Source organism: Meriones unguiculatus, chromosome 10 (assembly GCF_030254825.1).
Source record: "Meriones unguiculatus strain TT.TT164.6M chromosome 10, Bangor_MerUng_6.1, whole genome shotgun sequence".
NCBI lineage: Eukaryota > Metazoa > Chordata > Mammalia > Rodentia > Muridae > Meriones > Meriones unguiculatus.
This window is the reverse complement of record NC_083358.1, coordinates 59,807,037-59,951,215: the sequence shown is the minus strand read 5'-3', so window position 1 is coordinate 59,951,215 and position 144,179 is coordinate 59,807,037. Positions and strand designations below refer to the sequence as shown.

At 40.0% G+C, this 144,179-nt stretch overlaps 1 protein-coding gene, 1 non-coding gene and 1 pseudogene across 5 annotated transcripts; 2 read left to right on the top strand and 1 right to left on the bottom strand.

The window, feature by feature from the left end:
* Positions 1 to 38,215: 38,215 nt before the first annotated feature.
* Positions 38,216 to 138,999, bottom strand: Prkacb (protein kinase cAMP-activated catalytic subunit beta). 4 transcript variants are annotated; one of them, XM_021647983.2, is made up of 10 exons: positions 138,713 to 138,999; positions 72,382 to 72,443; positions 69,255 to 69,383; positions 64,372 to 64,470; positions 63,314 to 63,396; positions 59,896 to 60,022; positions 57,664 to 57,759; positions 55,286 to 55,408; positions 45,790 to 45,954; positions 38,216 to 41,396 (listed from the first exon to the last, which is right to left on the bottom strand). In XM_021647983.2, exons 1-10 carry the CDS (start codon positions 138,756 to 138,758, stop codon positions 41,271 to 41,273), a joined length of 1,056 nt encoding a protein of 351 aa, XP_021503658.1. In that variant the 5' UTR covers positions 138,759 to 138,999; the 3' UTR covers positions 38,216 to 41,270. The 4 variants fall into 4 exon arrangements, with proteins under 4 accessions (XP_021503658.1, XP_021503657.1, XP_021503659.1 ...); XM_021647982.2 differs by lacking the exon at positions 138,713 to 138,999 and adding an exon at positions 96,584 to 96,806; XM_021647984.2 differs by lacking the exon at positions 138,713 to 138,999 and adding an exon at positions 84,595 to 84,761.
* On the top strand, positions 116,874 to 117,015 carry LOC132646173 (small nucleolar RNA SNORA48). The gene has a single exon (XR_009584298.1). It is a non-coding gene; the product is annotated as a small nucleolar RNA SNORA48 (small nucleolar RNA).
* Positions 139,000 to 141,069: 2,070 nt separating the features above from the next.
* Positions 141,070 to 141,713, top strand: LOC110555018 (MICOS complex subunit Mic26-like; annotated as a pseudogene).
* Positions 141,714 to 144,179: the final 2,466 nt, after the last annotated feature.

Sequence of the window (144,179 nt, the reverse complement as noted above, 5' to 3'; positions counted from 1 at the left end):
GTGTTACAAAGCACATCTAATTTTATAAATTAAATGCGAGATATTTAATTGTAGTTTTATGTATTTAACAGACTCAAAATTATTCACAGCCCAACATTTTGTCCTTCATGAATTTTGACACCCTGAATTCATTGTTGTTATTCACCTGTTCATTGTCTTGACTTTTTCCTAGTGGATCCTCCAGAAGTTCATAGATGATGTGAAGGTTGAGTTCTTGCTTATGTGAGCATCACTCATTGTCCATGTGTAGGAGAGATGTTTAGATTAGGAATGGGATGTTTTCGATGTTTTCTCCTTTCAATATTCGTTAACCACGGCTCTCTGCTCTCTTCTAGCACCTAATATTGCTTAAATGGGTCTCATTTCTTTGTTTATGAAGAAATTTCATCCTCTCTTTAGACAACCATAGAAATTTTAAAAAATCCATACATTCTTAGAGAGAGTTTCCATTACACATTCCTGGAGTATGATCACAGCTTTTTTCAAAACAAAAATTGAAGACCACCTGCATTTCATAAAGCTCCCATGTTACTTTTTTCATTTTTATTTGTTCATCTACATCTTTAAAAATAGCAAACATTCCTGGGTATTTCTCATTGTGTGTGATGCAAGCCTTTCATCTTCTTTCTGATCATTTTCATTCCATCTCATTTTTTTCCCCACTCAAGTTACAGGGGAGTTCATTTTTTTTTCCTTAAATTTAGAGAGGGGAGAGGGAAAAGGAGATGGAAGAGAGAATGTTAGTTAGATCATAAGCAGAGAGGTCATGGAACAACAACAGTTTTCTACTCTCATGAAGTAAGTTGCAGGATTGAACTTAGGTCACCCACTTTTACAGCAAAACCTTTATCCACTGAGCCACATCATCAGGCCCCGTTCTGTTTGTTTTTAATAGCTTCTTTCTGATTCAGCTTTCTGCAGTTTTCACTCCTATTCCTTGGTGATTTTAATGTACTCTCCCAATGATCTTATTTGTTTTCTATGCTTTTCCAGATGTCTTTTATTTCTACTGTCATATAGATTCAGTGTTATCTTTTCATCACCCCCTATCATTCAAGGAATCTGATCTACTTGATTTTCTCAAGAATAAAGTGTATCAATCTCCATTACTTTCTATATTGCTTGAGTGCCCTATATCTGCCTCCAATTCTGATGCCTGATAATCTTTGGTTTGTTGTGATTGACAGAAGTGCTGGGACAACAAAACATTGCTTGTGAATAAGGGAGAATCAGTAAGCCATTCTACTTATTACCAGCTTTTTCCCTATAGAGAATTAAGAGTGACTTGTAATAAGAACCAATTTGAAAAGCTGTTTCACACCAGAATGAAAATAAAACAATAACACTGGAAGATCAGTAAAAATACACACATATGTGGTTGTGGCACCATTCGAAGTTATTAAAATTAATGAGTCACTAAATTCTTAAGCTTCCTGACAAAAATAAGAAACATGTAATTAGGCATATGATTTTCATCAACTCTAAAATAAAACCTACAAGTTATTCAGAGAAAAATTTTTATAACACTTGGTTCTAGGAAAAAAAAAATAACCAAAATGGAGTGAAGTTTTTAATCACAGGATTAGTATATGGAACAGTGACATCCATTAAGCTTCTATTTATAGTAATACTTAATGAAAGCTGAAAACAGGACAGCAAAACATGGACCAGAGAAGGTAAATTCCTGTTTCTGAGAGGGCATGATTCCAACCTATTTGGAAGATTAAAATTCCCCATGCTGCCACAGAACATGACCTCTTTTGGAAATTGTCATGTAGGTGTAATTAGTTAAGAGAAGAACCATTGGTGGTCGAGCTTATCCAGCAGTGCCGGTGTCCTTGTACAAAGCAGAAAGAAATAGAGAGAAAAGGGACAATATGTGAAGGCAGAGAGCTACACAGGCAGGTTGGTGTTAAACTGCCACAAGCCAAGGATCGCCAGCAGCAACAGGAACCACGTTCAGCAGGGGGCTGGCTGGCGCAGAAGGCAAGGCACCCATGAAGCTTGATGGGCAGAACTCAGGGACCTCTTGTGACAGTCATGCTGACTTCTGATTTCTCTGGGTCTGTTTATTATGTTCTCTCTCTCACACACACACACACATGCTCACTATCGCAGTCTCAGAGGTATCTGCTATTTCAAATTTCAAGAAATAAATAAGAATAAACAGAAAACTAGATGTGATCAGAATGTGACTTAGTTTTATGGTGCTTAAAAATTAACTGAGCTCTAGAAGACACTACAGTCAGTGCTAACACTCAAGTAAGCACTAAGAACACAATGTTTGCATAATCATGGAATGGAGTTCCCATAAGCCTGTGAGGCTCTCCTGATTTTGGATTCCTGCTCAATGGAATAAAATCCAAGAGGACAGTAAAGATGTTCATCTGGACACATCAGGTGACAAACAGCTTTTCTTGCCTCAGTCCCACTGCCCTCACTGGTCATCAGGAGTGAATGATCTCTCTGCCCAGACTGGCTTCTCAGCACACAATCTCACAGACACACCTGGGAACGTACCTTCCCCGAGAACATACAGCCAGGAGTAGCATCGCTTTTAGTCCCACAGACAATCTAGACCCTGAGATCACATTCTTACCCATCACCTCATATCACATTTCAGTTGCTCACCTGTACTATAAGCTAGATTTGTACTCAAGTATTGATTTAAAATGTAGGATATTCTGACACGATGGGGTGGGTTGAAAGTTAGTTTAATTTACCGAGAGAGAGAGAGAGAGAGTGTGTGTGAAATTTTCATGAGCCTCCCTCTTCTCCTGCTCCACTCTTTTTAACATCTCCTACAACCCATTAAGGTCAACCAGTGCTACCTATACATTTGTGTGTGGGTCATCCATTGGGGCACGCACTACCCACAATGGTCATTGCCCACCCCCTGAATATAATTTACAATTCCATCATTTCCCTTTCCCTTTCTTCCCTTTAAGTCCTTCAGTATAAATCTCTTTGCTCTCTGTCAAATCCGTGGCCTAGTTTTTCATTAATTGTTGTTACTACAGTGTGTGTGTGTGTGTGTTTACGTCTCCCTAAATTCATAAATGCAATCTGCTTGTCCAGTTCACATAATGGCAGTTGTGGGTCTACATTTTTAGGGCTGACCATTTGGTATTGGCTAACCAATTGGTGTGCTCTTCCCAGGCAAAGACTAGTTTTTTCCCCTGTCAGCGTTCCATTCCTTACTTGCCTGCGGAAATGTTTAACTCTCTTGATCTTGTAAGGGTAATCATGGGTGGTGTGAATTCATGTGTGTAACAGCAATGCTATGTCCAAAGGCCAAACGTTCACGGCTCTGCTCCCCATCTTCCTGTTCTCCCATCTGTCTTTTCTTCATCCCTGTTCACTGAGCCATGAGGGCAAAGCAACAGGAACATGGTTTGTTCAGGGCCAAGGCTGCAGTGAAGCCATGTAGTGGGATGTGGGCGGGAGCTTCCAGCGTCACCCCCAACTCATTCAAAATCTTATTTTGAAGTCATTTTTCATCATTATGCTCTCAGAAACCTTTTATTGTTGCCAGTTTGTTTGTTTGTTTGTTATGGTTGGTTGGTTGGTTGATTGGTTGGTTTTGTACAACCCTCACATGTCTGTTGTTGGGACCCATAGTTGCAAACTTTTCCCTGTGCATCTTCTTCATTGATGTAACATACTCACCCTTCAAGATTCAGGCACTTCATTTTACTCCATTGTCAACGTTAATCAGGAAAGCTGCCCCCCTCCCCCACTGTAATTCCTGTGCTTTCTTGCACCATGGCAGTGACGGCAGTCTATAACCTTCAGTGTTCTTCGGTGTCTTTCCCTCTAGTAGTCATTAAACAATTCTAGGCAATCACACACTTTATTTCTAATTCCAGTACAATTTTAAGTTGAGGCTTGGCGAGCTAGAGCATACAGGTGGGTCTATAGTGCCTTCTCTGACTCAGTTTGCCCCGACCGTGCCTACCACTAACCTGGCTAGCTGAATGTGGATGGACTCATAACCTGGCCTAAAGGAAATCTTAGTTTAAATGGGGAATAAAAGGCCAGATTTTTGCACAGATGTAGCCCATGGCAGTTCAGTATCCAAGTGGGTTCCATTGTAATAGGAACACGGATTGTCTCTGACATGAACTGATTGGCCTGCTCTTTAATTACCTCCCCCTGAGGGGGATTCAGCATTACCAGGCCACAGAAGAAGACAATGCAGCCACTCCTGATGAGACCTAATTGATTAGGATCAGAAGGAAGGAAAAGAAGACCTCCCCTATCAGTGGACTTGGTGAGGGGCATGAATGCAGAGGGTGGAGAAAAGGAGGGATTGGGATGGGAGGAGGAAGGGAACCACAGGGGTGATACAAAGTGAATAAAGTGTAATTAATAAAGATGAAAAAAAAAGTCAGATTTTGAATTCAGATTATATATTTGCTCTGATTAACTGCTAAAACAGGAGTTTCAAAATAGAAAAGCATGTCCAGAAGTAATTTGTATAGCAAAGGGACTTCCTGAGTGTGTGTGTGTGTGTGTGTGTGTGTGTGTGTGTGTAGGGGGGGATGATGTCAGCAATCGAAGTGCAGAAAGATTCTCAACAAGGAGGCAGTGTTCCTGTCAGCGCAAACTTCTTTTATTTTGCCGAAGGGCTCTGCTCTCATGCACTCTGCATCTCTGTTACTCCTATGTAACTCTCCGATGTTATCTCTGTGAGCCACTGTGACCAGAGAGACTGATATGGCCTTGCTCTCAGAGCAAATGCCTGCACACTGCCCACCTTTTGGTTTGTGTTGAAGGCTGCTGGTTTCTGAAAATAGAACCTCATCCTGCTTCTGACTTAGTCTATTTTCATCTCACTTTCTCTCTGGCCCGTTAGTGCTAAAGATTCAGTTTGTCTCTGACTGCTGGCTACATGCATTAAAAAAGAAAAAAAAAAAAAAAGAAGTAATATATGAAAGTCAAATATAGCTTGTTCTTTGCATTTCTAATGGAACTAACAAACAGCAAGTTGTTGAAAGTATTTTAGTAACAATTATTAATCTAACTATGAATAATTATTTTGAATATCAACAATTTAAATGTACTTTAAAAGACAGATTTATCAGAGTGGATAAAAGCGAGACATAAATACATTATCTACAAGGAACCTACTAAATATAAAGACATATAGATTCTATAAACTAGACAGAGATTTAACAATTAAATAGAGAAATTCCTTATCAATATGAATCCATATACAGTGAAATTAGCTCTGTTAATTTTAGATGAATCAGACTTTATGGCAAAAGAAAATATAAGATATAAAGAGTCATTACATAATGAAAATGTAATAGCCCTTAATCACAACACGTAAGGCAAAGCCTGCGAGAGCTGCAAGGTGGAATAGCTGAAGTGAGCACTATAGTTGGAGTCTTCAACTTCCTTTTATGATAAATGGACAGAACCAACAGGTAGTAAATCAGCAAATGTAGACTTGAACTCAGTGCTACCACCATTAATTGGACACAATGGAAATGTACAGAGTATTTCATCCTACAAATACCCAATGAATGTCCATCTCAAGTTCACTGAAAAATTCACCATGATTGACCACATCCTGGACCACCCAAACAGTGGAAGTAATTTAAAATTAACTATTATAATTAAAATTATAAATTAGAGAGAGTGAGGTGTTGAAGCCTTCCACTATTGCCAGGAGCCAAAGCTATTTACTGAAGCCAAAGCCAAATAGTGAGCAAAGGTCATTTAGTAGAGACCTAACGCTATTTAGTGAAAGAGTTACCTAGGACCCTAAATCATGGGTGATAGATTGTGAGGACATCCATCTGTTAGTTTTAGAGCATCCGTGAGATACCTTAAGAAAACATCCTTACGGTATCTTGCAGGTGCAATATTGAAGCCACGAAAGCACTCTTCCTATCTCCCGAAGCGGTAATTTAGCCTTCCCCTTTTCCTGCCTTCTCCCTATATAAGCTGGGTAAAAATTTCTAATAAACAAGGCTTTGATCAGACAAACACACTTGGCCTTCATTCCTTGCGTCTCTTGTTCTACCTCATTCTTTCCACACCCCTCTTTAGGAACCCGTTGAAGTCCCAAGGGTCGGGACACACTATTAATGTGTAATTCAAGCTTTAGTAATGTTTCTTTTACGAATGTGGGTACCCTTGCATTTGGGGCAGAGATGTTCAGAACTGAGACGTCTTGATGGATGTTTCCTTTGATGAGTGTTAAGTGTCTTTCCTTCTCTCTTTTGGTTAATTTTAGTTGAAAGCCTATTTTATTAGATACTAGAATGGATATTAGATACTTCAGCTTGCTTCTTGGGTCCCTTTGCTTAGAAAACCTTTTTCCAGCCTTTAACCCTGAGGTAATGTTTATCTTTATTTCTAGGTGTGTTTCTTGTATGTAAGAGAATGATGGTTTTTCCCATCCAATTTGTTAACCTGTGACTTTTTATTGGGGAGTTGAGGCCATTGTTGTTGAGAAATATTAATGACCAGTGGTTGCTAATTCCTGTTTTTTTTGTTGTTGGTGGTGGTGGTGGTAGTAGAGTGTATGTGTGTGTGCTTTTTTTATTTTGGTTTTGCTGACATGGGGTTATTTATATCCTGTATTGTTCTGAGTGTAGTTGGCCTCATTGGGTTGGAGTTTTCTAATATCTTTTGTGGGGCTGGATTTGTTGATAGGTACCGTTTACATTTATTTTTTGTCATGGAATATCTTGTTTTCTCCCTCTATGGTGATTAAAAGTTTTGCTGGATATAGTAGTCATGGCAGACATCTGTGGCCTCTTAGTGTTTGTAAGATATCTGCCCAGGCCCTCTGGCTTGTAGAGTCTCTGTTGAGAAGTCAGGTGCAATTCTGATAGACCTGCCTTTATATGTGACTTGGCCTTTTTCCCTTGTAGCTTTTAATATTCTTTCTTTGTTCTGCACATTTAGTGTTTTGATTATTATGTGGCTGAAAGATTTTCTTTTCTGGTCCAACCTATTTGGACCAGAACAATCTATTTGTTCTGTAGGCTTCTTTTATGTTTATAAGCATCTCTTTCTTTAGTTTGGGGAACTTTTCTTCCATGATTTTGTTGAAAATATTTTCTGGGCCTTGGAGGTGGGAGTCGTCTCCTTCTTCTATTACTATTATTTTTAGGTTTGGTCTTTTCATAGTGCCCAGATTGTTTGGATGCTCTGTGTCAGGAGATTTTCAGATTTAACATTTTCTTTGATTGATGTATCGATTTCTTCAGTCATATCTTCTACGCCTGAGATTCTCTCTTCTGTCTCTTGTATTCTTTTGGTGATGCATGTGTCTGTAGTTCCTGTTCTCTTCCCTAGGTTTTCCATCTCCAAGATTGTCTCAGATTGTATTTTATTTATTGCTACTAGTTCCATTTTTAGGGCTTGAACAGTTTTATTCATTTCTTTCTTCTGTTTGATTGTACTTTCCTGTATTTTCTTATGGGATTTGTTCAATTCTTTTACCTGTTTGGTTGTACTTTCCTTTTTTTCTTTGAGAGTTTTATTTTCCTCCTTTAAGGTCTCTATCATTTTCATAACCTCAGTTTTAAAATAATTTTCTTGCACATCAGGTGTGATAGTATCTCCAGGGCTTGCTGTGGTAGGATTGCTGGTTTCTGGTGGCCCTTAGTTTTGTTGTTTGCGTTCTTACACTGGCCTTTAACCATCTGGTTGTCTCTTGTGTTAGCAGGTGTGCTGGTCCTTCCACTGGGTTCACTGTCTCTGTCCCAGGTGAGTCAGGCAGATGGGGAGCAAGTGCCTCACAGGTTTCCACTGGCAGAGATGTAAGAGACATCCCTGCAAATCTTAGCATCATTTAAGCAACAATAAAGGCAAAGCTATGGCTACAAATTTGGTAACCTAAAAGGCCAAACCAATTCTTTGAAAGCTATAATCTGTTCAAGAAGTCTAGTAAATCACTAATTATCAAAGCAGAAAGCACCAAGATGAGTTTACAGATAATTATGGGAGAAATTATATAATTATTTATTTATCTGTTTTAGAAAATAAAAGCAGGAACTACTTTCTAACTCATTCTATGAGTTAGCATTTTTCTATAATTGAAGCCAGACAAAGGTATCACAGAATCAAAAAGTTGCAGATCAATAGCTCTTGGAAGTATAAAAACAAATTCAATAAAATACTAGCAAATAAGTCCAAAGGTGTATAAAAAGAATTGTTCCCAAGTAATATTTATCTCAGATATTCAAGGCTAATAAAATTAATACTAATCTACAGATGTAGCTCAGTTGATAAAATACCTACCCAGTATACCTAAAACCCTAGATTCAATCCATACAACCTGATGCCTAACCTGCATGCGGTTTCCCACTCCTGCAATCCCAGCAGCCAGGAGAAAGGGGCAAGAGGACCAGCTCTCAGCTACAGGAGGACTTGGAGACCAGCTGGAGCTCCAGGAGACCATGTCTCAAGCAGTGAACTGAAATAAGCTATCACATTGACAAGGTAATAAAGAAAACTTGCTCTTACCACTAAAAAAAATGCAGAAAAAAGCACTTAAAAAATCCAGTGCCCACCTATGATAAAGAATATTTATGTTAGAGATACAGGGGAACTTCTCAACAACATAAAAGATACATGTAAGCTAACCATAGTTAAAGATAAGAAACCTGAAACTTTCCCCTCCAGATTAAGAACAAAGCAAGATTTTCCCATTTGCCATTACTTTTCAACAGTAAAAGGAACGTTCAAGGAAATGTAATTAAACTGAAGAGAAAAGACTAAGAAGGAAATAATAAAACTGCATTTGTTTGCACAGGACATGAAGTGTTTGCATTGATTTCATTCCTGAAGAATCTGTCCAAAAATATCTCTTGTAACTAGTAAACAATTATGGCAAAATACTGGGACTCAAGGACAGTGTACAAAAGCCACCTGTTTTCCTGTTTGCCACTGATGGACAAGTGGAATTTGAAATGGAAACACAGTAATATTATGATAGCACTGAAGAGTGAAACAGTCATAAACTTAGCCAAATATGAGTAAGATTTATATACAGGAAGCTTCAACACCAGCATAAATTACAGAGAAGCTAAATAAATTGACAGGAAGACTGTGGAGGGCACAAAGTCCTGATGCTCACTGATAAGCACCAGAGAAACCAGGAATGTTACACTAACACACGCTCTTCTCTTTAGTGGAAAGGATGTATACTGTTTTTCACCTAAAAGGCTGAGAGTTATAGAGCTAATAACTTGGAGATCTTTGCTATCTATAGGCCCAGACCTCCCATAAATCCCCCAGAAGGTTTATCCCAGATCCTTTTCCCCTTTATAGTTAGCTTTGTTTCTCAGTCAATAAAGCCCATCCTTAGGGGAGATGTCATGTGCACTTTCTAGCCTGATGACTCTATGCTGTCTGTATAACTGAGAGCACACCAGATCCCAGGCCCTTAAGCTATAGAACCCATCTTTATAGAAGAGGTCACATACACTTTGCATGATAGTTTCAATGTAGTCACGTCTTAAGCCTTTTTGTGCATATGGAATTGGGATAATTGTTACCAGAAACTTTTTTCCAAAATTATACTGTAGTTAAATATGTCTAAAATAAACTTCCCAGTGTCAGATTCTAGGAGCTTGAACCAACACCAGGTAAGTAAGTCATGCTGAACTGAACTTCCTTCTTGTCTCATGCAGACTGTTCCGTGTAGCATTTGCAGGGACCCCCACAGAAAACTTATTTCCTCATGTACTCTTCTCCACTTTATCTATAGACTCAAGGCAATCGCAACAGAGAACCCTGCAGTCTATTTTGGAATCTCAACAACCCCAGTGAAAAATTCAAATGCAAAAGCAAGAGCCCTAAACATTCAGCACACTGAGGCAGGAGAATGAAGTTGGTGAATGACACTACTTCACTTCAAGATGTGCTATGAAACTTGTCCAACCAAGACTGTGGTGCTCTCAATGGTGGGCAAATAAATGAAAAGAATAGCAGACAGAGCCGAGTAATGTACCTGCACACACAGTCAACTGATGTTTGGCCAAAAGCAGCACAGTGAGTGCAAGCTTCCTGCAGAAATGGGCATCCCCTTGCAAAAAGATGACTCTAGACACAGACTTTATTTCTTTCCCAAAAATTAACTCAAGACAGACGAACAACTTAAACACAAACTATGAATGTCCTAGGAAGTACTATAGGAAATACCTAGATGACTACGAGCATCCATGTTGACTTTAAATTTAATAGTGTACCACCATCTATGAAATAAATAGTTGACAAGTAGATCTCATTAAAATAAAAAAAAAAGTGTCTGGCAAAAGATAATTTCAGGAGGATGATAAGTAAGCCAAAACACTGAGATAAAATATTTATCAAAGATTCTTCTGAGGGTGGACCACTTGTAAAATACATGAGGAATTCTTAAGCCTTAAGAATAAGCAAAGAGCCCGATTAAACTGTGGGCCAAAGACCCTCATGGATGCCTTGCTTTACAAGATGTCCAGATGGAAAATAAAAATACGAAAAGGTGCTTCACATAATACATGATCTAGGAAATGTAAATAAAACAGTACCGGGCTACTACTAACCAACTGTTGGGCTAGCCAAAATCTGAAACACTAACATCAAAGAGCAGTAAGTAAGTGCAGCCACAGGGACACCCTGTCATTCCTGGGGAGAATAAAAACAATGCTGCCACTTAGGCAGACAATTAAGTAAACATCTAATCTAAGATGCTGCACTCACTCTTCCTTGGTATTTACCCAAAGAAATTGGAAACTTATAAAAAAGCATAGACCTGGCTACTTTTTGCAGTTTTATTTAAAAAAAAAAAAATGCTCTGCCTTGGAAAGGACTAGGATGTCCTCCAGTAATGCGTGTTGAACCCACTGTTCTGGAAAAGGGAAAACTAAAGAAGAAATAGATGAATATTTAACAGAGATGAAGAGGAAGAAAAGACAAGTGGAGCCCAGGGGATTTTGAGGTGCAGCTTGTGTGTAACACTGTAATATTATCTCCTTGTCATTATGAAATTGTCCAACCCCAAGACTATATGGCACCATGAACAAACCTTCATATAAATGGACTTTGGGTGATGATGATGTGCCAATGTTGATATCAATTGTAATTACCCCTGTGGTGGGGAGACGTGGAAACCTAGGGGTGCACACATAAGGCCAGGAATTTATAGGAAATTGGCATCTTCTGTTGAGTTTTACTGTAAACCAAAAACTGTTTTGAAAAACAAAGTCCTATTTAAAAAGAAGACAACCCACCTGGCTTTATGATCAGTCAAGTTGGGAAGGACAAACTTATAAACCTTCAAATAAAAATCCTTCGTCATTCTAAAGAGCAGTGGCCGTGTGGGTGTGGGCCGCTTTTCTCGTTCTGTAAACAACTGGCCCTGGTCAGATGTGTTACAGGTGGGAGTGTCCCAGCCTCTCCCACAATTTTACGCACGTCAGTTATTTTTATTCCTAGGATAGATCTAGGGTGGAATGTTCTTCCTAGGTTCGGGGACTTCCAGGTTTTATTGTTATTGATGATTTTACAGTGGGAAATTCCTCCTCCAGGGAGAGGAAATGAAAGCATGGTTGCAACATTAGTCTCAGAGGCCAGTAAAGAGGCCTCCTTCAGCCCCACCTTCATGCTGATCTGCCCCTGCACAGCCTACCAGAGCAAATCAAAAGAACTCTGCTACCCAACATGTCCTCACCTTGAGGACACACAGACATGGAGTCTATAGACCCAAGTCCGGCTGGCTGAGAGCCACACAACCTCTCGGGACGAAGACCTACACTTTGAGAAATGACCATACTTGGAGGTGGCTTCCTGCAGCCCAGACCTTGTCCCCTGGCAATCATCAAAACATCAGGAAAAGCTCAGCCCTACCTTCCTTTTCTGCTTAAAAGGGTTTATGATGAGGAGTCTTCCCCCCTGTCTGTGCGATATACACGGGTCTCAGCAAAACTCAGGGGTATTTTGTCTCCTCTTTCTCCTCCTCCCTCTTCTGGAATCTCTTGTGTTAGTGTCCTGAGAGGGGAGTGTCCAACCTTGGTCTCCCAGTCTGCTGAAGGACAGAATCTAACATCTGAGACTGAAGCTAGTGCATGCCATCGGCTTAGTCACGTTTATATTGACCAACACTGTAACTCACTACCCTGACATCACTGAGTCCCCCACACCCACTCTGACTCTGCCATGTCTTCCGTCTCTCTTTTCATCAGCCATCTGCACAGAGTTCAGCCCTTTCTCCTACATTCAGTAGTTACTGAATAAAGTATTGTCAGGATTGTAGCCGATACCTGGCTTTCTCTGTCTTTGGTGTGGCCTAGAAGAGCGTGAAGTTTAAAGTTGTTTTTTCTTTTTTTAAACATTTATTTTAGTTTAACAAATTATACGTGTGTTTGTATACTTGTGTGTAACTATGTATACCTATAACTATAGACAGATGCCTGTAGAGGCCAGAGGAGGGCATCAGATCTCCTCCTGGAGTTGCAGGTGGTAGCTATTGTGAGCTTCTGAATGTAAAGTTTCTGTAAAGCAAAGGACACTGTCATCAGAACAAAATGACAGCCTACAGGCTGAGAAAGGATCTTCACCAACCCAATATTCTAACAGAGAGCTAATATCCAGAATATATAAAGAACTCAACAAGTTAAACACCAACAAATCAAGTAATCCAATTGAAAAATGGGGTACAGAGCTAAACAGAGAATTCTCAATAGAGGAATATCGAATGGCAGAGAAATGCTCGACATCCTCTGTCACCATGGAAATGCAAATCAAAACAACCCTGAGATTTCATCTTACACCCATCAGAATGGCTAAGATCAAAAACTCAAGTGACAACACATGCTGGAGAGGTTGTGGAGAAAGGGGAACCCTCCTCCACTGCTGGTGGGAATGTAAACTTGTACAACCACTTCAGAAATCAATCTGGCACATTCTCAGACAATTAGGAATAGTACTTCCTCAAGATCCAGCTATACCACTCCTAGGCATATATCCAAAATATGCTCAAGTATACAACAAGGACATTTGCTCAACCACGTTTGTAGCAGCTTTATTCGTAATAGCCAGAATCTGGAAACAACCCAGATGTCCCTCAATTGAGCAATAGATACAGAAATTGTGGTACATTTCCACAATGGAATACTAATAAGCAATTAAAAACAAGGAAACCATGAAATTTGCAGGCAAATGGTGGGATCTAGAAAAGATCATCTGAGTGAGGTATCCCAGAAGCAGAAAGAGACACATAAATATACTCACTCTTAAGTGGCAACACATGCTTTTAACCACTGAGCCATGTCTTTAGCACCATGAACCAAATGGAGTATGTATTTCTCAGTTGTGTTCTGCATTTCTATCAGACAGAGCTGGTCAATAGCTTCTAGTTCCCCCATAAAACTGCTTTTGATCTTGCCTTCTCACTCTTGTTCTTGCTCACCTTATATTAGTGATGTTTGCTGTTTGCTATGCCTCATGCATATATGCCTACCAAGTTTGCTCTTGATTCAGAACATTTGCAGTTGTGACTTCTGCTCATGGAAAACCTTCCATCCAGTGATCTGGGTGTTTCTTTTCCTTCTCTGGACTCCATTCCAACTTCATCCCTTCATGGATGACTTTCTGAGCATCTATACGTCCCTTATCTTCCTCCGCTTATAAAGTCACAGACCACCTTGCTTTTGCGTATGTGTTGTGCTGTGTGTTTGTGGTGCATGGGCAGGCCGTGCATTCATGTGAATGTGTAGGTGCACATCCCCGTGTGAGTCCCCATGTAGAGACCAGAGTAGAGTGTCATGTGCCTTTCTCTAGCACTCTTCACTATTCAGGATCCACCAGTTACTTCCCCCCAATTAGACACACAGTCCTGCTAAGCTTTTTATGTGGGTGCTAGGGATTCACACTCAGGCCCTCATACCTGCAGAGCAAACACTCTTATCCACTGGGCCATTTTCTCAACCCTCAACTTCGTGCTTTTACTTTTTTTCCCATTGCATTCATCATGTTTGCTATATACTTCTTAGTTTATTTTGTTTGCTCTAAAGCACTCATCATCATGTTTGCTATATGCTTTATTTGTTTTTAATTTTCACTCAAGAATCCATACAAGCTGAGTGTTCTGTTTATAATCTCAACACCTACATCATTATCTGTGATGTGCCAGGTGCACAGTAAATATTTGTTGACTATAATTTTGAATGACTCTCAATCGAATACTTGTTTCTAAAGAAAATGATGCTCAGTAGCTCAGAATATGTGGCTTTTTCAAGATCTCACAATGAATTAGGGACAGAGTAGTCATGTCCTTAGTAAGATCAGATGCCAGTGACCACAAATTCACCACTTGGACCCCAGCATTTTACTCTCATTTGTATTTCTTCACTAGACTATGGCCACATTTGAGCACCTATTTTAAAGCTTTGCCCTTAAGGATAGAAAGGTCTTTGGAGAAGTCCACCTAGTCATACCCAGGACAATCTTAAACATTCTTTCTTATTCCAAAAGGTGACTTTTACTCTTATTCATGAATTCTGGATCTATCTGGATCCAAGAAAATGAGCGACATTTCACCATGGGACAAAAATGTCTTTAAGGGAGCAACTACATTCAATTATAAAATTATAAAATGAAATAGAGTTTTGCGCAACTGCAGATGTTTCTGTGATACCTTATGAAGGTGGTCCCATGAGATCAAATACCTAATGATCGGTATTTAGGCCTGTCTAGTACTCACTGTGATGACCCACACAATGAAGTCACCTCACAGCACATCAAAACACTCTGTCATCCTGGAAATATGACTAACTTTAAGGCATAGTTTCAATGATTTAAACTGTTTCAGTTATTCAACTGATAACTTTTCCTGAGTACTGACATGTGCATGGCCTCAAGGAGCTAATAGTGGTGTCTGTGAGTTTTGTTTTAGGGATAGGGAACAAATGAAAAGTGGGTATTTGGGTTTTCTGTTCTTGGTATCACAAATTATCACCAATTTAGTGGCTTATAAAAATACCTATGTGGTCTTTTACAGTTTTGGAAATCAGAAATCCAAAATGGATCTTATCTGACTAAATCCGGGTACCAGGAAGCTGTGTTCTCTCTGCTAGCTCTATGGGACCATCTATTTTCTTGTTTTAATTTTGACAGACACCTACATTCTTGGTTTATAGACCCTTCCTCTACCTCAACACTCCGCTTCTTCAGCCTTCTGTCCCTCTGCCTCTTTCTGAGGATTTTGTGAAGACACTGAAATCATCCAGATCACCCAGAGCAACCTCTTCATCTCTAGATCCTTAACTTAATCACATCACAAAGTCCCTTTTGCCATAGGAAGCACTGCTTGCAGGCATGGAGATTGCCATGTTCTTGTGTTACAGGCCACCCAGGGCCATGTGACAAATAGGACAGTGGAGGTAAGTCCCAGGTGCTATGCAAATACAGTAATCTGTCAGAGGGGATGTGGAAGAGATTTGCAATGAAGTTTTTATTATGGCTTGCATGGGTGCCAGTGGCTGGCAGGATGTACTGTGGATGATGTAGGGAACGGAGACAAAGTTGAAGATGAAACTTGTATTAATTACATATCACAGTGTCATTATTACTTTCTGATTAAATGGTGTTAATAACGTCTGTTTGTAATCTTGCAGTGTCTGAGAGTCATGGGGCCACAATAATGAGGTGACTGGGCAGTGTGGGCTTTGTGAAGTCTCGGTCAAGATCTGAGTGGGGGCTGTGTTCACTTGCTACTCTGAGCTAACTGTTTCTTGTTACATGGACCTCACCATACATTACTTATATAACATGGCACCCACCTGAATTCCCTGAGCAAGGAGGGAGGCAGGAAGAAAGAAAGGAGAGAGAAAGGGAGACAGAAAGAAAGAGATAGATCCCCTCAAAGAAACAAGTTGTTTACAATCTAACCTGAGAAATGGCATGCTCTCCTTTCTGCCATTGTATTAGTCACAGAAAACAAATCTAAACAAAGGGACCATACAAAGGGGTGAGCAATAGGATTATTGGTGACATCTTTTTTTGTTTGTTGTTTGTTTGTTTGAGACAGGGTCTCTCTGTGTAGACTGTGCTAGACTTGCTTTGTAGACCAGGCTGGCCTTGAACTCACAGAGATCCACCTGCTTCTGCCTCCCGAGTGCTGGGATTACAAGCATGCGCCACCACCCTTGTGACATCTTCTAAACAGGTGCTGTCATGTAGAGCTAAAGGGACAGTGGGAGGCTAAAGCTAGCTTGGGAAGGAAGGGCTAGAACAAGTAGCAGCTATATTCTCATCCAGGGACTCTAGACGTAATCTTTTTATAGACACGGAAGTGCTGCTGAGGCTTAGTCATGGAACAGAGTGACTGAGGACACTGAAGTAATGCAGTAGGCAGGAAGTAGGTCTCAGTTCAAGTCAACAGTGTCAGGAAAAATTCAGCATCTGGGATGGCTGGTGAGGTGGGCAGGGGAGAGGTCCCAGGGTGCTGGTTTGAGAGGCACAGAGAACTCTAAATGAATCCAGAAAGAAGCACAGAGTTATCAGGTGGATGAAACAGAGATAAATGTCTGATTCTGCGATGCTTTATGTATTTCTAGAACTTTCAGGTACAAATGACTACTGAAGGGAGTTTAGACTATGTTTAGGAAGGACACTAAGGTGTCTGTCCCAAGGATCTGTGCACTCCCACAGAGGAGAACTCACCTTACTTTATGTTCAGTTTATGTTCCAGCCTATGCCGAATGATATTTTCTAGATAGGCTTTTGCTGTTGTTCATTTGTTTGTTTGTGTTACCACCACCCCTGTAAGTACTGTTGACTACATACCTCTTGCTGACTAGTCTCTTACACAATGAGCCAAAACCCCAGGGGAGATCATGTAAATCTCTGATCATGTAAATTTCATGACATGAGGGTCATGAAAAAGTTTAGAAAAATGGAAAAGCTTGTGCACATGTAATGATCAAAAGTTAGTTCAAAAGAAGCTTGCAATGAAGTAGGAATGTTTCTGGCAGTACACACCTATGTTATATATTGTAGCTTCACTACAGCCTTGGTATTGACACATACATGTGCCTTTAGCACCAAACATGTCAGGCCATGGAACACTAGTGAGTAACACTGCCTAGAAGATCTGAGCTCAGATTGGAGACTATTGTGTGTTGTGAATTGCAGTGTTTTCACTGTATATGCCAAGTTCTCTGCTCTTATAGAAACAATGATTTAATTATGGAAAACAACAACTTTTACTATTTCCCACTGTCATTCTTTAACTTGTATCAAATTAATGTGGCTTTGGATTGTATTGAGATGGGCTGATTTCTAAAACTGTTTGAGCTGCTGAGTTGAGCTGCATAAACAACTGTTAAATGAGACTTGGCTTTGGAGGGATACAGACTCTCCAACAGTTTCTGAGATGGCCCTAAGCATATGTTTGTCATCTTGTACTATCCATTTATGTGAAGCAGAAATCCTCAGCATTGACAACTATAAAATCAAAATATCAATTCAGAACAATTTTAGAGACACTTCCTGTCTTGCAGCGTCAAATATTCAGTTGCTGCATAAAACGTGTTGGCATAAAAACAAATAAGCAGATCTGTCTCTTCATTAGGATGAAGATTTGGCTTTGGTGTAATAAATGGCAAAATTATATGCCTACCAGAGAACTGTTTTTTTTTTAAATAAATGTTTTAATTTCTTATCAGTAAGTGTTTGCTTTGTATACCTGTCTTATGCGCTGATGGTTGCATGACCTATGCAAAGGGGTCATGAGTGGGAAATGCTAAAGAAGCCCTCTGCAGATCACTCTCTTCATGTCCTGCAGTATTTGTTTCCGCTCCCATTCAGACAATGCCACTGGGAATGTAGTGTTCTCATTGTTCTTGTATAGACAAAGCAATGGGGGAGGGCACACGTTTCCCACTGTACAATGTGTAAATGAGTGAGACATGTCAAGAACGCTTACTCCCAGTTACCCAGTGAATGAATGAAGAACACAGTTCTTAGTTTGGCGTCTTCTTTGAAACCCTATGTCCTTACTGGGCAGCCGCCTATGGTAGGATTCACAGCAGTGGAGACATTTCCTTGGTGGAGCTGTGATTTTCAAGCTGATAGGAGTGCAAGAGAAGGAGAGCAAATACGTGAAACAGGAGCACATTCACCTGCCACACTGAGAAGAGTCAAAGACCCTCTTCCCACTGCATAAATACAGGCATCAGATATTGGCAATGCTTAAATATAACCCCCTTTAAATTTCTCCTCCTGTTTTTCCTGTTTCTGAAAAAAAAATGTGCAGAACTGTTTTTATTTTCTTAAAGACTATAAAATTGTTCATTTTCCTGTCAAAGGAAAGCATTCTGTAGTAGCCAGACGGCCCTCCAGGCACAGGATTCTTGCAAAGTGAATTTTCCCACAGTGGCTTTTTTCCTAAGTAAAGAGAAAGGAGTAGGTGGATGAAAGCTGTCAGAGACAGGCAGGCCTTTTCTTCGGGGAAGGTTCTCACAATGACAATACATTAGCTGGGAAAACTAGTTATTTATCTGAAACTCAAACTTTAAAGGGTTCTTCTATCTGAGGGCATACAGTGGAATATAAGAGACAAAGGGAACAGCAGATATGACCAGAGTCGGCTGTAGCTCCCAGGCTGGTCATTGTCCCAAAGAACCCCACCTCCCCAAAGAGCAGTTTCTAATAGGTCAGGGCTTGAGGGTACAGGCTCCTGCAGAGGCAAGAGGAACTTCACAGCCTCTCTGAGGTTGTCTGAAATTTTTCAGAGGAAGCAAAAAGATGTGGATAAATATAGACTTTCACCTTGAAACGCCATAAAGGCAGTAAGAGCAGGGCTTAGTAGGCTGGGATTGGGCGGTTTGCAGTGCTTCTCCTGTGCGTTTATGTGCATTTCCAGGCAACAGAGCAGAGGAGGAAGGGTGCGAGTGACAAGCCGGGCAGAGTCCACTGCTGGTGTAGTAGCTCCCAAATACACTTCTGAACACAGCAAGAGGCCCTGTCCACAGCTTTGTTTATAGCCAACTTTGTTTCCCATGCCTTATGGTCTTGCCAGCTAACCATCCTTTCACCTCTTCCTCTCTGTCCTCAGGACCTTGGGACATCTCCATAAATTTTACTTGTTCAAGCAGTACTCATTTCTTCACCTTCCCTGATGCAGACACATGTATAATATCTGTTTTACTCTGCTTTTTATTTTCTTGTTACTATAATTGAATATCACAAGCTGGGTGACTTGCAAAGAACAAAAGTTTACTTAGGTTCCTGAGCCTGGAAGACCTTAAGTTAAATGGCTATATTCAATGTGGAACTTTAAAAAAATTTTTTTTATTAAAGACAGTATTTTATTCTGTGGACTGGGAATTTTGGTGCCCCACTGAAATGAGCCAACACCAGATTATGGCCGAATTTACATATCTGTCTACTTAAGTGTTGATTGGAGATGCTTTTTTTAAAATTTATTTTTGTGATTGCAATTTATTATGTTTCTGTCTTCCCCTTCTTCTTTCCAAGCCCGCCCACATATCATACCCTTCACTGCTCTCCTTCAAATGTATGGTCTCTGTAGTCATTAATTGTTATTGCATGCATTCGTCTATATATACATATATATTACTAAGTATAACCTATCAAGTTCATATAAGGTTACTTGTGTGTATGTTTCCAGAGCTAATCATTTGGCACTGGACAACCAATTTGTGTGCTCTTCCCTGGGTAGGATGGCTTCTCCCAGTCTCAGCATTGCTCATTTACCTATAGTCCTTTGTGTAGGGTTGAAGCCTTGTGGGCTTTTCTTTGTCCAATTTGGCGTGTCCTTTTTGTTCAGCTCACATTTGGGTGATCATGTTGGTAAGACTTCATGAGTATAGCTTCTGATGTTACTAGGAAACACAATCTCACAGAAAACTCCCTGATCCTCTGGTTCTTACAGTCTTTCCGGCTCCTCTTCCTCAATGTTCCTTGAACTGTAGGTGGTTTATAGATGTATCACTAGGACTGGGCTTCTTGTTGGTGAGGATTCTGCAAAGTTCTGAACATGGCAGAGAAAGCTTGATTTTTTATTTTTTGAAAATTTTATGTATGTATGCAATATGTTTTGATCATAACACCCTCTATGCCTTTCCTTCAACTCCTCCTTGGCATATTAGTCTCCTCTCTCTCTGTCTCTCTGCCTCTGTCTCTATCATGTGGTATATATGTCCCATTTAGGGCTGAGCACTACACAGTCACTTATTCTCTGAACTTTGACCATTTGTGAGTCTCTGGATCAACCATCGTCCACTGCAAAGAAAAGCTTCTCTGACAAGAGCTGAGAGCTATACTAATCTATGAGAACAGAAGTAAGCATCTAGAAGGAAGTCCCACCCTGTGTCATTTAATTTATCAAGATTTTAGTGGCAGGCTCTCCCTTAGGACCCATGGCCTTCCTAGACTTGGGTTCTTAGCTGTGGTTATACTATGAGACAAGAGTTATATCTGTAGGGCATGCCTTAAATCCAGTCAGAAAATGGTTGGTTAGTCCCACATTATTATGCCATAATTGTATCAGCGGGCGTGTCTTGCCAGGCCAGTCACTGTTGTCGCTTGCTTGGTTCATAGCTGGGTAAGACTGCTGATGACTTCTCTCCCAGTACCGGGCACGTCACCTCCTGACTCTGTGAAACCTGGACAGTGGGATGGAGGCTTCCAGTTCAGTGCCAGCTTGACTTTTCTGTGTCCTGTGACAAAAGGGCACAGTGCCGCCTTACTATCATGTTCTGGTGGGCAACCAAGAGCAATGGCGAATTCCCACATTGTTGTGAAGAATTTTTGGGATCCCTCTGACCAGTAATTCCGATGGAGATAGCTCACATCTGGTGCTGGGATTTTTGTTTGATAACCTATGGCTTTCAGGAGGAGAACAACCCAGTCTTCCCCAAATGTAAGAATTGCTTTCAAACTCTTAAAGAATATTTCTTAGGAAGCCTATGAAAGAGCAGGCTTCCATATGGATTTTCGCTCCTCTGTCTCTCCTCATCTCCCAGTCCTTTCCTCACCTAAATCTACCCATCTCATGTTCGCATCTGGGTCCTACTATTCCCCTCCCTTTAAGAACTTTTTCTTCCTCTAAAGGCTTCTTGCTACAGGTATTCCAAGTTAATCCACAATAGATAAACATTTTCTAAAATTAATTTAGCATGTGCACATGAGTGTATGCATATGTGCTCATGAATATATGCATATGTGTTCATGAATACGCAGAGTCACAAGACAACTTGAGGAAGTTGTTTCTCTCCTACCATGAGAGGCCCATGGATCTAAAGTAGGTCATCAGCCCTGGAAACAAGCCCTTTCACCCACTGAGCCACTTTGCCACCCCAAGAGCAATGACCCATGAATTCATTAATCTATTAATTTTGAGAGCAGGTGTCCTCATGACCCAAGCATCTCCCAAAAGTCTTACTCAAAATACTATTAATAAATGACCTTGAGGATCACAGTCACTTTGATTATCCAGTGTGATACAACTTAGTAGGGGAAAGTAGGTTGCATTTGCCATGTGTTGTCCAGGCTAACAAAGCAGGTAGGAGATGCTGAACACGAGTCATCATTCAGCCTGGGGGATAGAATGCTCCTCGCCATTTAAAGTGTGAACCTTAACATAATTACTAGTTCTTGTCTGGGGTTTCAAAATAGTAGAACTCCGTTAAAATTGGTTTAATTCAAACTCAGCAACTAAGTTTTCTTTTTCAACTAATTTTAACACACAGTTCTTTTCAGTGATCTGATTTTTTCCCCAACCAGGTGAAATGTAAACTAAATGAAAGAAAGAAGCTGAGGAGGCATCTCATCTGACTGTCCTCAGTAGGGTGGCCAGGGACCTGCTTGTTAGTTCTAATGTGAAAACACACAACTTCGTTGTTGTAGTTTCTTCTCCTGCTGTGATAAATGCCACGACAAAAGGCAACCTGGGGGTATGGGAGTGTAGCCAGGCAGAAAAAGAAGCATGTCATTGTCTAGTAGAGCCATCCCTTGAGCTGCTGGGAGGCTCAGGCCACCTACTGTAGGCCAGGCCTGCGGCATGGAGCCACCTCTGGTGCTGCTTGCCCTGCTGGTGCTGCTTGCCCCACAGGTTGAGAATACTGGCTGAAGCCCATGGGCTGCAAATATGATGGTCGTGCCGTGCCTGGGCTAGCGTGGCCACAGCCCAGCTGCAAGGCCACCCTGACTCTCAGCAACAACCAGATATCCGAGATGAAGAATGGTTCATTTTCCTGGTTAAGTCTCCTCAAAAGACTCCTGAAAAGTCTCCTCAAAAGACTTCTGTGGCCCCGGCTGCAGCTGGAGGCCATACTGTCACCAGAGATCATGCTGATGTCTGTGGTACGTGCTGCCACTTAGAGACCACACTGATGTTCATGATCCATGATGCTGGCTGGGATGGCCAGGTGAGTTTCCTCTGCAATTGTATTGATGATTGCAGACTCATAACTGAGAGTGAGAGACACTGAAGGCTTCTGTGCCAACTGCACCTCCTCCACCCCACGCTAAGAAACAGTCCAGACAGGAAACTATTAAAGAGAGTCTTAAAGAGTGTGGAAAGGATGCTCAAGTGCAGCTCTTCACAGTTGATGGCGGGGCTGGCAAGGAGGTGGGGAAGGACTCAGTTTTCTTTAAGGGACTGGCCACTGGAGTTTGACCATGCTCCAATGAGTAATGGACAACACAAATTGGACTTGGTGGATTGGGGGGAGGGGACACATACAATGTGGGAAGGTAGACCTGGGGGGAAGGGAAAGTGATTGTAATCAGGGTGCATTGTATGAAGTTCCCAAATAGTTAATAAAAATGTTATGTTGGGGGCAAAAAACAAACAAACAAATAAAAAAACCCCAACAACTTGGGAAAGAAAGGATTTATTTTGACTACAACTCCAAGGTCACAAGCCATCTTTGAGGGAAGTGAGGGAAAAGAGCTCAAGCCAGGAACCTAGAGGCAGGAACTGAAGCTGAGATTTTGGAGGAACATTGCTTACAATCAGATCAAAGCAAAAGCAAAATCCAGTAGTTTTAATAGCTCAGTGTCCAATGTCTGGGACTTGCTCATGATTTTCCGGGCTCCAGAAGGGTTGGGCAGCCTCACCTCTCCAGCTATGCTGTTTACAGCATATATACAACTTGTCTTTCAGGCTCAGTTCTACCGATGGGATAAGACAGCAAAAAGGCTGATCAACTGGAAATCAATCCTCATCTCAGAAGGTCCACAGTAATAATCTCGGATGCAAAATGCATGAAGATTTGTGGCATCCCAGCATACAATTTACACAGATTCAGTTATTATTCATCCATGACAAATCAGCCTAGGGCCAGAAGGAAGCCTGTAGGCAAATTCAGTCTTCGCTTTGAAACTCATCCATCTGCCATAATCAAGAGATCCATTCTTCCAGGCTTTCCATGGCCAGCACTTCCTAGACATCATCAAATGTAGATTTAGCAAGCTAGGGACAATTTTCTATTTGATAAAAGTTGTCACATTTTATAGTGACTTTAACTTCTTAAAATTCATTTGATGATATTAGTGAAAGATATTTTCTGAAAGGTTTCCAGAGAACGAAATTGCCTAAGTGCACTTCAGGGTAGATGCTGTGGAATGTTGGTTATTTTGCCTCCACCGAGGGGCAGAGCTATTCCTAGGGAAGGTGCTTCCTACGCCCATGAATGGCAGGAACATTCAGGCCAGCACTGTGTATTCTGAGGTCCAAGTGGAAGTGGCTAGAGAAATGCAGAATTTGCTCTATTTCTTGCAGTTTGTCTCTAATCTTCTCCCTCAATTTGCTAAGTTGTTGGTTCTTCCATTTTAGAACTCTGTTCCACTAATGGGCTCCTCCTTCTATGCTGCCCCTTTGTTTTCTCTACTATTCTTTGATCTGAGTGCTTGCTTCAAGAACCAGTCTTGGTAACTGGCCTGTTTTTGCCAAGTCTGTAATCCACCCAATAAAATGCCTCCGGGAGCCCTGTCGCCCCTATGAGAACCGTCCAGTGTTTCCGGGAATCCTTAGCTCTACCTGAAAGAATTTGCATCTCTTATGGTGATGAGGCGCCAAATGAGACATAGGATGGATGGCAAGTGGAGGTACACATGACTGGAGAGACCCAGGAAAGCACACTACAAAGGAGGAAGCTCTTTGCTTAGAAAAGAGGGCTTGCTCCTGGAGATAGTATAAGCCCAATATTGATTGCTCTACAGGCCTATGCTGATTTCAAGGAAACATAAAAATTTGACAATGTATTGAATTCTTATTGTTAAATATAGATATTCTACATACACATTACTTTACTCAGGATTGCTACTAACTGACTGATTTCTGGAGGTTATAATTTAGTATGTACTGGTCTCTTTGAATAAGGGCTTTTAAAACTTGGCACCATAACCTATGTTCTTGTCTGTTTCTTAATTGGGCCCTTTGTTGCTGAATTGGTTCAGAAATCCATTTTCTTCTAATTTGAATATTTAAAAAAATTCAACTTTTAAATTATTTCCCAGTTGTTAATTATTAGAAATTTAACATTTAAAATTTACTGTAGGATGAGAACACCAGGGAAGGTCTATTCCCTCAGTGTCCAGGTGGCTGTTTCAAAGTCTCCCAGTTGCTACCCCTACCCCCAAGACAGAAGTGTGGCCCAGAAAACAAAAGTGCACCGAGAAAGACCTAATAAAGGGCATTTGCACTGTGCCCTCCTTTGCCATGACACATCTGGTGACTTTCCAAGTCCCATCTCCCGCCCTTTAATACCAAGGCCGAATGCATATACCCAGTGTGTATTTATTCAGGAAGCAAATGACATATTTGGCCTCATTTAAAGTATGGCTTCCCCTGGTGGCAAGAGACTGGAGACAATTTCCCATTGGCTGAGAGATGCTGAATCATTTGCCTTACTGCATAACATTCAGAAAAAAAAATCATTTGTAAGACCCTGCACACTTATTCTTAAGAAAAGAAAAAGACAGCAGCTGCAAGTGTGAAACACTCAGTTACCTCAAGAAAACAGCACTCATCTCCTCCAACTCTGCCTGGAAATGGGCTTCAAGTGGCTGCGTGAAAGCACCCTCCCTGGAAGAAGGATCCGAGCTTGATTTCTGCCACTCCAACAACATTGCCATGGCTAGTGATTGCTGTGAACTCAGTTTCTTCCCTATAAAATAAGAGAAATAACATCACCCTGGAAGGGCTTCTGACAGCAATAATTATTATTTTTTTTTAAGTGAAACTGCTCTGAATGTTCTGCACAACACTGCTGAGACCTCATTTTTCTATGTCTTCGGTTGTAGGCACAAGGTAGGCAGTGGGTGACATACGCAATGAAATAGGCTCTGAGCCTCTCTAGTGTCATAATGAGACTGTGGACCCTGGGTCTTGCCCTTTGAAGGTTAATGGAATTTTTCCCTCCTCTGTGATCCTTGACCTCCACTAGGCGGCTTGAATGCCTCCTTCTGGGTTTTCAGTGTGCCCTGGAAGAGGCAATGCTGAAATGAGCCAGAGTGACACCATCCTTTGTGATCCACAGAGAGCTCAGAGTTCATTCTCAAAGCTCCTTTCTCTGGGCTCAGAGCAGGCACTGTCCCCTGAGTGGTATCTAGGCTCAAGTATTTGAAGCATGAGTATAGAATCTTTAAAGTACAAAAGCATTCCTGCAGGCCGTGCTGGTGTATTTGAGGACCTCTGAAACCTTTAGGTCTTAAATGAAGTAATGGTACTAGGGGGTTTTCAGACATGAAACAGAGTCCTATGGCAGAGGCTTAATCCATCATCTCCTCACCTTGTGGTCACTTTGAGCACATCAATCAACATGGTAAGTGTCCTCATCCTTCTTTGTAACACTGGAGTCAAGATACCCATTTATGAATGTAATGAAGGCAGCAAGTGGGATGTCAAACTTAACCTGTCCCTATTCCGTTGGAACCCCACAAGACAGAGACCACATGGAGACAGCCACAAGGAGTCAGGCTATGGAACATTTGCCAGAAGTGCAGCCTGCATTTTCTTCATCACTAAATGAGACAAACCACACAGCCTGGTTTCTTGTCCACGATGGGTGACTACTTGAGATGTGACTAGGTGATGTCATCTAGACCCTCTGTCAAAGAGGCAGCATTCTTTCTCTCTCCTTAGCACCTTTTCTGGGAGTCTTGAAAATCCACTCACAAAGCTGCCTGATTACAAAGCCAACAGAGAAGGAAGTGAAGTAGAAAGAGGGAGGATGAAGATAGAGAAAGAAAAGGAGACAGAAATGGAAGGAAGGAGAGAAGGAGAAAGGTAGACAGAGATAGAGAAAATCTTGACTGTTTCTCTTGGAGGGTTTCGGATGCATGATTTGACTGGTTCTCTCTCTTTTGCTGGTTGGTTTTTCTGTTATTCACAGCTTAGGAGGACACATCTGGACTTTGTATGTCACCGAGAAAGGACTACGCCTGTGTTCTGTGTTGCCTGAGCTAAGAATGATGCCTGGCCCTGGATAAGTGACTGGTAATATTTACTGATTAACTGCACCTAGGCATGGTGTTGATCACACTGCCTCACCTCATCCCTGTCTTTGTTCCATTTATGTTTTGTTTCAGGTCTCTTCCTGTCTCAGAGAAGGTAATTGCTCAATTCTCTTTAATGTTGAAAATAGAAACAAGCAAATGACAACATAAAAATCTTCCTTCATTATGCTGGTTGTTTCTAGCTTCTTGACCTACTTTTCCATTTTGTCTGAGATTTTCAAATTAACCCATTGCAGCTTGATTTCTTTTGCAGCTCTTTGGACCCTGCTGCAGCAGTTGTGACATGACTGGCATGAGAGCATGCGGCACACTGCCAGCTACATTTCTTCCTTCCTTTGTGGCCAGTCCTCCCTTTGCCTCAGACAGCAGGGCACTTATCAGCTTCCCAGATCTCTGTTCCAGGCTCTTCTGTGTGTCTGGAAGTTCAGCTTAGGATTCAGCTACGTGTTAACATACACTTGGAGGGTTTTTTGGCTTGATCCAGACTGCAGTGGCACTACATTCATTCTCCTTGGCCTCAGTGATTTGCCTGAGTGCCAGAACACATCAGACCTCCACCATACACCATGTCCAGGGCCCAGAAGATACCGCATTACGACTTTGAGAATTATGGTTGCTGGCCCAGCCTTTCCCCTTGGTTGGTGTTCAGTTGGTATCAGAGGCCAGGCTCTGAGGTTAGATCAGAACTGGAGCATTCTCTGCAATAGCCACAGTTAGGATAACTTGATAATTTGACCTAGGATAACTACCGAAGGCAGTTTCGGGAGAGAAACTGTGAAGAGGCAGTTTGTCAAACGGACTCAGGAATTTCTCTGGAGATTAATCCTGGATGTTCTGACGATCTGAGAAGCCACAGAAGATTCCAGACATCTAAGTAGCACTCCAGCCGTGTGACAAGTGGATGTGCATAAGGAACTCAAGTTATTTAATTTACAGAGGCTTAAATGAATCTGCTCATTCTGCTAGCATTAGAAAACATCACAGTTCTCCACTGGGTAATGTTCATTTAATTTATTAAGCCAGCAAATATTTAGCAATCACCTCCATCCCACAATGAGTTTATCATTTACATAGAGGCAAAAAGTCATGTAGACACATAGTTTTAGTAGATTGTTTAATAGAAAAACCAAATAGGTTTGCCTCTGTGAAACAACTCCATGGAGCCTGAAAAGTGAGAATTAAGGTAACAAGTATGAGGTGTGCATTTAACTCATAAAACACCAGGTAGTTTGTTCACCAATGGCCAAACCTGGCTGCATATCTGAATCTTGTGCAGTAGTTTGGTGTGAACCTTGGGGACTCACACTCCCCAATGATGTGCCCTTGGTTTGATCATTGATAGAGCTACAATTTGTTTTCATAAATGTGTAGTGAGAATTTTGGAATTTCGGTTTCTTTAAAAGAAACACAAATATTATAAGAATATGTTTTAGTTTTAATCCCAGGTGTGGGGATATGGGGCTGCTTTTCAGCTGTGATTTGCCTCATGCTCTAGCAGAGGCGTGCTATTGCTAACTGCAGATAGTTTCTGTGATTGTGTGACATTTGGAATTCTGGGGACTTTTTAGAGGGCACATAAATACTAGGGCCCCAAGAGGCGGTGGTGTTGGTTGCTGTTGATTGCTCTTGGCCATAGTTTGTTAAACAGTCATGTGCAAAAAGAAACAACAACAAGAAAAATCTAGATATCCCGACGGCAAAGATCAAACTCACCCCAGAGAGGTCAATGCCCCTAATCAGCAGGAAGTGGTCTAAGGTAACATTGCCCCCATTTTAGAAGCCCTGGCTTTATTCAGAAATCTCTTTCCTTTCCTCTATATCATTTTAATTCTCTCTTATCTAGTGTTAGGGGGTAGAAAAGGGTGGAAAAAAACTGGTGGAAGAAAGAAGATCCCATAAGGTAGCAAAGTCCAGTTGAATAACAAGACATGAAAAATCACTGTCTACTGATGACATCAGGGACTGAGTAGGTGGCGGTGGCTCACTTTTTAAAGTGTTTGCCATGCAAGCATGAGGACCTGAAGTTGACCTCCAGAACCCATGTATAACGACTGAGTGTGGGGGCAAAAGATTGTACCCCCAGAGCTGGGGAAATGATTCCCTAAGACTCTCACTGGTCATCCATTTAACCTAATCAGCAACTCCAAGTCCAGTGAGAAATCTCGTCTCAACAAACAAGGTAGAGACAGCTCTTGAGGAAAGACACGGGACTAAGCTTACCTCTTAATTTTATTTGAACATGTGCACATGCACACACGGACCATGTCTTGATTCTTTGTACGTAGTATCTGAGGTTAGCTTTAGATTATGTTTAGAAAGCCTCATCGGGTAAAATTAATGTGGTGGCCTGAGCTCCAGGGATGGTGTGGCCCTCCTCTACTGCACTAGTGATAACCGGTCAGATATTCTCTCAACGTATTGGTAGAAAGATGCTTCCAGTACATCTCTTGTGGATCCTCATTTCCTGTATATCTCAGCCATTTTTAAACATGTTTTCACTCCCCTGTCTTCAAAACCTGCAGTATTGGGCCAAGTCCTCCAGGCTGTCAATTCCTCTTTCTCCTGTCACCAACTTCCATGGTTTGACTTCAGAGATTGTATTGGGCTCACTAGGGGAATCCTGGACACTTCATGTTAAGGACAGCTGATGATCAATTTTAGTTTTCTGTCTGCTTACTTTCCCCCTGTCATTTATCATCAGCTAAATACCAGGGTCCTGGAATTGCACATGGACATCCTTGGGAGCCATTCTGTTACTGCAGACCTTTTTACTGTTGTTTCTCTCTAGCTCTCTATTTGCATTCTCAGGCTGTTTGGGGACAGATAGGCCAAGAGAGGGAAGCAGAAGGGAGGACAAAAATGTGGTGCTTGGATGGTCCTTTTAAAGGGGCAATAGTTGAGTAAGCCTGACCAAATGCTGTCATATTAAAATGGGAGCACAGTTTTCCCAGATCTTCTTTCTGTTTCAGAGAAGCAAGGTCTTTAAGTTTCCATTCTTTGCTACATCTTTCAACCTTAAAATTTTAACAATGGACATGTTAAATATTTCACAGCATTATGTAAGCTAATCCACCTGCATCTGCTGCTATGTCTGGCCTTGGGAATTCAATTTATAACCCCGCTTCTTTTTTCCCCCTGGAGATGATCTCGTCATGACCAAAGATTCAACTATTAGCATTACTATGCATGGCAACCTACAAGGCTATTTGTAGGTTAGATATCTGTGATAAGCTGAGAGCATCCCCAGCTGCATGTTGGCCAGTTCTATCAACTCAGATCTGCTCCTCAAGCTGATACAGGGAAACCTTCCCTCCCTAATGTGCCCTGAAACCATTCCCTAATGCATACTTTGGCACCTGCCTGAATTATCATCTTACTAGATTATTGTAACACTTCTAGTGCATCTCTTGGGATCCATGTTGCTCCCTTCCAGGCTGCTCCTACAAGATGCTATAATCAACAACCACAAAACAAAACAAAAACCCTGGACTTCCTCTGAAAGCCAGATGTCTGAGACCATGGTGCCTGCACTGTTGTGCTATGGCATAGTAACCAAAGGGCAACGTTTATGAATTGGTTTTCTCCCTCTACCATGTGCATTCCTGGGATTGAACTCTGGCTATCGAGCTTGGAGGTACCATCCTCCACCTGCTGAACCATATTGAAAGCCTTCATGCTTCTTTTCTACTTAACATCTATTTAACCACTGGATGGAACATCTGTAGAATGAAGCTCACAATCCTGAATAATCAGTCATTCGATGGCTGGCTCTCATGATGGACCCTGAACATCCAATAGCCCTTCTACCTGTTCTTATCACATAGTCACCACTCACTGCCTTGACAGAACACCAATCACAGCTCCCTACACACTTTATGGTGTTGATCACTCTCTGTGACTGGAATACCCTTCCTCATTGAGAAACTGGAGCTCTCTGCATCCTTAAAGTAAAGCAGAAGGTGCTTGTGTGTAGTAAAGTATTCCTTGTATTTTTTCACAGCGCTTTGAGCTGTCCTGATGTGATTTTCATTTGTTTTATTTTTTTACACCTCTGCTTCATATGATTTTATTTGTTCTCAGCTTTGTTTCATATCAATTTTGTGTCACAACTAAGCAGAGACCACACACACAGTAATATCTCTGAATGAACAAATGAATGAACAAGGAGTCATCTAGGCAGATGGTATCTGTCCTATTTACGATCAAAATTACTCACAAGGAGGTGTCATTTTTTGATGTGTTTCTCATCCCTCTTTCCAAATCAGTTGCTGCCTTCCGCCAGCTGCAGAGCTCTTTGAATGATTTAAAATGTGGGATTCAAAACTGGCTGCCAAGAAATGCCATTTCATCTCCTTTCTAGAGTAATTTTTTTCCTCTGACTGGGGGAAAACATCAGTCCTAGGTAAAATGAATTTTTTTTCAGGGATGGAGAGGAGTTAACAGGAACAAACTTGGAATTTGCTTATTCTTTTGGTGTTCCACAGGTACACCCAAAGTTCCCTTATTCAGAGGGCACAGGCAAGGCCACAAAAGATCAGGGTTTTAATTACAGAGTGCCAGGAAGTGCTAGCACTCTTTCCAAGTTGAATGCTTCTGCAATATTATCCCAGATACATACAAGAAACACAAATAAGTGAGCATTGCTCTCTTAGTCTGAGAGTAGCTTGGTGATCTTTCCAAAGATGGGAGGCTCAGACATGAAGGGATGCTGTCTTCATAGGGAGCTGAGCCCACAGCCTGCAGGCCAAGTAAGAGAGCAGGACTGAGTCACTGTTGTCCCAGCCAGAGGGCAGGCAGACACTATATTCAAAGTCACAAAAACAGCCACAAAAACAACAAAACAAAACAACAAAAATGTACCTGGGCCCAGTTATCAGACATTATATATATTTTGAAATGTTTAAACTTTCTCCCCATTTTCATAGGTGTATTATCCACACATCCTTGTGGAGGAAGGGAAAGAATTAGCATTTGACCATGAACCACAATGTACATTTGATGCTTTAGCTTCTTTGAAAAGAAACATACTAAAATATGAATTGTATTTTATACAAGTGAGCCGGCAGAGATCAGCAACCTTGGCCACTTACTCATTTGATAGAACCAGCAGAAGGTAGGGTCAAGACTTCATTCTCGGTAGCTACTACTTCGAAATCTATGCTCATTATATTTATTCTGCTTCTGATGCAGAAAATAGCTGTAAAATTATAACTTTTATGCTTATGTGTCATAATCAACAGCTTCTTTTTCAGCTCACCTTCTTTTGACACCTCATTGAGCAAATGTGTCCAGATATTGTCAGCCCAACAACTGAGCTAATCGACACAGTAGGGAAGGGATTGCCAGGTTGATAGAAAGAGGTCCAAGATTAGCCCCTGCCTGCCAGGACCATATTCTGTCTAGCGAGAGGAAGTCAGTGAGGACACAGGAACAACAGGACAACACAGGAGCTGCCGCAGGCAGTCAAGTCACAGTTCTTCATGCTGGCATGGTTCACATGATGGGGCTGATCTAGTGTGCAGTGCACACCCCTGGGCATCTGTGAGCTCAGGGGCCTCACTCTTTGTGCCCACTTACGACAATGCATCAGGGTGCAAGTGACTGGGAGATTGTTGCTAAAGGCACCACTCAGATCAGCTGTAATGTTAAATCAAAATATATCCATCAGGATCTTTGGTGTCTGAGTTATTTGCAACTAAATACCAGCTGCTATATTACAACAGATGATGGCACACCCATGTGTTTATAGAGTTATTACTCCTGATAATCACTTCATGGGACAGACAGAAGCCTAATGTGGATACAGCTAGGCTGTTGTGAGGAGAGGAGACACTAGAGGCTGGGCCGGGGAAGACTGGGGTATCTCATGCAAGAGTGATGCCTAGACCAGTGTCTACCCTAACATGATACTTGACACAGCAGAAACAAATTGAGAAATACAGAACACGGTAGGGCCTCATGCCAAACAGTTTCTGACCAGTTACTTCTCTAAGTCCAGTAAGGCTTTCCTTGATGCACTTGGTGCATCACGTACTCGGTGGCAAACCCTTCCTTCCTCTCTTTTTATCTGAAGATGCATACATTGCCTCAGTCATATGATGATCTTTGAGAAACTATTTTCTAAAGAAGCTTCCATTTATCAGGCTGGATTGTGGTTGAAAATAGCATAAAAGCAAATTATTTCTTCCCTTGACCAAATGGTTGGGAGTATTTGGGAGTGGATGAAAGATTAATAAAAATAATAGTCTGCATTTTCTCTGTCCTGAGTTAAGTATGTGGCATGGCGAATCTTGGTTGTCAATGTGATCATATCTAGAATCAACTAAGGCCCAAGCATCCAGGCATGTCTGTGAGGAATTTTCTTGATTGGATCATTTCATGTGGAAGACACACCTTAAATCCGTGTTGCCTTCTGACGGCAACTCACAGAAAACGACATGAAGAAGGGAGCTTTTGCTTTGCCTGCTTGCCTTCTGTCTCCCTGGCAAGTTCATTTCTCCTATCATTGAGGCATTCCTTTGCTAGTATTAGGGCCAACTTCTTCAGGATTCCAACACAGACTGAAGACCAGAAGCTCTCCAGGAATCCTTCAGGACTCTGGCACAGATGGGGGACACTGAGATATCCAGTCTTGTGGACTGAACAACCACCTGATTTTTGGCCTTTCTGTCAGGAGACATCTATTGCTTGACTACCCAGACCACTGCTTGTAAGCTGCTCTAATAAATCACACATAATATGATTTATTATATTACAAATGTAACATAAGTATATTATATATAATAAACCACATGTATACTTTATCTATATATGATTTACATACAATATACATGTATGAGCACACACATGCTTGTGCATGCACACACACATTCTATCAGTTCTGTTTCTTTGTTTTTTGTTTTTTTTTTGTGACAAGGTTTCTCTGTATAGCCTTAACTGTCCCGGACTAGCTTTGAACACCAGGCTGACCTTGAACTCACAGAGAACTACCTGCCTCTGCCTTTCCGAGTGCTGGGATTAAAGGCATGTGCCATCATGCCCAGCTAAGACTTTCTCTTTATAGCAAAAATTATAAGGAATTCAAACAGTCCAATAGAGTTTGAAGGAGAAACTATTAAATAGCCTCAGATTCCAGATCTTGCTGTGAACACAAAAAGATGGGGCTGAGGAGAAAGCTTGAGGATTAACCAAAGAGCAGCAATTTTATAAAACTGTGTCTACCTAGGAAGGATGCTAGAAAAAAAATTTCAACTTCACTAATACTGTAAGAGAGCTTAATTATAATGAAAATGTAAAGCTACATTATTATGTATTTGTGTGTGTGTATGGTGAAGGAGTGGTGCGGGCACACATGTTCCATGGCACACATGTGGAGAGCAGAGGAAAACTTGAAGGACTTGGTTCTTTCTTTCCACCTTGTGGGTCTTGGGGATCTAACTCAGGTCATCAGTCAAGTGTCTGATATGGGACTGATTCAGATTGTCCACAGCAGCAGATTATTTGCCTCATGCTGCAAATAGTTTAACTCTGAGAGGGGTTCTTTGCCAGCTGCAGATAGCTTAACTCTGAGGACTGTGGAGAAGGAATAAAGGCCAGAGCCCAGAGAAAGTTGGGAGGGCTCTGAGAAAGAAGAAGGCTGCTGGTGCTCCCCCTGCTGCTCCTGGTTGCTGTTGATGCAGTGAAGAGAAGTTAGAGATATCCTGAAAGGAAGATTGGACTTTCCCCAAGGAACCCGATGACCCTAACCAGCAGGAACTAGCCTAAGAGAACTACACCCCATCTCCCCACTAATTGTCTTTCTCTTGTACCTGGTGTTGGGGTATTGAAAGGGACAGGTGGGGAAGGGGAGAAGAAGTATTAAGAAACAAAAATAAAATAAAGTTAAAAAGTACGCCAACACTGAGTCTTCCTGCTATCACTGTAACTGTTTAACACAAGGAAAAAGCTGAAGTGGAAATCAAAACTCATACACTTCCCTTCCCCACAAATGATCTACAAAATCCTAACAAGAACTTGTGAAGTTAGTCGTTCCTTCAACCACAGGTCTAAATTTAGACTCTGTCAGCTGTGTGCCTCCCACGGCAAAAGAAGAAATTGGATGGCTCCTATCGTTTCTCATTTCCTCCTTTTGGGACCTTCAAGTGCTCGCTCTTTCTTTCCTTCCTTCCTTCCTTCCTTCCTTCCTTCCTTCCTTCCTTCCTTCCTTCCTTCCTTCCTTCCTTTCCTTCCCTCCCTCCCTCCCTCCCTCCTTCCTTCCTTCCTTCTTTCCTTTCTTTCTTTCTTTCTTTCTTTCTTTCTTTCTTTCTTTCTTTCTTTCTTTCTTTCTTTCTTTCTTTCTTTCTTTCTTTCTTTCTTTCTTTCTTTTTCTTTCTCTTTCTTTCTTTCTTTCTCCTTCCTTCCTTCCTTTCTTTCTTTCTTTCTTTCTTTCTTTCTTTCTTTCTTTCTCTCTTTCTTCTCTCTCTCTTTCTTTCTTTCTTTTTCCTTAAAATTTGTATTAGTCTGTTACGGTTTAAAACACATTGGCTCTATAATTATAGTGAGCACAGCTGATTTTGTTTTATGGTCGTGTTGACCCTAGCTTCCTGCATTGCTTGTCACCAAGTTCTCATTCATGCCCACTTGGACAAGAAGGGCTTGAAGGACTTTTCATTCTATTTACTTAAAGGAGCCTGTCTTGTGCCTTTAAATGTAGTGCAACTTGGCTGGGTGTAATGCTCTTGCCTCATTATTTTCACCCTGCACTCTTGCAGCCATTGTATAATTTGAGTGTTAGTGACGAGGCATCTGAAGACACAGTCTCTTCCTTTCTCATGTCTTGGAGTAGCCTGACTGCTTGCTTGTTCATACTGGGATGGTCTTATGCAGTCCAGGCTGGCTACCAACTCATTTATGTAGCTGTGGATAACCTTGAACATCTGACCCTTCTCTTTCCACTCCTCCAGTGCTGGGACTACAGTTGTGTCACTGTGCAGTTTTTGCTGAGTGCTGGGGATCAAATCTAGGGCCTCCTGAGCATACGCAAGCACTCTACCAACTGAGCTACATTCCCAGGTAGGGTGGATTGACTATAATGCACAAAATTTTAATTGTCAGCCTTGCTTGGATCACAGAGTACTAGCTACCAGGGAACTAGTCTTTCCACACCTGCTAATTAAACAGTAGTTGTTGAGTAAAAAAAAATTTGGTTAAAAATAGTATTGTCCAGAATGTTGGCTCTCTACCTTCTGGTGTCTCAGGTTATTAAGCCCTCATTCCTTTGAGGATAATCTAATTAGGACTTCATTTTAGAAATATTGTTTTTTGCTCTGTCTGGCAATTTATAGGCATTTGATTCAGGTTGAGCCTTTATTTTGAGGGTGTTTCTTCTGTAGTTCTTCATTGCCACTTCCTCTATTGCCTCCTTTAGAACAATAAAGATAACGTCTTATGGTGAAATTGCCATGCTTATTCATATTTTTCCATTTTTAATATTCTTCCTAGGGGCTGGAGAGATGACTTGTTAGTTAACAGCACTTGCTGCTCTGGCAAAGAACTCAAATTTGTTTTCCAGCACTTCCAAGACAGTGCTCAATGACTCTAACTCCAGTTCCATGGACCTGATGCCCTCCTGGAACCTCCACAGTTCCCTACACTTACCTGATTTCACCCTCCACAGGAACACAGACACAGTTCAAAATAAAATCAGAAAACCTTACAAAAATATACTGATTTTCTAGACTTATCCTTTTAAAGAGACTTACAGCAGTGGACAGACTTAAGGAGGTTCATCAGCTGGTCTCAAAATGGGACATGAGCCTGGATTAGCTGGCTGGGCCTCAAATGATCCCAAGGCAGTGTCCTTGGAGCTGGGGACGAACCTTTGGGCCCTGTATACCCAGTAGAGAGCAACACCTGAGCTGTACCACCAGCCTTATCACGTTAGCCCAGTGAACCACACTGTGGATGACAGGCAGCTCTGGGGTAAGACATTTATTTAAGTCTCTCAGGTTATGAAGATCTGTTAGAACAGCAACAGAAAGCTAATACCATAAGGTCACCATCCACTGGGTACTACCCTTCTCCTGAGAAAAAAACAGGGAAGAAAGATGCAGCTAGCACTACAGCTAACATCGCTGTTAATGGGTGAGCCAACTCTAAGTTTGATGCAAGAAACTTGCTGTGCCTTTTCATGTTCAATTTGAACTGCTCTAAGAGGTTAGCTTAAAGCCCAGAGAAAATCTGTCACTCAAAAAGTGATTTGAGTGAACCATGTTTTCTCCAACTCTCCGTGTCCCAACAGCTACTCTGTGTTCCAAGCAAGGATAGAAACAGGAGAAACGATGCCTGGAGCTTCACAGGTACACCTCTTTCCCCACCTTTTCAAGACGCCAGTTCAATTCTGGCTAAGCGCCAGGCCATCTGGGTGGCTAGCACAAACCTTTCGGAGTGTGGGCATGTGCAGTTCTGTGGGCACTTTAATTTGCTAAGAGAGCACCTCAGACCGCTGGCTCATACTGCTTGCAGTTCTGGAGGCTGGAAGTCCACGATCAAGATCTGGCAGAACTGACTACTGTGGAGATGGCTCTTCGTGGCGCCTACGCCTTCTGCCCATGCTGTCTTCATCCGGTCTTCCTTTGGGGTGCTAGTGTCCTTATTCCTCATAAAGTCATCAGTCCTACCTAACTGGGCACCATCCATAAAACCTAGTTTTTACACTAATCCCTCCCCAAACCTTTCTTCCAACTATAATTATATTCCGAGGTTCCAGGAATCAGGATTCAGATAGATGTAATACACACACACACACACACACACACACACACACACACACACACACACATTTCTTTTGTAAGATGAGGCCTCTCTTTCATATTCAGGCTAGTCTCAAAATCATGATCCTCCCGTTTCAGCCTCTTAAATGCTGGGATTTCACGTGTGCATCACGATGCACGAGTAACATGTCAATTCTGTTCATATCAAAATTTAACTTGAGCCTCCCTAAGCACAAAGACTACTGAGCATATATCTAGAAAAGCTAAAAATGAAAACATTTATCTTCACATCCACCATTCATCCATAAGGGAAATTTTATTGTTAATTGGACCTCAAATAATAATAAAGAATAAAGACATACCCAGAGTTTTATTAAAAAAATGAGAGAATGGGGATTTATATTAAGTACTAAAAATTTAGCACTAGAAACAGTAAGAATCATGTTATAAAGTGTATCAATATTCGTAAATGTTTGTAAAGACCATCAAACAAAACTGTAAGCTTTTAAAATAATTATTGAAAACTGATGATCTCTCAGGGAAAACTGCCACTCTAGCCATTCACACAAGACAGTTTAACCATAAGGGCAGAGGCGAGCGCCGAAGTGGCCCTGAGGAACAAAGCATATGCTTTCAGTTCACTGCACAGTGAGAATGGGGGCTCCTGCATCCCCAAACTAATAACATTACCGTAAGCTACATTAACTTACTTTGCTGGCTTTCATCGTGTTAGGAGTAATCTGAAGCAAAATGAGGAAGAAGCTCTTAGCAATGCCGGGCTGCACTCGGCAGTGTTTCAGGAAAAGTCTAATTAGAATGGACTGCTAATATTCACTCTTTTATTGCTCAGCTCTCAGCCCCAAATATCACCCCAACTATCTGAAAGTCAGGGATCCACAACCATTTCTCATATCAGCAGAGAAAAGTCCAGGACGAAGGACATTGGACATATGACTCAACGGCTCTTATCCTTTGAAGATACTTTAATTTTGTGGTTACTGATGAATTAAAAAACACATTTTCAGCATTTCCTAGCTATAGTAGTGCATAGGAAATTCCACTCTAAACAAAGAAGTAGTTTATGAAATAACAACACACCTTACATCTTACATCAAAAGCTTACAGTTTACAAGGTGCTTTTACATACATTATTCCATTTGATTCTTACAACAAGCAAAGGAAAGAAAAACAGTCAGTGGAAAAGGATAATCATCCATTTTTTTAGGCTTATAATGAGCATTGTTGTTTTTTGTTTTTGTTTTTTTTTTTTTTAGACCAAAGGGCAATCAGTACAGGAACATACCAAGAACAAGACAGCAATACCCATAAGCCACAATATCTTTTTTGGTAGGCTGACAGTTTGATATCAAGTGCATATTTAGCATCAGTGAGGGAGTAAGGAATGGGAGACAAGGGCTTTATGATAGTCAAAGAATTTTTAGAACATTGTCAGAGGTAAGGATGCACAGAGATGTGTCACTATACAGTAACTTACCTCAAAGTATGATGCCCTCGAGAATATTTGATAAGGAGGGAACCTTGACCTAACAGGAAAGCAGAGGGATCCCAGAAAGAACCTGTCCTAGCCCTCTGTCCACAGGGATACCTCTGGTACGCTTCACTGTCAGTCTAGGGCCCCTTCCTTCACAATGCCATCTCTTCATTTACTGGGCAAAAACACCATTTCTTCTGTTTTATGAAATATAATTGGAGTAAAATACTGCTTTTGCCACTGACTTAGTATTTCAAGTTTTCAAAGAAAATCTTTTTAGCTACACTGTGGCTAAAAATGGGAATTTTAGGTATGTTAAAAATATTCCAATTTAGTGTACTTGATTAGCCAGAAATAGACCCCTCTGACACACCTGACAGTTTGCTCATGTACTTAAAACAGAGACAGTAAAATGGAAGGGCTCAGACGCCCCCAGACGCCGATGCACGCCTGGGGGTCATCTACCCGGGTAGAGTCCAGCTGGGTACTAATAATTTCATAGAAAAAAATACGTTAGGATTCATAGAAATCTGTTCAATTTTTGAAAACTAAATTATAATAATCAAATTGTCACCCCCATGATTTATTGAAATAATTTTACAATAATATACAACAATGCTACCAGAGAATTTGTAGCATACATAGAACACAATGATTAGCATGTTCTTGGGTCTAAATGAAATACAAAAAAAACCTAAATAAAGTATTTTATACAAATGATGCTTTTAATTTATTAACACGATGATATATCTTTGTTACATAAAACTTGCTACAGCAGAGTATTTCAATTTTTCTTGCACATTTTAAATACAGGTGGAGCAACTGAAATAGTTGTTTGCTATTGTGGGACATTACCATGCAGAAACACTTGACAACCAAAAGACATGCAGATAGGTGGAGATAAGGTCTCAGATAGGACTCTTCAATGTCTTCAAGGGTTTAGTGAGAGTGTGTGTGCATGAACAGGAGTGGTGTCAATGACCTACCTGCACCAGGAAGGAGGCAGATAGAAAGGTTCTATATACACTAGGGTTTGTTTGACTTAAAACAACCTTATATGCTTATAGATTGATCATGAAATGAAATAGTTTAAACTATTTGGGTGAGTTGATTATTTAAGGTAGGTCACTGATACAGAGATAAAATGAGATGGACAAATTAAAAATAATGAAAAAAAATAGTAAAAAGAAAAAGCTAAGCCATTTATTCACAAAGAAACACTGAACTAAATGTGCAAGAGTGCTTGAAATTCCCTCATGATGGCAACATTGTTAAGTCAATTGGCAAAAAGTAGAAAAAATTAAGGAAACACAAATATTAAAATTGTATCTGCATGATCATATACTCTATGAAGAAAAAAAGAGGTTAGAAATTCTGACATATTTAAAGATATCACACCTCAAATTAAATTAAACTCTGAACATGGCAGTTTCTTAGCCTCCTTCCTGCACTGCCGGGGCAGGGCGGAGAGTGGAAGCTGCAACAGTGCCCTCCTGCTCTCACTTTAGAAGAGGGAGCAGCAGCAACTGCTTTGTTCTTCCGTTACGAACCAAAGCAAACAGAAAACTGCACTTCCTGGAGAGTGTCTCTAAGCTGTAAGCAGGGACCAAGGCTCTCGTTGACTTAGTATTTATCCAAATCCATGTTTCCTTTCATTTGCTCGTTTCCCTTAAGAAACTGACGATGAGGACTATCTGAGAAATTTCACAATGTGTCACCTTATCAGTCATGCTTTTCTAAAATACTGGCTGAAGCCCGGCATGGAAGAGCGAAGGCTTAGAAACCTTAGAACTCTCTTCTAACCCACAGACATGTTGGTACCAAGGGAGATAGCTGGGGCGTGGAGCCACATCCCTCACTTTTCTTGACAAATGAGGCATCTGTCTGGTCACTTAATGTCTCACAGAGAGAATATTGAAAGGCAAAGGAAAAGAAGCCTCTGGGCCTGGAATCCACACGGCCAGTCTAGCCGCGATATCAGTGACCCCTGAAGAGTTAGAATTGTCACTTATGCAAATTCCCTTGGTGACAAAACATTCCATCTTCAAAAATTATTAAGAGTTTTGGCAAAACTGAGTCCGAGCTATTAAAAAAAAAAAAAAAAAATCATTGGAGAGTTTATCTTCAAGCCACTGGTCAGCAATAATATCGCTCAAAACTACAAAAAGCAACATGTAGCTTTCCTTTTAAGTATCACACAGCCGTAACACTGCCCATCTGAAACACCAAGAAAGGAAAATGGAGCACTGGTCAGAGAAGTTAATGAGAAGGATGTAGAAGGGTGGAGAAAAACAACCAAAACAGTAGGAAAGTGGTGTACACTGTGTCACGGCACAGAAGATGCTTGTGGAGCGGTGCCTCGGTACACAGGTGGTTGCAGAGTACACACTGATGACGCAATAAAGACCTCACTCAGCTGCTGGAATGAAGGGACCTGGAAACCACTTCAACAAGCAGGTCTCGGCTCCACCTTCCACCTCCACAGCGTGCAAAGACTGAGTGTGAGCTTGAGGCAAGGTTTTTCCTCCCTAAAATTCACAAAATTCTTTTGCACATTTTTCTGTTATAGAGACACGGATTTCTTCTTCTTCGTAGTCATCGAAGTTGCTGGTATCTCCAGAGCCTCTGAACTTTGGTATGAATGGCGCCTCAACCTATGACAGCAAGAGGAAAATAAGAGGAAGAACAACTCCCCAGAGATTTCCATACACTAAGAACAAGGACTTCCCAGCAAGTTATCTCACTGGCATCTTTAAATGCAGTAAGTTCTTGAACAGAAATCCATTAGAAGTTAGCTAGAATTTCACCTGAGAACTACAACAAAATACTGATGCAGGTTCCAGGTTAATCAGCAACCAGAATCAAAATGCTGGCTCTGAGCTTTGAAAACCAGTCTCCATTAATTTTATTTTTATCAATTTATTTCCAAAGCCTTTATTTATTTTTTTAATTCCCTTTCTTCTGAAGTTAATCTCTTTTCTAATTCCCATGTTTACTTAAAACCTCTGACTAGGAAAAGTCTACAGTGGGAACATCTCTCAGAATATCCGAGAATATACTCAGAATATCAGAACTGTCAAATTCCAAACATTTTCATTATTTTGATGATGAAAATTAAGTCTTCCTGTATAATTTTATGGTGTGCTTAGTATGTGTGAGGAAAAGCTTTTAAAAGCTGTAATGATTGGTGCAATTTACACAGCAGCTATGGATTTATAGTCACACACAATTGTTTCCCTGTCACGTCTACTTCACACTCTGCAGGGAAGCCAAGGCAGACATTCCCATTCCTCTCTTAAAGCTTACATAACAGTCAACCAAATTCCTACCACTAACAAATGATGAAGCAGATATTGAACTCTCAAGGGCTTTCTCTTCCATGTACAACAGTGGTCTGATTACATACCTCATCATTACATGGATAGCTGTTTATAAATTGTTCCCAAGCAGGACTAAAGCAATATATAATAGGTTACAGGTAAGATATATACATGAAAATTAAAGATATTTAAAAAGAACCAGGTGACAAATAAGTATATGCAGAGGTTCTAATATTATCTTGTTTCCAAGTTGGTTTCCTTACACTGTGTGCTTGTTCTGCCATCTTATCCAACGCAGACTGAGCCAAGCAGACAAGTCTTCATTTCTAGCCAGATGGTGGTTTAGAATCAGACCATCTCTGGAGAGTGATTTGCAGTCTGAGTTGTCCAGGCCACTTCTTTAGTCTGGGCCTTTTTTCTTTCTACTAGGGGGAATTAGCTATTTCATTGCTCAGAAATACTTGCCAGGGAATAAAAGGCTGTGAACTATTTAAATTACCTGTCTTAATTTTACACTGCTGTGTGTGCAATGTCTACATTAAGGCACTGATTTTTCTTTGTGACCATTGCCGCTCCTCACCACTGCTTCACTGATAACTGAGATTTAGCTGTCCACCAATATGCCTCACAGGATGACCTGGCTTCCAGCTGCTACGTCTGGGTAGTTAGTAGTTTACCATTTGGGACGAGTCAAGCCCTTTCTGAAACACATGGACTCTAGATGAGCAGTGGCAACTCAGTTCTATCACAGTCTTAGAAAGATTATTACTATTTCACTGTGTAGTATGGATAGATTAGTATGTGCTTACAGAGTACCAGCAGAACATCTTTAGTATTAGTAGGGAAAGATTAAAAATATCTCTTTAAGATCTGCCTCCCTCTGCCTCCCATGTGCGGGATTAAAGACATGTGCCAGGTGGGCTTGGTAGTGCACACCTTTAATCTGGGTAGTCTGGGAAGCAGAGGCAGGCAGCTTTCTCTAAGTGTGAGGCCAGCCTGGTCTGCAAAGCAAGTCCAGGACAGCCAAGGCTACAAAGAGAAACTCTGTCTCAGGATCAAAAAGAAGGAAGAAGGGGAGGAAGAAAAAAAAAAAAAAAGAGGCTGCAGTGATGGGGAATGAGGAAAGGAGTGAAGACACCAGTGTCAACAGAAGTCATGTCTGGGCGTGGGCAGAGCCCACGTTTCCTCACCAAATTACCTGACTATAATTGGAGCCTGGACTTACCTACCTAGTTTTTCTCAACACTCCGTGCTTCCTGTTGCATTCTCTATTTTAACCTGCACTTTAAGAGTAATAAAGCTTATGTTGACATATTTGAACAATGTGCTCAAGATCATACTATAATGGACAATTGATCTGACTCAGGCTCACAATCTACCCAGGTCCAGAGTTCAGGGTCTGTCTGTCTGCCTGACTATTTCTCCTCTTCTTTCTCTCTCACTCCCTTTCTCTCCTCTCTCCTTTCTGTTGAAACAGCCTTTCCCTCTCACAAATGTTCAAAGATACAAGTTAAAAAAGTAAAATCTGAGTGTTTTGCAGTATTCAACTCTGTACCTTCCTTTTAATAATAATGTTAAAAGAAGCTTTTTAAAAAAGTACTGTGGTAATACCTACAATTCCTCAAATGTGATATATCACACCTATAATCCTTCATTTAATCCTGTATAGTTCCAAACCAACTTGATTACAAAGAGAGACTCTATCTCAAACAAATCAACAACCCTGACAAAACCCAGAAAAGAAGAAGGGCAGATTGTAAGGTGGTAACATGCTGGGATTTGAACCTGGTGAACCTGGGATCGAAGTTGGAAGCTTTGTGGTAACACTGATATTTAAAGCAGTTATCCTATTTGGGATAACGTTTTTTAAGCAGGAAAATGAAAAACAAAATATAAACAGCCATGAATTTTCTTTTTCAAAGTCTGATAAGAATTCCTTTCATTAACCATGAAGAACTGTCTTCATGTGGGCAAATCTGGATGCTTTAGTACACTTTAGGAGTGGAAAGTCTATTTTAGTACCATGGTCCTGGCTTGTGACTATGTAATGCGTGCTGAGCTAATGGTGCCCACAGCCACAACCCTTGAGCTTGGCTCGAGCTTTGGGGTCTCGCAGGGCATGGCAACTGTACTGCCCTCACACTGTTCAGCCTTGCTAAGCTTTCTCTTAGCTGAGTTTTAAAATTCTTTTATAACTTTGTTTTTATAATCTTTTAAAATTTTAATGAATTAGAAAAACTGCTTTTAATATGGAACAGAGCGTTAAATTCTTTTCCCTCAGGGACTGTGCTTTGTGGTTGTTCATATGAAATGTGGCAAGCCTCTGAAAAGGCAGAAGCTGTGGCTTTTGTGGGGGTGGGGAGGGGAAAAGCTAAATATATACACTTCATGCAAGTTATTTTTAACTTAGCATTCAAGAGTGAAAGGAGAAATATAGTTAACAGAAAAATCTTTTCTTAAATTTCCCAACTTATGACCACGGTGAAGTAATTACCATTAAGTAACTGCTGTTATTGTGGTTGTTGCCATGGGTGACCTGGGACGTACAGCTAGTCTCTTAAAACACTGCTGGCCAGCTAGAGTTGCCCTCTATTTAATCATGAGCTATGCTAGTGTCAGAGAGGAGCTACATTTACATTTATACCTAGTGTTCATGAGGTTTGAACTTCCAACACGGAAGAGTCTTTTTAGTAAGCAAGAGGACAAGACATCCAGCCACTCAGGAGCAGAACTCTCTCTGGATTCCTTTGACATTTATTAGCATAACAGACTCATCTGCCTCCCATCCTTGAACTCGGAGGATGGAATTGGAGGAGTAAGGCCGACTTCACTAATCACCTTGAAGACTGCCTAGGGCCAGCACAGGGTCCCAATTACTATTTAGAGGGATGCTAAGTAAATCAATGATTCCTAAAAGACAAAATCTAGTAATTTCAGGTAATTTGTTTTGACTGCCTCCAAAGCATGGGTTTAATGGCCTCTAGGGAAGCTTCAAATGGAGGACACTTGCATCCGTAGGAAGACGGGTGCTCATTGAAGAATGTGGCAACATGTGCAGTGCATGTCCCAGTGGCTCTTGAGAGGCTATAAAATAAGGATGATAAAACGTTCCTGTTCCCATGAAATAGTTTAAAATGAGAGTGAGCATATAAACAGCAAGGAAGGACATGCTTCAGAGAAATAGCACAGCGAAGTCATACATTTCTTAAGGATTCACTGGACTATGGAAAGGGAGCAAACGGGAAAAATCTCCAGGAGTGGAGAGGCAGACATGCAGGCTGGCCTAGTGTGTGAAAAGGCTAGATCTTTCCGGGAAAACCCCAGGAAAAAAGCTGCCACCCTGCTAAATGTCCACAGCAATGCTACAACAAAAGTGAAAACATCCCAGAATTTAAGCTGATTCAGTGTCAGTCTGGCTATGCGCTGATTCTGAGTTGTATTCATTTCCACATTATCTTTTAAATGTGGTTTGTACCAATTTTGAATGCAACTTGTAGAATACTATCTAAAATCCAATTTCCACAGTTTTGGGTAGAGTTAGTATGAACGGGAAAAACATACTAGGGCAACCAAGGCTTTGTCTTTTATTTAGAGAAGGCACTTTGAGATCCCGCAGGGATTAGCTTAATGGTAAAATAATTATAAAAGTGCTTAAGATGAAAGTATCTCTGCTTCATGACTTCAAGCACACCTTCTCAAAGGCTTTAGGTCAACAATAGGGCCGTACCTTTCTCTGGTAAATAGCAATCCAGTCAGTCGTGGCAAACCACTTGTGGGTCTTTATGTCACTCACACCATTCTTCAGGTTTCCGAATCGCTTGGTCAGATCCACCTGGAGCAAGTTTCGCAGAAGGTCCTTGAGATCGGAGCTAAAGTGGGATGGGAATCGGACCTGCACAAACATAGCAGGAGGGGAAGCACATTGCAAGTGTCTGGATATTTCTGCCTTGATTTCATACATGAAAAAAGAAGGAGGTAGTGGTGACCTCCAAACACTTTTCATGACATACCATAGTCTCTGCACATCTTAAAGGATGAATGGGATAAAGGTAAAGAGCTAAAACTTCTCTTAGAACTTGGCTTCAGTTTTGTTAAGAATGTAGAGCAGTCTCTAGAAACTTAAAGTATGCATGGAGTTGTGCTAAGACCATTAGAAGGCTCACCCAAGGCTCTCTTCAAGAGAGATCCCCTTGGGCCTCATTATAAAACCTCTCAGAGATGTACAATTTAAAGTTATAATCTAAGTGGAACAAGTAACGTATGAAAAATCTCAGTAAGTGCATTTTTGAAAAGAGATCTACCAAGGAAGAATCTGAAAAAGGCTGTAGACACCCACACGGCCTTTTCCAGCACAGAATTCCATTATCTTTATTAGAGATAAAAGAAAAACTTTTAAGCAGAATTCTGCTACTGGAAAATAACATAGAAATATCAGGAATAACCGAGGAGACACAGTATTAAAAATGCAGATTCTGGGGGCTTTGGTATGCTATAGTGCCCCCTTTACAGGCATGGGTGAGGCCACTGATACATATGACAAACTTGCTCAGGACTGCAGAGCTACGAGTCAGAGCTGCAGTTCCAAACAGACATTCTGATTTCAGCACATTTCCCTCTCCTTGTTCTACACCACTCCCATGACTAATAGACTAAATATGGTATCCAGAGGCATTTAGATGGCTGAAAGTTTAAACTTAAAAATTTTCTGAAACTTTCATCTTTCTTACTAGAAGCAATTACTACAAGATCAGGAGTTTCTACTCTAAAACATCACGACAGCTTTATGAAATGAACAAGTTCCCAAAAGATAAAATACAAAGGGAGAGGGTGGCAGTCGTGACAAGTAACAAATGCTGGAGAGGATGACAAGCGAAGGGACCTGAATACACGCAGGGGGATGTACATTACTCAGCCATTGAGGAACCAGTAAAGGAGGCTCCTCAACAATGAAAGGAAAACTACCTCAGCATTCTCACACTTGGGTATCTGCCGAAGGAGCCAAGCCAAGATATCACCGAGATCCTTGCACACCTATACTTGTTGAAGCACCAGTCACAATTGCCTAGGAATCCACCAACAGATGAATCCATAGGAAATGTGATCCATATGCTCCACTCAAAAACATGTTTTCCTTCCAAAGATCCTAGATTTTATATAGGTACATAAACCACACACACACACACACACACACACACACACACACACACACACACACGAGACAAGAGAAAAGAGATTAGGAGAAAAACAAAGGCAAGAGGTGCAAAATACGGTTCAAAAACATGGTACTCTGAAAACTGTCTTTACGAGGTCCATCACTTTGTACAATAAATACCTGCCATTAAGAACAAACAGCATTTCCTCTCCGGCGGTACACTGGGTTGGATTTTCCTTGAGGTGCATCCAAACTTTGTTTAGATAAAGAAATGCCTTACTTTAAGTGGCTCTGACTTGGCCTAGAGTAGAATGTACATGAAGTGTAGAAAGGCAAAGCACCAGTGAGCCCATCCACGATGCGCCCAGCTGCAGACAGCAATGTCTGCACAGAAGTTATTTTGTGGATTCAGGTAATGAGCAATATACTGCATGAACAATATAAGCACCCCAATAAAGCCATCCTTTTTCTGTGCTGCAAACAAAGTGATGGTCTTGATTAGTCAATATGGGCAAATGTACATGTATATGCTTAGATTTCATAACAGCACATGGGTAGTGGTGGCAGTCTGTGACACTAAGCCATAGGGAGCTATCCATTACAGATGCACCTCCACCGCCATAGCACACCCTCCTCTTCAAAGAGGCCAACAGATAGTCGGCATCTTCTGTGGTCCATGTTAACAGTGGCTTGATAACCTGCATCCAACAACAGGTTACGATGGGAAGAGTGACTCATTTTTCCTTCAAAACAGAAGGAAAAATCAAGAAGGGAACTACTTTGTCACTATTATCAATGTGAACACTTTAGAAAGTGAAATCATAAGTACGGAATATTGGAGCTGGTGAGAGCCTGCATTAGAGATGGGGGCCTGAGCTCCAGTGACATCAAAGCCTGGTCACTGGGTTTGTTGAGGAAATAATTCAGTCCTCTGACTTGCGTATTTATGAGCTTTCTGCCACTATGCAATAGGGTAGATAACGCTGACAAAGTTTTAGAAAGCCAGAGGCTAAGATGAGAAAGTATACCCACAAGAACAGCGAGGCTAAAAGAAGAGGTTATTGTAAACTGGGCATGGAAAATGTGTCTGCAGTGTGACATGTGCCACCTTGAGTATTTGCTTCTATTTTCCTTAATTTAATTGCTGTGATTCTTTTCCACCCTTTTAAGACCATGTTGATTCTGGGTTTCCTAATCATGCCTTCCTTAGGTGGGATCATTTCTTGAGTGAGCTACATATTTGTATGTATGATGAGTATCAGAGCTGTGAGCCATGCTGAAATCCACAGAAGAACTCCGAGTCGGTGCCTCCAAGATGGGGCACCAAAGATGGAAACCACATCGTGTTTCAGAGAGCCATAGGTGACTAGCTGTACCGCAAATGTTGACCTGCTCTGACCATGTGCACTGACCTTAGTGAATACTGAATAAGTGTTTGGATTCAAATCCACTCGATTTAAACCTATTATGTGCTATGCACTGATATGCTTGGGACAAACAGAAAACGAAGTAAGACAGAGACCTGCCTTCACAGAGTTTCTGTTTCTACCAAGAAAGTCACGTGATAAATAATGACAGCGGCCACAATTATCAAAAAATGTGACCATCATTTCTCACAAAACAATGTAAGATCTTCGACTTTTACTTTGAAAAATATGGGGAAATCAATGAAAAGTTTTTACTTTTTTTAAAATCATCTTGTTTTGGGGTCTGGAGACTGAACCCAGCACCTGAAGAACATGGAGCCTGATTAGAACCGCTGACTGCAGCTGCATCCTTCATCACAGGGATGGAAGGATGAAACATATTTTCAAAGAACCAACTGCTCTAGCAGCTCAGGTGAGATGACAGAGGTGGCAGTGGAGATGGTAGAAAGTATATTCAAGGGTAGAGCTAAAATATTCCCCTGTGTGCTGGAGATGGAGTCAGGAGTCACACATGCTATCAAACTATTTTATGCTCTCCATCCCTGACCTCAGGCAGGCTCTTGTAGTGTTGCCTAGGCTGGACTCACACCCTGGGGGCCAGTGATCATCTTGCCTCAAGGCCCTGAGCAGTGAGGGTGACAGACACCTACCAGCACTTCCGGCCAGACTACCTCCTCAGGAGAAATAGCCCGACTTTCAGTATTCCATGACCTATGAAAAATCCCTTTACCTTCTTCAATCTCAATTTGTCTAATTATAATATGAGGGAATGTATTTTACTTGACAGTATAAGAAATCACATAACATTTATGAAGATGGCTTTTATTTTATTATGCTCAATAGTAGCGCATTTCCCATTTTTTCCAGCCTTTCTATTAGATAACCACTTTAACAAGGAAGGAGCCTGAAAGACAGAAAGTCATAATTTAATGTTTCCAGAATTCCCAAATAGTTGTATGTCGAAATTTTGCTAGAAGGGAGAGAATGGATGAACTTACCTTGTTTTATAGGAACAGCACTGTGCCTACAGCTGACATCCTAAATGACTTGCTCAAATTACATTATGTAACATGGGGAACTCGGCCCAAGCTGAGCAGAGCCGACAGACTTATGCTTTCAGCACCAATTACAGGCTCATGTATTTCAATTTTGGAATAACTATTACTTTCTATATATGTAAATTTATAAGTTCATCTCTCAAAAGTGACATAATATTCAAAAAGCAAATCAATGCATGCTGTTATGGTATCCATAATTTAAATCCACTAACTGGTCTCACTGACCTGCCTCTTCCATTTAGCAATAAAATAAGTCTGAATCAAATTTGCCTTCACAGAGTTTAATTACAGAAGTTATAAAATTGATTTCTGGCTGATGGAGGGAGTGTCTTGATAAAATTCTACAGTTACTGACACAGGGAAAGATTATATAACTAGTAAGATTTTTTATGCACTGGAACAAACTTAAGTGACTGAAAAAGAGTTTGTACACTGTATTGGTGGTGTTCTGTTAACTTCTGGACACAGCCTACTGGGAGCCATATGAAGAAACCACTTCTCTAAGTGAGCCACTGCAACCTCAGTAAAGGATTTCTCTAGCAGGAAAAAAATTGCTGTACATTACTTACATTACACTTTCATATACTGGGTTTTCTATAGATGTGTCAATATTCACACCACCTGAAGTCCCCGGGGAACATTAGTCAGCCTGCATTCCATAAGTGAAAAGAGAACTGGGGCATTAAAATACAGTTATAAATATTATAAATATGCTTATGGTGTCTCTAAGGGAAAGAGAACAAATTTAGATGGGTGCAGAGGGCTACTGTTCACTTCCTTCTCATTTCTCTTCCTCCCTCAAAAGCAGTCAGTGTTAAAACCATCTGCTCACTAGATCAGTGAAAGCCTATATGGAAGCAAGTGTTGATAAGATTATTAAACCACTAGAATGAAGTATTTAGAAAATGGCCCCCCGGGGGGGGGGTTATAAAACAGCACAACTGCTTTACATGTCAGGAACAGGACATTTCGGGCCCCGGGGATGTGGCTCAGCTAGCTCAGTGCTTATCTACAATGCACGAAGCCCATCTTCAACACCAACGCATAAAGCTGTCTTCCCTGCAAAAGCACTTGGGAGGCGGAGACAGGAGGACTACAAGGTCAGAGTTTTGTTTGGCTACACAGTGGGCTTGAGGCCAGCCTTCAATACAGGACAGCCAGTGAAAAGAAGATAGCAACTGAATACTTCTAGGTCAATTTAACTATAGTCAAAGCCAAGTAGAAAATGGCATTTAAGTTTCCTAAGAAAGCAGTAACAATGATCTCTTAGAAACAATGCTGCACTGTTTTGCACATGTATTTATTGGTTAGAAGGCAGGATGTATGTAGAAAAGTCAGCATGTAGGCCGGAGACTGCCAGCAGTAGAGCTGGCTGCTTCCAAGCTCTGTGTTTGTCAGGGACCTGGGACCTTGAGTGTTGCCAGTTTCTTACAGTGGATGAAACTTTCCTTGAACAGTAAGTGTGGTTCACTGTGCACAGATCTGCTACAGACCCTGGGTACCTGAAAGTGTGCTTCATTCTGAGAGTCTGGGGCTTTCGTATGTGCTAAGTCCAGGGTGCCAGTAAAAACCCTGCGCCCTGAGTTTCTCATGGCTTTCACTGACACATAACACCTAATATTGGTGAATTCATGTCGAGGCAGTTAAAGGAGTCTCTGCGGCTGCAGAGGGAGGCTCCCGAAGGCCCGTGCCTGCTCTTCTGTGGACTTGCCTGGACTGCCTTTTCCCTGTGCTGATCTGGCTTTCTATCCTTTGGCTGTAACAAGCCTAAGCCCACTTACCAGTGTGTGCTGGGCTTTCTGAGTCCTCTCAGATTCATCAAACCTGAGATAGACTTGGATCCTGACACAGAAGGCAATGACCTTTGGGCTACTAATCAGTTATCCTTCATGTGAATGCTGATTTCCCTTCAGCAAAAATTAATAAACTCTTTGACAGTACAGAGTGAGGCTTATGCTCCTACATTTCCTATAGTATCTTCTTGATGTTCATCGAGAATGGAATGACATTTACATGATATAGAGTGAAGCTAAGACATTTTTCAAATTACATAAGTCAAAGACTCTAAGATTATGTTGTCTGCAACTGCTGTTACTTGATTACTCTGTCTTTACATACCATTTTTGAACACAATATTGATTTTTGTAGTTTCATCAGCAACACAGCCAGATAGAATTGCTGTGGAAACCATACCTGATTCTCATTTTCTATTGCTGGCACTCAGGTATGAAATGTAAAGACTATGTACAGGAGCCCAGCGCATACGTGCTAGGGAGGGCATGGTAACCACAGGACTATAAATCCTTTCTGTCAACTGTGCATTTCCAAGCCTGAACATTAACAGTCATGAATAATCTGACATTTAAATGCCTCCTCTGTTTCTCAAAAGAAAAATATATGCAGGAGAGAATCTAAAAGCTGACTAACCATCTTTCTGTGCACTTAAAAATACCAGTTTGGGTTAAGAGATTGTAACAGAGAAATTCTTCACAACCTAATATTCAAATGTATGTACATAAGTGAATGAATCACTTAACTTTTTTGAAAATTCAAATAATTTTTTTTTTCAAGACAGGGTTTCTTGGTGTAGCCTTGGTTACCCTGGACTTGCTCTCTAGGCCAGGCTGGCCTCAAACTCATAGAGATCTGCCTGTCTCTGCCTCCCTGAGTGCTGGGATTATAGGCATGAGCCATCACATATGACTCTATTTTAATTTTAACATTGGACCTGTTTTATAACAGAGTTTCAGAACAGAATGGAATATTATCGTAGTAAATAGTAAGCTTTAAAAAAGATCAGGCAAAGCTATTAATTTTAATTAATATTAATTAATAATTTTAATATTAATTTTGTATCTTTTTATTATTGTTAAGATGGTCCCACGCAGCCCAGTTTGGTCTTAAACTCCTGAACCTCTTGCCTCTACCTTCCAAATATTTCTCCTAACACATATTCTGGAAATGACATGGTCGCAACATTTCATGTGATGAATTTTGTTTTGGGTGGGCAAATGATAGAATCTATCATCGAGAGAGAATCTGACACCTTCAGCTAAATACAAAAGCAACAAACATCTGTCATATTTTCAAATAAATGGTGGAAATCATTCCTATTACAGTTACATATTTTATGCTTTTTTTAAAAAATGTGATTATTATTTTAAAAACTGTGACTATTATTTTAAATTATTATAGCTTAGAACATACTCAGCTATTAAATACAAAATATTAAAATTTGGCATGAAAAAATTCACAAACAGCTGCGAAAATGTTGTCCAAGGGAGAATGACTGAAAAACTGAGGTCAATTCATATCAAGGTAGATACATTCATTTTAACTAATGCAATTGTTCTAAGTAAACAGAAATTTAGCTTATGTAGCATCTTTGTTATAATTTGATTTCTTTTATGAAGAATAAAAGTAGTGTAGTAAAGTTTCAGGAACTTTCTAAATACCTCAGTTAAATTACTTGAAACATTCCTATAATTTCTAAATTTCTGTTCTGCCTACATGTCTACTCTGCAGAAATAACATATTCTCCTCTGCAGAAATAACATATTCTCCTCTTACTTATAGTTCTAATGTTATTTCAGTTTTCTCATAAGGCTTCATATGACCTCTGGCTCTTACTATGTTTTGAAATTTAGGTGTTCACTTCTCACAGTCTTTTGGAAGATTTCTTTCTTTATTAATTATTTGTATCGTGTGTGTGTGTACCTGCATGAGTTTATGTGTACCATGTGTGTGCAGAAGCCAGCAGAGGCCAGAAGATGGTGTCAGATTCCTCTAGACGGTGAGCTGCCTGCTGTGTGGGTGCTGGGAACCGAACCCTGGGTCTCTGCCAGCGCAGCAAGTGCTCTTCATGGCTGAGCCACCCCCCAACCCCATGTTCTTAGAAACAATAGGACATCCTTGTCCACTAACTTGTTCTCCATGTTTCATTTTGTGTGTAATAAAAGATCTTTACTGTGACTTTCATGTTCTGTGAGGGAAAACAACAGCAGCAGCAAGAAACCTGAAGTACAGACTTTCAAGTGTAACAAGAAGAGCAGAGATTTTTGTCTCTCAGAATAAATATTGCATTACATCCTCCCTTTGTCAGTGTCCATCCTTGAACACGACGCTCAGGTTATTTACCTGAAAAAGGTATTTGCTTTTCACCTGTGACAAAGCTAAGGCTGATGTCTATGGTTCGCCCCCTAATTTGTGAATACTAATCTAATATCAAGACTTCTGCAGAAAATGTAGTAAACTGCCAGTAAACTGCAGTGACTGCTGTGGATAGCGCACGCTCTGTGAGATTTGTGTGACACTGGTGTGTGGAGGCAGCAATCCTCAGTGCTTGGGTAGACAGTCTACTAATGAGAGACTTTCTCAGAGCATCAGGTGGCTGCAATCCATTTACAGTTGGATCCCAGCATAAAGGGTACGTTACTATGTTATCGGATATTCATGGTACCTTGTGAGTATTTAAGTCTGTAACATTTAAACTCATGGACGCTAAGCTCGGCTTTACAGCAATGCAGTGTGGATCCGGCTGAGGTAGAAACAAGACGAGGCTTCACCTCTGGGATGATTTATTTCTGCCTAAAAAGATCATAAAATACAACAGTCCAAACAGCAAGTGCATCCATCTCAGGGCAATGTTAACTATGCCAATGGTCCATATCATGGCAGCATTCTTCACAAAAATAAAAGGACAAGTAAAGGATGTGGTATAAGAGCCCACACAGAATGCCTTGTCCTGTGTAAGATTAATTATGTGTATATATTTATGTGGTGGAGGGGAACATGAGTGCCGCTCAGAGGACAACTTGTAGGAGCTGACTTCTTCTTCCACAAGTGAGTCTCTGGGAGTGAACTCAGGTCCTGGGCTTAGGGAAGCCATCTTTACTGCAGAGCTCTCTCCAATGCCCAAGGCTAAAACCGCTCTGCTTTCCTTCTCTACACAAACTGGCTGCAGTAGTTTCAGAAAAGATCCCACACATGAACCAAGGGGAGAGTGACTGACTCTAAACAAACACTTCTGGAGGAAATATTAGAGATTGAAAACACAAAAGAAGAGTTCATGGAATGATTTACCACAGTGCTACGTGCTCAGCTCACTCATGGTCAAGGATAATTGTTATTTCCTGTTTGCTAAAATCAGCCCCAATTATAATCACAGTAAACATAAGCAATTCTGTGAAAATCAATTCTGTGAAGTCTTTTCAGAAAAGGCCCACCCAAATTATTTTTACTTCTAATTCTGATGTAATTCAAATAAGTCTGTACTTAGAACAGTTACATAAAAACAGCCTCTAAAACTGTTCTCCACACAACAAATTCACATGAGATCATAATGTGGATTTACAGGAATACTCGGAATTATCACATAATACTTTTTTTTATAAACAAAACACAATTTTGAAAATGGAAGCTGCCATATTACCTTGTTGACATGTTCATACACACCAACAGCTCTTTAGTCTAGAGGAACAGTGATACAGTGTTTCTATTCCCCCAGGCTAGGGCAATAACCTGACAGCATGAGACACTTCACCCACAGGCAACACGGAGGAAGGAGTAGTTAGATGCACCTCTTACCTTCCCGGAAACAATCTTCTCATAAATCTGAATTGGCTGGTCAGCAAAGAATGGGGGGTAGCCAGCGGCCATCTCGTAGATCAGCACGCCCAATGCCCACCAGTCCACCGCCTTATTGTAGCCCTGGGATAGAGCAACATTGGGGAAAACTAAGCCACAAGTGATTTCACAATGACTGTCACAGTTGTTAGCAGCTGTGTAGAATAGAATATGAGAAATGAATAAAACCTACCAGCCAGGCTTAATTAAATAAAGCAAGGAATTTCTGGATACTGGAGTTTGATATTAGAAAGGACTATCAAGTCTTATTTCTAAAATCACTTAGAATAACACTGACAGAATAACAGAGCAACAGAAGAGGAAACCTCATCTGTTTCAGTGGGAGACTTTTGCTGCTACTCAACAGCAGAAATGGAATTAGACCAAATTATTGATGGAGGTCCATCCTAGGCCACAATCCTATGCATTAGGTTTACAATAGCATAGCTAGAAAGTTAAAAAATTCCAAAACAAAATAGGATTACTGGAAGAGCAAATGATGAAGCTGACTGCAGAACAGCCTACATTCTTGAGATAAAAAACTTGAGATAATCATGTTTATTTCAGTATCTTTGGAAAACTATAATCAGTATTAATGTTCAAGTAAGTACATGTAAATTTTGCTACTTGCTTCTCTGTGTATCACTTCCTGAAGGCACGGGAAGGAAAACAGGCCTAGGGTTTTGTGAGCAGTGTATCAAAGGAAAAGGCATGCTTAAAAAGGACGTAGAATTCACAGGTTCTGATCTGTTTCATTTGCCATTTTTATATCAAGCTTACGAAAATAATTTGTAAGAGGACACCTATTGATAATGTTTGCATTAATATGTTTATACAAAGTTTGCTATCATCCATGATCTGTGTCAATTAAAGATTATGCGGGAAAAACAATCCCACATTCTAGCTTTCTGTTAAGATATTAGCTTTACAAATCATTTATCTTTCTTGTCATCAGGTAAAATATAACACAATACAACATAAAGACTTCCTTCTTTCCTCTGGTTATATATTTTAAAGGAGATGTATTATAACTGGCACCACATCTTACTTTACTAATAGAAATGGGATCAGTGGTTTACCCTTTTACTTCTGTGGTGTGTATAGTACACACATCCATCAGTCCATACTCTTGGGACAGAGAATTTAACAATCACTTAAGAAAAACACTATACACAGATAACAGGGAAAGACATAGACTTATAATTGAATTTATAGACACATATAAAAACACTATGTGGTAATTACATATTTGAAAACATAACTCATAATCAAATAAAATGAGGTAACATTTATTGCCTTTTAAATTAGCAAATATTTTTAAGCCGTGGAGAGGATGTGGTGAAATAGATACTACCACACTCTTCGGGTAGGTATACAACATTCTGCAATCTTTTTGGAAAGCAACTTGGTAATTTATAGCAAGAGCCTTAACATGTTCATACGCTTCTGACCCAGCAATTCCATTCTGAGAATATTCTATAAAAAGTTACATGAAATACAGGAGAAACTACACTGTACACAGAACCCCAGAAAACTCTACAAGCAACAAAACAACAGAGCGACTACTTTATGGTACACTGGCCCACATGCAATAGCAGCACATGTGTGCACACTCATGTGTAGACACACGTTAGTGTAAAAAATCCACACACAAACTACTGTTCACCATGATTTCAACAAGGACATGTGCTTGGAGAAACACAGAAAATGACTTTTCTTAAAGAATAGCAAAAAAAACTCTAAGCTTTTAATTATTCACTTAATTACACAGAGCCTCTATAGTCCTGTAGGCTTGTATCATTTCTCCTCCTTATTTGCTTCTTTCTGAGCTTGGTCTTTCCGTTTCCTTTCACACTCCTCCACCCAGAGAAGGAAAGGAAGAAGTGGAAATATTCTTTTAAGTATGGCTACATTTGTTTCAGTAAATGTATATGTTCTAGCACCACTGTGTACCATTTGGAAAGTAGGCTAGCCTTCGGCAAGGCTAAAAGGGTTTCATTGCTATATTATTAAGCTATAATTAATAATAAATTTCAAACTTTCCCTCACCTAGGTGGTAAGTCTGAAGTGGAGAGTTGACAACTCACCTGTCTTGTCTCTACATATGAATCTTAGAGGGGCCCAGAACAAGCCTTCTGCACTGGCCTGCTAGGGAAGAATCATGACTGCTTGGAGCTTCAAAATGGGGGTCAGGTCATTAATCTGTCCTTAGGACCCAGAGTAGAAACTAACACAAGTTAGTGATTTGTGAGTGGCTCTGCCGGTGCGAGCTCCTGCCATGGAGCTGCTCTGTTAGAAGTGCACAGAGCTCCTGCCATGTGTAACAACAGCACCCATACCTTGCTGAGGATGATCTCCGGCGCCAGGTACTCTGGCGTGCCGCACAGTGTCCAAGTCCTGCCCTTGACTCTTTTGGCAAACCCGAAGTCTGTGACCTGTGAAAGCAAACAGAAATGTAAAAAGTGATTCCTCCCAGAGAACAGATGACCTGTACTTAAATTCAAAGTACAGAATTAAAGTAAAATACGTGAAAAAAAAAGTCAGGAAGACAACTATTTAGTGAATGAAGGTTAGAACAGACATGCTGGAAACCCCTTCTCTTCTCATAACAAATAAACAAATCTAGAGTGACAGGTTCTAGACCTAAGTAGCTTACAGCATGAGAATGAAGGGTGAAAGCAACACTCTTTATTTATTTATTTATTTACTTACTTACTTATTTATATTAATTAGTTTATTCACTTTGTATCCCAGCCGTAGCCCCTTCCCTCATACCCTTCCAATCCCACCCCACCCCCCATCTCCTCCAATGCTCCTCCCCTAGTCCACTGATAGGGGACGTCCTCCTCCCCTTCCCTCTGACCCTAGCCTATCAGGTCTCATCAGGACTGGGTGGAATGTCTTCCTCTGTGGCCTGGTGAGGCTGTACCCCCCTCAGGGGGAGGTGATCAAAGAGCAGGCCAATCAGTTCATGTCAGAGACAGTCCCTGTTCCCATTACTAGGGAACCCACATGGACACTGAACTGCCATGGGCTACATCTGTGCAGGGGTTCTAGGTTATCTCCATGCATGGTCCTTGGTTGGAGTATCAGTCTCAGAAAAGACCCCTGGGCCCATATTTTTTGGTTTTGTTGCTCCCCTTGTGAAGCTCCTGTCCCTTCCAGGTCTTTCTATCTCCTCCTTCTTTCATATGATTCCCTGCTCTCTGCCCAAAGTTTGGCTATGAGTCTCAGTATCTGCTTTAATACCCTGCTGGATAGTCTTTCAGAGGCCCTCTGTGTTAGGCTCCTGTCCTGTTCCCTGTTTTCTCCCTCTTCCCATGTCCGTCCTGTTTGCCTTTTTGAGGGAGGATTGATCATCTCACTCAGGGTCCTCCTTCTTGATTAGCTTCTTTAGGTGTATAGATTTTAGTGTGTTTATCCTATATTATGTCTAATATCCACTTATAAGTGAGTATATACTATGTGTGTCTTTCTGCTTCTGGGATATCTCACTCAGTATGATATTTTTCTAGTTCCCACCATTTGCCTGCAAATTTCATGATTTCCTTGTTTTTGATGAAAGCAACAGTTTTAATACAAAGTAAGCACTGATGAAATATTCCTATGTCTAATGTGTCTCTGGCCATTAAGTGTATCTAGAGAAAATCCTCTATGGATACTCCTCTGATAGGTAAGCCACAGAAAACCCTGGCCTTATGCTCCTAAAAGAACTTGAGAGGTGACACAGCCTCTAACCACTGTGTGTGCAGTTAGGTCTTAGCCAGCCACGTATTTGAGTGGTAATGGGCCTGGACTCTGGGGCTAGATTTTCTGGGTTAAAATTCCAATTCTTCCATTACTGGCTATGTCCCTTGCCATGGCTGAGTCTCCATAACTTTAAAATGGTGACACCAGGAATATTTACAATTCACAGGGTTATTAGTATTAAAAGAGACAATGTAGGTGGAGTATCCCTAATCCAAAATACTTGGGACCAAAAGTGTTCCAAGGTCTGGATTTTTCCAGGTTTTTCAGTGAGAGCCTGGGAGACAGACACAGAACTCCATGTTTCACAGGCGCCTTACAGTCACAGCCTGGAGGATTCCACGCCACCTTAGTGTACTTGCGATCTGACTACACCCATCACATGAACTCATCTGAGGAATTTTCCGTTCGTAGTGTCATATCAATATACAAACAAACTTCAGATTGGGATCTTTTTTATTTTTTAAGATTGAGGGGTGCTCAACCTGTACACACAGGGATTCCTGGCACTCATGACTACTCATACATTACACACATTTAGCTATTATTGCCTTTTTTTTTTCAAGGAGCCTAAGCTGAGTTTACAATCACTGATTCTAGGAGACTCAAATAGGCTCCTTCCTTGATGTGGTATTTACTTATTTTTAATGGCAGAACTGTGAATTCACTGTAAGCCTTTTAGATAGTCAAATTTCTCCTTCAAATAAACAAACAACAAAAACGGAAAGAAAACAAACAAACAAACATTGATAGTTGGGGCAAAATGTGTAAAGCTGTCTCTCAGTGTTTCCAAAATGCGTGCATGTCACGTGTTTACTTCCTACCTGGATGTAGCCCTGGTGGTCGATTAGGAGGTTTTCAGGCTTGAGATCTCTGTAGATGAGGTCGAGGGAATGGAGGTACTCAAATGTTAGCACGATCTGAGCTGCATAGAAACGAGCATGGGGTTCACTGGAAAAGAGAATGGTGCTGTTCTGTGAAATGGGTAATGGACATTCACTAGTGAATGCTACACTAGGCCCAAAGGAAGTGGAGGTGTTTGGGGAGAGATATTTTCCATTCAAATGTTGGTGAAGAATGTGTCATTTTCCAAATATCAATTGCTTTTAAATGATACTACTGTTTATTTATGGGGCATATTACCTTTATGTAACTACAAATATAAGGTATATTTGGGAGGGAAAACACAACCTTAAAATAGTTATCTTATTGCAAATCATCACTGTCCAAATTGGGAGATGGTGATGTCATTATAAGTACAGCTGTCCTTTGGATGGATGGAAAAGCAAAAGTGCCATTCCATGGTGTAGAAGAGACACCATTCCAGTGTTACCAGTTCATAGGCTCCATTCACTTCTCTCATACAGTTCAAGGGCTTAAAGCGATTCATCATGCAGAACTGCTTAATTGCATTCATCTGAAGATGAGCACTCTCTCACCTGTTCTGAAGTAGTTCCTGCTACTAAGGTGACTGACAGACACTCACCAAAGAAAACCATCATATAAAGTACTGGTAAGAACACACACAATCCCATCTAGAAGTATACAAGCAATCTTGTCATGTGAATTTCCAAATCTCTTACCAGGCATGTTTAAAGTCATATATGTAAGATCTGTATGTCTGTAAAAACCAGGTCAGGTTCTTGTACATAGGCCAAATGGATAGAAACTTTGACATATCAGTGTAATTTTCAAGCTACAGTCTTAGTGTTATTTCAAAAATGTTAAGCCAAATTTCTAATTAGGATTTCTAGTTAATTTTCAAGTACATTCATTAGATGTTTGCTAATTTGCCTGCTAAACTTTTATGACTTTCAGCTTTGTGTCTTTAACAACTTCAGTTATTAATAGGATTTCCCACAAGGGATGACACCAGAATCAGAAATATGTAAAAAGAACTGGACACACGCTGTTCTTTGTGTCCATTAGTACATTCCTAGGTCCTTGCCACACTCACTTCAGGTGGTCAATAAACACTGGTTGACTTCAGGAATAAGCTAAAACACTTTTAGCAGTGATATCTTATATACCTTCCCCCCCCCCCCCCAAGTTTCAGACAGGTCCTAACATTGCAGTAAAGAATGAGAGGGCTCTGGAATAGATATCAGGAGACTCCACCAGGTTTTGGGGCATGAAACCTCAGCAGCTATGAGACTTTGATCTGGACAGTCCCTTTATAGTCTCTCCTCATCTGTAAGTATGAGATCTTCTCAGTGTTGCATTTACTTGTTTACACAAGCTAATTCTTGGCGGAAGAACTATAGAGAGTATATCAGCCTGTAATCAAACTGCTGAAATGTGAGAGAATATCCAAAATGCAACTTGGCGTTGGGTGGTGAGACTCAAGTGACTGAACAGACTGAAGAAGGCCACACGGAGCAATTACTTATATCCTTTGGCATTCCCCCGGTAAGAATAAACCATGCTTATAGTTTGCATATAGCAAATGTAAGAGTTCAGGAAAGATACATCATATTGAATCACCTTAGTCAGCTTGCTTTCCTTATAGCACCATGTAGGGTGTTAAAAGAAATAGGTGGGTAGCTGCAAAGCAAAGAAATGTGGTTGTAGCAAAGGAGGCAATGTGTTTTAAGGACAGGTTTGGGTGTGGCATTTCTGTGTAAGCATGGGATATCTACAGGGGAACATGAGGATTCTGGGTCTACTTAGGGTGATAGGAAAGAGGTAAAGACAGGAAGTAAAAGAAAATCAAAGTCAAATAAAAGCCACGTTTCACTACACAGCCTTCAGACATGCTAGGTTTCCCTTGTACTAAAGACTAATAAATGAATCTTGCTTAGGCCTCAGGCAATTCAAATAACTAACGGTTGCCTATGCATTATTCTCTTGTGGTAATCGAACTCCACCATCACCCTATACTGAGTCATCAGTCCCATGGGAACTTGCACTTAGGTTTAACTAAACTCACACTTAGGTATTAACTGAATCCTGAATACTGAGTAAAACCGATTCTGGTCTTAATTCTAGATTCATTTTATGAAAGATTACTAATTTGCAGTCATAGCTATGTGCCTTGTACACAGATAATGGAGGTATATTAGTAATAACCTGACACATTACAAATTCAAATTATGTATATAGTTAAGGAGCTCAAGATAAGAAAAGCTTTAATTAAATCCTAAAAAGATGTTATAATAAAATCTCCTCACCATAGCACTATTATTTTTATATCTCCTTCCTTATATTCATTCTTATTTATATTTCTGTTGTAAATGCTTATGGAGACAGAGAGCTGTGTGATCATGGGAGCTACTTTGAAGTAAGAGTTAGGTGTCCAAACCCCAAAGCTCTTGTCCTGACATTGGCAGGTGTAGGACAGCTTCCTCCCTGCTGTGGGGCTGCATGTCTCAGGGCACATATCCTTGCGACCCGGTCCCACCTCTGCTACCCTTGAGTTGGTCATGTAGCCTGGTGGCCAGGTTTCAGGTTAAACTTCCCCTCTCCTTATAAGGATATGTCCAGCAAGCACTGGAATTCCTCTTCATGCAAATGAAGCATTCCCAGAACCTGGACCCCACCCAATAATGTATCCTCACTCTGAAAACCACTCCCCACTCCTCAAGGTTTATACAGCTCTCATGCCCCTAATAAAAGAGCTGTTTCACTGAACACTGTCTCTGGAGAAGGCTGTTTCCCCCACACTCATGATGACCGAGATCCCGTCTGGACCCACTGGCCCAGTTAAGCTTCCTGCCCTCTAGCCTGGTGCACAATGTGTCTGGACACCCCAAGGGGAAAAGCAGACCCAGGATGGCAGATGCTCATTAAATATTATTATAAATCACAAAGCATATAGTCTTAAATACTATTATTTACTATTAATATTATAGTTATTATTTATATATTATTAAATAATATTTAATATATAATATTTAACATTTAATACAAATATTTAATATATAATATTTATACACTATTAAATACTATTATTAAATACTATGTATTTTTCAATACATACTGTTTTTTTAAATTTAATTTTTATGTTTTTTAGAAATTCTTCAAATCATCTCACGATACTTACCAGTTGAAGAATATTTAAATTGGTTTCATAGTGCTCTCATTTGAATTTTAAAGTTCATGTATGGTATGGCCTCCTATTAATGTATCCACCTAACACTTTCTATGGATAAAACATGGGCTAATTAAATCAAATGTATTTTTGGCTTAAAGTGAAGACAAGCATGTGAAAACTCAAGGAAGGAAGACATGAGCACTAGTTACCTGAACCTTCCAATTCTTCTTAGATGTGAAAACATTTCACCCCCAGGAACATATTCCATAACCATGTATAAATTAGAATTATCCTATAAACAAATAACAAATAATACTATAAATTACTCAATTAAAATATCACACATTATAAAATATTGGTTAAAAAACATTTTAAGATGACTCTACATTCAGTTAGAAAGGGCAAAGTCAAAGTCCATTTGACACATCAATAAAATTGAGGGGGAGACACTGAGTACAAAGTGCTCTAGTCCTTCCATACTCTTCTCTTGCCCCTTAGGATTCCAGCCACAGAGAAGCCTGAGAGTTCTGACATTCCTGTTCTTGCAGGGGACATAATTAAATACTGCAGCCATGACATACTAGCACAGCACATGCAAACGAATAACAAAGTTAAAAAACAATTTGGAAAGCTAATAAGAATATTTACATTTTATGTTTGCACGATGAATGGCTTTCATATTTTAAGCATATCGGGCTTTATTAGATTTAAAGAACAAAGCACTAAATAAAATCAAAATGCTGCCGATGGTTCAGCAGTGCTTCTACAGAGCCAGCGAGGCTCGGATTTAAAGGATCACCCTCCCCACTTGATCTGACTCAGGAACAGTGGCACAGAGGGTGCTCTCCCTGGTTAGCAAGAAAACAGCAGCAACAACAAAACCACAAAAGCCCAGAGTACAGATTACTAGGTGAATAGAAACGCTGTCCTAACAGGAAGGGTTTACGCTCTGTGGAAAGCAGACAGCATCTTCATTTGAGCAAGCACAAGACTGACTGATGAGATGTCAGTCCACGCAGCACTGGGATAGCTGGTTTTGTGTTGCCGTCCATGAAACATCACACAGGGCTCCTCAACAGTGCTCCAAGGAACTCTGCTGCCGAAGCACCCAAGCACAATGGTACTAATTACATAGAATCTGACGGCATTTCATTTTTGCTCATGTCCATTCTCTAGTTTCATCATCTCACTTGAATTCTACTACCTCTTCCTATGTCAACAGCATATCTGAGTGGAAATGTCTTCCTTAGACATTGGTACAACTGACCTTAAAAGAGTACTCCAGCCGAACAAGAAACGGGAACTCTACCGCCTGCAGGATCCGCTTTTCATTCAGAGTGTGCTCTATTTGCTTCAGCTTAACGACCTGCACTCAAAAGACAGAGATACATTTATGTATTTAAATAAACTTAAAAGCTGTTCTCATTTTTAAAATGTCTTCCATCTAATAGTCACAGTGATGAGCAGAATTATTAGACTTCAACGAAGGAATTAGTAACAGTCAACCAGGCTAGTAAGAGTCAAATGTTTTGAGCCCAGCAGAGTTGTAGCCTTGCCCTTCAGATCGAGTGTGTCCCGGCGGTGGTGGTGAGGCACGTCCACTGTCCTAACACATGGGAGGCAGAATCAGAAATTCAGGGCTAGTCTAGACTACATAGTGAGATACGGTCTCAAAAAAAGTAAACTATTTATCAAGTTAAGAAATAAGAGTTAAATGGGAACAAAATAGACCTATAAAATTTCTTTAAAAGTTATGTGAAAATATTTGCTGCTAATGACATGATCAAATCACTTATTACCTCAATAAGTAGCAGGTGGTTAAAGATCAAGAAAAAGTAAAAGAACTGAAAAAGTAAAACAGTGGGAAAAAGTGAATAATCTGTTCAAACTGTACTTGAAGAAATAGTTAAAATTTAAAAATTCAATTTACATATCCACAGAGCAGAAAATGGAAAAATATGATCCTTACAATAAACATTTCCTGGATTGGTCACGCAGAAAGGGAAACAACTGTGACCTCGTGGGGACAGGGGTTTCATTCTACGGGGAACACTGTTTTGGATTTAGGAGCAGAAGGTCTTGGGGTGCTGGAGAGAGCAGCCATGTGGATGTGCACATGAGTGGGGTGGATTTCTTCTGGCCAGACGCTTGCCGAGGGGAGACAGCCACAGAAACCTCGAGGGCGCTGACCAGCCAGGGACTGACGGAAGGTTAGCAGTGAACAACACTGGGCCAGGGATAACTGACTCGGTGCCAGAAGATGTGTGTTCTAGCCTAGACTTTCTACTTAACCAGCTTTGAGACTTCTGTAACGCTACTTCAACTCTTCGGTTTTCAAAAGCCATACAATGAGGTTGTTAGGTCACTACGGTCGACACACTAACTAGTTATAGAATCAGGTAGCCTATGATTATCATAAGTCACTTAACTAACACCACCTGGAGAATTTATGTTTGTGTTTGATTTTTTATGATACAGCAGGTTTTTAATTAGGCATAAAATTTGTGTTGGCTCATGAAGTAATAAAAGCCACAAGAAAGATGTTTTTCTGCATCATAAACTTAAGCCAACTATATATATATGAGGTATGAATAAAGCAGACATTCATCTGAATTAATATTGATATATAAACTGGTAAGGCATATATGCTTAGCTAATTTTTAATGTAAATGTTTAAAAAATTAACTAAACTGAATTTACTGTTAATTCTACTCATCTCTACATATAAACTGTAAAAGATGGTGAAGTGACAGGCTAAGAAAACGCTGCCTACTTGAAGGATACATGAATATATAAATAGCAATATATGAGCGGCTGGCAAGTGAGAACAATGATGTCATAAGCTGTCAGGACAGAAACTGCTTATGTGATGCTGAACAGAATCTTCATCCCTACAATTCTGATCTTTAACATGTCATGTGACACAATGGAAGTAACGTGGCTCATTTACTGCCTGGCGCACAGTAACAGCTCAAAAAATGCCAGCTGTTACTATGGCTTATTTAAAAAGGTAAGAGCTGAGATAATTTTAAAAGAAAGACAATAAAGGCTCAAGAGAGAAGGCAGAGAAGCCTGGCCCAGGTTAGCTCCCAGAATCAGTCCCAAAGGAGGAAACACACAACAACAAGCAAGAGTGGTGGCTGCATTTAGCTATGGTTAAGGATGGCGCTTCTGAAAATTTGGTAAAGAACATGTCAGAGAACACTTTACAAATATCCCTTGGGAAGCAGTTCATATTTTATCTTCAAAATTCATACAAAACTAACATTTACTTTTAATATTTATATTAGCTTATTACATGTGTTTGAGGGCACTGACTAATCACATCTGGTTCTTTCAAGTGAAACGTTAGAAGAGCTATGAATAAACGAGACCGGCCCTCCAGCATCCCCTCCCCACAGGAAATCATGTACTCTTTTCTTAAGTTAGCTTTCAGGCCAGAGACATAGACAGAGAGACCGTGTATGCAGGTTGTGAGGTTAGGTTCCAGGGGAGTTTGGGAGACAGTTATGACAGGTTCGGAAGTAGGAGGATACAAGCTAAACTTGCTTCACTTAATAAATGTCACATGCTTTCACATGAGTCAAAGAAATGCCATGGTACAACATGGAAAACATTTTGTCTGAGAGGAAGAAAGGGAGAAGGAAAGAGGCTGGAGTTTTAGGAGTCATGGTGTCACTACAAAAACCTAGCTGGAGCATCAAACAAGGGACTGGCAGAAAGAGTCCTGGGGATAATAAGGGTACATTTTGAAGGGAAAAAAAGGCATGTAAATCAGATAAACCTTGGCCAGCATAGTGGCCTAACTTACTGGCTGTCGGACACAGGAGTGATTATATAGTGCAGTGGTTGGCTTAAACAGGAAGATCAATGCCACATACAGATATGAAGACTTACTGATGCAACAGGCACATGTCTGTTATGTGTGCGTATATGTGTGTACATGTGTTTATTGTCACATGTGTAAGTATATGTTTGCCTGTGCTCATGTGTGTATATATCCTAGCAATATCTGACACACTGTAGAAAAAAGTAATGTGATCGCCTTAGTTTCTGTATTGATTTTTTTCCCCCTTTACTCCATGTACACTAAGACTGGAGAAGCTTACCTAATTGAGTGATTTATAAGAACTTACTGGCAGACAGGGTGTTATTATGGCCTGTTATTCTATTACATATCTTAATCAAATTAAATAAACAAAAATCAGAATATAAAGTCTTTCATACTAATTTATGCCAAGACCCAGTGTACTGCAGTAACAGAAATGATATCAAACTGCAGTTATTTTTTTGTAAAATATACCTTACCATGATTTATCCACGAGGTAACCACATTGATAAATTACTTAACAGGGTTCTAGAGTATGAAAAGAAGATGCTAAAAGTGTCTTCCCAAATATTTTAAAGCTGGAGATGGTAAATATCTTTATCTTTTTAATATTTTGAAGTAAAGCACTTCATAAACTGTTTACAAAATATAACATACACTAGAAGGTAGTTTACAAATAAAGAACACAACTGAAGCCTCTTGTCTTTTTGTTAGCAGGCAAGTTGCTAACTCCCTTTGAGATCCATAAGCTCATGGACAGAAGGAAGACAGGAATTAAATGGCCCGGAAAAGCTCCATGGTCAGACTGTCAGCTTAGGAACAGAAAGCCTGAGGAAGGGTTGAGGTTGTTGGATAAGAACATATTTATAGAAAGAGAATGCGAATTAGCAAAGTAAGAGGACAGAGACATAGATAGAAACACAGATAGACAGACACACACAGAGGGAGTGGGAGCGAGAGTACGAGAAAGTAAGAGAGAGACAGAGAGAGAGTCAGAGTCTAGAGCTTAGAAAGAAGCATTCCTTCAAGAACATGGGAGAAACAAAATGAGACAGGAAAAGCAGCAAAAGGAATACCCACAGGTGGAGGGCAGGATCAGGAGAATACATTTCCAGGGGCTGGGGCAGGCTCATGTCAGGAGGTATGGCTATCCCAATCACATGCTCCAGACAAAGCCAGCGATGAGCATAGAGACCCTTGGCAGAGACATGCAGCAAGAGCAGTGAGAGGGGAGGGAAAGGAACAGCTAGACAGTGGGGTTAGGACAGGAAGTGCTTATGAAGACCGGCTGGGAAGTGGGTGAATGAGGGTAGCTGACAGAGATGGTCAACTGAATGTGTCTATAATCACTTTCAATTTTGGAGAGACTTAAGCCATTATCTCCTTTTCATGTAAGAAATTAATCTAGTTTCAATTAAAATGAAAGTTAAATAGTCCAATGCTATGATGTCCAACATGTGTGGTTACTAATTAACACAAAAGTGACTAATCGAAATGTAAAATACACAACAGATTTTGAAAACTTAGTATGAAACACAATAATTTTATATTGGTTAAACATTAAGCACAGGGCTATTAAACAGATCAGCCTTTAAAATCGACTTTTTATTTCTTAAAATGTGGCTATTGGGTAATGCAGAGTTACATACAGTACAGCTACTTTGTATCACCACAGGACAGTTACTCCACATCTGTCCCCTGGCACACATCCCCATGGGAAAGTTACTGCATCACACCTGCCCCCTGGATACTTCCCCACTATGCTGCCACCAGTTTCCTACTTGGATCCCAGGAGGCCAAGAAGCCAGTCTCTGTAAAGTAACAACTAAGTAATGGGTAGCAATATTTACCATTGTCTTTCCCTATATTCCTAATGATTGGGAGAAAAACAGAAAACACTTAGTATTTAAAGTATTAATGTTTCAGACAACTGATTTATTATATTGATACAGAGACAATGAAAAAGTTCTTTTATACATAATATAGGTTTTACAATTTTTCCATGATTTAACTGGTATTTTAAATGGACCAAACCCAGTCATGCCAAGCAAGGCAGTTTCTACTATAAACTAAAATGGGACATGAGCTAAAGTTACGAAGTTTCCATTCATCAACCTGGATGTGCAGCAGGAAGGGTGCTTGTTCTGCACACATGAAAATTTGTATTTACTGTTAGTGTGCACAGATATGTTCTAGCTATAGATAACTACATAAATGACATGTACCCATATACTAAAACCCACATTAACCACACACGAGATAGTAATAATAAACAATATAAATGCAACAACAGCGAACGGGCAGGCCACAGGGACACCAACCTTCTGCTTGTCTAGGATCTTCATGGCGTAGTATTGCTCTGTGGCTTTGTGCTTCACCAGCATGACTCTTCCAAAGGAACCTGTTCCAAGGGTTTTTTTCCTTTCAAAATCCTCGAGGCCAGCATTACTCTATGCAAGCATTAAAAAAACAAAAAAAACCCAACAAACTTTTAAATTAGAAATTCCTACAAGACTACAATTATTACTTCAGTGTTATATAATCAGAGTGGACAATTTAATTTGTATCTATCCATGTAGAAACATTATATATACACTCTTTAATTTCACATTATTCATTCTACAGTACCCTTTGATTAACAGCAGTCCAATAGTAGAGAATAGTTTTTAAAACAGAGTATATAAAAATAACAAAGGAAATAAAAGTCTTGGTTAAAATATTAATAGTCATATTTCAATTCCAATGTGAAATCCGAACACATATAAAGTCTTGGTTAAAATATTAATGGTCATATTTCAATTCCAATGTGAAATCCGAAAATATATAAATGAACTATTTATATATTTTAAGAATTACAAACCCATAGTCAAATAACATATATGGCCAGAGAATACCTGTGAATTATTGTACAAAATTAAAACTGAGAGATCAGTTTTTTCATACCTTTGAGGAAAGGGTGTTGTGTTTTTACAGGTAGTTATAGAACTAGACAACACCCACAAAACTAAACGATAGCTGAGCAACCAAACATCAGCCATAGAGTAAGCAATAGTCACAGAAACATAGAGCAGCTGTAAAACCAGATAACCATCTTAGGACTTGGTAACAGTCATAAAGCTGGATAATGGGCTCAGAACTGTGTAGGGTCCCTGACTTTCTCCTTGAAGCTGAAATAACCCAGCATTACCTAAAACAAGAAGGGAAGAGAAGTCTACATTTCACAGAGAACCAAAGCTAGAGTCTCAGAACAATAATCAGATTCTTTTCCTCCTTGAATAGATGTTTTGTTAAACAAACATCTTTGTTTGACTTTGACTAGTACATAGAAGCAAAGAATTAGAGGCATCAATCTATTCTTGTTGCTGCCACAACAAAACAAAAAATACTAGGAATAAATTATGTGCTAGCAACAAGTAGTAATTGCTGACCCATCTGTTCAGTAGGTTTCATTCTGAAGACACCCATGAAAATCTCAGAAAAAAACTTGCAAGCCTCAATGTGCAGTGTTTAGCTTGAGCAAAGCCTGCTGTGGTATGGTTCTTCTATCCACGACAGCTCTAGCCAGCTGCAGGAGCGCAGACAGTGGTTTAACACTCTACAGTAAAGCACACATTGGAGAGACAGCCCAGTTTCTTAATGGGTCATTACAGAAGAAAAGCAATATTATATTTTACTTATAAAATGTTTAACATTGTGTGGTCATTTCACATTTAGGGGAATTTTTATCAAAAAGGTAAAAAGTCCCTATAACTCTGATTGAATTAGCTTTGTGGTTTTACGTCTGATTTTTGCTTTTACTGACATAGGTGGATTGCAACAGCTAACACTGTCGCACTCAAGTAGTGGGAACAGTGTGCAACAGGGCATCTCTTGGTGTCTGACCATTGCTTTTCTTCCTATAGTACAAGTATGTTCGCTCCCTTGCCTCCTTTTTAATGTTTCATGAGACAAACTGTCAACTAACAAGATTTCAAAAAATATTAATCTTATATTATAGCAATCTGGAATTAGTATCAAAACTTACAACAGTCTTGGCATACAGCTTGCTGGTAGAGAACCTGTCTTGGATACATGAGGCCCTATGTTCAATTCCCAGGCCGTATCAAGAAACAAAACAACAAGACTCCTTCTGCCATTTAGGGATTCTACGAGAAGCTGCTTGCTTCTCCAATTGTACAACCACTTTGGAAATCAATCTGGTGCTCTCTAAAAAAATTGGGAATAACACTACTTCAAGATACAGCTATACCACTCCTGGGCATATATCCAAAAGATGCCCCACCATTCAACAAGGACATTTGCTCAACTATGTTCATTGCAGCTTTATTTGTAATAGCCAGAATCTGGAGGCAACCCAGATGTTCCTCAATGGAGGAATGGATACAGAAATTATGGTACATTTACACAATGGAATATTACTCAGATATTAAAACCAAGAAAATCATGAAATTTGCAGATAAATAGATGGAACTAGAAGAGATCATCCTGAATGAGGTAACCCAGAAACGGACACACATGGTATATACTCACCTATAAGCAGATATTAGTCATATAATATAGGACAACCATACTAATATCTACAGACCTGAAGAAGCTAAATACTGAGGAGAACCCTAGGGAGGATGCTTAGTTCTCACTGAGAATGGCAAACAGGATAGACACCAGAAGCAGTGGAAGAGAGGAAACAGGATTGGGAACCTACTATAGAGGGTCCTCTGAAAGGCTCCACCTAACAGAGGATCAAAGCAGATGCTGAGACTCAGGGCCAAATTTTGGGCAGAACACAGGGAGTCTTATGGAAGAAGAGGTGGGTGGGGATAAAAGGACATGGAGGGGATAGGAGCCCCACAAGGATAGCAACAAAGCTAAAAAAAATCTGATCCCAGGGAGTCCTAAAGAGACTGATGCACCAACTGAGGACCATGCATGGAGAGGACCTAGACCCCCTGCTCAGATGTGGCTGATTGGCAGCTCAGCCTCCATGTGGGTTCCTGAATAAAGGGAGCAGGGGCTACCTCTGTCATGAACTTGCTTGCCTGCTCTTTGATCACTTGTCCCTGACAATGTGGCCTTATCAGACTACAGAGGAAGAGGATCCAGGGAGTCTTGATGAGACTTGATAAGCTATGGGCAGATGGCAAAGAAGGAAAACTCCCCCTTTCAGTGGACTAGGGGAAGGGGATGGTGGGGAAGAGGGAGGGAGGATGGACTGGGAGGAGTTGAGGGAGGGGACTTCAATCAGGATATATAATGAATAAATTGTGAAAAAAATAATAAAAATAAAAAATTACCAATTAAATCACATCATTATGATAGAATTCCCATCATAGTATATAATTACAATAACACTTAAAAAATAAAATTTCTGGAGTAGCACTAAGTTAACAAGAATCTTGATTTACTTAACACAGACATCTCCAATTGTAGATAACCAAATAGCTTCCTTACCGGGGGAGGGTTCTCCCATTTCCTCAGAAAGTCTTCTTTGGCTTTGGCTAGAAATTCTTTCACTGGAAATAAAGAAATAGATGGTGTTTGGTAAGAATGCTTATATTACATAAAAGAAGACTTATTACACGTGGTTATATGAAATACCTATCCTTATGGGAGCAACTGTTAATAAAAGCACATGTGTGTCCACCAGAGTGATATTCCAGGGAGCTACGAAGTGTCTCCAACTTCTAAAGCCTTGAATATTGCTCTGCATAGGGACCATGCCAATAACTTCAAACCCAGTAACGGCTCTGTTCCAGAAAACATATTTGACGCCATGTAAAAGATATCAAGTGGTGACAGAATTGCGAGTGGCGATGGGCTGGAAGTGGTACTAACGTATCTGAAACGCAAGCTGAGGATAGTCATATCCCGGTGTGTGCAGGTTTCAGAACTGGCTGTGGTAAAGGGCGGTTCCAGGGCAGGATTTGTGCATTAGGTCTGTGTTGTATCTAACAGCAGAGAGCCAAGAAGAAACCACAGCCTAACAGGTACAGGATCTACAAACCCATAAAACTCAAATGGAAACAAAACCCGCTAACAATATAAACTACTTTAAAAAACTAGATCTGAACATATAGCAAAAATTAAATTGTCTGATTTCAAATGTACATTAAAATAAAGCCGAACAAAAGCAGGTGGTTTACATAATGGTTAACAATAGCTGTATTTGTAGAGCTGTGGTTTATATTGTTAAATCTGTTAACTAAAGATGAGTCATTTAAGAGTATGCCCTGTTTACACTCCTCCCAAATTCACTAACAAGGGCTTACGTTTTTAAAACAAATTTCAATGTTTTAAAAACAAATCGGTATAAACATTTAGAAAATATGATAAATTTTATTTTTATGTGAAAATTGAAAATAAAAACAGGATTATACAGACTCACTTTATTATCTCTTCTTCTTTCAGCAGGGTCCTGACATTTCCCTATCTGACAATAGGGGAGCAAGGCTGGAGAGCAGGACTGAGGGGCCACAGAAACCGTTGGTTACTTCAGAAACGATGGATGGGCGGACTAAAGCCAGACTTAGGCTGGGCACGGTTGATTAGGTCACTAGCCCCAGCAGGAGGAAGGCTGAGGCAGATGCACTGCAGTATGTGTGAGACCAGCCTGGGCTATCCAATGAGTTCCAGGCAAGTCTAGGCTACAGGGCAAGGACTGTGTCTCAGACAAACAAAAAAACAAAACAAAACAAAAAATCAGAAAAAATGCCCAAATAAGACACAACGTGGATCCGGAGCGAGCAGTGTGAACCCGAAGCATCTTGCTGTACGAACTATTCTTTGTTGCTCTTCAACCCCTTTGGCCCAACACAAGCCAAAATGGTGCGTGACATTCTGTTCTGCCATTGCAATATGATGATGACAAGCATCGCTGGTAGACCGTAGTTTTAAAAGAACTCTGGCTTATGCATTTCTGGGAATAGCATTTTACTGATTTCTAAGTATTATACAGTATTTCCAAAATACCTATTAAAAAATTAGAGAAAATTAACTTTCAAAGTGCCAAAACAGTTGCACCTGGTTATCAACATGTGATTATTCACTGTTGGACCAGCAAAGTCAAGGGGTTCTGGATCACAGTGTGAACTTGGGAAGCTAGAACGCTAGCTTCCTGAATAGGGTCGCTTTATTCTGTCCCAGCTCTGACTCCAGCCAGGGGCTTCACAGGAGTGGCATGTGCTGTACCACTGAGCTTCACCAAAGGCTCAAGAAGCCTGGTTTTTTATATACGATTTTCCCCCATGAAATAGAGATGTCTGCACGTGGCCATGACTTGGAAATGGTGGCTGTAAGTTAAGTTAAAAACAAACTATACTGGAACATACAACTGCAGTTTCTGAAAAACCACACTTGGCTACTCTAAAATGTATCTCTAATTTCTTCTGAAAAATATTTTAGTTCCCACTTACATATAGAAATTGTGCAAGTTATGTTGTAAACTCTCCAGATTCCTGCATGAGTTCAGATGGACTGGAGAAATAAAGGGCCTTCATTGTCCTGCTCCAGCCTATGTGTTACAATGAGCAGATTTGAAAGTAAACAAAGGATTGCTCAATGGGAGAAGTGGGAGTATGTGACCAAGAGGGTATTCTGAAAAACAATTTCTTCTCCTTTTTTGGTGATGAGCTATGAGAAAGATTTCTGATTCTGCTCAGTATTCATTAATCTAATGTTGCAGAAGTGCTCTGAAATGCTCTCCATACTCATAGTATTCTGAGTTTATTGACAAGTCATTCTGGAGGAAACAAACAGTTCAGAAAAGTTTTATGTAAAAACCATTGCCAATATGCAAAATATGCACTGAAAACATAACTTTCAATAACATTTTAACATATAAAGGCGGAATTCCCCTTCAGAATTAAGGATGCACAGTTACAATGTCATTAAATAATATCATGAAGATATTATCCTGAAACATGCTTTTGTCATATACAGTAATGTGGAAATGGAATCTCTAGTATGTATATGCACTATTTAGATGCAAAGACAAATACAATCAGCTCAATAAAATAGTTGCCTTCTATATATGACAAAATTAAAATGGCACAATGAAATGTTTTGTATCTTTAAATAGAAGACAATTCAGATCTGCATGTATTTGCCGTGGATAGATTTAACTTCTGTTTTTCTGTATTTTCAAACTTGTTACCCATCGATATGGCAGGAGGTAATAAAGGAGAGGGGAGGAAGATAGAAACACTTACACACTATAACCCATTCAATTCAATGTCCCATAAGCAAGCACTATGAGGTTCCCAACTTTCAGTTTTCTTCTAAACCAGTGCGATAGGCTGATACACAGTTTTGGGAACCTGATGCACAAGAAGAACACTAGCTCTAATACTTGATAGCTGTGTGATCACAGGAAGCTTCAGCAAAGCTTCTAACACTTAACAACTATCCTTAGAAACGACACTTCAAGGAGCAATCTTCTGCAAATGTGTTTTGTTCTGTATTATTTAGTAATGGTGGAAGATAGGGCACATCAAAAACTCAATTTATTTACAATTTTGCTTATTATCCAAATAAAATGATTTTTCTCTTCAAGTTTTGCCATTTGTAGAGTCTACCATGTTACATTCTAAAAGAGCATATCATCACCCAGGGTTTATTAGCATTAGTCACCTATCTAAGAGATGAAAAAGATGCAAGTAGAGACAAGCCTTATGTATTTCCATGAATACACGCACACAAAAATATCATTTCTTATCACTTTCTTCCCATGAGCACAAAAAAAACCCACTCATTTCTTATCACTTTCTCCCCAGCACCAATGCTTTTGTATATTACTTGCAAGCAAGTCACAACTTAAAGTCAGATTAAAGCTCATTTTAAACAACAACAACAAAAAATTAACTAAAACTTTTGAGTATGGTGTGGGACTGAAATGGCCCAGTGTTACAAAGGAAGGGTCAAGGGAGCTTCAACCCCAGATGCCTCAAAATCATGAGAATGGCAGGCGTTGGCTACCTCCCCTCCCTCACAACCTGGCACCATAAAATGGGCTCCCCCACCATCAACCCTAGTGAGAATTTATTACCCCGACAATCATCAGGCTGCACTCCTTGTTTGACTATACTTAGATAGTTCTAACCCCAACCCTACAGCCCCTGAGTAGGCAGATGAAGCATCTTGCAACACTACTGCCCTGGCCAATGTTACAAGGCCACAAAAACCTTACCTCAGAGACCCTGACCACTTCCCCAGGGACATAAATTCCCTTCCACCCCTCAATAAAGTGAACCATTTCTCTGTAGCTGTCCCTGCGTGTACATTGCTCTCACACGCATCTGGCTGAGATCCTGCACTGTGCTCACCCACGTCTGGCTAAGCTTCCCTCCCTCCTGTCTAGTTCAGTTTGGTGCACATGGGCTAGGCTACCTGAGGGGGGGGGGTGGAATGGACAGGGTGGTGGTCTGGTATAATTTTCCCCATGCAATCACATACTTCTACAATGAACAAGAATGTTTCAGTGGTGACAGTGAACAACTCCTCAAGGCTCTGCATCAGATAAACTCGATAGCTGCTTATCTATCATGACACGCTGTGAGTCACACTGTGCCAAGGTCTAACTGCCAGATGCTATCACAAGCATCTCATGTGTAGTCTGGTGACCTGATACACTGCTACAGGTGCTGACCTCTATAAAGTCTCACAAGATGCATCTCTTCTTTCCCATCATACCTTGTACAGTAAAAGGACAACTTTAAGCCGATGTATATTAGAAAACAGAAAAGAAACAGAAAAACAAAACAAAACAAAACAAAAAAACCCCTCAGAACCTCAGAATATAAACTTCCGGGAAACAAGAGTACAACAGAACTATTGTTTCACTCAAACCGAATTTCTTCAAAAGCTACTCTTCAACCTTGATGATCCAAAGTGACTCACATTCATAGGCCTTCTGTCCCCTATTACAACTTTCTCTACCTCATGGTGTTATATTTATTATCTGTAAAATATCACATAAAACCACTATAGCTGTATGCTGATCATATAAAACAAAAGAGAATATTAAACAAATAATTTCCTTCATAACAACAGTATTATATTAAGCCAAAATACTTAAAAAATCAAACTATGAGAATAAAAATTTGCAAGTAACAAGCACATATACAAAACTTACGTTAAGATGATCAAATTACACTCATAAAGTAGTATGTTAAAATAAAGCTACTTGTATAAATTTTTTCTAGAATATTGGTAGAAATAAGATGTTAATATAGAAGCTCATTTATTTGGCTGCATATATTTAAATAATACATTTTAAAGGATAAAAAATAAAACTAGCAATTACTGTTTGAAACCAAAAACTTGTTTCATTTTAATTTTCCTTAAATTTACACGTACTATCAGAGTTTACAGAGGATGTTGGGCAGGAAGGTAAAGCATCATAGGGGACACATTTGTGCTGAATTTTGAGGGATAACGAGTTGCTCTGACAGGCAAGGTTGGAAGAGAAGACATTCCAGGCTGAGGTGATCTGATATAAAACGTGTCAAATTCATTTGTCCAACCTAGCAGAGTCAGAGAGAGAGAGAGAGAGAGAGAGAGAGAGAGAGAGAGAGAGTGTGGAGGGAGAGGAGAGAGAAGAACCTAAGAGCATTTTCTGAGATGATGATCTTTTCAAGATCCTGACTGTACACAGGGCATGAAGAAACCCCAGGTTGCATAGACTGAAGGACTTATCTTCTGTTTTTGTGAGGACTTTTAACAGGAGAGCCCTTAGCTGGGCATGGTGGCACATACTTTAGTCCCAGCACTCATGAGATAGATCTCTGGGAGTTTGAGGCTATACACAGAATCCCATGACAGCCAGAGCTACATAGGCCCACCTCACTCTCCATCTCCCCAAAGGGGGAAAGACCTTTGGTCAATGAGATAGGAAAATCTCCTCAGTGCAGTTAAAACTGGCTTCCTTATAGTTCATTTCCAGTTTCCACCTTCTTTTCTGCACCCTGGGAACGTAATTCTTGGGAATTTAGAATTCTCATAAGGTATGCTTGTTACAGTCTTCAGTATTCTTAAGGTATTGGATCTCCCCCACCCCCGTAGCAGGAGCTTTAAGTTATGTGGCCTCCAATTCTAGGGTTTTTTTTTTTTTCCTCTTTCTTCACATTAGAAAAGCTTCCCATGAGACTTTTAGATATAAAGAGGCCCTAGATATCTGAGGATTGATTTGTTACCCTTAAATTTCAAAACTGCCACCAGGAAGTATGTGGTGCTAGTTTCTTCATTAATTTTGCCAAGGCATACACAATGACTTCTGACTGGCAGGTTCAGGCTTTTCTTTAAGACATTTTCCCATGTGCTAGCTGAGTAGCTTAGTGGTGCTGTGTGCTGGAGGTCCCTGGCACCAAAACAAACAAACAAACAAACAAACAAACAAACAAACTCGTTTTCTTGCATCAATTAAAAAGCAAAAGAAAAGGAGGCAACAACAACAAAAGCTATTTTCTATTCTGTTCCTACTGTCCAGTGTGAACACTGCTCAGTGAAGCTGCGGGAACCCTGCGTATATGACAGTGTTCACTTCATAGGCTTTTCTGTTTGCTTTCTGAGACAGGGTCTCGCTTTTGCCGCACCAGCTGCTGTTCTGTATTTTTTGAGGCAGTATCTGACTGTAGAGCCCAGGCAGGCAGGCTTTAGACTCCTGAGCAGAGATTGCAGACTGCATGACTGCACCTGTCTCCCAATCTCACTATTTCACTTATTTGAATTATTTGTAGGTATGTAAGAGTATGGTACATGCATGTGTGTGAGCGCAGGTGCATATGGAGGCTAGGTGCATATGTCATTCCCCTCCCCTCCCCCTTACTGCTTTGAGACAGAATCAGGCTCTGAACCACAAGGAAGCTGCTTTGGCTTCCTTGGCCATGTGGTGTCTGCCCTCAATGGTGTGGCTACAGGTACATGATGCCATGCTAAGCTTTATGTGGGTCCTGGGATCCAAGCTCAGGCCCTCATGCTTGTACAGCTCTCTCACCAACTGAGCCACCCCCAGACTGTACAACGTCTCTTGCCCATTTCCTTTGTATTCTGGCTTATCATGCTACTTCTTCATCTCATTTGTTTCCTTTCCTACAATGACCAGTGTGTGCTCTCCTGATCTAATACAGCTTGCTTGCTATCTTGCAAGCACCAGTACATTTTCTTACAATCTTTCCTTATGACAGCATTTATACTTCTTTTCTATTCTATATTCAGCCCCCTCTTTTCATCCTAATCTTTGTTTTTTTAAGATTCATTTTTATATATGAATGTATATGCAAATGCCTATCTGTGTTTGACTATATGTACATGTAAGTGTGCTGGTAGCTATAGATCTTTGGGAGTTGGAGTCACAGGCTACTGTATGCTGCTTGATATGACTGATGGGACTTGAACTCAGGTCCTTATGATTGAGCAAAAAAAGCTCATAACTGCTGAGCTATCTTTCCAGTTCCTCCAGGTTTATTTCCTCTGTCCTACTTCATAGATTTTGTTTTCATTCAAAATGCTGAAGACTAATTCAGATTCTATCTGTGTATTTTTCTTTTACAAATATTTCTAAATGTAAGTTCATTCTTTTCCTCTTGAAGGCTGTGATTTTTATCCTTTAACCATGTATAACCCTTTTTACAGTCTATACACTCTTGTTTTGCTTGTGTATCATAATGGGAATCTTCTAAAAACTTCAAACCTGATCCTAATGAGGCAGCTAATCATTTATTGGAGCTCTCATGCTCTATATAGGTGCTATCAGAATTAAATTCTTGGATATTTTTGTCGGTGTGCACATAATCATTACATAATCCAGCAACTTTCAGAAATGGGATTATAGGGTGGGGATCACTCAGTCATTAAGAACAGTTGCTTCTTTTGCAGAGGGCCCAGGTTCAGTTCTCAGCACCGACATGGAGGTTCACAACGACCTAAAAGTCCAGTTCCAGGGGATCCAATGCCCTCTTCTGCTCTCTGGTCACTGTATTCACACAGTGCACATACATACACACAGGCAAAAAACTCATGTACACTAACAATAACAAAAAAAAAAATGTGAAGAACAACTTGCTGGTGTTGATACCAGGCCCATCAACGGAGAGCATCGTCACAGTGAAAAAACAAAGGCCATCTTTTCAGTTCACAATGACCTAATGAGTTCCTGGCTGTCCCAACAGAGGCGGTTGAGTGCAAAGGCAGAAGCAGTGATGTCCTGCAGTCATTTCCTCACAGCTGTTCTCACAACTTCATCCTGGGGTGTTACTGAAGATGAACTGCTGGCTTCTCTTTCTCCAGGGAAAGCAAGCCAGAGTAGAACAGATTCTGGAGTGTAGATATCATCTGGCCTGGTTCACTCCTGGGAAAAGGAGCCTCCTCAACTGGAGGGCTGTGGCACTGCTTTCACTATTGCGTTCTTATGTTTTTGGTAAGACATAAGCAGGGAAATTATCAGCTGCTTATTTCTGTTCAGGTCTGCAGCACTTCTGAGAGCCATAGAAGATGGTTTCTTCTTCAGACTCACCCTCAGCTAAGCTGGATCAAGAAGTAAGCTCACCTCAGACTTCTCTGGATTGACACATACATGTGTGTAGTGTGCTATATGATGTTTCCACGTGTAGATACTCTGGATAATATGTAAGGCAGAATGAGCATATCTTTCTCCTCAGGCCTTATTTTTGCAGTGAGAACATGAGAAATCTCACATTGGAATAAGAGAATTCAGAATCATCTCTGGTCACCCTACTGTGAACAGAGCACCTGCTGTTGCTCCCCTGTAACATAGGGCCTATTGACTAACACTTCTCCACAGCTCCCTCTCTCCTGTTCTTCACATGGGTTTTGAGATGGTGATGTTAGCTCTGTTGACAGGTACGTGAACCAGGAGTGCATAGTAACTGGATGTGTCAGATGACTCAGCTCCGTCTTGCGCTAACAGCACAGAAACCTAAGCTACATGCTGCAATGCTAGCACACCAGACACAGAGAAAAATAAAGAAGTCACGTGGTCTTAGGAAGGAAAACCAGGAAGGCATTATGATTCCAGGCTCCCTCACCAGTCCCAGAGATGGTCTTTGTCAAAGCTTGGTTCTACCTTTGCCTTGGAACTCAATAGCTCTATCTTCTGACAGCACCGCATCTGTGCATGCTTCTGCCTCTCTGGGTGGGCTGCTGTGTTTTCCAGTCAAAGGGTCTTATGGAACTCAACTGAATTGTAGAAGAACTCCCCTAGAACTCCTTCACAAAACTTGCTTAACAAGAGAAAATCTCAGCAAATAAAATAAACTTAGAAGGGGCAATAAAGGCTCTTTTTATATTCACAAGCAAATTTCAGATGCTGGAAAGATGAAAGAGTGGATGAGTACAACTTAGCTTCTTGATCACTTTTGTCTTCATGTTTCACAGATGAACATATCAACACTGTGATTACTGTATTTTCTGAAACGGATCACAGAGCTAATACTTTTCACTGGTAACTAAAGCGTTCTGTTCTGTAACAGGTAAATATTATTGATCATTCATGTAGCCTTTTAACTTGGCTACCTTGCTTTCCCTGGGATGCTGGGTAACTATTAGAAGTGCACATATAGTCAAAGGGAAAACTCAGGAGTTCCAGATCTAGAGTCAGGAACTCATAGGCAAATATGTAATTTCTTTTAGTAAAATACTGTTACACATCATGCATTGCTTTGAAAGTACAGAAACATTGCCTTTGGAGCTCTTAGCTGAAGTACTGAATGCTCTTGTGGTTCTCATGATCTCTATGAGGAATAAAAATATGGAAGAGCATGGCGCAGAAGATACACAGGTGGACATCTCCTGACTTGCTGAGGAGTTTAGTCTTCGGTGGCAGTTACAGAATCGCAAGATTCACATCAGGTTAAGAAATGGACTTACTTCAATTTAAAAATCAGTATGGAAAGTCACCTGAAGAGACATGAAGCTGGAAACTTGAGAGAAGGACAGCAAGCCAGTCAGTGTAAGGGTTAGGGTGAAAGGTTAAGGGTGCTGAGAAGAGGGACTTAATGCACATTCTAAAGGCGTTCACAGTTTCGCTGGATCTGGAGAAAACTCCTGATATAAATCAATAAAACTAAATGGCCAAATACACAACTCAACTCAGGGTGACAAGCTTTAAACATCCCCAAGATTCTGGCTTTATTTCCCATATGGCTCATAGGGTTTTAATGGAAATGAGCATCAAAGATAAAGGAATAGATGTTAAGAGGGAAAGAGAAGATTGACTCTTGAAATGGATGTTTCAGGTGGTGACTGAGGCGTGGGCACAGATGAGATCACTCAGAAAATGCTGCACTGAGAGGGAAAGACACTGTCCCAGAGAAGATGAACATCTAATCATCAGGAAGGAGAAAGGAACAGCTTTACAGCAATTTCCATAAACATAGCTGTGAGTATGCAGCATACACAGAAACACATTATAATTTCAGATCACATAAAAGGCCTAATATTTGATTATTTTCATTAATAAAGCCACACACTCTTGCAATTTCCTGTATTTTAAAATGACTAGAGCATTCAGTCACAGTAGGAGTGAATTTATTTGAGATTGAACATTCTTAGAAAAGCCAAGTGTGTTATTACCACAGTTAGTGTGGTAGAAAGGCTGTAAGAGGAGGCAGCTACGATCAAGCACATAAACATTACCTTTAACCCATAGCTTAAAACAAGAAAGCAGTAGCAACAATGTCCTCACCTGAACACACTGGACTGTAAGTAGCTGGCAAAGATTCTGAGGTTATGTGCAAACTTTTAAAGGAAGTGTAGCTGTATTCAAATAAATAAACAACATGATGACCAGGTCTATGCAGTTTGCTATCTGTAGAAATCCTAAGAAATGTCAACACATTGATTGCACAGTATCAACCCAAATTTCAAGGACAAGATCAGAATATCTACTCTGGAAACAGAAACATAATTGTCCAGTCATTTCTTAACATTTTTGCATGTAAGATAGATCCTTGTGTATGTAATGCCACACTACAACATGAACAGTGTTGAAGAGGATAACGTTAGATTGCAGCAAGATAAAGAAGTCATCTCTACTTATGGAAGAAAAGGTGCTTTGGGCTTTGAATTTCTTCACTATACCATAAAAACCCAAATCTTTCTGATCCAGAACCAATCCCCTAAGTCCTACCTGTGAGCCCTTTATCACAGGGCCACATAATGCTCCCCCTATGAGGGACACCTGGACCAGCCCTTTCCGGCTCAGCAGAGATGCTAATGAGTGATGCTCTGAGCAAACGCTCACTCTGACAACAGCCTGTCTATTTTTAGCTGCAGGTTTGCTTGAAGTGAACAGCTCCTGCCCTGTGGTAAGCCGTGGTACACACTACAGCAGATTTTCTCAAAATTAAATAAATAAATAAAAAAAGCATTTTTGGAGATGCTTAGAAAAATGAATAGTCACAGCAAAAGAATAATTTTCACAAACATATTTAGTCTCATAAAACATTTTTCCAAAATAATTTTAACAAAGCCTCCAAAGCCAAAAATACATATTATTTCATCCTTCATTCACTATTCTAAACCAACTAATCTAAAAGCAACCCCTTCTCCAAATCAATAAAATTTTGGCAGGATCTTATTTTTAGAATTAGTATTTCAAAAATAGAGCCCAAAAGAAGCTAACAAAAAAATAGTATTTGGATGACAAAACTAATTAAATGCAAGTTAAATATGGTTATCATGAACAGCACACACTAAAATAAAAACCTCCTTGTGGTATATGGGTCTTCTACTTACTAATTTACAACACAGTCAATAACAACACTGCCACTGAAAACAAGAAATCAAACCCCGTAAAGAAAATCAGAAGCGGAATGATGGTGTTATCAACACTGTTACTGTTTATGGTTGTCAATGGCTTTTAGAGGCACTTTATAATAATGCCCACTTTACAGGCATCCATACAAATGCCATTCACCACAGCTGTGGCTTTTATAACCACCTCTAAAAAATACCTCTTCCTTCTACAGTTAAATATTAAAAAAAAAAACAAAAAACCAACCAACCAACCAAACAAACAAACAAAAAAAAAACATACAGCTGCAGATTCTCGCGCTCACACTTACCATTCATGATGACAGCCAACCTGTCCAGAGCATATTGCTGAGAACAACAGCCCGGCAGCAAAGGGAGTTATGCTAATCTCTGGAGGCAGAGCGGATGGTGTAAACACATATGCTGGAGGAGGCAGCAGAAAATCAAGAGCTCTCTTTTGTTTTAAAAAGAAAAGCCCCCAGAAGCAAAGCCTAAATGCCCAGTAGGAGGTACTACTAGATAACCGAATAATGCCAAAGGAAGATGGTTTATGTAACTAGGTTTAGGTTTTTTTTTCCAAGCTAGCTATCCTAGCTTCCTTCATATGAATAACTCAAAATGGCAGGGAGAAAATGCAAACCAGGATGTATACGATATTCTCAACTGTATCAGCATGAGCTGTTACCACGGCAACATTAGACCAGCATTATCAGTTTCCTTCTAACCGAGAGGTAGATTTCCTGAAGCTTTAACCAACTAAAACAAATAAAATGCCTTTTTAAATTTATGGCAACATGATCTGCAAACTAACACATTCTATACATTTAAGCACTGACCTATCTTTTAAAGACATCTTTCAAAAATATTTTTAAAATACTGCTTTCTGAAAATACTCACACAAGCCCATGTTGAATCCGGCAAGGAACAAACAGCGGAATGATTGCACCTAAACGCCTTTCATCACAGCAGCTCCTATTGCTAGCTGCGGACCTCACTGAGACTAAAGTGCTGTGTGCTGTTGCTACTGACTATTGGCGATGAATCTTACTGCCCAGATCACTGACAGCTTTCATTTTTCATGAGCCAAAAGCTATACTGCAGTATAAATGTTAACCATTTAAACATTCTGTATCATGGGGGAGGCAGAAGATACTGCCACACATTATCTGCATTTATAAAAGAAAGTCAGGGAATAACACTTGTAAATTTCCATTAAATTTAACATTAAGTATCTGAATTAACCACGTAGTATTTAAAGAAAAAAAGACCATACACAACAAATGTACAAATCATTATTCAAGAGTGACATCTCTGCAATAAGCAGGACCCTGAGGACAGAGTGTCTGGCAAGGTGGGTAGGCTGAAGAGCATGATGTTGTTCTAATCTCAGAGACCTAAGATTTGCACCACTAATGATACAAAGGGATGAGGGCACAACGTCTGGGAGGCAGAACTTGATCAGGCGAATCTGCACCTTTAAAGTTGCCAGAAGAGGCAGGACTTGTGGTGATGGACAGTCAGTCAGCAAACCTTCCCAAAATACAACTAGCAAGTGGGACAGAATTGCTGGGAGGACAGTCACTGCTCTGGCACAGACCAACCACAGACAAGCTGTTACGCATTTCAGGAGTCACTAGTGGACTCTGCGGAAGAACGCGGAAATCTATGTTGTTCTTGCCTGCTCAGATCCCTCAGTTTGCTCTGGCAGGCTTGGTAGCTGCACTGTCAGAGGAAGGTCCAAACTCTACACTGCAGTACTATCAGTAAAAAAGCAAACTGCAAGGAATTAGTAGGATTAGTAGGGAGAATGCACAGCTCCCCTAATGCCCTGGTGCAGGGGGAGGGGGGGCAACACACTAACGGTCGAGCAAGAGGGTTAGCAAGGAAATAGCACTGAGACAGAGAGGGGCTAAACTCTCTAACCATCCCTGGCTGCGTGGGGCATGATGGTCCTCATGTGACATCCAAAGTTTAAAGCTTCTGTGGACCAAACACGTGCTTCCCCGTCCACGCACAGTCCACCAGCATGACCTCCCGTGTAACGAAGTGCTGGGACCCAGGGCAAAATATAAAACCAACAGTACGTAATATAAAAAAGGAATCGAGAAATGAACAGCACATACTACGAAGGACACAATCTACAGACTGGACTAAAGACCATGAAAATGAAATAAGCACAGTTCTTGGAGGAAAAAAATTAAGCAGGATACAGAGCTGCTGCAAATATCTTACTTTAAGGACTTGACTTTTGCCCAAACCCATATGATTTGTGATGAGAAGAATGAGCAGTCAACAGAAACTGTCCCAGAAATGGGATTTATGCATGATTTAGAAAACATTTGCAAGGAGCCAGCAAAATGTTAGATGAAATAACAGGGAACTGCTTAAAGACTTGATGAGAATGATACAACAGATGGAAATTTCAATACAGAAAGAGAAATATGTAAAAACAAAAGTTGAGATCTGACAAATTAATATAAAAATTTAAACTCACTATAATATTAACATCAAATTTCAGATGGAAAAGGACCTAAGTCATTAATGTAAGTTGCAGATAGATGGTATATATGAAGGACACCACAGAAAGTGACAGTATTAAAAACATATTTAATGCTAAGGTCCCAACATAGATCTACTAGAAAACAGGAGGAAACGATGGGAACATGTTTAAAAAGAAATAATGACTGACAATGCCCTAATTTGAAAAAACAACAACCCACAGCCCATGAAGCAAGTGAAGCCGACAGTTTAGCTAATACTACCAAGGGCAAACAGAATGAGACCCACATCTAGATACTCCAAGTGACTGAAAAATAAAGGCAAAGAAAGAAACCTTAAAAGCAGCAAGAGAAAAATCAGTATTAGTGTACCAGGGAAAAGCAATACAATGAGTGATAACTTCAAGAGTGACCAGAGGGCAGTGAAATGATACACAGAAAATGTTAGAAGAAACAAACTGTCAGTAAGCACTGTATCCAGGAACACTATTGTCCACAAAAGTAAAATAGAATGTTTAGAAAAAATTACAATAGAGGACACGTGCTGTAACTAGAAATGTACAATGGAGCCTTTGATGACAACAAAGTGCCATTATAGGGTAAGTCGATAGGAAGAGGCAGAGTTACTAACTAAACTAACAAGGATGTTATATACATGTGTATACATGTATATACATATATGTGCATATACACACATATGCAGGTTACACATAGTCTTCAATATGTGAGTGTGTATATATGGTACTGAGTATAAAACCTTAACCCTGCTAGTTATGAGAGTTCACAAAATGTACAAATGCAAAATATATGAAAATAACAACCATATTTATTATTACATTTTCTGTTTTTACAATAGGGTCTCACTGTATAGCCCTGGCTAGCCTGGAACTCACTATGTAGACCAGGATGGACTCAAACTCATAGAGATTCACCTGCCTCTGCCTCTCCAAGTGCTGGGGTTATAGGCATGTGCCAGCATTTAGATAAGAAATTTAGGATATTAGTGCAAAGAAGTTTTATTTTAGTAGTGAATTATGTCAGTTATATCCTTTAGAAGAGAGACTGTTAATAGATGAAATCATTAAAAATCAAAAAGCATCTATTAAGAAAAATATTTTAACAGAAGAAAAGTCACAGGAGCTTTCAAATGTAATCTGTGTTTGCTCAAAAACTTAGGATGGGGAAATAGGAACAACAATAAGAACAAAGTCTATGAAACAGAAAACAATAAAACAAGATATAAATCTATCATATCAACAGTTACATTAAATATAATAAAAAACACAAATCAAAACACAGTAATTACCAATCTGATTAAGAACCAAGGCTCAAACATATGCCATCTATAAGAAATACCAAGTCTGAAAACACAAGCAGTAACTAAAATGGGGGAAAGACATGTCAGCCCAACAACCACCTAGAAGACAGTAGACTGGGCAAAGCACTCTGCTGATAACTATTACAAGAAACAAAAGGCCATCCATTATAAGACCACACAGGGGGAGAGGTAATAACTACTGGGTGCATGTCTGTATTGAACAGAAAAGGCCTACAATACGGAAACAGACACTGACAAAATGGAAAAGAGTTAGGTAAGTTAGTGACTGTACAGCATGAATACAGTCTAGAGATTGTGTCTGTGATTCTGTTGTGCAAAAATCAGCATGGACTCATATACCTAGCCATCGGCCCCTACAATATATCTAATCACTGGTGCAGCCTGTTGCTCTGCGAGGTTTGCTCTACCAGACATGTTCTGGCATGCAATCTCCCTCCACTGTTAGCTCATTGTGGGGTTTCCCCTAATGCCTCAGTTGTCTTCAAGTCTATGAGGGCATGACCCACAGACTACCCATTTTTAATTTTGTAGTGAATAATGATTCTTAATCATGTAATCACCCAGAGCTAGCAGAAAAGCCAGCATCATTGTAAAATGAAGGTTTCCCTTTCTACATCGTAAATGCGATTGTTACGAACCTTGTGGGGCTGACAAAGATACACCTGTGTACCTGGTCTTCGGTGTAAGACATCACGAGAACTTTCTCTTATATAAAGCAGATAGCTCTCTCTGGGATCTCTGCACATTTCATTGTTTTCGGTGAAGCACACCCTTCCCTAGTTTCTGTCTCTACCCCCTTGTTCTTCCAGATCACAGCTAGGTAACCAATGGAACGTGCCCAGCAAACAGGCGATGGCCCTCACTGACTTTCCCTCTATGCAGTCCTTAGCTACTTCTTTCCTTCCCAGGTCAGCCAATGTGGGCTCTAACTGGCAAGAGTGGTAACGTGCTCCATATGTTTACAGTGCACGATGAACACAGCCATATGAGATGAGGTCAGACACAGGAGAAAATGATGCTACCACAGTGGAGGCTCACTGCTCACTGAGACTCAGTGATGCAGTCAAAGCATGACTAGAGTTGGTGACTTCAAAACTCTTTTAATAAATCGTAGGAAAAGTATAGACAGGAAGTAAATACAGATAAATATGCACAATGCCATTGAACAATTCATATCCATAAAATATAGCAGCAAAAGTCAGCAGAATAATAAAAAAAACATATTCTTTTACAATGTATTATGGAAATGCTCTGTATCATATGGAAGGCCATAAAATAAGTGCATTAATTCAAAAGGCTTGCTCAATCTTTTAAAATAATTCTCTTATCAAGTATAATTAAAGGCTTGCAAGATGGCCAAATGGGCATCTGGCACGGAGCTGGATGACCTGAGTTCTATCCCCACACCCTACAAGGTAGATGGAGAGAACCAACTCTTGTAAGTGGTCAGTCCTCTGACTTCCACATCTGTGCCATAGCATGTACACATCATACATCACATACACATACATACACACACACACATTTACACACACACAACACACATATATTCAATATTTTTTTAAAGCATAATTAAAGAATAAACAACAGAAAAAGATTTTGGAAATGCTCAAATCTGCAGACACGATCACAAAGAAATACCAAGGGAAACAAGGAAACATTGTGCATGGCAAGAAAACATCCTCCAACCATTCCTGGCGTGCTCCTGCAGCTCCCTGCTGGCTGCATGTACCCATGTCCAAGAGGTCCCACAACCTCATGAACTGTGCTGCCAGCTGCGAACCAACTGCAGAAATATAACTGTGGGTGGTTAGCAGGTACCAAAGGGATCGTTTCTTCCAGTTTGTGGTTTTCTTAAAGGGGAAACTAACAAAAATGGAAGAAATAACCAATAAAATTGAAAATATGAAAACGATTGAAAAATGCAAGTCTAACCAATAATGTGGAACTACAAATACCATACTGAGGAACATGAAATAGACAAATTATTTAAAAGCTACAAATTACCAAAAACTAACTCAGAAAGAAGAATAATAGACATGTAAAAATATTAAGTAGGATAAGACAGATGGCTCAGTGGTTAAGAGCTCTGGCTGTTCTTCCAGAACTTCCTAGGTTCAGTTCCCAGCACCCACATGGCAGCTCACAACTGTTGATACCCTCAGACAGGCATACATGCAGGCAAAACACTACTGCACATAAAATCAAAATAAATTTAAAAGATATTAAAATAGTTAAGTGGTTTTCCCATTAACGAAAGCTCAAATCCAAATGGGCTCATGAGGGAACACTATGAAGTTATCAAATACAATACCAGTTTTATACAAGGACAGAGTGAGTAGTCAGAATTATATGGAATTCAGAGCAAAGAACACTAGTGACTCACTTTACAAGGGCTGAAAGCAAAACTGGGGAAAGACCTAAACAAAGCTACAGGTCAGTGCCCTCCACAAATACTGATGCAAAGGTCTCTGTCCAAATGCCTGTGCTCTGCTGAAGGGGTTATACCCTGTGAAGGCTTATCTCAGGAAGGCAAGACAGTTCCACTGAAGATCAATTAATAAGATATGTTCATAGAACAAAGAACAAGCCACTGACCACCAGCATATGCTGCAGCAGCATTCTAAAAGTCCTCGCAACAAGCACGACAAGAAGGGGCTTCTCAGACTGCTGGTGGAGTGAAGACTCCAGTGGTTTAGGTCACACTCGAAAGTGAAAGAGCGAAGAGTGTTTTCTCTGTAAGACAGAGCACAGTGCACTCATCTGCATAAACTTTGTACAGCCAAGGGAATGAAGAAAGGTATTAGGGACATTTCAACATGTAGGAGGTTTTATTTGAAGATGGCATGATCCAATCTGAAGAGCATAATTTACCTGGTTAGGTAAGAAGTGAAATTAACACATGGTCTAATTCACAAACACACCGGTAGAAATAAAGTGCTTACAAGATGGATTTACAAAGACCGTAGATGGCAAATGTTTAAAGGGATGGAGAGGCACATGACTACTGTTAAGATGACAATTTCTCACAAATTAATCTCCAGATTCCATACCATATCTATAGAACTTCAATAGGCTTTTCTTTAGAAACTGGCAAGCTGACCCAGAAATGTGTATGGAAAAACAAACCCTCGAACAGCTAAAATTATTTTGGTAAAAGGACAAAATTAGAGAAATTATGCTGCTTGGTTTCAAAACTTATTTTAAACTGATAGTGACCACATCAATGTGGCCAGCCTAGGGATGGACCACACAGTTAACTGGCACAGAACTGAGAATTCACACATAACCTGAGTTTTGACAAAGGAATTAAGATAGTTCAATGGAGGAAAGCTTTCATAAAATGAAGTAATAAAAACCAGATACACATAAAAAATTACTTCAATCCATGCTTCACAGTAAATATAAAATTGAAAAAAAAATGGGTCTGCAGAAGAAAGTACAGACTAAACATATGAATTAAATTTGGTAAGACAAACACTTCCCAAGACCTGGTACAAAAGGCACAATTCACAAATGAAAAGAAAGATAAAACTGATTTCATTAACCTATCCTTTCCAAAGGCATCATTTTAAGAAATGATAAGGCATGTAAGAAGCTGAGAGCAAATATTTGTAAATTTTAAGTCTTCAAAAGAATTTGGATTCAGAATATATAAAGAATTAAGACTTAATAAAGACACTTTAATTCTGAAAGTGGATAAAATATTTAAGTGAACATGTATCCAATCCAGACACACAAATAGCTTTTGAGAATATAAAAATAAACCAATACCACTAGTTACTATGGACATAGAAACTGAAACCATACTGTGAATTATCAGCTCAAACCTCAAAGTGGCTATACCCGAAAGACTGATGATCCCAAATCCTGACAAACATATGAAGAAACTGGACTCCTCTTGTATTACAAGTGAAGCATAAAATAGGACAGCTACTTTGATAAAGTATGCTGGCCATTTCCTAAAAATATAAACATTCATGACACAATCATTTTATTCCCAGTCCACTCCTATATACTTCCTAAAAAAAGGAGATCTGTTTGCAAGGCTTGTTTTTAAATGTTTATGATAACATTATCCAAACAGGCAAAAAATCTAGAAATAATCCTTGTGTTAGTCAATCACAGAACAGAAAAGATAAAGCCAATGTGTTCTAACCACACAACACAGTATGATTTAGAAATAAACAGGAAACAACTACTAATGCATTCTGTAACACAGATGAAAGATGTCAGAAACAGTAGGTTACACAGAATAATCACACATAATTCCAGTGATGTAAAACATCTAAAAAAGAGATGAACAGAAAGAGGTGGTAACTGAGTGTTTATGAGTTTGAGGGAAGAGTGGGAGATAGTTCCATCTGGATATGGGATGAAATGTAGCTGCTGATTACCCAGATTCCTAGTGTCTGAAATACAGTATTTGCTAGGGTCAGGTGAATATTTTGGTATTTTTAGTGAATACCTACAAACCTTTCAAAGAAATTGCAAAGACCGTAAGAGAAAAGTTAGAAAGAATCCATTTGCCTAAGTTTAAAGGCTGTAAATCTTAAGATAAAAAAGCACTCACTGAGAATAGGGTAGCAATGTCAGAATGAACCCACACTCTTTATTGCCTTCAGGGGGGTAAAAATCAAGCTTCACAGACAGACATTACACAAGGACTAAATGAAACACAATCCAACACCACAAAGTAAGTCTTACTAGAAATGAGTTGAGAGAACATGAAGAAAGGAACCATGGGTTCTAATAAGGGAAAAGGTTGAGGAACAGATGTCTTGGCAGTCTTGTTAAGAGCTGCTATTTACAGGACACATTAACTAAGAACAGAGCCAACCATGAAAGAAACTGCAAAAGGAAATTCCCATCAGAAGTATTGTGAACAAATACAGTTAAGAAGGGAACTCACTGTCATTCACTGTAGTTTTAAAAGTGTTAGCCTGAATTAAAGACCAAAAACAAACAGAAAAGTATGCTAGTTAAATGTACTTCCTTATAGAAGAATGAGCAAATTAATTTATCTTGAATTTCATGTTTCAAATTCTTTTGGCTCTTTTATCTAAGTTGTCATTATATTATGATTTCCCGTTTTAAAAAATGACGATAATGAGCTGGAAATACCACTCGCCTACCCACCATACTCAGTTCCCTGAGTTATACCCCTGGCATCATACACACAGACATGGGGAGAAGGGAGGAGGAGGGGGAAGGGAAGGGGAGAAGAGAAGGGAGGAGAGGGGTAGAGATATTATTCACAATCCAACATTCTGAATATTTGTAACAATGTGTTAACTATTACAATGCTTCTGGCTGCTCCTCTGAACTCTTGTTTTTGATAGTAAAGTCATCTAATTTACCTTGGAATCTTTATGATCATAGTTTTTTAAATGATTTATTTTTATAATATGTATATGGATGCTTTCCTGCAAATATGTATGTGTATCACATGTGTGCCTCGTGCCTACGAAGGCCTGAAGAGGTCTTAGGATCTCCTGGAACTGGAATTATAGGCAGCTGTGAACTGTCATGTGGGTGCTGGGTACTGAAGCCAGGTCCTCTGCAAGAGCAATTTTTTTTTTTTTTTCCAAGACGGAGTTTCTCTGGGTAGCCTTTGCTATCCTGGACTTGCTTTTTAAACCAGGATGGCCTCTTACTCGGTGATCCGCCTGCCTCTGCCTCTCTGAGTGCTGGGACAGACATGCGCCATCACACCTGGCTTGCAAGAGCAATTTTTAACTCTGGCAATTTCTCTGGCCTCTGTAATCAGTTTATAAACTATAATATAATAAACATTCAAAAAGATTTTCTAATGAGTAGAAATTGATTATAATCAATGAGTTCACAAAATGGTTACAGAATGAAAACAGGAGATGAAACATAAATAATTTAGAAGTTATACCCACATAAATTCAACCAACTAACAAATTGGGTTTAAGGATCTTCAAAAGGAAAAAAGTGATAGTCTATTACAGTCACTTGAGATCTAGTTCTAACTGAGGAGATTCATATCCTAAATTATTCATTGCAGTACTTAAATCTACACTATAATAAACTTGCATCCACCATAGAAATTAACAAGCATTTCTTAGGAAGAAAGGACAGGTAAAGTGTTGGATGTTATCAACACATTTGCTCTTTAAAATGCTGCAGTTTAGACATTATTAAGTGCAAAAATCAATGGTTCACAACATTTAAACCTTCTATTACTTTCAGCTTTATATAACCGCAGTTGTGATAAAAATGACTTAAAAGTGAAACAATAAATTTTCTAGGTAGACAAGTCAATGAATGTCAGTAGCCCATTTATTCTAAGTCAGGACAAAAATAATTCCTCTGGGTTGTTACTTTGAACCTAATATACTTAAGTGTGCAAGGAAATAGCTATTACATATTTAACCATCAGGAATTATTGTTATTTAATTTGATCACTAAAGTTAAAACCCCTCAAACAACTCTGCCATCTGCTGACAGGGGCATGTACATTATCCTCAGGTTGAAGCAGGAGGATCATAGCAAGTTTGAGGCCAGCCTGGGCTACATATTGAGTCCAAAGCCAACGTGAGCCACAAAAACAAACAAACAAACAAACAACAACAAAAACAAAATCCTTTATAAAAACCAAAACTGTTTGCCCAAATTAGCCTTCACTCTTCACTCAAGAGTCCTCGCACCTAATTTTTAAACTGTGTTTCCCCACTTAGTTGCTTCTTAAAACAGCACTTTAGGATAAAGCAACCCTGGTGGATCAGGATACATCCTTCCTTTTTCTGGTCATGCAACTAAACTCCACTGAAGTGGCTTCCATAATGGGTTTTGCCTGGAAACTCCTTATTGTCAAAAGCTCTTCTTTGGTCTGGTGAGATGGCTCAGAGGTAAAGGTTGTTCCTGAACCTCATGACCTGACTTCAATCCCCAGGACCCACACAGTGAAAGGGAAGACCCAAGTCTGCAAGCTGTCCTCTCATTTAGGCATCTCCACCCACACCCCCCAAACAAATCTTTTTTTAAACTGCCTTCCTTAGCATATACATAAATGAATAAAGAATTGTTTCCATCACACAAAATAAATAAGTGAGGAGTACTGAAATGACAGGGTTGCAGTTTCCCTTCTCTGCAGAACAGAGCATATGCTACTGTGTTCTTCCTTACACATGAAATTATGGTGCCTAGTAGAATATTTTGAGGATATGAAAAGGAGAAGAGGGTAAAAGAACACTTACTGAACTTCAGTTGCTCCTTAACAATTTCTTATTCAAGCTTATTATTCACAGAGTTACATTTGGTCATAATTGTATTTGTATACCATGATCCTATTGCCCTTCCCCCCTTCTCTTTTCAATAGAGAAAAAACTCCCAGCATTTTTTTAGTCTATTTCTCTAAAAGAAATCATGTTATAAAACTGTGTTCTATTGCTGCATTTAACAATTGTTCTGAAAGTATACAGGTCTTGTATACTTATGGCCTGCTCAGTCTAGTTCAGTTATAACTTCCAGTGATTAAATTCCATTATATTCTTTCCAAAATCAAAAAATCAACTCTGTTTTTGTTTGCAATTAAAAATACCTTTCGAGTACAGAAAAATATCTTCAAAAGGGGTTAGAAGACTGCAATTTACAGAGCAGGCAGCAGGGCCATGAAGATTTTTGTCACAAGCAGGTTGCACGACTGTGCTATTCTTCCAGTTGTCAATAATTCCTGAGTATGGACAAATATGAGACTCTTCACCTGTTACCTTCCTATATAGTGAAGATTAACTCAAAAGTAGTGAGATTTTTTTTTTTTTTTGAGAAGTTGGGCATGGTGGTACAGGCTTAGAATCATAGCACTCAGGAAGCTAGGCAGGAGGAGCTACTTCCTTGAATTCTGGGCTGCAGTGTAAGAGCTTGTGTAAAACACACACACAGATAGAGATAAAAACATACCACAGACATATTCACACACACATAGAGATAAAGACACAGAGAGAGAGAGAGACAGAAGCAGACACACATACACACTCATACACAGAGAGAAAATGTTGAATGAAAACACTTCTGTACAAAAACACGCCCTTTTTCATTTTCTCCTAGAGTATCTTCAAGGAGCTAAAAACAATTCTCATGTAGGAAAACAGTAACCTCAGCTTCTCCAGAGCCATCTACAAGTCCATTTTTATTTTAAAAATGAGTTTTTATTTTATTTTATTTTATTTTATTTTATTTTCTTAACTGCTTTGGAACCCATGAATACAAAGAGGCAAATCCTACTTCTATTGATGACCAAATAAATGCAGCAGAAAAGGCTACAATACCAGGAGAAACCACTGGGAAAACTCCCTGGAAGGTACCACTCTGTTTATATGTGAAGCTCAGCCTTTAAACTTCTTGCCATCAAAGATGCCAAATCATTTTAGAGAAACAGTAAGTCTGAACCTTTTAACAGACCTAAAAAAAATGTAACACAATACACAACTCGTTTAACCTATAGTCGTATTCACACGATACAAAATGCAAGTATAAAAGATTTTGACGTCCATAGTGTAACAAATGTAAAATTTTACATAGATTAATAATCTGCTTTTATTAGAAGGCCTTTTCTGTAAGAACTGAAATAATTTTTACATACTTTTAAATTTATTAAAAAACAGGTGACAAACCCAATAAAATGTAATTATAACTAAATGTTACTTGTTACTTTCAAAATATAGTTATAAATAAAAAAATTTTAAAGCAGATCATTATTTTTTTTACCTTAGAACAAAAACAGTGACATATATTAGAAATTACATAAGCATAACACTCACATTTTTTATAATTGATATTTGACCTAGTTTGTCACATAAACTTAAAAAAAAAAAAGAATTACATATGATTCAGCTCAACTTATTTCTTATGGAACGTCTCACCATCTTAAAAAATGTCCGTGTACAAATCACAAAGCAAACCTAACTGTGTTCTTTGTGTTTGATCCTAAAACTCCAAGTACTTTAGCTTCTAATTACAATATATCAGTTAAAAAACAACAACAACAACAAAACAAAACAAAACAAAACCCCAAACCACTTACTTGATCTGTCCCATGGAGCAGTGTGTTCAGACACCCGAAGGCTGTCACTCTCCAGAGCTGCCCTCTGGTCATGTGTGGCACCTTTGGAGTGCCTGTGAAACAGACGGCTAGCAAAACCTTCCAGCTTTTGGAGGGCAGTGGACGTGCCTGTGTGCTGGACACAGGACAGTTCTTTGTAAGCTGCCATTCATGTGCATTTACACTTTAACGTAACTGCAAATGTTTCCAGAAGGAGCTCAACTTCCTACCAAGAAGCTAAGAGCTATGCATGTGTTAAACTTCCTGTCTGCTGGGTTTGCAAACCACTGCTGCTGCTGTTTCCTGTTAATATAAAACAGCACACCAGCCCAGCGAGCCTTTCTCAGCGAAACTACTCATTTCAGCTACAGATGTACACTTTAAAACTTGTAGTACCTGCTAATGGCTCTAGGTTTGAGTGTTCTGATAATCAGTATGTCTCTGAATGAACAGAGTAAGTAAAAAGGTTCATATACAGAGAAGGGTAAAGGTATTTTCAAAAATATGAAAAACTAGTTAAACATGAATTACAACCCCATGTAAATAACCAGAGGCCAAATATTAACATGCTTGAATTATTTTACAGGAAGTCAGCTGATACACAGACTTTATGAATCTTTATAAGCAGTTAAGTTTTCATCAAAATCAGTATGAAGAGATGTGACAAGCCTCTTTCAAGAAAACAATGAATAACATATGTCCTAACTAAGAAAAAAATCTGAACTAATTTCATAAAATCAAAGTTGCTAACTCACTAACTTAAGGTTAATACATATGGGAATTACAAAAAGAGCATACCAATAGTGCTTATCAAATTTATTTATGGATATGTACCTGTCTATAAAGAGTACATTTCAAAACAGTCTAACATTTGAAAAGAATAAGAAGAAAAAATCAGATTTAAGTTATGGAAGATAATCCTATGGTAACCCTAAGTTATAATTTTTTCATAAGTTAAAATTTTCTAGGTTGTTAGCCATACCAAAAGTTTTTCACTGAGAGAACAGAATTCCTTCCAATTGACAGAAGACAGCTATTTCCTCCTTCTTCTGACTTAATGATCTCTTGAAAATATCACGAGAAGTAATAAAATGTGTCATGTCTAATTTGCAGGATAAGGTACTGGTGGGGATTTACCAAGGATTTTGAGTGGCTGCCTTTTGACACCATGTGTGTCAGGAATGTAGGGTTTTCCTCTTTGGGAGTTCAAATAAAGGAAAGGGAAAAAAAATCTGAAAAAATCTAAAAAAATATCTTAGTCCATATTTCCTGTTAACTATTTTAACACAAGAAATAAAACAAAAATGGTAAGCAGGAACAGTAATGTAATCAAACTAGGGCAACACACATGAAGGTTCTTAAGCAAGTCTGCCGGAGCAACACTGAGCAGAGAGCCCCGCCCTGTAAGAACTCTGCAGAGACGCTGTTTGTGGAGGACAAACAGGGTAGACAGGTATGCAATGGGACCTACATGACCAACCTTCAAATGTGTAGCTTTCTCTAAAAATCATCCAATGTGTACAATCAGTGATATGTTAATATGTGGCAATGTCTTACACAGAACAGATAGACAAGGAGACTGCACTGTGTCCAGAGCACAGAGCGACCCGTAGGCAAAAAAATAGGTAAAAGTCCTCAACTGCTTTGATACACTCCTAATGGAATTCTACTCATTCTCACGGTCACCTTGTCAGCACAGCACTTCTACAAACTCTTAGGAAAGCAAACTGCTCTGTTTCCACTGCCCTTACCATGTCATATGAATATTGGCTATTTCTCAAGTGTGGTCCTGTTGTATTACTTGGATTCATAAGCATAACACATACTACTATAAGATCAATAAACATGTAAGTGAAGTATTCACTTTTAACACTTTAAAGGTCTAAGTAAAATCACCAAATACTAGAAAACATTATTATTTACAATAGGTGTATATTTGTAAATAAACTAGTAAGCATTAAGCAATTTATGTAAAGATAATAAAAGTAATATTATTGGACTTTTCATAGTTATCTACAATCACAGTTTGTCTTCATTCTTTTGTGTTCATTAAGCATAAATACAGATTTCCATAATCACCCCTGTTGCCCTGCTCTCAATCACTGTCTACAATCCTTCATCTCTGCTGTGTGGGCCTTCCCAGATAATACCCATGCTGTGCCCTTGCCAAACACAACCAAGCAGAACATTTCAGCTGGGCCAGAGTCATCTTTAACAGACATCTAGTCAGACTGATGTTTATGTTGCTTAAATACAGAAACTCTTACATTTCAAACAAGAACACCGGGATTCATTTAACTAAAATATATGAGATTCAAAAATTATTATAGCAAAAAAAAAGGAAACTTCACAAACTGAGTATCTTGAAAATGCTATGTTTGAAAGCCTTCTTTTTTTTTTTTTATTACTAAAGCTGTTTCCTTTTGTTCGAAAGACCTTGCCTATCATAAAATATTTAATTTTCTAAATACTTGTCCGTGGTAATGTGACCAGGAAGCTGTTGGTATGCAGGTGCTCAGGGGCTCCGATTTTTATTTAAAAGGATCTCTACTGGCATCTACTGCCTGAAAGAAACAACTGCAGTTCCAACTCAAATGGAATTACAAGACACAGCAGTTGGTGGAGGTGCACTTGTTCTGATTGCCGTGAGATACAACACACACGCACACGTGCGCACACACATAAGCACACGCATGCGCACGCATACAGTTTGTTTCTTATATGTAATAGCAAATACTAGCTAAATACTTGCTAAGCACTTTATCACAAGAAGATCTGTATTGTGATGTTAAGGCTTTAATCTTTACAAACGAATAATAGCATCAGTATTATCTGATTCTCACCATGCACCTCAGTGCTATACAGGAAATTGAACCTGAGGTCTCACACTTTCTAAACAAGTATTGTACTGACTGAGATATATTCTCAGATATTTCAAACACTGTATTTTGAGGCAGGACTTTGCTATGTTACTCAGGCTGGCTTGGATCCCCTTGTCTCAGACTCCCTTGAAGTGGCCAGCATCAGATGGCAGGACTATGGCACCATGCTCACCTGACCATGGCCACCTCAAGAAGAGAAGACAAGCTTACAAACCTCAGGACTTGCCCAGAGTCATCCAGGTGTTTTGGGCTTCTGGTCAGGGCCCTTTGGCTGACTGAACAATTGGAATCTTTCTGATTGCAGATCTTTCTGCTCTTTCTGATTCTCCAGAACCACTTTCAGGTCAGTTGTGGTTTTTCATGAATGGGAAGGGGAAGTCACAATGTTGGACACCATGGGCTGCTGGACCCACTGTCAAGGGTCTGAGACTCTGCCATGGCTTTTGTTTTCCTTCAGATGGCTGGTCACCTTGTAGCTTTTCAGTTTCATTGTCCATATCTATGTTGACAAGCACACTGGAACCAAGCAAAATTATGTACAGAAGTTTGAAGGTTAAGGAAGACATGGAATCATATTTAATATGTAATGACATTGCCTTCACGTGGAAGACAAATAAAGTGACCATGACCTTGTTGCTCAAATAAAAGTTTGAGAGTACAGTGCTGCCTTTTCTACAGCGTTATCTAATGGCTTTACACAGCATGTGAATTTCATGTAACACAGCATAGTGATTGCCATTTATCCACATAGTCTGAAGTAGTTCACCTTTAATAAGTACTCCAATGTGCGGATTTACACAATGTCCACATCTCTTTACAATTAAACTGCATTTCCACCTGTCAGTCAAGTGGCTGACTCTGTGTTTATCTACTCTGGGCCCCGGTCTGTCATGTTATCTACCTGTGTCGGTCCCTTCACTTGCACCACACTGACGTGGAGGCTGCACAATTGCTACTCAACCTAAAATCCTACAGTGGAAATCTTTCAACTTCCAACCCATCATTTTCCTAAGCTGCCTTTCTGAGCTGTGTGTGTGTGTGTGTGTGTGTGTGTGTAATGCTGGAGGTTAACTGTAGGGCTGAATCTAATCATAAAGCAAGCATGCTGGGACTTTATTGGGGTTTTGTTTACTGAGATAAATAACATCTATAGAAGCAGTCTGTGATAAAAGATATTCCTGGCACTAACCTGGGTGTTTGACTTTTTTTTTTTTAATCAGTGTTCTGCAATTTTCAGTATGGAGAACTTACATACTATTTGGTAAATACTTACCCAAGTCCTTACTAAGGTTTAAATTTACTTTTAATTGATGCATAAAAACATGGAATTATATACATATTAATGATGTACTGAAATAGAACATATTTTGAATGGTTTTTATACTACTTTAAAATATTTTAAATTGTTTACTGCTGGCTTTTCTATATTGACCCTGTATAGTCTACCCATGCCAATCTTACTAGTCCCCCTCTTTTTTCTTTGTGTAGATTTCTTGGGATTTCCTACAAGATTTAATCATTTTTGAGAAGTTTTCTCCTGAGATTTATTTCACCCGTTTACCTTCCTTGCCATAGTGAATGTCAATGACTTCCAGTATAGTGTTCAACAAGGGAAAAGAGGACATCTCTGTCTCATTTTAAGTCTTAAGGAGAAATATCCATTTTTCTTCACTTACTATAATAACTGCAGATACAATTTTGGTAGCTGCTCCTTATTGAGATAATAAATATCCTGTTTTTAGTGATAATTTAAAGACACATAAAGTTTGATGTGATATTAAGGTTTCACTTTCCTAGTCTCTTACAATAGAATAACTACATTGATTAATTTTTAAATTCCAAACCAGCCAAGGAGAAACACCTCTCATTTTTGTATATACTGCTGGATTTAATTTAATAATTCCTTGTAGGGTTTTTGTGCCTATGATCATAACACACACCATTTAATAGTTTTATTTTCATGTTTGCTTATGTTTTGGAAGCAGAATAAAGGGATTTCATAAAAATCAGTTGAGATGTATGTCTTCCATTTCAAAAGAAGATTCTGAAAAGGGTACTCACTCTTCCCTTACAAGTTTAGGAAACTTGCTTGTGAAGCTCTACGGGCCAGGAGGGCTTTGCTTTTGTTCAAAGATTACAAACACCAATGCAATTTCCTCAACAGACACAGCACGACTCTCTGTGTATGTGTGTGTACATAAAGGCCACCTTATTCTTTGAGAAAGGGTCTCTCCTGGAATTTGGAGCTCACCAGCATGGCTAGACTGATTGGCCAGAGGATCCTCTTGTGTCTGCCTCCTAGCATTGGGATTATAGGCATGTGGTTCCATGCCCAGCTAAGAATTAAACCCAAATCCTCATGGTAATCAGAAGGCAATTTACTGACTGGGTTATCTTCCAAGCTTCTAAGTTGTCCACTTTACCTTGAATGAAAATTAGGAGTTCGTGTCTTTTGAGATTCCATCTTACACCTGTCAGAATGGCTAAGATCAAAAACCTGAAGTGACAGCATATGCTGGTGAGGATGTGGAGAAAGGGGAACACTCCTCTATTGCTGGTGAGAGTGCAAACTTGTACAACCACTTTGGAAAAATTTGGCACTTTCTCAGAAAATTGGGAATAACTCTACCTCAAGAACCAGCTATAACACTCCTGGGCATATACCCAAAAGATGCTCCACCATACAACAGGGACATTTGCTCAACTATGTTCATAGCAGCTTTATTTGTCATAGCCAGAATCTGGAAACAACCCAAGTGTCCTTCAACTGAAGAATGAATAAAAAAACTATGGTACATTTAAAAACAATGACACAATGAAAAAAATTACAGACAAAAATGGTAGGAACTGGAAAAGATCATCCTGAGTGAGGTAACCCAGACATACATGATATGTACTCACTTAGAAGTGTATTTTAGCCAGATAGTATAGAATAAACATACTATAACTTGAAAACCCAAAGAAGATAAGTAACAAGGAAAGCACAGGGAGGATGCTTGAATACCACTCAGAAGAGGAAACAAAAGAATGGACAGCGGAAGTGTTGGAACAGAGGGAACAGGATTGGAGAGGGACTAATTAAGGAAATGAGAGTTAGGGAGGGCATCTCTGAGACAAGCTGGAGGCCTACAACAGGATAGGCTCCTGGAAGTATATGGGGTGACTCTAGCTGAGACTCCTAGTAGCAGGGTTCATGGAGACTGAAGAGGACACCCTCTAACCAGACAGGACTCCTACTCGATGTAGGGGAACACCAACCCACCCACAAAAACTTTGACCCAAAATTCACCCTGCCTACAAAATGTGCAGGAACAAAAATAAAGCAGAGATTGAGGGAATGTCCAATCAACACCTCGCCCACCCTGAGACCTACTCCATAGGAGAAAGCCAACCCTTGACACTGTTAATGACACTCTGCTATGCTTGCAGACAGGAGCCCGGCATAGCTGTCTTCTGAGAGACTCCACCCAGGAGCTGATTAAAACAGATGCTGATACCCACAGCCAAACAATGGGCGGACTATGGGAAGTCTTGTGTAAGAGTTGTGGGAAACAACAGAAGGATCCAGAAGGGGACAGGAACTCCACAAGAAGACAAAAAGAGCCAACAGGGGGTATTGTGGAAACTGAAGCATCAACCAAGCACCACACATGGACTGAACCTAGGCCCCTGCTCTGATGTAGCCAATAGGTAGCTTGGTCCTCATGTGGGTCCCATAGTAAGGGGAGCAAGAACTGTCTCTGACATGGACTCTGTTGCCTGCTTTTCCATCACTTCCTCTGGCAGTGATACCTTGCCAGGCCACTGTGAAAGAGGATATTCTCAGTCCTAATTCTACTTGATGTGGCAGACTGGGTTAGTGGGAGGGATTCCTCTTTGCTGAGGCGGAGCAGAAAGGGATAGAGGGGGAATAGGAAAGGAAGGTGAGAATGGAAGGAGAGGAGGGAGGGGGCTACTATTGGAAATGTAAAGGGAATAAACAAAATTTTAAAAACAAAGAAAAAAATTTGTGTGTATTTTTTTTCAGTATTACCTATTTTTTCTCTCTTATGTATGTGGCACCAATAGTAATTATTCCTCCTTTTATTCTTGATGCTGGCAACTTGAACTATCTTTTTCTTGATCAGACTTGGTACAGAACTTAAATTTATTGATCTCAAAGATCTATCTTTTGTTATCACTGATTTTCTTTCATCGTTTTGCTTTTTATTCTATTTTATTTATTTCTGTTTTCAACTTTCTATATTTTTGGTGTCATTGCTTTATTTTCTTGTTTTATAATGTGAATATTCAGACTGCTATGCAAGACTTTTATTTTCTAATATAGAAATTTAATCCTATACAAATTTTCAACAAAGATTTTCATGCATCTGAAAAGTTCTGATATAACTTCATTTCAGTCAACTCAAAATGTTTTCTAGTTTCCTCCAAAACTATTTCATCTGGAGTTGTTTTAGAGATGTGTTAAATTTCCAAAATATTCTATTATGATTTCCAACATTTCCCAATATATTTCTATCTTTGATTTCTATGTTAATGCTATTTGGTAAGAGAGTATTTTGTATGATTCTTATTCCTAAATTTGTTGGTTTTTTTTTTTTTTAACTTCACATATGGTGACAGTGAATGCTCCACATACAAATGTAAAAAGCATTTTCTACTTGTCAAATATAACTGTCAGCGACATTTGCCCTTTAAAGGCAATCCCCTAATGACCTAGTTCCTCTGACAAGGTTCCAACTGCTAAAGTTTCCATCCCTTCCCAACAGCCTATTAAACTATGAACTCATCAATCCACTGATGAGACCAGCGACCTCATGATCCATTCTCCTCCCAATATGGGGACACTGGGGACAAGCCTTTACCACATGAATTTTAGGCATATATTTCAGCTCTTAACCAGACATAAGAACAACACAAACTTGGATGCATGCTCAGCCACCTTCCTTTGCAGACACTGGTGTCCAGCCAGGTCACAGCTTTTTACACTGGTGCACAGGTTCTTCCAGGTCTCTCCTTGTTTGCACGCATTGTCCTTCCATTGTTGGTGATAATTCACGTCCTCTAATCTACTGCATGGAGTCCTGTGTTATCCCCACGCTCCATGATTTACACACCTGAGCACTGCTACTTGAGACAGTCTCAATCACCTGTTTTAGTGTGCACCTTGATTGAGGTAGGGTAAGGAGAAAAGCACCATACAAGATGCCCCTCACTGTTTCCTTCCTGCAGGAAATTTCTTTTCATGTTCTCTCAGAAAGAGTTTCTTCTGGAACAATTTTTGTTGAAACCCCCTGTGCACTGCCAGGATTAGGCAATGTGTATGGGGGGGGGAGGTTAAAAGCATGAAATTCATCACCATGCTTGTCTCTTTCCAGGGCTTGGATTTCCTATCCAAACTGCCTGTTGTCATTTATTCTTCAAAGCGTTTGCATAGCTACTATATGTGTTCTAGTGGGAGAGAGAATGATGGCAACCTGCCTCATCTTATTAACCAACAGTAGAAGCCAATCTCATAGGTTTTTATTTTAGTAATTTGTTAACTGTTTTAGAAATAAAATGTTCAAAGGGGCTAAATTCCAATATGATTTAAGTGTAGAATCAACATATACTCTTTTCTAAATAATCCCATTTGAGTTACTTTGCTTTTGTCAGAGAGCTATGTAACAGAAAAGTATATACATGGGCTGGAGAAATGGCAAGTGGTTAAAAGAACCTGTAAAGGACTCAGGTTCAGTTCCTAGCACCCAAGAGGAGCTCACAAATGACTGTAAATGATGCCCTCTTCTGGCTTCTGTCGGCACTAGGCAAACACATGGTGTGTGTATATACACACATAAAACGAAATCTCATTTTAAAAATGGTTATATAAACATATTCCTTTCAAAATGTAATGTTACATAAAATTCTTTTGCAATCACTTGTGCCAAGGTGACAAGAAATTACTATCTCACACTTGGAAAACTTTTCAACTAAGTAAGTTTCCATGATCATTTCCATGTTTTCAGCCTTTGGGTCTCCTTAATGTCTAAGACAGCAGACAACGATACTTGGAGTAAAGCAGTCAAAAATAGTTTATAATCTTGTTGGATATTCTTATTCCAAGGAAACACTCCTGTGACTTCTGATGGACCCCAAAATTCAAGCACAATACTTTATTTAACAGGCTTCCATCTCGTGCCATTCCTCCCATTCGTATCTGAAAAACATCAGTATGGATATACATGCCGTTTCTAAACCTTCCCAAGCCCCGTTTGCAAATTCCTTTTCTTGCTTTGATCCAGAGCTACACTTGGGATTAAACTGCATACTTCCAGAAGGTAGGATGCTCCACTAATCCCACTAGTCCTATCACCCCCTTAGAGTCTGTCAGTGTGTTACAGTCTGTGTCAAAAGCTTCTGCAGATGAAATTAAGGTGACTGATCAGTGACCATAAAATAGACAGTTATTCAGGTGGCCTGAGCTAATCACATTGGCTTTTAACACTAGAAAATGTTCTTCAGTTGGAAGCAGAAGAGCAATTACATGGCAGGAAATCATTAGATTCCAAACCTGAGAAGAATCAGAGTGCCTTGTTCAAGCCTTCAAGGCCATGAACAAGCATCAAAGAAAGATGTCTACGAGCTAGGAGCAACCTCTACATGTCAATAAGCAAAGAAACAAAAGCCATTTTCACATTCAAAAGAAACTGAATCAAGTATCTGAATATGTGTGAATGCAGGTTTATTTCTATGAAGTCTAGATAAGCATCAGCCAGAGTGATGAGCATCAGAACAGTGATGAATGAATAAGACATGATGAATGGGTATAGCTTGAAGTCATCAGAGCACAGTAATTTACAAAAGAACAGAAAAGAGATATGACCTAAATGCAATAAAGTAAGAGAAATTGGGAGAATGAAATTCCAACATAAGAACAATAAAGTCTAAAATCTGAAACTCCAGATTTCAGAGATTATCCTCCTCAAACATTTTAAAGACCTTCATGTTGATGAGAAACTTCTAATTCATTTACCTGCTCAATAGCCAAGATCATGGCTAGGCAGCCATCTACATCACTATGAAGGGACTCTCTAGATACACAAACCACAAGTGAAAAGGCATTTTCTCTCCCCTCCCCAAATCCCTACAGCATTCCCTGAAATGAAAGAAGGCAGCAGAGAGGCAGCATTTTGTAGCAGGAAAGCCCTGACAATGTGCCTAAGAGCAAGTTTTACAGCTCAGGTATCTGACTACACTGCATATCTGTGTGAGTGTGCACATATTTGTGCATGCGCGCGTGTGTGCATGTGTGTGTGTGATGGCCAAGAAGTCATTCTAGGAGTCATTCTCAGGAAGGACTTTCTTTCAGTGGCCTGGAACTGTCCAAACAGGCTAGGCCGACTGGCCAGACATTAAGTCTCACAGATCTGTCTCTTCAAAACTAAATTACAAATGTATGCTACCATGCCTACTTTTCCTTTTTTGGTATTTATTCTGGAGATGGAAATCATGTCTTCAAGCTTGATAGAGTGAACTATCTGCTCGGCCCCTAAAGGGCATTTATTACTTCTCAGTATAGCAAACATATTTCCAACTACTTTAGGATACTGTGCATTCCACTGTCTTCAATTTATCTATTTTAAATAAACAGTGATTTCAAAAGTTCTTTCTTTCCTTCCTTCTTTCCTCCTGTCTGTCTGTCTTTTTCTGGTGCTCCATCCTAAATCTATGTCCACCTACTTGCTAAGTATGTACTCTAGTCACGAAGCGAAGCCCCCAACTTTTTCTTTCCCCAAATATTCTTAGAAACTTGGAAATACTTTGGAAATGTGAAAGCATATCAAAGTGTCATAAAACCAGGGATAAAAACCATTAAGCTTTTCTGTTTTTATTCTCACTTTATTTTAAAGTTCCAACAAGAAATTACCACACCTAACATTAGTTTCTCTATTAAAAATTTGTAATGATTTATTAACTTTAATTTCTATATTACTTTCCAAGTTATTTGTTTATTGGGACTGTGATAAACAGCTAACAAACTTGACATCATTTAATATCGCATAACACCTGAAGAAACCTTGGACTTGTGGAAACATCCCAAGTTGTTATAAGCAATACCACGTGGTACACAGCCCCACAGGTCATCATGTATTCTCTCCCAATAACCTTTGCACATCTTATAACTAAGAAATGTGAGAATGAGGTCACAGCTTAACTGACCCCATCTGAAGTATCCCAGACCCAAATAAAACTCTGCTACCATGATAACAATAATTAGATGACACGTAGCACATAGCAGTATAAGCAATGGAGTCTACCAGAAGGTGGCAGAATGGGGCTATATAGAACTGAAATTCAAAACTACAATTTTTTTTTGTCATTTCTGTAGGCTTAGACAACACAAGAAATATACAATTTTATACCCTTACACAGACAATGTGATAGGAGTACACATGAACATTATTTCACAAACACAAATGAGGTTATAATACTCCCATAAAGACCATCCTATCAGAAGACTAAGCTCCACTTTCCTGCTCACAGAAGGCTATTTATACAATGCTAAGAAAAACATGGCCCTACCATATCCTTTGTATCATTTCAATATTACATCTGAATTCATGAACAATTCCTTGGAGAATTACTACAAATGTTATATGATTTAACATATTTTATTTGGTAAGGCTGGTAGCAGTTATGAGGTGAAACTCTTTACAGCTGTCCTTTGAGAGGCTTCACCAAACAGCTGATGGAAACAGATGCTGAGACCCACAAACAAGCACTGGGTAGGGTGCAGGGAGTCTTGTGGACGACTTGGGGTAAGAATAGAAGGACCTGGAGGGGACAGGAGCTCCATAAGAAGACCAACAGAACCGACTAACCTGGGCCCAGAGGGTGGGGGGAGGGCTGTGGAGATTGAAGCACCAACTAAGGACCATGCATGGACTGGACCTATGCCCCCTACACAGATGTAGGTGATGGGCAGCTGCGTCCTCATGTGGGTCCCATAGTAAGTGGAAAGAGGGCCTGCTTTTCCATCACTTTCTCCTGGTGAGGCTACCTCTGCAGGCTACAGAAGAAGAGGATGTACCCAGTCCTGATGTGACTTGATATACTGGGGTGGATGGGTGGATGGGCTCCCCTTTTCTGAGAAGTAGGGGAAGGAGGATAGGACAAAAGGGAAGGAGGGTGGGACCAAGAGGAGAGAAGGGAGGGGGCTATGACTGGGATGTAAAATGAATTTTAAAAAGTATGTTCAGGTGACAGAAGACACGGCTCAGCAGTTAAGAGCACTGGCTGCTCAACCAGAGGATCCCTGTTTGAGTCCTAGCATCCACATAGCAATTCATAATCACCTGTAATTCTAGTTGCAGGGAATGTAACACCCTCTTCTGACCTCTGTGGGCCCTGCATGCACATGGTGCACACACATATAAGCAGGTAAAGCACTCACACACATAAAATAATAAAGTTTAAAGCAAACCATTGAACAGACACCTAAGACACTGGCAACTACACAAGCAAGCAACCAAAAACCAAAATAAGTGCTAACAGCTCTCAGGTAGGAAGGAACCACCTAGAGACAAACTGGGAGATTTTAAAACTAGATCTGCCAACAGCAGCCAATTCACATAAGAAGGCCAGAATTAAGTGTCCAGGAGAAAGCAGCTGATGCAGGGCGGGGGGGGGGGGGGGCAGGTTCTGAGGTCTGCAGCAGTATTTAGGGGAGCAGGTGCTTCATCAGGTCTCAATAGCATCAGGACTCTGAAGAGCAGTGGTAGCCTCGGAACTACAGGAGCCAGGGCCTGTTTTCAGGGGATTCGCTGAAGAGCTGGGAGGGTACTCCCCATGTGTCATGAGGAGTGCAAAATGAAGAGGGCAGCCAGAGGAAAGGCTGCTTCTGAGAAGAACACAGAAATTCGGCTGCAGAGCAGACTGGCTTTGCTTTCAGGGAGAGTCCAGCACTGTGTTCACAAGTTCAAAAAGAGCTGGGTTTTAAAGGGCTTTCAGATAATGTACAATACTTTAACTGTACCGATTAAAACTACGCTACTGTTAACTACACTCTTTCTCTTTTTCACCCTGCTCATTCTGTCAGGTGTAATGGAAATAGCTACGTATTCGGGAGAAGAACTGAGATAGGAAGAGGCTATTTTCGTTATAACTGAAAGATGCTTTGGAATTGCCAATGAAAGTATAAAATTACCAAGGCCTAATTTGAATGTATAGAGCACAATTTACATATTTAAATACTCAAATAAAAGTTTAAATTAAAAATACAATGAAAAACTAAACAGAGAGAAACTTAAAGCAATCTCACTGAAGTCAGGGACAAGGCAAGGCTGCCCACTCTCTCCATATCTCTTCAACATAGTTCTTGAAGTCCTTGCTAGAGCAATAAGACAATTGAAGGAGATCAAGGAGATACAAATTGGAAAGGAATAAGTCAAAGTATCACTATTTGCAGATGATATGATAGTATACCTGACTGACCCCAAAAATTCTACCAGGGAACTCCTACAGCTGACAGACACCTTCAGCAAAGTGGCAGGATACAAAATTAACTCAAAAAAATCAGTAGCCCTCCTGTATACAAAAGACAAAAGGGCTGAGAAAGAAATTAGGGAAACAACACCCTTCACAATAGCCACAAAAGACATAAAGTACCTTGGTATAACCCAACCAAGCAAGTCAAAGACTTGTATGAAAAAAAATTTCAAGTTTTGAAGAAAGAATTAGAAGAAGATATCAGAAGATGCAAAGGTCTCCCATGCTCATGGCTTGGCAGGATTAACATAGTAAAAATGGCCATCTTACCAAAAACAATCTACAGATTTAATGCAATTCCCATCAAATTACCAACACAATTCTTTACAGACCTGGAAAGAAAAATTCTCAACTTCATATGGAACAACAAGAAACCCAGAATTGCTAAAACAATTCTCTACAATAAAAGATCTTTTGGAGGTATCTCCATCCCTGATCTCAAACTGTACTTTAGAGCAACAATAATAAAAACTGTATGATACTGGCATAGAAACAGACTGGTGGATCAATGGAACTGAATAGAAGACCCAGAAATAAACCCACACACTTATGGACAGCTGATCTTTGACAAAGATGCCAAAACCATACAATGGAAAAAAGATAGCATCTTTAACAAATGGTGCTGGTCCAACTGGGTGTCTACATGTAGAAAAATGCAAATAAATCCATACTTATCACCCTGCACAAAACTAAAGTCCAAGTGGATCAAAGACCTCAACATAAAACCAGACACATTACATTGGTTAGAAGAAAAAGTGGGGAAGACCCTAGAACTCATTGTTACAGGAGACAACTTCCTGAACAGAACACCAACAGCACAGCCTCTAGGAGCAACAATCAATAAATGGGACCTCATGAAACTAAAAAGCTTCTGTAAAGCAAAGGACACCATCATCAAAACAAAACAACTGCCTACAGATTGGGAATCTTCACCAACCCTCTATCTGACAGAGGGCTAGTATCCACTATTTATAGAGAACTAAAGAAGTTGAAAAGCAACAAATCAAGTAATCCAATTAAAAAATGGGGAACAGAGCTAAACAGAGAATTCTCGACAGAGGAATATCAAATGAATATCAAAAGAAATGCTCAAGGTCATTAGCCATCAGGGAAATGCAAATCAAAACGACCCTGAGATTTTACCTTACACCCATCAAAACCTCAAGGGACAACACATGCTGGAGAGGTTGTGGAGAAAGGGGAACCCTCTTCCAGTGCTGGTGGGAATATAAACTTGTACAACCACTCTGGAAATCAATCTGGCCCTTTCTCAGACAACAAGGAATAGCGCTTCCTCAAGATCCAGCTATACCACTCCGAGGCATATATCCAAAAGAGGTTCAAGTACACAATAAGGACATTTGCTCAACCATGTTTGTGGCAGCTTTATTTGTAATAGCCAGAAGCTGGAAACAACCCAAATGCCCCTCAACTTAAGAATGGATACAGAAATAGTGGTACATCTACACAATGGAATATTACTCAGCAATGAAAAACAAGGAAATCATGAAATTTGCAGGTAAATGGTGGGATCTGGAAAGGATCATCCTGAGTGAGCCATCCCAGAAGCAGAAAGACAAACATGGTATATATACTTACTCATATAGACATATAATATAGAATAAACCTACTAAAATCTGTACACCTAAAGAAACTAATCAAGAGGGAGGACTGGCTAAAATGCTGAATCCCCACTTCTAAAGGCAGAGGATGGACACCAGAAGAAGAAGAAAACAGGAAACAAGTTAGGAGCCTCCCACAGAGGGCCTCTGAAAGGCTCTGCCCTGCAGACTATCAAAGCAGAAGTTGAGACTTATGGCCAAACTTTGGGCAGAATGTAGGGAATCTTATGAAAGAAGTGGGAAATAATAGAGCTGGAGAGGACAGGAGGTCCACAAGGAGAGAAATAGAACCAAAAAATCTGAGCACAGGGGTCTTTCCTGAGACTCATACTCCAACCAAATACCATGCTTGGAGATGTAGAACCCTGCACAGATGTAGCCCATGGCAGTTCAGTGTCCAAGTGGGTTCCATAGTAATGGGAACAGGGACTGTCTCTGACATGAACTGATTGGCCTACTCTTTGATCACCTCCCCCTGTGGGGGGAGCAGCCTTACCAGGCCACAGAGGAAGACAATGCAGTCACGCCTGATGAGACCTGAGAGACTAGGATCATAAGGAAGAAAAAGAAATCCTCCCCTACCAGTGGACTTGGGGAGGGGAGTATGTGGAGAAGGGGGAGGAAGGGAGGGATTGGGAGGGGAGAAGGGAGGGAACTAGAGAGGGGATACAAAGTAAATAAAGTGTAATTAAAAAAATACAATGAAATGTCAGATTATTAACGATAAGCCACAGATCAATAAACCACCCATATTCTTACATAGAAAAGTGAATCAAAAGAACTTTGCAGATCATATCAAAGCATTAAGTAGGGAAAAATTCCAATGAGAATACTCAGTTACACAATCAATTAAAAAAATATTAACGTGTTAGAAAAACACAAAGACACACAGACTTCAATGGTGTCAGACTTTAATAAACACTGCAATTAAAAATTAATTTAAAATCAGTTATTACTAAGTGTGGAGGTTTCAATACATATGGACCCAACAAACTCATATGTTTGAATGTTGGGCCACAAAGAGTAGCATTATAAGGAGGTGTGGCCTTGTTGGAATAGGTGTGGCCTTGCTAGAGGAGGTGTGTCACTGTGGAGGCAGGCTTTGAGGTAGTATCTATGCTCAAGCTACTCCCACAGTGGAACACAGACTCCTTTAGGCTGCCTGCAGATGAAGGTGTAGCACTCTCAGCTTCTCCAGCACCATGTCTGCCTGCACGCTGCCATGCTTCCCACCATGATGATAATAGACTAATCCTCTGAAACTGGAAGCCAGCCCCAAATTAAATGTTTTCTTTTATAAGAGTTGCCTTGGTCACGGTGCCTCTTCACAGCAACAAAACCCTAACTAAGACACCAGAAAATGCTCTGAAATCTTTTTTTTCCCTTAATGAAAATGAAGCCATTTCTAATACACCCTCCTGCAGAAACAGACTCCAGTATATAGAAAGGCAAAAGTGGTTGCTATGAAGATTGGTATAAGACAGTGATTTTAAAAGTTCCTAATCTCAAGAAATCCATGCTCTTTTTCCCATCAGCTGGTACTTTGGAGACCCACAATCTCGAATTCTTTTAACATAGCCCCTTGCCCAACTTACACGTTGTTAGTTCAGCACACAAAGCCTTAGCTAGTGAGTACTCTGGCACTCATCACAAAGCAGATTGCCTGCAGCTTCCAAGATCAGAGAGTTCTAAGACAAGCAGGCAGCTCCTAGGGGTAAGAAGGTCCAGCACCTCTTGCTTTTCTATGACTCTTTGATGAGCTCTAAATGTGTCTCACACTGAAAACGGACTGGAATGATGTCTTGCTCTTACTGGTGAGGGAGTGTTTTCTGGAGTGTGAGCCAAATGAACCTTTTCCTCCCCCAGGCTGCTTTGGTCATGATGTTTATCACAGCAACAGAGAAGCAAAATAGGTCAGTTGTCCATGATAAGCCTGCCAGAGGGGCTTACGGAAATCCAAAGAGATGACTCAGGGATGCTCATAGCTTTTGTCTTTCTCCTCTCTGCTGTGTTGCCCTGCTGTCACTTAGGGCACCAGACAGGGACATTCTGTCCACTCCGACCACCAGTTCTAGGCAGGCTCCGTCTGTGCGCCTTGAGTGTATTAACCTTTCCCAGTACCACAGTCTTTGCATGTAAAGCATGGATTGTAGCATTGTACTCAAGTGGAGTAACCCATGAAAAGTGATTAGGGTGGTGTCTGGAGTTTGGTAAACTACAGTGTATGATAAACTTTCTTCTGATTTTCTATATAGGTATTATGCGCATAAACATTCTTCTAATTATCCATTCAGGATTTTTGAAGGCTGAAGATAACTTTCAGGAATTTTTGCCCTTCACCATGGAATCCTGGTCCTGGAACTAGGGTTCTCAGCCTTGGTTGGTCTTAGAGAATCAAGTACCCCTAGAGCCTCTTGTATTTCCTTACTTTTTTTCTTTTTGTTTTTTAAGACAGGGTTTCTCTGTGTAATTTTGGATGTTCTAGACTCACTTTGTAGACCAGATTGGCCTTAAACTCACAGTGATCTACCTGCTTGTGCCTCCCAGAGTACTGGGATTACAGGTGTATGCCACTGTGCCCGGCTCATTTTGCTGTTGTTGTTTTGTGTTTTTATTTTTTGTTGTGGTTGTGTTTTTGTTTTGTTTTTGAGACAGGGGTTCTCTGTATAACAGTCCTGGCTGGTCTTGAACTTACAGAGATCCACCTGCCTCTGCCACCCAAGTGCTGGGATTAAAAGTGTACACCACCACTGCCAAGCTTCCTTACTATCTTCATTAGGCAAGAAGAATGTAGCCATTTTATATATTAATTTTCCTTTCCTGCCTGTACATTCTTCAGTCAGAATTTGTATAAAAAAAGTTATAAATGATATATAAAATATAAATATATATATTATTTCTGAGACAGTTTCTCACCATATAGCTCAGGCTGGCCTTAAAACTATCTATTCTCCTGCCTTTATCTCCTGAAATTATGGGTAGAGTCACCATGCCCAGTCTGAAAAAATATTTCTATATAAAATTATGTATATCCTTAACTAGATTATTACAAGGGTTGAAGCTCTTTCACCTGGGTTAGTGCTGTTAGCCCACATTTAATCATCAAACACTTGATTCTTTTTTAAGCCATGAAATCATTATACTTCATAGGTAAATATTACAGATTATGTCTGAGGACTTCAGAATTAAGGTTCAGAATATTTATTTTGAGGCACTAAACATGTTCTGGTTAGGGTAGTTAATTCAATCAAACTCCAGATTTTGCCCGCCATTTGGTAAGCATTATGCTACATAGAGATTCATACAATGACTAAGGCATGATTCTTTCTTTTAGGTCCTGGAGAGAAGAACATTTAAATAAATAAGTGAAGTATTTTAGATAATCCCATAGTCTTGCATGTAAAGTATAGTCAGTGCAAAAAATGGGGAAGAGAACAGACAATCAGTAACATCTAAAGAAATAATTAAGCCAGGTGTTGGTGGTGCACACCCTTATCCCAGCACTCAGGGAGATCTCTGTGAGTTGGGGGCTAGCCTGGTCTACAAAGTGAGTGCAGAGCAGCCAAAGCTATACAGAGAAACCCTGTCTTGGAAAAAAGAAAGAAAGAAAGAAAGAAAGAAAGAAAGAAAGAAAGAAAGAAAGAAAGAAAGACAGAGAGAGAGAGAGAGCGAGAGAGAAAGAGAGAGAGACAGAAAGTAAGAAAGAAATAGGCAGAGAGAAAGAGAAAGAAAGAGAGAAAGAAAGAGAGAGAGAGAGAAAGAAAGAAAGAAAGAAAGAAAGAAAGAAAGAAAGAAAGAAAGAAAGAAAGAAAGAGAAAGTAAAGGCAGATAACTGGCTGGGTATGGTGGTTATACTTGTAATTCAAGGAAATGGAGGCACGAGAACAATTTAAGGCCAGCCTGAGCTCTATGGTGAAAGCCTGGCTCAGTAAGTACAGGTTCCTATCAATTCTCTGAAATCTTAAAGCTCACATATGAAAGAAACTTACCAAGGACTGGCAAATAGTGCTATTTCTTCAACTTCAAAAATATATTTGGGAACTACAGGGTGGAGATGGTACAGGTAAGCCTCAATACTCTATTTCAGTGAAGTTAAGATAATTTCTGCAGATTATCATTCCCTGTAAGATTATCATGTACTGTAAGAGAAGACAATGTCTACTGATTTAACTATGACATGCTTTATTAATTACAGTTTTATAGTCATTTCTTAAGAGAACTCTTTAGACTTTAATATAATTTTATATTGCTCTTCAACATGTATATGTTAATGAAAAAAAACATTAAACAAAAATATTAAAGAATTCACCCAAATCCCTTTACGTTCAAAACCTAACTCCTGAATCATTCTGTGACTCAGTCAAAACTGAATTTTTATATCATTATTTATTTTCTTTTACAATATGATAATAATGTAGACATTCAATGCTGAAGTAGTTCTTGCAGGGCTTTACCACTTCCTGTATTTTCTTCTAAACTGTGGATATTGGTTTCAGTATCTGTCTGTACAACAATGACAAGTCTGCAACAGCTGCTTGGTTGACCGTAACTATGAAACCAACAAGTTTAGAAAATAGTCTAATATCAAACAACCAATGTTAAAAAACTAAGCATGTTAGAGTCGCTGAAATATAGCTCCATATTTATTTATTCACAAGCCTGCTTTCTGCCTTGTAACTCTGAACTCTAATGTTTTGTAAAACTATGTCCTTGGGAGAGATGGCTTCTATCAAGGAAACATCAAAAAATCAATTTTTTGACAGAGACTTGGGAGTGACACCTGGGTGTTTTGGATGCCTCATTTCACTGAAATAATAGGCAAGAGAGAAATTTCTATCTTTGGGTGACTCATCAGTGAGGCATCGTTTCCTGCCATAAGATGGAGACGTGCGGTGTGTTATAGACCCATGCAACCTTGGGCATATCATCTTGTAGTTTCCATACTGATGACAAAAACAGATGACTTCAGCAATCCAATATGACCCTTGATTTACTAAGGTTCAAATTATAAGGGTACAAAAGTAACAGACATTCAGTAGAAACTTATTTTAAATTTTGAATTGTCATCTTTTCCCAGGCTGGCAATATGCATATACTTTCTTGAGATGCTGGGCAACAGCAGTGAGGTGCAGCTCCCAACTGACCTCATGATACTCTTATATACTGTGTTGCTAAGTGATCATGGTGCTCAATACATTCTTACTTAAAATAGTTTTCAGCTTAAGAAGGGTTTATCATTCCCCCTGGCAATGGGCAAAGAGACACATTGTTGGTGGTATTTTTGTTATCAGTCAGGGGCAGAGCAGATGGAAGTTTTTTGTTCATCCTAGCTTGATGCCTGGCTTGCTGGCCAAAGGTGTTCTGTGCCCAGGGCTCATGGAAATCAAATCAAACCAAATCCAGGTAGTGTAGCTTGGAAGGATGACGACAGACAGAGACCTGCGGATCACTATGTCGCTGACAGACCCTCCCTCCATTGCATGGCACAAGTGGGCCATAGACACCTGCTTGCCAACACACCACACAGTGTGGATGGAGAATGTCACCCACGTGGCCACGTGGTCAGCCTGCAGCAGGAGCCACCACATGTGCAAGTATGTGGTGGTCAGATGGGAGAGGAAGAGAAGTGGAGCAACTTGAGCATTATAAAGACAGATGGAACTAGAGAATCAAGGGTGGAGAGGAGTAGCTGGTTGTGAGTGGCCAGCCCCACCACTTGGGGCCATGGTGAGGTTCCAGTCCAAGCAGTCTGTGGCTATATAATGGCAGGGGTTGGTGTCAATGTCTGTGCCTCATATTACCACTAGAGAACCTGGGGATTGTCTCTGGTGGGGGCAGCCTGGATGTTCAGTGGCTGTGCAGAACTGGCCCCATATCTCACTTCTGGCAGTACAGAGGAGCTGGCCCTGACAACAGGGGTGAGGATGAGCCACCGAGGATATGAGTGTGGGAGAGCTGACCCCACCACTCATCTGCTATGGAGTGGCACAGGTGCAGAGGTAATGCCCCACCCCCACCACATGCCCTCACCACCTCAGGCAGTTGGGAAAGCTGCCCAGAGTCATGAACTCTAAGGATAGAAAGCCCTGCCCCTTACCAGCTGCAGCACTCTAGAGAGTAGGTCCTGAACCTCACTTGAACAGCACAGCAGAGCTGACCCTGGTGGTGGGGGTACACATGTGCCAACCCCGATGGCTAGAGTATGGGAGAGGGAGAACTGGACCTACTACTTGTCTTCAGTGAGGTGGTATGGGGGTGATGCCCTTCTTCCCTCCCCACTTGCCACCTGCATTAGTCTGGAGAGCTGGCCCAGCCCCTCACAGGCTACTGCACTTGGGAGAGTGGGCTCCTCACCTGGGCAGCACTAAGGATGTCCAACCCTGCTGTTAAGGCTAAAGTCTGGCAATACCAGGTAGCCCCTGAGCTCAGTGCAAAAAGAACAGACTCCCTTTCTCATCTGGGTTCCCTCTTCTCTCCCTGATCTGGGGAAACCCAGATCCTCTAAGGTGAGTCACATAGCCTTCAGGGAAGATTACAGGCCCAGCCTTTCCTGATAAGAAATCTGGTCGGTGTGCAACAGGGGATTCCTGAAAATACCCCACCCTATGATAATGAGACCTGAGCTTTCAACAAATGACCTTTAACCATACCTAAAGTTTTTTCCCCAACTACAGAATAATTACTGTGTACCTCTTTATTCACTGTACAATTACATATAAATGAAGTATCCCTACCACCATTAGCCCCAGAGAAGTAAACATATTCGCCTTGAGACCCCTCCCACTGCCCAAGGCCTATAATATCCCCGATTCATTAAATAAATGCTCACTTTCTCACTCTCTCACTCCATTCCTCTACCATGACTGTCTGAGACTCATCATTTATTCTGGGGAAGGAAAGATTCCCCTCCTCCCTGAAGAATTTGCCACTGGACCCTCAGGGCTTGGCCTCCAGCCAGGCAGCCAGAGCTGCTTCTGTCACCACTGAAGAGAAAGCAAGCCACTGACAGCTAAGGAACAGCAGCTGGACCTGCATTCCAGCCGTGAACCAACAAGGCGCAGATGTCTGACTGTATCCTCTGCTGTTAACACTGAGGTATCATCACTGGCTTTGGAGCTTCCCTGATGTCTGATATGGGCCATCTCATTAAAAAGAGCTAATTGTAGCACTGTGGAAGTCTCCAACCATTTTCCTCAGGAGGAGCATGCACTTCTGGCAGCAGCAGCAAGGAAGGAGGAACAAGCAGCAGATGTGGCTCTGGACGATTGGGTGTGGGTGGGCTGGACGATGAAGGCATGAAAGTGGGAGATTTGGCCATGCCTTCTACTGAGAGCAGTATTGGGTGGCCTAGCCAGAACAGTGCTAGAAAGCTCACCCTTATGATGCAGATAAGGGAGAGCCAGTGGGCTGTCCAGGTCAGTTACCACCCATGCCACGACCCAGGGCTCTAAGATGGCCCATCCCCAAATCTGTATCATCTGCAAACTGTTGAGATTTGTGAAGATCTAGTCCTGCTGATTCAAAGCTGCACAATCTCTATGACAAAGAAATGACAGGATTACTGGGAGGAGTTCTGGTGAGGATCTAATACTGATGGGGTCACAGAAACCAGAGATCTTGAACCAGACCAATGACTCACTGCAATGAACATTTGCAAGTGAAGATGTATAGACAAAGAGATATACTTTGGACATACTGTAACATACTACAGCTTCCATGATATGATGTTTTCTACGCTTTTTGTTTTGTTTTACTTGTGTGTCTTTCATTTTGGAGAGGTTGCAAGGGCAAAGGGAAGATATGAGGGGACAGGGAGATGAGCAGGACTGGGGTGCATGATGTAAAACTCACAATGAATCAATAAAAAGTTAAAAATGAAAAAGAAAAAGAAGGGTTTATTAGGAAATACTACCAAACTCTCAGTGATTTAAGAGTAATGGTCTGAATTACTACCATGACAAAACACTGTTCTATCTTATATACTGTTGTTGAAAACGTGGAATAAATGATGAAGTTACAAATGTAACAGCAACTCCCAACAAGATAACTGTTTTAGCTGCCTATAAACAGTCCCTCCTGAGTTTTATGTGTGCATGCATATTTGTGTACTTATATAAACATAAAGTTTCTGTTCTGGTTCCCTCAATAATTTTACATAGGCATGATTATGGAAGCTAATTCGGCACCAGAACTGCAAGAAATCAAGATGAGTATCATGAGGGATTGACATTAGCAAATATGGAATCTGGGTTGCATCTTTTTGGTTCAAAGCTGTGTTTTCATGTATATGAACGACGGTAGCACTATCTGAGGTGGGGTATGTAGTGAATTCCATCCTGGGAACCAGCAGTAGTAAGGTGTAAACAGGTCAAGAACAGACCGCACTTGAAGCCACAAAGGGGCTCACCCCAGCTGCTTTGTGCTCTCCTGTGACTGTAGAGGACAGTTATAAAGTACATTTCCTGGACTCTGTACTGCTGAGGTTTGAGATACAAATCGGCCCCGACTTCCACCACTTCTATACTGCCTACAGCACTTCTGGGGCAGGCAGCACTGCTCCAGCCCCTTCAGCTCCAGTGTCTGAGAAACAGAATAGGTTACATTAGTATTCTAAGACAAAGATGACAGAGGCAGAGACAAAGAAAAACATAAGTACAATTACAATATTTGAGATCCTGAATATTGTTATGCCTACTTTTGCTCTCAATTTACCTGAAAATTATTTTCTTTCTGGTTTTGTGCCCCCCCCCCCACTCCGGAAACAAGATCTTATCACGTAACCCAAATCAGCCTTGAACTGTGGTCCACTTGCCTCTACTCTCTGTAGTGACAGGATTATGGTTATTTCCCAGCACAGGCTGTTTCCCTTTCTGTATTAGCTCTTTGAGTTAGGCTTCTGCATCTTGAAATGAAAAACAACAACAAAAACCTAATTCTAAAATATTTCAAAATGAAGACGAAAAATACTTTAGATTATTCTACTTTTATATGTTTTAACTACTCTCTGTTATAAGCTTGTTTTTAAGAGCTACTATATTATAAGGGGAAAAAGCCTACCTCACTTTTTTTCAATCAAAGAAATGAGTATTATGGATGGTTTGAAATCACTCATAAGCAAAGTTAATCAACAGATCCTGTTGTGACCAAGAAACAAAAGAGGTTGAAAAGGTGTCAAAATGGCTATAAAATAGTCCAAGTATTAGAGTCAAGATCACTGACATTACATGCTTGCCAATAAAATAGAATGATTCCTAAGATCTGGATCCAGCAGAGTCCCAGATCTCCATGCTGTAGTCACTGCCAGTATCTTCTGATGCTCACTGACCTTGACAGACAGCTGATGTTTTGGAAACAGACCTCGGTCATCATTATATCTTATTACACAGTTTTATCCTCAATATCCAAATAATTAAAGGCAAGAAATAACCATAATAAAGAATGATGGAATTCAAGTTATATCTAGAATTAAAATAATATAAAAATTCAGCTACGATTAAAGAAGCACATGACAAATAACACGGCACAGCTCTTCATACTCACTGGAATTTATAAAGTAATAATTTTATATTACAATGTATTAAGTCATGGACAAATATAATTTCTAAAGAAACTAAGAGCAAATAAATAAATGAATAAAACCAACAAGTAAACACAGTGTTGAACAGAAAGAGCTGAAATAAAGTGAGAAAATGAGCTGTATGACAAAAACACAAACAAGTGGCAAGTGTAAAGCCCAATACATTAAAAAATTTCAGTCTATAAAGAAACTGTGTCAGACATGGTATATACTCACTTATAAGTGGGTACTAGACCTATAAGATAGGATAAACATGCTAAAATCTGTACACCTAAAGAAGATAAACAAGAAAGAGGACGGGGGTAAGATGATCAATCCTCACTTAGAAAGACAAAGGGGATCAACATTGGAAGTAGGAGAAAACAAATAACAGGTCAGGAGCCTACCATAGAGGGCCTCTGAAAGACTCTACCTAGCAGTGTATCAAAGCAGATGCTGAGACTCATAACCAAACCTTCAGCAGAGTGCAGGGAATCATATGAAAGAAGGGGGAGTTAGTATGACCTAGAGAGGACAGGAGCTCCACAAGGACCAAATATATCAGGGCACAGGGGTCTTCTATGAGACTGTTTCTCCAAACAAGGACTATGCATGGATATAACCTAGAACCCCTGCTCGGATGTAGCCCATGGTAGCTCAGTATCCAAGTGGGTTCCCTAGTTAGGGGAACAAGGATTATTTCTGACATGAACTCAATGACTGGCTCTTTGACACCCCATACCCCCAAGGGAGGAGCAGCCTTGCTAGGCCATAAAGGAGGACAGTGCAGCCAGTGCTGAAGATACCTGATAAGCTAGGGTCAGATGGAAGGGGAGGAGGGCCTCCCTTAGCAGTGGACTTGGAAGGGGGCAGGGAGGAGATGAGGAGACGAGGGATGGAAAGAGGGAGGGGGCTATGTTTGGGATACAAAGTGAATGACCTGTGATAAAAATAAAAAATAAAAAAATAAAAAACAGGGGGCTGGAGAGATGGCTCAGAGGTTAAGAACACTCACTGCTCTTCCAAAGGTCCTGAGTTCAATTACCAGCAACCACATGGTGGCTCATAACCATCTATATAGTAAGATCTGGTGTGCAGGCAGAATGTTGTATAAATAATAAATAAATCTTAAAAAAAATAAAAAATAAAAAATAAAAAAAATAAAAACAACAACAAAAAAGAAACTGTGTCAGAAAATAAAGATTGTTAGAGTTGAGTAGTAAAACTTCAGTTATTCTAGAGAGGTCTAGTATTTAAAATGAAAATTGGCAGACTGAAAGAAAACAAAGATCCATTGAGCGACTTTAAATATTTAGCTATAACTAACAGGTTAAAAGATAATCAGTAAAAATAAATAACACTGACACACATAGTGACTAACATTTTCTAATACTGTGTGATGTTTGAGGAATGGGAGAATATTGTAAACAACAAGTAGAGCATATACGCTCTTCAAAAATCAATAGAATATTTACCAAAAGTAATTATATCTGTATGTATGTATATGTGTATATACATGTGTGAGTATATATATACATATATATATATACACACATGAGCATATGTATATACATATAAATGTATATATATACACATGTGTATATGTATATACATATAAATATATATATGTATATGGGTGTAATTATATATACACACATTTATATATAGTAATTATACCCCTACATATAAAGTTCCAAAAACTTTTAAAATTGAAAGTTTTTCAAAATATATTCAAATATCAATGAATTAAATTAAAAAAACCCAAATATTTGAAAGAAAAATATTAGGAAACATTAGTCAAAGAAAAACATCATAAAAATCTAAATATATGGGGAAACTTAGCAAACTAAACTCACTTCTATATGAAGGATACAAAGTGATACTATTTCCCAACAAAGGTAAATTTTTCCTATGTAATCAATATTGGTTTAACATTCAAAACTCATAGCTTTAAAAAGAACTTTTAATAGTTTACCCATTGTTCTAATTTGTTTTCTGTTGCTGTGATAAACAGCATGACCAAAAGCAATGAGTTTATGTGCTTATTCTTTCAGATCACAATCCATCATTGAAGAAATTAAGAAGAGGAACTCAAAGCATGACACTAGAGGCAGGAAACATGGAGGAATACTGGCTCATGCTCAGCTAGCTTTCTTATATAGCACAGATCAACCTGCGCAGGGATGCTACCACCTTCAGTGGGCTGAACCCTCACATGTCAATCAATCATTTATCAAGACAATCTTTTACAAACATGGTCACAGGCCAATAGGATCTGAGCAATCCCCCAATTAAGATTCCCTCAGATATGTCAAGCTGACAGCTGAAACTAACTAGGATACCCATTTTCATACACACACACACACACACACACACATATATATATTTTATACATATGTGAGAAATACACATAAAAGTAATGATATTGTATACTCACATTTGTATATATACATACATATACATAACACATATACACAATATATAATTTGTATATGCTAGACAAAAAATAGATCTTCTTTAATCAGATAAAGATGTCAATAGAGGCACACTCTTGAAAGGACATTGAGATCCAGAGCCTTCCTATATTCTTCTGTTTCCTGGATGTCACAAGGTAAAGCTTTGTCCTACCACATACATGCTAACCCTTATGATGCTCTGCCTCATCACTGGTCAAAGGAACAAAGCTTGCTGACCACGACCTGAGAATTACTGACACCATAGGTCGAAACAAATCTTTCCTTCTTGTAAGTTCTCAGGTATTCTGTCACAGCAGAAGTAACAACAACAATAATCTAATACCACAAGCTCACATACATGAACATCACACACACCACATACACTGCACACATACACCACACACAAACACACACCATACACACACACGACACACACACATGACACACTTCCATATTAACTTAGCATTAACAAAATTATCAACATTCCTAGATAGGTCAGTACAAGATATCTCAGAACTATGGGCTGAAGATGAAACATAATGAAACAGTCTCCCTTATGAACATACGTGACTTCCAATCTGGTATCTGATTTTCTTTGTGACATATAAGGCAAGATTATTATTAGAAGAGGAGGATAGTGGAGAAGCCAGACAAAAGAATGAAAGAGAAATCATGAAGAATGAGAGTTGTTCAGAGAAATGTAGTAAAACCGTCATGCTGACAGCCCACTGGAAGATGACAGTGAATTTACAGCATTCTCCTGCATAGCTTTCTCCAAGTGTTCAGCTCTTGGCTGAAAGCACAGGGGATAGCTGAGTCTCTTGGAGTTGGGTTTCATTTATCAAGGAGATATGATAAAAAGAATTACAAAAGGTTTGGAGTGCCATGTCATCTCCCTGGTTAAGAAGGAAAATGAAGAGAGAGGGCTAGTGGATGAGTAAATACAGGTATTTTAGAGGCAATGAGAAAACAGAAACTGTTCAGAGAAAGAAGGCTATAATGGCCATCATGGAGCAGTTCATCAATAGGACAAGGGTCTCGATGAGATAAGGTATTCAAATGAAGCACAGAGAAGAAGGTGACAGAAAACAAAGCAGGTTTCTGAGACCCAGTGATGATGGACAGCTATCCACATAGAACTTGAAACCACCAAAAATGAATGCAGAGCTTAAGAACTGGATGAGAGTGTAAAATGTCCATGCTTTTGGTGAGGGAAAAGCAAGCAAGACAGATTAAATAACAGCAACAGTCATATAGATGAGTGATAGACACCTCAAAGAAGAAGTTTTCAAAAGGTAAGGAAAACATTCTCGTATCCAACATCTATCTACCTATATATCCAAGACCAATTTTCTCCTCCCAATTTAAGTGTGGTAATTTTGGAGCTGGAGAGATGGCTCAGTAGTTAAGAGTTTGTATGAGTTAGGTTCCCAGCATCCATTTCTTTTTTTTTTTTTTTTTTTGTGAACGAAACTTTTATTTACATACTGTATCTAGAAGCAGATAATTTTTTATACAATTGATTTCCAAAAAATGTGCAAGAAATTACTATAATTCACTTACAAACCAAAACACATATTAAATCAGTGGACTTTGGATAATTCACTCTGTGGTGTTCTCGATACAAACAGTACACACCTGATTTACAACGTACAAAGTGTAAACTACAGCAACCTGGGCTGCAGGTATTAATTTTGTGGCACACCAACTAGGAGACTTCCTTACCCCAACAAGAATAGACTGTTAGAAAAGTCCGAGACCCCACCTCATCCTCTCTGGTTGGAGAATTTGGATTGCTTTTCAGAAACAAGTTTATATTTGCCTTGTTACATTATGACTGATCAATAAGAAGGATATTATAAAAAAATTTTAGAGGATTATAAAAGTATTAAAAGTCAAATTTTTGATAATTACTGTACCAATACCTTTAGAATTTTAAAGTTATTTGTGGAACTCGTTATTGTTCCTCATTAAATATTCAACAAAACTGTCTATTGCTGGTAGTGTTATTTCATGTTCTAATTAACACTTCACATTCAATGAAAGAAATTCAGATTTAAATAAAAATATATCATTCTGATTCACTCATAAGTTTCTCTCATATATAACATGAAATGTACAGTAATGAAAGCTTGCATTCCTAAAAGCAGTTAGAGATGCTTAGCACTAAAAAATTGCATAATCCTGTACGATTGCAACAGCTTTTGTCCTGCTTCAGTAACACTGGCTCAGAAACTATGATGAGTACTTTATTTCCTTAGTGCTAATGAGTTAGCGTTTCTTGGCACATGATTTTATTCAACAGCAAGATGGTTGCCCTATGTGTCCGGTTTCCTTAAAATTATTTTTTAGTTTTGTGGTTATTTACTGTGATATGTGATCTTCTAAATTTTCAGATTATTGCACCTTGTAGAAAGAGAACAAAAGCCATTAGAAGGAAAAGGTCCCAGGTGTAGGCAATTCAGAGGTACCTCCAGCTTCTGCTGTTCGGCCTCCCACAAGAACACCGACCATTTCACGCAGAGGGCCTAGCTCTGTAAGCCATTCTTAAATCTGCACATTTAGAATTCCTAGGTTAATGCAAGAAAAAAGGAAGCAGGAAAACTATTCATTTGTGACAAGTGATTTTTTTTTTTTTTTTAACTCAAGTATTTCACCACCAACCATGCTGGAGGCTAAATGTTACTTTGGGGGCTTCCTAAGGCATTTAACATTTTTTATAAATACTGCTATGGAAAGAACTTGAAAAAATACCTTGCTTTCTCCAAGGAAGACTGTTTTGTTCCCAGCATCCATTTCAAGCGAATCAAGACTGCCTGTGACTCCAGCTCCAGAGGGAGCTGACATCTCTGACCTTCACAGTAACTTGTACTCATGGACACACACAATCTTTTAAAAGTGATATTACTTTGATACATTAAACTGTTCTTTTCAGGTCAAGTAACTACTATCCCCAAATGATCAATGCAGTACAAATAAAGTACTCCCCCATGTGGGGTACAGATGGGGATTATAAACACCTCCAAAATGGAATTCAATTTTTAAGAACTTTATGTATATGTGTGTTTTGTCTTCATGAATGTCTGTGCACCATGTGCATGCCTGGTGCCTGTGGAGGCCAGATGAGGATGGCAGAGGATGGAGCTACAGGTGTTTATGAGCCATGATGTGGGTGTTGAAAATTCAATCAGGTCCTCTGAAATGGCACAAATGCTCTAAGCCACTGAACCATCAATCCAGGCCTCAAATTTGATGTTTTTATCACCTATTAAGCCATCCATGATTTTAGTTTCCAGAATGACATGACCCAACAACCCTAACACACTCTGGAGTCAAAACACTACGTAAGCTCTCCACTTAGTGTATGGACGAAAGTGTCATGGGCCAAATTCCCGGACCTGCATCCATCCCATACCTTTTGTACCATGGTGCACTCCATCCCTCTGCAACCTCAGGCACAGCTGCTAGATTCATCACTCATGCACTCCTGAAGGAGTTTAACAAACAAGAAGTAGTCACTGTCTGGCTATTACTCAGTAACAACATGCTCCTCTGGAAAGGGCACACATGCCCAGCATAACATGGGTTGGCTGATAGCCACGAGGTAGAGGGGAATGCAGAGCAGGCTTTCAGGACAGCACAGTAATCTGCATGTGCTCAGTTTGACATCTATGAACTAAAAGTTCCTTTAAGTTTCATCACTTACAGAAAAGAGGCAAGTTACCCCCTGCCCCGCCCCAGCCAGAGGATATAGACGGAGGCCTGCTGTCTCAAAATGGATTCATGACAGTGCTTTAAAAGTCTTTTTTTTTTTTTTATTTATTTATCAGTTACATTTTATTAACTCTGTATCCCAGCCGTGTCCCGATCCCTCATTCCCTCCCAGTCCCTCCCTCCCTCCCTCATCTCCACCGTGCCCCTTTCCAAGTCCACTGATAGGGGGGACCTCCTCCCCATTCATCTGATCCTATTTTATCAGGTATCTTCAGGACTGGCTGCAAAGCCCTCCTCTGTGGCCTAACAGGACTGCTCCTCCCTTCAGGGGTGGGGAGACCAAAGAGCCAGTCATTGAGTTCCTGTTAGAAATAGTCCTTGTTCCCCTCACTTTGGGAAACCAATTGGTTACTGAGCTACCACAGGCTACATCTGAGTGGAGGTTCTAGGTTATATCCATACATGGTCCTTGGTTGAATGTCAGTCTCAGAAAAGACCCTGTGCCCAGATATATTTGGTCCTTGTGGAGCTCCTATCCTTTCCCCATCAGACTAACTCCCCTTCTTTCTTATGATTCCCTGTACTCTGCCAAAGGTTTGGTCATGAGTCTTTGCTTTGAAAACACTGCTAGTTAGAGTCTTTCAGATGCGCTCAGTAGACTCCTGTCATACGTTCAATGCACATCCCATCTGTCTTTCTAAACGAGGATTGATCATCTTACCCCATGTCCGCTCAATTGATTATCTTTTTTAGGTGTATAGATTTCATTATGTTTATCATATCTTATAGGTCTATATAAGTGAGTATATCCCATGTTTGTCTTTCTCCTTCTGGGATATTTCACTCAGAATGATCTTTTCTAGATCCCACCATTTGCCTGCAAATTTCATGATTTCCTCCTTTTTGATTGCTGAGTAGTATTCCATTGTATAAAAATACCACAATTTCTGTACCCATTCCACCGTTGATGGACATCTGGGTTGTTTCCAGGTTCTGGCTATTACAAATAGAGCTGCTATAAACATGGTTGAGCAAGTGTCCTTTTTGTGTACTTGAACAAACTTTGGGTATATACCTAGCAGTGGTATAGCTGGGTCTGGAGGAAGCACTATTCCTATTTGTCTTAGAAAGCGCCAGATAGCTTTCCAGAGTGGTTGTACCAGTTTACATTCCCACCAGCGGTGGAGGAGGGTTCCCCTTTCTCCACAACCTCTCCAGCATGTGTTATCGCTTGAGTTGCACAAAACTAAAGTCAAAGTGGATCAAGGACCTCAACATAAAACCAGATACCCTAAATCAATTGGAATAAAAGTGGAGAACAGCCTAGAACTCATTGGCACAGGAGACAACTTCCTGAACAGAACACCAACAGCACAGGCTCTAAGAGCAACAATCAATAAATGGGACCTCGTGAAACTGAAAAGTTTCTGTAAAGCAAAGGATACCGTCATCAAAACAAAACGACTGCCTACAGATTGGGAAAGAATCTTCACTAACCCTTTATCTGACAGAGGACTAATATCCAGTATATACAAAGAACTAAAGAAGCTGAAAAGCAGCAATCCAAGTAATCCAATTAAAAAATGGGGAACAGAGCTAAACAGAGAATTCTCGACAGAGGAATATCGAATGGCAGAAAAACACTTAAAGAAATGCTCATCCTCATTAGCCATCAGGGAAATGCAAATCAAAACGACCCTGAGATATCACCTTACACCCATCAGAATGGCCAACATGAAAAACTCAAGCGATAACACATGCTTTAAAAGTCTTATGTGAAAGATTTACATCAGTGACTCCTGTACCATTCATGCTAAATGAAGACAGATGGCAGACTCTTGTGGCATGGACGGAAAGCCCTGGATTTCAGCCTAAAAGCTTCTAGAATGGTTACTGGAGGTCAGAGAGGAAGTTCAAAATTACAGCAATGGACGATGGATCACAATGGATCACACTACCTAGCACCCAGGTAGCTGGACTCTGGTTCATTATCACGAAGACAGCAATTTTAGTCATAAAGGGGTTTGGGATTCAGTCCAAACTGCCATGGGGCTTTTTAAAGTCATAAGAGTGCAGAAGGTTGACTCTGTAGGAATCTCCAGTATGTGAAAAGAAGAGGACTCAACATGCTGTGGCCATACAATGAATGAGTGACTTACAAACAATAAACAAATGAGTGACACTGTCCTGGGTAACAGTTAACGGGCCCAGGTCACACAGGACTCAGCTACCTCCCCCTTGAAGCCCCTTGCTTGCCGATGCTCTGTGCTCACCCACCTCTCCACAGCAGCCTCCTACAAGCTTCTTCCACCACGGAAAAGAGACTGTATGGTATACCCACTGTCCAGGTGGTCCTCTTCCAACCCCTTTGCTGATGCAAGTACGGGATGGGGGGATGACCTGCTTCCTGCTGGCACAGATGATTATATCCATGTAAGAATTCCATAGAGAAACAGCAGGAAGAGCCTCACTACCGACCAAGGAATTGCTGCTGGTTACAACAGAAAGAGGCTAGTGAAGGGTTTGGGAAGAGTCTTGCCTGCAATGGGATTTAGGTGCGCGTCTCCATGAGGGGAATGGGCTGCAGCGTGAGTGGCCTGGTGCATGCGCCAGCCCCTGATGAGATTGGGTGGGCTAAGGGTGTCCAGCTGGAGGCACATCGGTTTTAAGTGCTTGCAGCTCTGAAGCTTAAGTGAGGATTTTCTTGCAATGAGTAGATTTTCCCTTCTGTCACTTTTCACAAGTTTAAAACCCTCAGAGCTTAAATAGTGTAACCATTTGGGGTCTGCTTTTAACTTAGTCTAACTCCATCATGCAATAAACTGAAAAGAGACATTAAAAAAAAAAAAACAACTAAAATTAGTTAACATCTTCCATACTCATGGGATAGATACTGTGAACACTACTCTAAATCTTGATTGTGTATGTGTTCTCTGCCTCATAATTTTGTTATCACCATATGTACTTGTTAATTAAAAAAAAATCTGCTACATTTAATGTCAAATCAATCTATTAAGTCATTTTATTGTTTAGAAAAAAATTTCCTAGCCATGAAGCCCTGTTACTGTTTTGTACACAAAATCTAGTCAGCATGTTTTGAGCCGTGCTTCACAGCATTCTGGCACGTCAGTGGTTTGTACTGATCCATCAGCTGCTAACGAGGTGACACTACAAACTGTAGTGTATGGACTCTTCTTGCTACCACTGCTTTTGTCATTTACAGAAGAGTTCTCAACCTATGGGTTGAAGCCCTCTGTGGGTTGCATAGCAGATATCTACATTACAATTAATAACAGGAGCAAAACTATAGTAATATAGAAGCAACAAAATAGTTTTATGGTTGGGGGGTCACCACAACATGAGGAACTGTATTAAAGCGTCGCAGCATTAGGAAGGTTGAAAGCCAGTGGTTTACAGCATCTCATAGCTGTAGTTTTTAGACATTTGGATTAGGGCTTTTTGGGTTTCACATTGGGTTGCAAAGAAAGTTTCCCAGAAATTCCATGGCAGCAGCTTCTCTGGGCACTAGTTTTTTAATTCAAGGACTTGGAACCATATCCCCTGTGCATGAATGATGGCTTATTTTCATTCCCTCACCACCACCTCCCATCTATTTCCATTGTAGCCATAAATGTTGGCAGTTTTAGAAGAGTTTTGGCCACTGTGTTTCTGTTTAATATTCAAAATACGCTATAGATAATGGAGATGTTGAAGGAATGGGTATCTGTGCTTTAACACTTTTTGGCAAGGTTGCTCTGTATGCAGATGGATCAAACAGCTACGCATTCACAAAGCTGAACCAAAATGAAAAGAATTCCTGGGCAGGGTCTCTCTAACATAACCTGGTATCTTAGAGAATGCTAGTGCTTCCTTCTAAATCAGAAGTGATTCGGAATAAAATTCATTCCGAATTACTCTTCCTCCATCAACCTACGTACCACAAACTCACATGTAACCCTGATATAGCACCCTTCCCAGGTATATTAGTAGTTTTTGTGTGTGATCTCAGAACATAGTATGACCTATAACAACATGGTAATGGCGGATTCATTTCCATTGCTCATACTTCTATGACAAGCCTCAGGGATGCTCTCAAATACAAATCAAAACAAAATGGAGTTTTGCTTCAGCTTTGTTTTTGCTCAGCAATCTAGTCAGGCAGTTTGTAAAGAAAAGCTGTGTAAGCATTTTTATTTCAAATAAAATGGATGTGTATTAAAACGCACACACACTGATAGATGCTGTTTCCACCCCACAATCACACTGTCCAGTAAACAACTGGGAAGGCAAAGTAGCTGCAGTGCTGCAAACACTGGTGCAATCTTTTTATATGGAACTCAACAGACAACTGCAGGCTACTCAGGAATTCTGCACTCTTCCCTATAATTCCCATGTTTCATTTCTGCCCTCGTACCAATTCCCTACACCTTATCATAAACAGTTCTGAGTAGTTGTCTTCCAGCCTGTGGACAAGAATGAAGTCTCACTTTTATTTGCATCTATGTTTAGCATAGTGCCTGGTATTAAGCAGGCACTTGTAAAGTACTGACTGAGAATGATCAAAGGACTGAATGAATGACAAATACACAAGTATTTTTTGTGTAAGTCTGAGGTGCAGGATGATTTATCTCACAACTACAACTGAAGATGAAACTTATTCTGCCCTATGAACATCCATGACTGTTTACTCAGGAAGCTGAACTGGTATTCGAGGAGCTGAATTACCAGCAGAGCCAGCCCCTATAAAAGACACTATGCAGTGTAATGCCTAGACTACCACCATCTCCTGCTGCTACATGGTCATCTACTAAAAAAGATTGACAAATTTTACAAAGTGAGACTATAAAAGTCAAATCTTAAAGACTCAATTTGTAAGGATAAAATCTACATGGAAAAGACAGGTTTGCCATAAACTTTCAGATTGAAATTCAACAACTGCCTTAAAAGAAAACAAAACTTTCAGAAATTACCAGAGTCAGCATGTAAATCCCAAACATGGCCATAAGGCATGGCACTCATATCTTGCTACAGCAAGCCTGATAAAAGACATCACAACTATATTGGAGTTCTAAGCAGAACTAACTTCAACTAAAGCTAGTGCAGTGATTCAATTAGTGCTTTTGTGTCTTCAAAAGAACCCCAAATTTAACCTGAAAACCATTTGCTTAGACATAGAACAGCAAATGTAATTTAGAATACAACACTCCAGTCTTTCATTATACGAGCTACAGGAAAGCAACTCACTGCCTTTATCCCACACACTAAAACACACTGAAAGGCCACTGGAGCTAAATGTCCACATCAAGGTAGACTTATTTTTACACCCACATTTTATCACATCTCTTTCCTTGACTTCAAAGTCTATAACAGTTGTCTTTAGGACCAAATTCCAAGTCTTCCCATGAGGTGGCCTCTGTCTTTTCAGTTCTTTCATTAAACTATCTTTATCAGCAACCCCATAGTCCTCCATTTAGTTATAACCAACAGTCTCCTTCCTAACCCTGACATATTGTGCTGTTTCTGTCCTTTAAGTTTTTCCTATAATCCCTTTGGTCAATGTTTCTCATTTGCAATAACCCACGAAGGGTACATCTCTTTGAAAGTCTTTTTTGAACCTCATCTAGCTCATCTCAGTGGAAGGGGTCACTCCTTCTCTTGGTTCCCCTTCTAACCTTTCATGAAATATGAAATAATTTTGTTATTGTTGTTGTTTTCTATCTCTCTTTTTGGAAATATAGCCAATCTTTATTTTTACAGTATCACATACAGGCTCCAACACATATAGGCTCACTTCCCTGTACTGAATAAATGAATGAGTAAACATATGGATGGGCAGGAGAAAAACCTACATTGAGTATTCTGTGTCCGTGTCCAGGCTTCTCACGATATAACCAAGGGAAGCCTTTAACTTATGATCCTCCTGCCCCAGCCTATCTATTACTGGTGTTATGGGTTTGTACCACCACTACAGAACACGCTTGGAGGAGAGTGCATGGGTGTGTGTATGCCATGTACGGGAGTGTGGATACACATATGGAGATCAAAGGAAACTCAGCTGTTAGCCCTCAACTTCATCCTTGACTGTCTCTGCTATTTGTTGCAGAACACACCAGACTAGCTAAGTTTCAGTTTTCAGGGGTTCTCCTGTCTTAGCCTCCCCTCTCACCATAAAAGCACTGAAATTACAAATGTGCACTACTGTTCTGCTGATGTGAACCCAGGTCCTCGCGCTTGCATGACTAAACACTTGACTAAACACCAACTCTCCAGACCTAGAAGTGTTTTCTTTTTCACGAAAAGATTAAATGCTCTAAGTAATATAGTACTGATGCTTTGATATTTAGTATTAATATTTTAGTACTCCTTCTGTAAAGCATGTTTCTATTTAAAATAACTTTTCAATGGAAATTTATGATATATTTACTTGCAGAATTCTGGCTATATACTCTACTAGCATTTATTAATCTGTACCTATATACTTAATCTCATAAAAAATAATGAGTGTTTTATTTCATTAATTCAATGAAATACCAAAATTAACTATGGCTAACCTATTACTGTCCATTTGGATCTTAACAGCTACCCTGGCTTACCCACCCTCCTCCCAGGGCTGTTTCTGCCTCCAAGTGATGGCTGTCCTTCCCAAGCTGGCTTTCATGCTTCTCAATCACCCTGCTGCCAGCAATGGGAAGCAACAATCTGTCTATGTCCTATGTAGAGGAACCTAAGCAGAAGAATAGGAAAAATGATTCCCAAACAGGAAATAATTCTAAATGGTAATCCGTACAAACATAAAAACTGAGAACTGAATGAGATCATATGTGTTTAGCAATCAAAGCTGAGTTCATAATTGATTTTTTTTCTTTTAGCACAAGGAAGACTATGTTCAAGTTCCTCTACCAGTCTACTAAAAAACATCTACTAACTGTCCTTTAAAAATTTATTTATCTGATAAATAAAAAGTTCAAAAACACAAGCAAGATGCAAGAGAACACTAAATTCATTTCTTGTCAACAATTAATCCTAAAAAAAGTTTTCAACCAAAGTATGCATTCTTATATTTATTACTAAGTACCACCAAAGGGAACTTCCGGTTAGTTTATGATTAAATACAAATTACCAAGTCATAATTTGTTCACTAAGTTTATAAATTGTCACTTCGAAGAAATGCTGACGATTTTGAGAAAACACCTGAATACATTTATAATTACCAAAAGTACAGAAAAAAGGATTGGCATATTCATTACATGTAAAGACAGTTCTGTCAAAAACATGGGCTGTCAATACACCGAACACCAACTAGGCAAGTGCAAGGTAAAGTACCAGTTCCTTAGCAGCAGCAGCAGCATTTCAAGTTCTCAACAGCTATACCTGGGGAGAAGCCCCTTTCCTGAGCAGTGTAAGTGGAGACCACATCTATCATTATAGGAGCTGGGCTTCATAGAACTATTTGAAGCCATAGTAAGATGCAAAATTTTAAAAATTAATAATTGCAATATAAGTTCAAATGACTTTTTGGCTTGCTATCTAGTGGAAAGATAAGGCACACATTTAGAAATGAGGAACAAGCATACAGCAATGAAGGTTCTAAGTGTATAAAGTTAATTACATATGGCTAACTCAGCATTTGACCTCATTGAAAATAAAATACCTGCAAGGTAATTTAGCCCTTCATCCCATTTTACAGATGATAACAAAAATGTACCAGAGAATGGTACAAGAAAGATAATCTTTTTTACTTTAGATTGGCAGATCCACATAAAGTCATTATTGAAAACAACCACAGTGTGCTATAATTTGAAAAACTGAAACAAAGTGTGAGCAATTTTGTGTGTCTTGAATTTGACTTTCTAGTAGATACTCACATTGCTCAGCATAACCCCTTGGAATCAGAGGTTCTGGGATTAGCTTGGCTGAACTGAAATGCCATTCCTTGGTTAACTACTATGTAACCTTAAACAAGTTATACCCATTTTTGAAAATGGAGCAGTACTGGAACCACTCCACAGGGTTTGAAAAAATATGTATGCAAAACACCCAGAGAAGTAGGCACACACTAGTTCTCAAAAATGTTGAGATGTATGCAGTTTTTGAACCTGATCTAATGGCTATTATCTTTTTCTTTTCTTTTCTTTTTTTTTTTTTTTTGACTCTCAAGGTCTTTGTTTTCCCTTTCTTTGCCTTTTAAGTCAAGGTCTCACAATGCCACTACTGCTGACCTGAACTTGCTATGCAGAGTAGTAGGCTGGCCTTGAACTGAGAGATCAGCCTTCCTCTGTCTCTCTAGCGCTTGGATTAAAAGTATATGCCACCACATCCAGTCTAAGCTTCAAGGTCATTTCCAAAAACCACTGTCTAAATACTGGGCTATAGTGTGGCTTTCCCACTTCTAATCATGGGACAGTTAAGACTGGACAATTTCCACCCATAGACCTGGCCATGCTTACCATGCATGTACAATACATAGTTCCACAGGCAGCCTGTAGAAGTAATATATTTTTAAAAGAACAAAAACATCTTCCAGATTAAAAGAAAAGCATACATTTTTGTATTAGTAAGGCTGTGTGAGTAACATTTAATTCAGAGTAAAATATTCTTGAATTACAAGGACTGAAAACATCTCTGAGACTTGTAGCCTCCTGATTCTAAAAGTTTATGATTCTGTGTATTAACTGATGTTTAAATAAATACACTCACATTTTAGAAGGCATTTATTTCAAGAGTAATTTCTAAAACACACAGAAGTATATAATGGCAAAAGTTGTTCTTTGAAACACCCTAGTTCTCTAAGGAACTTAATCTCTAGACACTGTGGAGATTAGAATGAGTCCTTTATTTTTTTGAGTATAGGGGCAAAGCCCTGGATAGTCAAAGCTAAAAAGCAAAAACCAAAAAAACTCCAATAACAACCCTTCCCCCCAAAAAAAAACAACCCCCCAAACAAAACAAAACAAAACCCCCAAAACCCTTCTCATTTATCTTTATGCCCAACTTCATTCTTTGGAGTATTTTTAGAATTAAGCTCTAGAACTACCTGCCTGTGGGAGGCTTATTCCTCATCAAACTGCAGATCTTACCTTCATATCTTTAATTAGCTCTTCAAATCAAACACTTCCCTACTGGTAATTTTCAGTGTTCTAATTTTACTTCAGAATGTTCGCACTTAAATTTTACTTAAATTTTTCATCTGACAGTAGGTAGTAAAACCGTAATATTTTGTCCAGAGGGGCTACAAACTAAACCCAAAGCTCTCGGGAACTACTCTGAAAGAAGATGGATGAATTCTTTAGCGATCAGATGCAGTCAGAGCATCAGAGCTGTTCTTTATTTGTCATTAACCACATGATCTCAGCTTCGGCTTCTTCTGAGGTCTGGCACTTGGGTCTTGAGACGAGGTGATTGCATAGACTGAACTCTTAAGATCATATATTTCTAAAAGTTTATTCTGTGTATCAAGAGAAATTTAAATAATTACATTTAGATTTTGAGCCACAAAATTTCAAGAGTAACTCATTTGGAAAATATACAGAACAGTTAGGAATGTAATGGTAATACATGTTCTGTCATTTAAGTTTTAAAACATAACACAGCTTCTTTGCTACAGAACATCAACACACATCAGCTCACACTACTTCAAATGAAGCCACAAAGCTTATCCACAAATGTCTCATATGATTTTCCCATGAGACATCTGCTATCTTCTTTTGACATTTCAAACACTTTTCAAACTATAATGATCTTCAGTTTCTATAAATAAACTCACACAAGACTTTGTCATACTACCAGTTTAAATTAAATTCACACTGTCCAGAGGAAAACTGGCTAGAATTTTAATAGCAGATATATATATAGATTTCAGAGAGTGGAGTATCATTAAAAATATAAGAACTGTACAAGATAGCACTAGCTAGAAAAATCACTGGCCTGATCCAACTATAAACACATTTTCGTAACACAATTAGCACACATTGTACAAGAGAAGTAGAGAAATAGCAATGTCAAGTGGGTATAAAATTTAATCTACTTCATTTTCTGTGAATCTGTACAATTAATCAACACATTTGCACAGTTAATAAAAGATAATATGGAAGTCCTACTTTGACACTGGCTTTTCAAAGTCTCCGTGTCACACACTCACCAACAGTTTGTGTGGCTTTTCACATAACTTTCCTAGAACGAACATTATTGGCGAAACATAAACTACGAAATCTGAGTTTCTTGCTTACATTTCCCAAAACAAATGGCTAGACTCTCTTCAGTCAAATCAATTCTGCTTTATTCATACAGATCAAAAGTTGTTTGCTTCACGTTAATTACAGGGTTAGCTAGCTTGAATCTCCTGTTTTAAACACAATGGAAGATATTATTTACAGAAACACGAACAAATTGTCAGGCTCACTTCAAGGGCTGAGACGTCATTTACCCACGGCAATATAGCAAATAGCAAGTGGCATTCTTTCATTATTCTGAATTATAGAATATATTATGAACCCTGTAATGACACACAAGTTTTCTTTCACAACATGTTACACTACACATGTATATGTGTGTGCTTATAAACAGTACCATGTTGCTACACAGAAATTCAATTTCCACGACCCTTTTGTCTTGAGATTTGGTGTAAAGTACTGATTGTCTGCACTTTCATCTCTCAGAAGCCATCAACTATAGTGTCTGAAAGCACTTCAACTCCAAAAGACCTTTAAGTTTTCAGGCACATCCTGGATGTCTAGAGTACAAGCAAAGCTGTCTCGTTTTTCTAACTCCCTCGAATGAATAAAGTTGCTGCTTGTATTTATGTTTACCATCTCTAATCTACGGGACGAAAGAAAGGTCCTTAGACATTGAGGGTTAACGTCACCTTTGGAGCCCACACCGGCCCTCACCTAGTGGTAAGATTGGTATGAATACAGGAGATGGAGGAAGCAGAGCCAACTCAACCAACCCCAAAGCGCTACCTGTAGCTCCCTAAAAGAGGGGTGTTGGGGCTCTGGGAGAGGGAGAAGAGCCACGGGTGCGATCACAAAAGGGACTTCTTTTCAAGGACCATATTTGGGGAAGAGTTCCAGACCGAGGCAGTATTCCTTGCTCTAGTAAGAAAGGGGATCACAGGGACCGCTCTGCCCGCCCTCCTTCTCTCCAACGAGCCCCGGCGCTTGGCCCTCACCCTCGAACCTTAGTGGGGGAGGGGTCAGAGAAGAGGGCGGCCGGTCCCCGGGGCTCCTGGAACTGCTAGCGGCGGCCACTGTGAGGCCTGGCCCGTGCCTCGCGGCCTTGGGGGACTCCGGCCCGGGGCGTTGCACCGCGGCCCATCCAGCGGGAACCCAGCCCGGGCCTTCGCCTCGACTCACCGCTCTCCACCTCGCTGCCTTTCTTGGCGATCGCAGTGTTCCCCATGACCCGGGACTTGGCAAGCAGGGGTGACGGAGGGGAGGGACCGGGGCCGTCCCGCCGCCCCGTGGTCCGCAGCAACTCCCGCTTTTGCTCGGCTCCCACAGACCCTGAGCGCGGCGTCGTGGGGCGCGGGGCGGCCGGGTGTCGGGGAGAGACGCGGCGAGCTCCCCGGCAGCAACCGGGACTGTGGCGGTGGCGGCGGCGCGCAGACACTCCCCCTTCCCGAGCCCGCCCTCCAGGCGCGCCCCCGGCACCGCGCGTTCCCGCTAGCCGCACACCCAGAGCGCGACCTCCGCCTCTTCCCCCGGCGGGCGCGCCGGAAGTGACGTAGGCGAGCCCCCCGGGCGGGCAGGAGCCCCTCTGAGCAGGACTGAAGCGGCGGCTGGTCGCTCTCCGCCGTGGATGCTCAGCTGGGGCTCGGAGGCCAATGCCGAGGCAGCGCGGGACATGGGAACCGTTAGCTTGGAAGAACCCCGAATCCTTCCCTGGAGTGGCATCCGGTGCTGGAGAGCCGGGCCGGGGGCTCAGTGCCGAGGCTCGGCCTGCTCCTGCATCCGCGTGGCGCGCGTTCCGGACGCAGAGCCTGGGCTCATTCGGGGGAGAGGATTCTCCTGTGAGGCTGTCGGAACCAGCGTCCGCCCCTCTGCGTCCTGAGGACCCTGCTGATCCTCATGTCAGCGTGGGCCCGGAATGCTTGCTCTTTGCTCCCAGATGCAACTGGAGCCTCTTCCCCTCGCTCTTAAGAGTTATTCTTCCTTCACCTACTTTTTGACAGGCTATTCCTTCGAGAGTTCGTTCTCCGTGGCCCCACCCGATCACCATCACAAATTCTGTCACATTTCCTGGGAAAATATTACCGTTTTTACACAAGTACTGTTATGTTCATCCTCCCATTTACCAGCGTCATGTGCAGATTTTGAAATAAACACATTTCTAATTGTTTGCTTCGCCTTTATGCATCTTAGAGTACTTGAGTTTTCTGTGAGATTATTAGGTGTTTAATTACCTAGACGCCTACTAGTTTTTGTTCTTTTGAGCTTTGCTATGTAAGCAGACACTCCAAAATTAGAACAGAAAGAGTAACATCTGGAGGGGAAGAGACCATGTAAATTTATGTTGTGTCTTCGAAGCACAAAGCACAGTTGGTATTTAAAGGGGGGGGGGGGGAAGGGGTTGACTTGAAAGTAAGCTGGGGAGATATCTCCGAAAGTTTTTGAAGTTTTGTTACCAAAATAAGACAGCAGTGACTGCGAATGATTCTAAACAAATTCATGCTACTATATTTTATTCCCAATTATGTTAAATTACCAAGCATGTACACCAGGTATATTGCATTCTAGGTGTTACACAGATAGTGGCCAGTTTCCTCATAAGCTTCTTATGAAAATATAGCATTACTATCATTGTTTCACTTAAGATTCAGCTGAGTCACGGAGACATTAAAGGACTTTTCCAAGGTTGCCCAGCTATTACCACATTAGAAGGACTTGAAGAAGTAAAGGCATACCATTTCAAAAATGGCAGAGAGATACATTGATTATTTCAATTTAAAATGAACTGAAGAATTATAACTTCAGAGTAGACCATTGATGCCCTTTCGTTACAGCAAGACATGTTGTTTGGAGAAGGCATCTTTTACATACCAAAACCAAGAAATAACCTTAATCACCAGATACTACTAATTGGGGCTACAAGGAACTGGAACAAACGCTGACATAACTCTCAAACATGAACCCCACATATTCTTTTTAAGGGCATGCCTGGAACTTACTGCACTGTTGTCCACATTTATATTTGTCCAATTAGTTTTTCAAAGTGTTTTACTTGTTTGAAGAAATATGAAAGTATACTATGTCAGTCACATGTTCAGGCTTCCTGTGAAGATCTTCCCATGCTTGGAAAGTTAATAGTTTACCTGTTTTTCTTGTTAATAAACTCTGAATTTCGGTTCCTAAATTCAGCCGAAGGACCCACACATAAACTGAAGTGGGAAGAGGTGGTACATTGTATCCGTATGGTCTCCATAGACTTAATGGAATTTGAATGCTTGGCCTTTGTGGGGTGGTACTATTCGAAGGTATGATCTCGATGGAGAAAGTGTGTTACTGTGGAGGTGGGCTTTGAGGTCTCCTATGCTACAATCAGTGGCAGTCTCCTCTCTGCTGCCTGTGGATCGATGTAAGAACTCTCAGCTCTAGCAACATGCCTGCCATGCTGCCCATCACAACGATAATGGACTAAACCTCTGGACTGTAAGCCAGCCCCAATTAAATGTTTTCCTTTATAAGAGGCACCTTGGGTGACCCTGCCAGACATGTGCAAGGTCAGTCAGAGATCTGTGGGGCTGGGCAGCCTGAGCCTGCTCATCCTCAGAGTCTATGCAGCACCCTAAAAGCACTCGACTCACACAAATCACATGAAGGTCCATGAGCTTTCACTCTACTCAGTTCCTGAGGCTCAATCTAAATATGTGCAGGAGCCAGACTCAATGTGAAGAAAACATCTCACAACTCCGACATCATTATGAGTCATGTACAAGTTGGTGTCAGGAAATATACTCCCAAAGTAAACCCAAGGTGGAATGCTTTTCCACTGGGGATTAGATGACTCTGAATATCTTCAAAATATGCCTCTTGGGTTTTCCCCAAGACTCAGTGTTGGTTTTGCTGGTTTTGTTGGACTTCTTTTTGCTAGAGGTTCAAAAAAAAAAAAAAAAAAAAAAAAAAAAAAAAAACAGTTGGAGTATCCTCCTTTTCTCATGGGATTAGGTGCCTCCGTTACCCACAACAAGGCATCCCCTTTGTCCAAATCAGTGAAGAGAAACTATATGAATGGGGATAACGAAGGTACATATTTGTAGATTTGTGGAAAGAAATTTTTCAGAAGCCTGGGAAAGTAAAGAAGTCACCTGGAAATAAATATAAAACTCCATGCTCTCTCCATTTTAATCAGTTATAGATAAATATTGGAAATTCCAGATGGTAAGTCAACATTTCTAAAGACAAATGGCAGAATCAGTATTGGATATAGTAAACTGGCTTTCTTCAGGAAAAACAGCACTAAGCATTTTTGCTCTCTTGGGTGCCATTTTACTGGCCAACTAATCTACAATCCTTCACATGGAAATAATGTATAAGCCTTAGAATTCCTCATTCTTATATTACTATTTAGTACACAATTAACATCCATTAAAAAAAAAGTTGTCTTGGTCATGGTGTCTCTTTACAGCAATAAAACTCAAATTAAGACAGACAGAAATGTTCTGTCCCTCTGATACGCAGCTGGGTCCAAAGTGTGACTTTTGTTCATACTGTAAGTCGGAAATTTATGAATGTTGTGGTGAATTACATTCCTTTCATATGAAATCCCACTAACTTGAAAAGATAGATGGACAACTGGTTTATACCTGAGGACGTTGAATATGTTTCCTGAGTTTCCATTAAATACAATAAAATAAGGAAGCAAGTGGACCAGACATGTTGTCCCATATCTTTAATCCCAGACTATTAGCAGAGACAGATGGATCTCTGTGAGTCTGAGATCAGCTTGTTCTACATTTCTAGTTCTAGGACAGCCAGGGTTGCACAGACCCTCTCTCAGAGAGAGACAGAGAAAAAAACAAGTGCATTATAGTATGTGAGGTTTCTGGGGGCATGCAGTGATCTCCCACCATTTTCCAGTTACAGTTAGCTTTGTGAATGTGATATTTCCTTTGTATACTTTAAAAGTCCAGTAACAAACCATATACACACCAAATTTTATGTACTTTGTTCTATGAAGGACCTTCCTAGACTCCCAGAATACTCCTGCTGCCCCAATAACGTTGGGTTTTAATATGTACACATGTCTGAAGACTAGCCTAACTGATAAAATTGCACCTGATTTTTCTCTGCCCTTAACATGACTTTTAGTCGTGAGTCTCTAAAAAGAGAGAAGCAATCTATTTATCATTCATTTGGAAGGGAAGACACTGACACCTCTTAGAAAGGTAAGATCTTATAAGATGGCTCATCAGCAAATATCTTACTTGGTGAGCTTGAGGACCGGGATTCTATTTCTACAGCCTGCTTAAAAGTCGGGAGGAGATGCTAGCCACCGGGGAAAGCGGTAGAGGCGGAATCCTTAGAGAAACTCACTAACCAGGCTAGGTTAGGCAGAGGGGAGATACTAAGAGCTCCCAGCTCAGCAAGACAGGCTGCCTCATATAAGGTGGGAAATGATGGAGGAAGACTCCTAAGATCAGTGTGCAACCTGTACGAGGCACATGTGCACATAGCTCCACACACAGGTGTGGCCACAGTCATGCATACACACATATATAAAAGGAAGTTATGCACACTCTAACTACATCCTGACAGTAAGTAAATTAAAAAAAAGTCATCTCCCTTTTCTTTGTCCATTTTGATAGGAAAGTAAATTATTTCTCACAGTACATGATCAGCAATTTTAAATTTCTTGTCATTTTCTTTATAATATTATGGTTTTGTTTACACTGCTCATGTAGTAATTATGATTTACTAAATAGATGGCTGCCATATTATTATAGACCTATGGTTGAAAATATGTTAAAGAAAGCATCACATTCTGCATAGCTACTTTTGTCACTCTGGCTAGTCGTTAGATATATGTACAGGCTTTACAGGGACAGGAGTCGTATTCTAGGTAATTATGCTTTACAGGTACAGTATGAGTATTGGTTAGTTGGTGCTAATGATCACATGTAAGTGCATACATGTTGTGTTTGATTATTAGAAAAGCATTCTCAATAGAAATCCGTTATTCATGAACTATCTAAAAGACTATGTCAGAATTCAGACTTTTTCTGAATTCTGTAAATGGTGAAAGTCCTCAGCTCTCCAGCTATTCTTGAATGATTGAAGAATTCAGTATTTGCTGTCTTTGTGCACCAATCACCTTGCTACACCATAAGCAAGCATGGGTTAACCTATATTTCATTTCTCTATAGGTTGTCACAGTAGGAAGCCACAGGTTGTACAGAGAAAGTCTGTGTCCTTCTGTAATATACTCTAGTAACAGTGAGCATGCAGTGCTGTGTGGTAGGGAAGAGCAGTGGGAACTGCTTTGGAAATTGTTTTTCTTGTTTCTTAAATTTTTTTGGAAAAACATTTTTGTCATTTTTATCTAATCAAAGAAAACAAAAGAAAACAGCTTACATTCAAAGTGCATATATAATGGAAAACATATTGCTTGCATTTTTCTTCAAATATACAGATGTTGAAAAGGATTAAATAACTCAGCCAAGGTCGTTCAAGTGCTAAGTGCCATAACAATACCTTGTACTTCATCATTATACAAAGAAACCATGACCTCGATTCTAATTAATCTTAGACTTTATTGTCCCCGTTTTACAGATAAAAAACTGAGCTTAGAAACAGTGAGGCTCAGTTGTATTCTTCCCCCAGG

Excerpts from the sequence above, each read along its gene's own strand:
- Prkacb (XM_021647982.2), bottom strand. The coding sequence starts at position 96,770 with ATGGCAGCTTACAAAGAACTGTCCTGTGTCCAGCACACAGGCACGTCC. Across the intron at positions 60,023-63,313 it reads AGAAGAATTGGAAGGTTCAG|TGAACCCCATGCTCGTTTCT; the intron begins GTAACTAGTGCT and ends TCTCTTTTCCAG. Across the intron at positions 41,397-45,789 it reads TTGCTATTTACCAGAGAAAG|GTTGAGGCGCCATTCATACC; the intron begins GTACGGCCCTAT and ends TTGCTGTCATAG.